Source organism: Rana temporaria, chromosome 11 (assembly GCF_905171775.1).
Source record: "Rana temporaria chromosome 11, aRanTem1.1, whole genome shotgun sequence".
Taxonomy (NCBI): domain Eukaryota; kingdom Metazoa; phylum Chordata; class Amphibia; order Anura; family Ranidae; genus Rana; species Rana temporaria.
This window is the reverse complement of record NC_053499.1, coordinates 145088700-145232878: the sequence shown is the minus strand read 5'-3', so window position 1 is coordinate 145232878 and position 144179 is coordinate 145088700. Positions and strand designations below refer to the sequence as shown.

At 45.9% G+C, this 144179-nt stretch overlaps 1 protein-coding gene, 1 long non-coding RNA gene and 1 other non-coding gene across 3 annotated transcripts; all 3 read right to left on the bottom strand.

The window, feature by feature from the left end:
* Window positions 1-26505: 26505 nt before the first annotated feature.
* On the bottom strand, window positions 26506-73653 carry LOC120917060. Its single transcript, XR_005744164.1, has 3 exons — window positions 73595-73653; window positions 35502-35583; window positions 26506-26566 (listed from the first exon to the last, which is right to left on the bottom strand). It is a non-coding gene; the product is annotated as an uncharacterized LOC120917060 (long non-coding RNA).
* A 10459-nt stretch (window positions 73654-84112) lies between these two features.
* On the bottom strand, window positions 84113-137742 carry LOC120917819 (thyrotropin-releasing hormone receptor-like). The gene is made up of 4 exons (XM_040329374.1): window positions 137654-137742; window positions 107002-107532; window positions 100010-100433; window positions 84113-84868 (listed from the first exon to the last, which is right to left on the bottom strand). Exons 2-4 carry the CDS (start codon window positions 107376-107378, stop codon window positions 84464-84466), a joined length of 1206 nt encoding a protein of 401 aa, XP_040185308.1. The 5' UTR covers window positions 107379-107532; window positions 137654-137742; the 3' UTR covers window positions 84113-84463.
* LOC120918012 lies at window positions 132652-132810 on the bottom strand. The gene has a single exon (XR_005744257.1). It is a non-coding gene; the product is annotated as a U1 spliceosomal RNA (small nuclear RNA).
* Window positions 137743-144179: the final 6437 nt, after the last annotated feature.

Here is a 144179-nt window from a genome sequence, read left to right as displayed (position 1 = left end):
CAGGAGATTACCAGAGACTGCGGATATAATGACTGCACGAGATTACCAGAGACTGCGGATATAATGACTGCAGGAGATTACCAGAGACTGCGGACATACTGACTGCACAAGATTACCAGAGACTGCGGATATAATGACTGCACAAGATTACCAGAGACTGCGGACATACTGACTGCACGAGAGTACCAGAGACTGCGGATATAATGACTGCACGAGATTACCAGAGACTGCGGACATACTCACTGCACGAGATTACCAGAGACTGCGGACATACTCACTGCACGAGAGTACCAGAGACTGCGGACATACTCACTGCACGAGAGTACCAGAGACTGCGGACATACTGACTGCACGAGAGTACCAGAGACTGCGGACATACTCACTGCACGAGATTACCAGAGACTGCGGACATACTGACTGCACGAGATTACCAGAGACTGCGGACATACTCACTGCACGAGAGTACCAGAGACTTCGGACATACTGACTGCACGAGAGTACCAGAGACTGCGGACATACTGACTGCACGAGATTACCAGAGACTGCTGACATACTGACTGCACGAGATTACCAGAGACTGCGGACATACTCACTGCACGAGAGTACCAGAGACTGCGGACATACTCACTGCACGAGATTACCAGAGACTGCGGACATACTGACTGCACGAGATTACCAGAGACTGCGGACATACTCACTGCACGAGAGTACCAGAGACTGCGGACATACTGACTGCACGAGATTACCAGAGACTGCGGACATACTGACTGCACGAGAGTACCAGAGACTGCGGACATACTGACTGCACGAGAGTACCAGAGACTGCGGACATACTCACTGCACGAGATTACCAGAGACTGCGGACATAACTGCATTGGGGGGATATCTCACATATGGATGTAATACACTGCAATTCATGTCCCTGTACTGACAACATGATTATGGGGCCGTTTGTAGCTGATTGCTGAACATTAAAAAAGAAAAAAAATGTTAAGAAGCGAGGGGGGGGGGGGGGGGGGGGGGGGGGGGGGGGGGGGGGGGGGGGGGGTTTCCGTCCGCTATTAATGCTGAACCTTTAAAAAAAAAAAAAACTTAATTAGTGCGGGGGGGGTGACTTGCAGGTGGTGCCGAATCCAAATTACATTTAAGATTAAGAAGTATAACAACGGGAGCGGAGGGATGGGGCCGCTAGCTTTGCTGAGCATTAGGAATCTAGCATAGCATAGGAATCTAGCTGTGCTGTGAACACGGCTCTGCCTTACCTTAATGCCTGGCTCACGGAGGTGCGTCCCTCTGGGCTGCAGAGTGCCGACGTCACTTCCTGACGTGCACAGGCACAGAAATATACTGGGTGCCGTGCACCCGCCCGGCCACAAGTCCAAGTTCATCGCGCCGGAAGCTGTGGCGCGATGGGCATAGCCACAATGGCATTTTTTCGCTGCCAATGTAGCGCCACGTCTGCAATCTCGTGATTGCACAGACGTGGCGCTACTGACACTGCACTATGCCCGGCGCCCGACGCCCGGACAGTGCACATAAGGACCTTTTTTTCGATTTTTTTTTTTTTTAAAGGGACATGTTTAAAAATTTTTTTTTTTTTTTTACTGACTTGGGGAGGGGGGGCGGCGCCCAGGCACCCCCTATGGACGGGCCGCCACATAATGCAATGGGGCTGGTATGAAATTATTTCTAGGGCTGGATTTTATTCCCAGTCCGGCCCTGCTTGTCTGTACACAGAGAAGTCATTGTAACAAAAAGATACAAAGAGACACAAAGATACACTACTAAATTAAAATGTAACAAACTTGCCTCCATCAGGAAACCTTTCACTGTATATACAAGGATAATACAAAAACAGACAGTCTACCACATTAAATCTCCAATTCATTTACTGAAGAGACACACAAAATCTCCCCAATCATTCTTCCTTCAAGATGTACAGTGCCGGCCTCCCGATAGGATTATCTAAAGATAAGAAAAATAAGAAAAAATAAATAAACCACACAGCCATCTTTCACCTCTGTCGTGTCGGCAACATACACAGCAATAAGATTCTGCTTAGATTAGAGCGCATGTGAGGTCACCAACGCCATTCATATCCGCAGCAATCTCCATCCTTCTCCATTATTACAATAGGTCACCCTGCATGATGATGGGGTTGTCATGTGGAATAACTATTTAAGGGGATTTATTGCTAGTTACTGCAATCAAGAGAAAGTATACTGTATATAATATAGATTATATGACCAATATGGCATCATAGTAATATATAATATGTATATATGAAACATAATATAAATACACTGTACACACACGCATACAGGGCTGCTGTTGGAAATCACAGGGCCCCGTACAGCCTACCTGGCAGGGCCCACCTTAAATATATCAAAACAACATTTTCACTAAAAATATACTAAAATCATTCTTAGCAGACACAAAGATAACAGAGAAGCTGTGTGAATTAGCCCTTTTTTTAAAACAGTTTTTTACATTAAAAAAAAAAAAAATTATAATTTAAAAAACAAAAATGTTTAAAGTGGAGGTTCACCCTATAAAATATTTCTAACATTATATCCAGCCCAGTTCTGCTAATAAAATGACACTGACCTTTTTTTTTTTTTTTTCCTGTAGATATCGTTTAGCCATAGAATTCACCGCGGCTTCCGGGTAGGGAATCCCGCGGGAGTGGGCGTTCCTATCAATTGGCATGCTAAACGACGGCGCACACAGCGCGTCACGACTTCCCGAAAGAAGCTCGGGTCGCCTCGGCTCTATTCAGCGCCGGTGCGCAGGGATGCGCTCAACATTTGATCCAAACTTCAGCTGTTCAGGGATTCATTATTCAGACTTTTGGCTTGTTTGGCGGAAGTTGAACATCATATATAGGGTTATGGGCCTATTTGGTCAACAACGTCACCCAGGAAACCCTGATCCATCGTTTACTTTTAGCAGAGGGGTTCTGGGAGATGTCATGCGAGGTGAGCCAACGTCGGGGGCCAACGTACCGCAGGACAGTGCCCAGCTCCTAATGCCATTTGCGTTACAATTTCTTGCTTATTAGCCCAGAAAATTTTTCATTTTTTGTATTTATTTTTTTACATTTGGCTCCTATCGACATTAATATAGTCCTAAATTGCCCCCCAGGGACATTCAGTTAATCCCTGCTCATGCCTCATCAGTGATCTGGTGTTGGAGAACAATTATAGTAAAAATGTATACAGTATAAAATTACTTAACTGAGCTCATAATACATACAGCACAGTTAATTTATTTATTAATCTGTAGACAGAACATGTGTGTACATGATAGCGGTCCTTCAGCCAATCTCAGATCACTGGGCTTCTTTAGGATTTTTGCTTAATGTAATCCACATTCCCCTGCCGTTTGAAAAAAAAAATGTGTGGATGTTTTCGAGCATGTAGTCATATCAACAACTAATTCCTGGAGCTCCAGGTAGATTTCTGCTGAAGAGTCAAGAGATTTAAAGGCCAATCATGCTTAGCATGTTATGCTCAGTATTCCATGCACTATCAACACCATACTCATACCCAGGGGCGGACTGACAACTCATGGGGCCCCCGGGCAATAGGAGATTATGGGGCCCCCGGGCAATAAGAGATTATGGGGCCCCCAAGGCAATAGATTATGGGGCCACACAGTATATACACACATACAGTTTACATACACAGTACACACAGACACACAATATACACACACACACACACACACACAGTATACATACACACACTGAAAAGGTACCGGAGAGGCGGGGCAGCAATAATCTTGGGATAAAAGAAATAAATACAAATATTTTGACATACTGTCCCTGGTTTTACTGAGGCTGGCAACCCTGATAAGGCCCCCTAGTGGAATGGGGCCCTCGGGCAGTGCAGCTCACCCCAAAAGAGTCTTAGTCTACACTTATTACACCACAAGAAAAAAAAATGAAAGAATGACTACTCTAATGGCGCGTACAGACGTTCGGAAATTCCGACAAGAAAAGTTTTTAAAAAAATTGAATTTTTCTGTCGGAATTTCGGCCAAGAAAAATTTGTGAGCAGGTTCTCAAATTTCCTGACGGGAAATTCCAATCGTCTGTATGCAATTCCGACTGAGAAAAATCCTACGCATGCTCGGAATCAAGCCGACGAATGCTTAGAAGCATTGAACTTAATTTTTCTCGGCTCATTGTAGTGTTGTACGTTACCGCGTTCTTGACGGTCGGAATTTGGTGTGACCGTGTGTATGCAAGACAAGTTTGAGACAAAATTCAGTCGGAAAGAAAATCCACAGTTTTCTTGTCGGAAATTTCCCATCATGTGTACGCGGCATAAGTCCTGTTCAACAGATTTAATCATTGGCTAAGTTGCAGTCTTTGCTCTTGATAGAAAATAAAGGAATTTAATAATGTTTTCACGCAAGACGGGCAACGTCTAAATCTTGGGTGAAAGTTGCGTGAAACATCGATAAATAGATCCAAAGAATTAATTATGTAGTCCACAGAAACCAACCATGAGGAAGCAACCCCACTACCTCCATTACAGATCTTTTTAAAAGTAGGAGCCCCAATGGGTCGCACAGTTCTTCAACCAATATTCTCCATAATCTCACCCTGACTGTTTTCATGCTGAAGATGATCCAAGACTTTGCACCCCCCAACCTGACCTTAATTAAACCCCGTCTTGTTGCCATGGCAACCAGAATTAATATGCAATTTTAGCAGATCCAGCAGTCCGAGAGAAAATTGGATTCCCGTTTTTTGTTTTATCTCTTTATCACCACCGTATAACAATGATCAGCGTTGGTTTACTTTGTGTCGCACATTTCCGCTGCCCTCTCTGCACAGCAGAAGATGAGATATAAACACTGAAACTTAAAAGATGTACAAGTTCACCCAACACAGGCGGCCATGACACTAATGAGACGGCCAAGATTTTGCATTGGTGAATCTTCTGTTCATGATTTCTCTTTAAGTGAAGTGTCATAAATCTGTATTAAAACACACAGGGTTTCTGAAGCATCTGCAGCCCTAATGATCTGTAAAAATCTAGGGCAAACCTTTTAATGAATATAACTGGGAGAAGAAATATTATCACAAATTACTAAACTACATAAAAAGGATAGGATTTGCTCGAAGTTCATTATGTAGAAACAAAAGAAATGTATATTGAATGCCCCGCCCCATCACGGCATAGAGAGGCAAAAGTTCATTAAATTGTTATAGTAACCTGCTTCGGTTTTTCAGAGTCTGGAGTAATAATGCTACATTGTAATATTTTATCCACAATAACTCACTCATTTGTGTTTAAAGATTTTGTAAGCCCTAATAGTGAGGTCAAATCTCATTAGGGACATGGATAATAGGGAGTGAGGTATGTATATTGGAGAACAGATCTCATTGATGACATGGATAATAGGGAGTGAGGTATGAATATTGGAGAACAGATCTCACTGACATGGATAATAGGGAGTGAGGTATGTATATTGGAGAACAGATCTCATTGAGGACATGGATAATAGGGAGTGAGGCATGTATATTGGAGAACAGATCTCACTGACATGGATAATAGGGAGTGAGGCATGTATATTGGAGAACAGATCTCATTGATGACATGGATAATAGGGAGTGAGGTATGAATATTGGAGAACAGATCTCACTGACATGGATAATAGGGAGTGAGGTATGTATATTGGAGAACAGATCTCATTGATGACATGGATAATAGGGAGTGAGGTATGTATATTGGAGAACAGATCTCATTGATGACATGGATAATAGGGAGTGAGGTATGAATATTGGAGAACAGATCTCACTGGCATGGATAATAGGGAGTGAGGTATGTATATTGGAGAACAGATCTCATTGATGACATGGATAATAGGGAGTGAGGTATGTATATTGGAGAACAGATCTCACTGACATGGATAATAGGGAGTGAGGTATGTATATTGGAGAACAGATCTCATTGATGACATGGATAATAGGGAGTGAGGTATGTATATTGGAGAACAGATCTCACTGACATGGATAATAGGGAGTGAGGTATGTATATTGGAGAACAGATCTCATTGATGACATGGATAATCGGGAGTGAGGTATGTATATTGGAGAACAGATCTCACTGATGAAATGGATACTGGAGAGTGAGGTTTGTGTTCTGGACTATGGATCTCCCTGGTATAATACTGGGGAGCAGTGGTGGCTGGTGCATCATTTTGAAAACGAGTTCCACCTCCAATTCGCTTACCTTTGAAGAACAGGCTGATGTTGGGCTTAATGACCACTGTTGTAGGCAGAACTTTCAACCTTGCCCCTTTACCTCCCCAGTGGGCAGCATTTAGCAGAAGTGATGGTGGAAATGACCTCCGGGGGGCATGATATACATATGAATGCCGCCTCTATTTACATATTAATGCTGCCGCGATGTACATATCAATGCAGGTTATTTACGTGTAAACACCGGGTCTGCGGGCGAGTCATCTGTACACAGCAATAGGGCAGAGCTGGGCAGCATTAATAACAGAACTTCACACTGAGATATCGGGACACAGCATGGGACTAAAACTCCAAGAGAGAAAGGAATTTAAACTGGGATAGTTGGCAAGTATGAGGCAGCCGCAAAGAGCCCCACAACAATGCCCCTTTTGCCCTGCCTTAAAGATGGCCCTGGATAGGTTACTGGCGACATGGATATTGAGGAGTGAGTTGTGTGTGTTAGAATGCAAATCTCACCGATGACATGGATACTGGGGTCCAACAGAGGACAGTCAAGCAGCCAATGAGATTTGCCCAGCAGGATATAGTCTAGATGACAATTAGAGTTAATACAATGTTCATGCCTCACTGGAGTCCCCTGTATTGCATTTTCTTTTCTCTCTCATTTTCATCAGCGGTTTTACTTTGGTGTCTGAACACAGTAGCAGCTGGTCACCATGCAATTCGGCGCTGTGAGCTAAAACTTGCGCTGCCTCTCCAGAATAAAATTAATGGCATTCAGTTTATATGAGCCCAAACAGTTAGAACCTATCACAGTCTTCCCATGGATGCCCGGTTCAACTGCTGCAATAATTCAATGTGTTGACGCTTCTTTGTTATCGGTTCGGTGCAGAACACTGGCAGGACTGATTGTCTGGAAGCGGAGCTACTGAACGTGCTCCGCGCAGCCATCAGCTCGCAGGTACAGTCCCTCTCCGTGAAATTAGTGGCTTCTGGCAGCCAGACTCAGGTGGCTTATCAGCATAGAGTGCGTCAACACAGGTAACGGTGCCCATCACCGCGTTCGGAAACTTCTCCACGTATCCGCAGTCTGTTCCACAGAGGGAACTCGCCACTTGCACAGAGCTGATAACGGCGCTTCACTGCGCCTCCAACAGTAATTACTGCAACCGAGCTGGAGTTAGATTTCTGGGAAAAAAGACGAGGCTCAAAAAATTGATTATGAAGCTTAAAAAAAATCTGGAAGTAAGAAACACAGTGACATCATCCACTACCAACATGTGAGTTTTAATTTGTGGTATGAGGGAGGAGATGACAGCACCAAAAGGAGATTGCGCTGTAATGTCCCCTCACAGTAACACCCTATTATTATACATTTATAAAGCTCTGACATATACCAGAGTGTTGTACAGAGAACACAGCCAGTTACATCAGTCCCTGCAACAGAGGAGCTTACACTCTCATGTGCCCCCACAGTCACACACTATTATTATCATACTTTTATATAGATCTGACATATAGGATGGTGCTGTACAGAGAACACTGAGCCAGTCACATCAGACATAAGTCCCTGTAAGACTCTGAGACTCTAATGCCCCCCCCCCCCCAAAACACAGTTACACACTGTGACGAACCCTCGTCCTCCAATATGACTATGTCCGCCGTCAATGCTTCCTCTGTCCAGAACCAGCACTATCCAAGACTCTTTAGCCCACCCAGTCACCAGCCGTAACACAGTGTAGGGTAAAAACCAGCAGACTACTTTATTCAAACACATGTTACACAGATATCCCACTTCAAAACCCCCCCCACCCTTGGAAAACAGGGTGGGTTAAACTGTCCAATGACGATGGACACACAGGTCAGGTGTGTTCAAACTTCTCATAAGTAACAGCGTCTCCCTGCAGGGATGTAGTCCCAAGGGCGGGGGCGAGCGCGCTAACTAAACCCCAGCCAGAATGGCTCGGATGAGGAGGAACAGAAAGTGAGAAATTCAGACAAAGAAAAAAAAACATTTAGAAGGGAAATGGAAGGAAAAGGTAAGTGAACCAACAATGCACTAGCTAAAGGAACCTATTTAGAAAATAAAGACGAACCTTTACAACCCCTTTAATGCATCCTATGCATTAAGGTGAAAAAACATCCGCTACTTACAGGCCCACCAGCCCCCTTTACTTACCTGAGCCCTTGAAAATCCTGCGTTGAGAACGCACTTGCTTCTCGGCTCTTCATTGGATAGATCGATAGCAACACAGCCATTGTTTTGCGCTGCTGTCCATCAACTCTAATGATGCAAGAGCCAGGGGGCAGGGCCGAGTCCTGTAGTCGGCGGCTATGGACGCCGAATACAGGACTCGGGAGCATGCCGGCAAGGTAACCCCCTTAGGAGAGTGCTTCCCAGGGGGGTTACCAGAAGCGGGGTGGAGCTGAGACAGCCGCCGAGGGCCCCCAGAAAACATGGATCAGGGCCACTCTGTGCAAAACGAGCTGCGCAGTGGAGGCAAGTACAGTGGAACCTTGGATTACGATCATAATCCGTTTCAGGAGAATGTAATCCAAAGTACTCGCATATCAAAAAGAGAGTTTCCCCATTGAAGTCAATGGAAACGGAAATAATTTGTTCCGCATTGACTTCAATGTGATGCAATACCGCATGCCGCCCAGAGGCTGGGGGCGCCGAAGAGACTCGGAAGGGCCCGAGGACACTTTGGCAAACCTAGGAAAGACTTCCTACCCGAGATTTGCCGAGGTCAGCCGTGCTGTCCTTGGGCCTTTCTGTGCATTTTCGAACAGCGCCGATCGGCTACGATCAGCGACGTTCGGCTCTGCTTGGCTTCGACGCCCCCCACCTCAGGCCAAAAGCGGTACTGCACACCGCTTTGGCCTGAATCGTGCTCATGTTGCAAGACAACATTCGCAAACCGAGTCCCGATTTTTTTAAAATACGGTGCCTGTATTGCGAAACGCTCGTTAACCGCGTTACTCGAAATCAGAGGTTCCATTGTATAACATGTTTGCTATTTAAAAATAAAATAAAAACTGTAAGCTTTACAACCCTTCAAGGCATCTTAATATTTGCATAACTTCTCCCAAGAGCCAGCCCACTACTTGCATCAGAACGGAGGGCCCTTGTGAGCAGTACTGAGGCGGGGTGCTGTGATGTTCTTAGAAAGCCATGTACAGCACCAATGGCGGCTTTCAGCTCACCCCAGGTTATCGACAAGTCCCCTGCAATGGGCTTCTGTAAAAAGAGGGCTTTAATTATGCAGCTATTTGCATTTTTGCACAGTAAAAGGTCAGCAGTTGGCTTCTTATTTTTTGGATGTGCTCTTCATTTCACCCTCTTGTAAAATTGTTTGCCTCTAAAGTCATGAACCTGCCTCCCCTTTGCCGCGTCTGCTCAGTCGTTTGTTGTTGACACTGACCTTCGATTTGCTCTGCCTGAACACTACACACAAACATGCGTTTGAAGTACAGAGCGGTGCGCCGGTGCCCCGTTCTGCGGATCGCATTAATTGGAGGGGAAATAAAAAAGAATGAAATAATTTGCCGCAAGCATTATTAAACATACAGAGACGATAGCATGAGTAATACTAATTACCATAGAAACATAGCGGCGTGTTCAAAGGCACAATGAGCGCTCCCCTCAAAGGCGCATTGTCTCTTGGTATTTCACGCTGTTTACCGCTCTGCAAGCTCTCAGCCCGCTACACAATACTCGCATTTAAATTCCGCAATCCGGGAGTATTACTTAACCCACGGGAGCTGTTAGTCAGAGTTATTATCAGAAGTAATTGTAAATGAGGTGTTTTGATATACTGATTGAACGTTATGTGTTTATTATAAAAAGGAATACAATTAATTTCTCTACTTACTGTGGATGTGAATCAGTACATAAATATAAGATAGATAGATAGAGGTAATGTACACTCCGATTGTACCCATTAATGATGACAAAAACAACGTTGGGGCTCAGTGGGAAGAATGCCCATTACATTGGGGCTCAGTGGGAAGAATGCCCCTTACATTGGGCTTAGTGGAAAGAATGGCCCTTACATTGGTGGTCAGTGGAAATAATGTTCTTTACATTGGGGCTCAGTGGAAAAAATGCTCCTTACATTGGGGCTCAGTGGAAAAAATGCTCCTTACATTGGGGCTCAGTGGAAAGAATGCTCCTTACATTGGGGCTCAGTGGAAAGAATGCTCCTTTAATTGGGGCTCAGTGGGAAGAATGCCCCTTACATTGGGGCTCAGTGGGAAGAATTCCCCTTACATTGGGGCTCAGTGGGAAGAATGCCCTTTACATTGGGGCTCAGTGGGAAGAATGCCCCTTACATTGGGGCTCAGTATGAAGAATGCCCCTTACATTAGGGCTCAGTATGAAGAATGCCCCTTACATTGGGGCTCAGTGGGAAGAATGCTCCTTACATTGGTAGTCAGTGGGAAGAATGCTCCTTACATTGGGGCTCAGTGGGAAGAATGCTCCTTACATTGGGGCTCAGTATGAAGAATGCTCCTTACATTGGGGCTCAGTATGAAGAATGTCCCTTACATTGGGGCTCAGTGGGAAGAATTCCCCTTACATTGGGGCTCAGTGGGAAGAATGCCCTTTACATTGGGGCTCAGTGGGAAGAATGCCCCTTACATTGGGGCTCAGTATGAAGAATGCTCCTTACATTGGGGCTCAGTGGGAAGAATGCCCCTTACATTGGGGCTCAGTGGGAAGAATGCTCCTTACATTGGGGCTCAGTGGGAAGAATGCTTCTTACATTAGGGCTCAGTGGGAAGAATGCCCCTTACATTGGTGATCAGTGGGAAGAATGCCCCTTACATTGGGGCTCAGTGGGAAGAATGCTCCTTACATTGGGGCTCAGTGGGAAGAATGCTCCTTACATTGGGGCTCAGTGGGAAGAATGCTCCTTACTTCTTTACAGACAGCTAAAAAGCGCAATTGGTGTCATGCTGCTGGCTCTGCCGAGTAGCATTGGCTCCAGAACTATGGAGATACCATCAGATGGGAGGTTAGCCAGCCAAAGCTCAAGCAACCTCTGGAAAAACTCTAGGTTTCCATGGAATCCTGGTTGAGAATGGCTGGTCTATAGAAATGAAGGTGTTGAAAAGTGTTGTCACATAGCACAGAAGGGTTAAAAAAAGGCACAGGAGTATGGACATTACTTTAGAAGTACTTAGGTGGAAAAAAAATAGGAGAGAGAGAGAGAGAGAGAGAGAGAGAGAGAGAGAGAGAGAGAGAGAGAGAGAGAGAGAGAGAGAGAGAGAGAGAGAGAGGTCATCCCTTGATCACCAGAACAGGCAAATATAACATGTTTGTAAAGATTTTTTTTTTTTATTACAATCACTTTAACTCAATAATGAAAGCGTGGACCTAAACAACACAAAAATGACCCTAGGCAATGCCTTCATTTGCCTTTTCTTCATTTATGTGTCCTCCACAATCACAATATACTTTCTGGGAAAATGTTTGACACAGATCAGCCCATGCTGCAGTTTTCTACCTTGCTACAAAGATACAATGTAGCAGTCTGATCAGTGGAAGAGGGGAGACTGAGGAAATGCTTCCTCCTGCCTGCAGCAGACAGATGACATCAACTCAGTCTAGTTAAAGTCATTGACTGAAGTTCAAGGATGGCTTTTTATTGATAAAAGGTGAAGCTTTCTTAAAAAACAAAAAAACAAAACACAGTTTCTGTATATTGTGACATGTCGGGAATCTATTCATTCATTTGTAAAGCTACGAACAGGTCCATTTTAACTTCTTGGTCACCATGCAAAGTAAAATATAACTGAGCGGAGCCGGCCTTTATTTCCTGTATTGTATTTATGGCAGAGAATACTCATCATGGAACACACACGAGATGACGATTGTACTAATTACATCTATAATAGGATGCTGCGTTAACATTATCCCTTGTTGCTACTGAAAATCGATCCACAATCGCCCTGTAATTCATTAGCCTAATTAACAAAGCTCTGCGATTACACGTTCCAATTATCTCCGTGTTCTGCAGTCTCACCTCGTGGCACCGGATTTACACTGGGGGGGGGGGTAGAGTCCAGGAATTAAAAGGAAGCATCATGCCACGCTGTAAGAATGTTTATTCTAGAACTACATTCCAGGCAGCTAACTGATCACACATTCTTAACTGAATTGCTTACTCTGATTTCATTGCACACCATAGGTGAGCACAGGGGTTGTGCCAGGTGTGCCTATGTGCCTTGCCCCCTAGTTTTTGTCCCACCCCTCCCCACCCTGCAGTGCTTCTGGCTTCCCTCCTCTCCTCTCCTCTCCTCCCAGCTGCTGCGGGTGACGTTTTAGGATGGATAGTAGGAGAAGGCATACCTCCCAACTTTTTGAGATGGTAATGAGGGACACCTATCAACAAAAATATGCAGGCATCCCCACAGCATGATGCTGGCTACCTACCCATTTCTGGCATGGAGGGTGCACTGTAAATGTTTAGACATATGCTTGCTTTCTGGCAGCTGCAAATGTGTGTGTGTGGTTTCCCAAGCATGATATGTTTTTCCTGTTGGCGGTTGGGTAGAGAGTGGCCATGATGAAGCATGGTGTGAAAGCCATAGCCAGGTAGGAGGGAGAATAAGGTTTACTATGTGCTCACCACCAATCTGGAGAATGCATGCAGGATGATGCTTGCTGAGCAGTGCCCCTTCCCCTTGTGTAACAGTGCTGTGCCCAGGGCGGCTTCCCCTCCTGCCCCCTCTCTGGTCTCGGCCCTGACTGTATGGTTATACAGTCTAGACCCAAGCCTTACTCCATACCATAGAAGATATGGCTTCCGTACACTGCACCGATGATTGCCAACAAACCTGAATTCTGTATGCAGTTAAGAATAAATGGCTCTATAATATTGGGTAATATTTGTACTATACACCAACGTTTCTGGATGTGCATTCAGCTAATGAGGTATAAAAGGAATGATTTGCATAGCTCCACCCACTGTCCTGAAATACAGAGAATAACCCTCTTCTTTTTGGGATGTGTGATGGAAATAAAAATATGCGAGTAGGATTCTTTTCTGAGAAGGCTTTGCTCTGCTTCGTTGTGTAGAGAGTGAACATTTCCTGCAGAGATTTCTCACTGGGTGTGCAGCGCCACAGCTTACACCAGCCACGAATCAAGGAGCGACCTAGGGCACGTTACTAATGACAGCAATTAGTGCAATTTATTTATTCTAATGTGCTAGGGTGACCACGTGTCCCGGATTGCCCGGGACTGTCCCTTAATTAATGCTTGTGTCCCGTGTCCCGGACACACTCATTACGGGACAATACAGAGTCCCGGAATTGGCCTGGGCAGATCTAATGCCCCCTAAAATAGCCTTTGTATACATCCTCTCTGTCTCAGCCTGTGGTGGACCCCTAGCTGACAGAGAGTGAGACCCCTTTTTACTTTATTTCCACCGCCCCTGGCTCAGTGCCCAAACTGGTTGCTACCTCCTGCCTCCCGCTTGGCGTGTAGCAACCAGTGACGTCAGAGCAGGAGAGATGCAGAGACCTATCACAGCGGAGGAGAGTTTAACTTCCTCCTCCGCGCCTTCTGTTAAGCTCCACCCACCTCCTCGTGTATGTTCTGGAGTCCAGCCAGGCAGAGGCATGCAGAAGAAACATTGGACTGTGAGACAGACTGCAGTGTAGAAACTAAGGCAAGTAACATTGCAAAGCACTGACCAGCAGATCCATCGGTGTAATAATCCTGTCAGCTCTCCCTCAGCAGTCAGAGTTCAGTAAGAAAGTGGAGTGTCTGCACAGGACACGCAGAGGCTTGCTCCAGGCTGAGTAAGATAAGGCAGATAAGGGTCGGCAGGAGAGGACACTGACACCCTGGATGGAAGGAGGGAACATCCTTAGACATCAGGGCAGGGTTCATGCTGGGACTTGTAATCCTTCACTTTTGGGGATGTGACTCCCCCCCCCCCCCAAAAGTGAAGAACTACAGGTCCCAGCATGAACTCCTCAGAGCTGAAGATGTTTCCTGCACACATGATAACTCCTCACACCCAGTCCTGTCCAGCTGCTCCCTGTCTCTTCTCTCCCACTACTTGTTTGCCTCTCACTGCCCCCTCCTCCTTCACTCTCAGTCTTTCATGTTCTGCCACCTTTTCACCTACTAGTCTTGTTACCCCCTCTGTATACCAAGCAATCCTCTCAGGAGTGGCTCATCAGCGACTATCACAACCTCAGAATCCTGCCAGCATTCCATTCATTGCTCCTTCAAACTGCCAGAAATGTTTTAGTTACTCCACTGCAGCGGTGTAACTACAGGGGGCGCCATTGCAACCCAGCCTCATACTCCAGGATGGTCCATGCAGCTTCCCTCTAAACCTGGATAAGAGGGGCGGCATATAGAGGAACCGATGCCCCCCATGTTCTTCTTGCAGCCACTGAATGCCTGCAGGAGGTAAAGGAGGAAAAGCGGGCATTCAGTGGCTGCAAGAAGAACATGGGGGGCATCAGTTTCTCTATATGCTGCCCCTCTTATCCAGTTTCCTTCTGCTGCCCACAGGTCCCTCAACACTCTCCTGGCTGATCTTCCCCAGTAACTTCTCTGCTCTCTCCCACCTCACCCCCCATTCACCAACCCCCTGCTGTCCTCTGGTCCCACCTGTGCTGTTCTTCAGCCCCCCCCCCCCCTCCTGTGCTGTTCTCCAGTCCCCCACCCGTGCTGTTCTCCAGTCCCCCACCCGTGCTGTTCTCCAGTCCCCCACCCGTGCTGTTCTCCAGTCCCCCACCCGTGCTGTTCTCCAGTCCCCCACCCGTGCTGTTCTCCAGTCCCCCACCCGTGCTGTTCTCCAGTCCCCCACCTGTGCTGTTCTTCAGTCCCCCACCCCTCCTGTGCTGTTCTCCAGTCCCCCACCTGTGCTGTTCTCCAGTCCCCCACCTGTGCTGTTCTCCAGTCCCCCACCTGTGCTGTTCTTCAGTCCCCCCCCCCTCCTGTGCTGTTCTCCAGTCCCCCACCTGTGCTGTTCTCCAGTCCCCCACCTGTGCTGTTCTCCAGTCCCCCACCCGTGCTGTTCTCCAGTCCCCCACCCGTGCTGTTCTCCAGTCCCCCACCCGTGCTGTTCTCCAGTCCCCCACCCGTGCTGTTCTCCAGTCCCCCACCCGTGCTGTTCTCCAGTCCCCCACCCGTGCTGTTCTCCAGTCCCCCACCTGTGCTGTTCTTCAGTCCCCCACCCCTCCTGTGCTGTTCTCCAGTCCCCCACCTGTGCTGTTCTCCAGTCCCCCACCTGTGCTGTTCTCCAGTCCCCCACCTGTGCTGTTCTCCAGTCCCCCACCTGTGCTGTTCTTCAGTCCCCCACCTGTGCTGTTCTCCAGTCCCCCCCCCCTCCTGTGCTGTTCTCCAGTCCCCCACCTGTGCTGTTCTCCAGTCCCCCCCCCCTCCTGTGCTGTTCTCCAGTCCCCCACCTGTGCTGTTCTCCAGTCCCCCACCTGTGCTGTTCTCCAGTCCCCCACCCGTGCTGTTCTCCAGTCCCCCACCCGTGCTGTTCTCCAGTCCCCCACCCGTGCTGTTCTCCAGTCCCCCACCCGTGCTGTTCTCCAGTCCCCCACCCGTGCTGTTCTCCAGTCCCCCACCCGTGCTGTTCTCCAGTCCCCCACCCGTGCTGTTCTCCAGTCCCCCACCCGTGCTGTTCTCCAGTCCCCCACCCGTGCTGTTCTCCAGTCCCCCACCCGTGCTGTTCTCCAGTCCCCCACCCGTGCTGTTCTCCAGTCCCCCACCCGTGCTGTTCTCCAGTCCCCCACCCGTGCTGTTCTCCAGTCCCCCACCCGTGCTGTTCTCCAGTCCCCCACCCGTGCTGTTCTCCAGTCCCCCACCCGTGCTGTTCTCCAGTCCCCCACCCGTGCTGTTCTCCAGTCCCCCACCCGTGCTGTTCTCCAGTCCCCCACCCGTGCTGTTCTCCAGTCCCCCACCCGTGCTGTTCTCCAGTCCCCCACCCGTGCTGTTCTCCAGTCCCCCACCCGTGCTGTTCTCCAGTCCCCCACCCGTGCTGTTCTCCAGTCCCCCACCCGTGCTGTTCTCCAGTCCCCCACCCGTGCTGTTCTCCAGTCCCCCACCCGTGCTGTTCTCCAGTCCCCCACCCGTGCTGTTCTCCAGTCCCCCACCCGTGCTGTTCTCCAGTCCCCCACCCGTGCTGTTCCCCAGTCCCCCACCCGTGCTGTTCTCCAGTCCCCCACCCGTGCTGTTCTCCAGTCCCCCACCTGTGCTGTTCTCCAGTCCCCCACCCGTGCTGTTCTCCAGTCCCCCACCCGTGCTGTTCTCCAGTCCCCCACCCGTGCTGTTCTCCAGTCCCCCACCCGTGCTGTTCTCCAGTCCCCCACCCGTGCTGTTCTCCAGTCCCCCACCCGTGCTGTTCTCCAGTCCCCCACCTGTGCTGTTCTCCAGTCCCCCACCTGTGCTGTTCTCCAGTCCCCCACCTGTGCTGTTCTTCAGTCCCCCACCTGTGCTGTTCTTCAGTCCCCCCCCTCCTGTGCTGTCCTCTGGTCCCACCCTGTGCTGTTCTTCATCCCCCCCCCCTCCTGTGCTGTTCCTGATTTGGAGGAACTGTCCCTCATTTAGAGCATTGTCCCTCTGCCCCTCTGTTCCTCTTTCCTCCTTGTGTGTCCCTCAAGGAGCCAATATAAGAGAATAGTAGTGGTAAAAAAGCACCTGTGGGTTTAACCAGTTTTTCTTTGTTTATAATTCTCCTACATATTTTTGCTAATAGGTGTCCTTAATTCCCATCTCAGAAAGTTGGGAGGTGTGCCTCTATCCATCCCACTGCCCCTCTGACTACTCTGTGCTCCGACCACTCAGTTGTTTTTCTTGATGCCTAGGGCCCACTTTTGATCTCGCACATGGGCCCGCTGATTTCATACGCCCCTGCCCCAAAAATCTGCAAAAAATGGGGGGGGGGGGGGGTGTCCCTGAATGGCAGTTTGGAAATGTGGTCACCCTATAATGTGCGCGGAGATACTTTCGCTGCCCCAGCTGAGCCCAGCGTGTTAACCCCTTGCTCACAGCTGCCTGCCTGTATTCCAGGGCATTTAATTACTATCATCCGAGCGGGAAAGGAAAAATCTCCTGTGAAAACAGCGGCAAAACCATCATCAATATTTATCCATTTTGCACGGCCCGCAGACCAAAATCTGTATGCAGATCTTATTCCCAGTAGCGCACAGCTGCTCGCAATGGTGGGCGAAACGGGAGCTAGTGTTGTAGGCCGGCGTTCCCCCCTTCGCTGTAGCGGCAGCCAAGGAAAAACAAGGCTTTCCAGATGGAGCGTCTAACAGGGGGCCTTGCGATGAGGATCTCAGCCAAGTGCGAAATTTTCTCTGGAGCCGACTATCGGATAGCAATGGAAAAACATTCATCATCATATCTGCAGATATGCCGAGGATTCTGTACTGGATTGTAGGTAAAGTTGATCCAGGGTAAATCCGATTGCCTCTCGGGGGATCAGGAAGGAATTTTTTCCCCTGCTGTAGCAAATTGGATCATGCTCTGCTGGTTTTTTTTTGCCTTCCTCTGGATCAACTGTGGGTATGGAGTTGGGTGTATAGGATTGTACTGTGTTTTTTATTTTGTTTTTTTATTTTTTGTGGTTGAACTGGATGGACTTGTTTCTTTTTTCAACCTGACTAACTATGTAACTATGTAACTATGTATTTTGCTCACCAGCAATGGACTGAAACTGGTCAAACCCTGTACCCGCCATCAAAGGAGGGCTAGAGCAAAATTAGGAAAATCAAGAAATTCAAGTACTGTTAGATGTAAACCCAAATCACTGAAAATGTCTTATAAGCTTTCAAGGGTCATTTGTAAATCTGCAGCTTTCATTAAAAAATCCCTGGTGATCCAGCCATGAAGGACCTTTTAGCCGACTCGGTTTCCGAAGAGTGCTGCTTCTCTGATCTGAAGCCAGTGTGATTTTCAACTAGCGGATGTTGCAACACCAGAAGTCCCCACCCGTATGCATTTTGTCACTTCCTGGAAGTCATCAGGATGCGTCCAAGAAGTGACAAAACGTATAGGGGCGGGGACTTCTGGTGACAACTTCTGCCAGTTAGAATGCACGCTCGCTCCAGGTCAGATCGGAACAGCGATGCTCCTAGGAAACAGAGTCAGCAAGTGATCCAGGTGCCAGGAGGGAACTTGCGAGTACAATATTTTTTGTGGATTTAAGCAATTTTATTAAAGTTTACAGCACTACAGTATGTTTTTTTTGTTTCCTCCCTTGGCCTGGAGATACTGAGATTGCACAGTGGACCGGTGATTACAAGGGGTGCTTGACCACCCTAGTAGTAGGCCTGGGGGGGGGGGTCAACTGTATTTGGCAAGTGCATTTCCATGTGCTCCTGCATTGTCACCCTGTCACATGGGCCATGTCTGCTGTTGTCACCATCAGGAAACCCGCCCTGAGAAATACCACGCAGACATGGCCAGAAGCAAAAAAGTGGCTAAAAAGAGGTACAGGAGATAGGGGATCTGCAGCAATGAGGTGCAAAACAAAACAAAACAAAAAAAAGCACGTATTAAAAATATATTAATTAATATATTATAGCAATTATTTTTGACATGCCAAGCAAATTAAATGTCATCCACTAGGGGTTTACATGTACATATGCAAAGGGCAGCCCTGTCATGGATATGCAATAGTCTGGCAGCTTACCTGTCTCCATCTGTCCATTAGAGGCCTGACTCTGTTCTGGTTACCTTCTTATCTCCTATCCTTCCTGTATGGCCCCACCCAGGCCATCCCAGGAAGTCTATATTAACTGTTGCACTACAGGCCTGCAGTGCTGTTCAACCGTGTTGTTAGCTTTAGTTTCTGTCTGCAGTGTGCTACGATTATCTTCCTGTGTACCGTTTTTGGCTCGTCCCTGACTTCTCCTGTTTGCCTGTGATCCTGACCTTTTGCCTGTCCCTCGTTTACTCTTGTCTGCCTGTTACGCTGACCCCGGCTTACCCATAACTACCGCTTGTCCTGCTTGCTGCTTCCCCTCTCTCCCTGCAGAGCGTGACCTTGGGGATCCCAGGGGTCGCGACCTGGATCCAGCTGCGGTGAAGGCCATCCTCACCACTAGAGGCTCTGGTGAACACAAAGCTGGGTCTTAGACTCCGCGCCCTGGGCGATCTTGGGTTCACGCTTCCTCTCTAATCGCAGCAGTCGGCCATAGGTTTCACTACCCTGTGGTGCATCCCTGACCCCAACGGGGTGCACTTGTCACCTGGCCACAGGTGACCTGACAAGCCCATTGTTTTCAACCACAAGTTTACCACGTTTATAAGCATGTTTTTTGCGCGACAAATACGCATCTTTTTGGCTGTGTTTGGTGCGTTATTATCAATAAATGGCAATTCAAGTGTGAAAGATGTTTTTCACCCATTTTGTAAAGGAGCACGAAATTGCCCGATTTTGCGTACATTCATGAAGTGCTAAAGTGTGAATGTAGCCTAATGCATTATAGGTTGCTTTTGAGCGCTCGACCTGAAGTTTTCCTTTCAAATCAAATGCAGTCAATTCAAAGCAAATGTGTGTGTTCAGGTGTGTGTGTGTGTGTGTGTGAAGAAGGGAGATGGCCCCTCATTTATAGGGGTGCTCAGAGGTGTACAGGATTTAGATGGCAGGCTGGCAGTGGAGGTGTTTGCATTAAGTCGCAGAGCCCGACACATCGGCTGACTAATCAGACCCATGCAGACGGCGCCCTGCGCGCTTCAGGAGTTTGAAAAATGCGCGGTGATCAAAGAGCGTTTCAAGGATCCGTCGCTGACACAAAAAAGACGTAGGTGTCTGCACCCGGGAGCTCGTTAAGGGTCTAGAGGCTTATACCTTCCCTGAATCACAATTGTGCATCTGAGTCACCAGCTCTCCTCCTCCATATCTGAACATTTTATAAAAAAAAATAAAAAAATTAGATCTTGGTTTAACCCTCTCATGGGCCATGAGTTCATTGAAGCCTAGACTTAATATATTAGAGGCAGCCGGTTAACATCATGATGACTATTAATATAAATGTGCCTGCCTAAACCATTTTTATTAAAAGGATGTTAAACTTACCTGCTCTGTGTAATGGTATTGCACAGAGCAGTCCATTTCTGGAGTCCCCTGCCAGCGCTGTCCACTCTTTCTTGCAGGTGCCCTGTAGCAAACCATGTGATGAGTGGGCACTTGTGCAGAGGCTGCTCCTGATGAGGCTGTGCGTGTCCATAGACGCACAGTGCAGCTCGGCCCGACCCCACTCCCTCCTGATAGGATTTGACTGACAGCAGTAGGAGCCTACCACTCCCGCTGCTGCTTACCACTCCCGCTGCTGCCTGAGTCTCCTGTATGGCCAGGAAGTGGAGGGGCGGTGCTGCAAGCGGGACAGCACTGGATTCTTGACAGGACGTAGGTCAACATTAGGGCGGCTTAGTGGGGATTTTTTTTAAATTTAAAGCAAGAAATGCATTAGGGTAAAAAAAATGCTGGACTTTAGAACCCCTTTATTAGTAGATGTAAACCCAAACACTAAAGCCTCAAATAATGTAATGTAAGGGGCTCAATCACACCACTGCCTGTTAGTATGTGTACGTTGGTCTGTGGTGGGAACGCACATTACCAAGCACTGCAATTCTTTCAGTGTTAGGTCAGCAGCTACAAATACCTTAGCTGCTGACCTTTAAAATCAGATACTTAGCACAGTCTTACCTTATTTCGATATGCGCATACCCTGCTTAACAGTCTTTTGTAAGACATAGCATCCATCCCTCTACTGCTGAAAAAAAAAACAGTGGGTAGGTGGACACCTATATCTGGAGTGCCATTTATAAACTGCACTTCAGAAATCACCTGTGGTCAGTGCACCTGTTATTGGTCGTCTCAGTTCACAGATACAGTGTACAGAGCTAATCTGAGTGGCTCTGTACCATGTGGCTGCTGGTAATGAGCAAAAAGTAATGGTTTCCTTTATATAGTAAAAAAATAAACACAGTGGGTAAAATCAGTGCCACAGAGCAATGGCCCTTCTGTCCATGGGGGACTGGGCAACTTTGTTCCCTCCCTGCAGCACATCTGGCTTCTCCTCCTCACCCTCCTGCTGGCTGTCAGCTGCTGCAGGGGGAGCCCCAGAGGGATTTGTTTCAGGAAATGCCCCCAGCCACTGCTCAAATCACTCCCTCTTCTGTTCTCAGTCGCCTTCCTCTGCAGCTCTGATCCCCACTGTGTCGTCCTCCCCATCCCTGTCATGTTTACTGGCCCCTTACTTTCCTAAATGAACACAGTGAGCAATTGGTACTGATCAGTGCCGTGTGCATTCATAGCAGAACCATAGTAAACTGTTTATTATGCTTGAATTTGTGAATCAACACAGAGCCTCAGTACAGAGCGCTTCCTGTTCATTCATGGTGCAAGGCAGCTAAGGCTGCAGAGAAAGTATTGGTGATTTGTGACCTCAGTCTCGGTTGCAAAATTGAGAAATCAGGGGTATGTTTAGATCAGATATTTCACCTAAGCACCCCCCCCCCCCCCAAAAAAAAAAAAAATACCACCACCACAGGGCTGTTAAAAGAAAAGAAAAATGGGGGTAGTGGCCATTATTTCTGACAACAGCCCCGAGTTAAATACCACTGGAAGAAAGCTTTAACGGTTTTATAAAAAGATAACATTTATTTGGATACAGTTTTGCATATCTGAGTAATTGTCAGTCAAACTATCACAGTGCTGAAAACAGAAAAATAGACTGATAATAAAGAAGTATTGGTTGGTTGATACTTAAGTGCTTAGGGCCAGATTCACATATCCGCGGCGCAGCGTAACGTAAACCGTTTACGTTACACCGCCGCAAGTTTTCAGTTTAAGTGCCCGATCCACAAAGCACTTACCTGGAAATTTGCGGCGGTGTATCGTAAACACGTCCGGCGCAAGGCGGTCCAATTCAAATGGGGCGGGTACCATTTAAAATAGGCGCGCTCCCGCGCCGGACGTACTGCAGATGCTCCCGTTGCAAATTTCCCGACGTGCTTTGCGCGAAGTTACGACGCGCCGACGTTTTGAGAATCGCAACGTCAACAAAGCGCTTACCCCGGGAAAAAGAAAAAATGTAAAAAAAAAATCAAAAGCGACGCGGGAAAGACGGGCATACTTTAACATGGTGAAGTACCTTTCCACCATATTAAAGGTGCCCTATCTTTGCGACGGAAATCTAACACTTGCGACGACGGGAAAAATCTTTGTGGATCGCCGTAACTCCTAATTTGCATACCCGACGCTGGTTTACGACGCAAACTCCCCCCAGCGGCGGCCGCGGTATTGCATCCTAAGATCCGACAGTGTAAGTTCATTACACCTGTCGGATCTTCTGGCTATCTATGCGTAACTGATTCTATGAATCAGTCGCATAGATACTCTGAGAGATACGACGGAGTATCTGAGATACTCCGTCGTATCTCCTTTGTGAATCTGGCACTTAGAGTGCATCTCAAGCCAAACTTTGTTTTTCCATTATGGATGGAGTGGGAAAAGGGGTTAGAATCCCTGTTGGGTTGTACTGCTATCTGAGACTGTCACTTCCCTTCACTTTTCTTCCTTGAAATGTTATAACCAGACAGGAAGTTAGGGGAATTCTCCAACAGAAAATTACATTAACAAAGATGAAGCATCTCTGGCGTTTCCGTGATCGGGCGTGCATCTACTCCGAAGATTTCACTTCTGATCCATGCGAATTCCGAGTCCCTGTGAGCTGGCGCTTCTCAGCTTCCCATTATCTGCCACTTATAAAATCTCTCATTTCCATGAGGACCCGCCTGCCACCCCTCGTTCTTTTATCTCCCCGCTTTCTCTGCTAACAATTACACCGGATTTCCCAGCATGCTCCGGTGTTGCGCCTCTGTCAGACTCCTTTAGGTTTACATTCACAAACAATTTAGTAAATTAGGAGGACGCGGTAAATCAATCTCTTAAAATTCTGATGTGCTGGCGTTTCATCTGATCAGAAGGTGGAGGAGGATGGAAATCTTATCTGTGGCGCACTCAGATGCATACACAATTTTCCTGTCATTTTTTTGTTCACAAAAGGGGCTTTGTCCTCCTCCTGCTGATATTTGCATTGCTCCCGAGGAACCAAATCCAACCGGGAGATGGAAGAATCCCTTGTTGATAGCACAAATTAATATATGAATCTGGGCCATAGGTTTTCATCGCAAGTGCTTGGTGAATCATTTTTAGTTTTTTGTTTTTTTTCCTCTAAATGCAATACCAAAAAAAGATATTAATGGTTAGAAAATTAAAATGGTTATGAGAAGAAGGGGAAGAAGGCGTTTAATTGGGTATGATTAGGGCAAACTAAGGGTTAATGAGAGGCCAAGGAGGAACAAACAATTAAATTGGCCCGCCTTGCGCCGGAGGCCGCCGGCGTAGGTTTTCATCGCAAGTGCTTGGTGAATCAGGCACTTGCGATGAAAAATTGCGGCGGTATAACGTATCTACGTTACGCCGCCGCTGCCCTACGTGAATCTGGCCCAATGTTCCTTACTTTAGTGATCAGATGGAAGAACGTCCCCAGTGAGAAGAATGCCCTTTCTATTTGTGGTTAGTGGAAAAAATGTCTATTACCTTGGTGGTCAACGGTAAGAATGTTCCTTCAATTGGGGGCCAGTGGGAAGAATGCCTTTTACATTGGTGGTCAGTAGAAGGAAGGCACCTTACATTGCTGCTCAGTGGGGCGAATGTCCTGACATCCATGGGTCAGTGGGGAAAAATGTTTCTTTAATTGGTGATCAATGAAAAGAATGCTTCTTCAATTGGGGGGGGGAGCAATGGGAAGAATGCCCTTTATATTTGTGGTCAATAAAAGGAAGGCTTCTTCGAACTTCTGTGGATTTTTGTTCAAAGAGCGTTTGGCCGTGAACTCGTTCTGCATACAGACGGCAGAACTTTTTCAGTCAACATTCACAAAACTATGTGGTTTTTCAGCTCTTAACCGCCACCCTTTGGGCAACTTCTGCCAATGTTGTCTGATGGTTAGCATTGGTTCGGAGAATGCGTGTTTGTACTTTGGATTTTAGTCCAACGAACTTGTGTTCACACGATCGGATAATCTGACAAAAAACATTTGTTGTGGGACAATTTGAGAGCATGCACAGCCAACATTTGTTGTCGGAAATTCCAACAAAAATTGTCCGATGGTTCATCAATTGGTTCGACAATTGTTGTCGGAATATCTAATCGTGTGTACGGGCCTTTACATTGGTGGTCATTGGAAGAATTCCCTTTCATTGGTGGTCCATGTGAAGGATTTTCCCTTACATTAGTGGTCAGTGGGAAGAATGTCCCCAATGGGAAGAATGATACTTCCATTGGTGGTTAGTGGAAAGAATGTCCATTGCCTTGGTGACCAGTGGGAAGAATGACCTCTACATTGGTGGCCGTGGGAAGAATGTCCCTTATGTGAGTGGTCAATGGGAAGAATGCTCCTTCGATTGGGGGTAAACGGGAAGAAAGCCCCTTACATGAGTGGTCAGTGGGTAAAAAATTCCTTAGTGGTTAGAAAAAAGAATGCTACTTAAATTGGGGGCCATTGGGAAGAATGCTCCTTACATTGGTGGTAAGAAAACTTTTGAGAGAGGTCCACAAAAAGAGCAAGGGTCCGTCTCTGCACCATGCTGGCAGGGGACAGACTTTTACGCTCAGGCTCTGGCTGTTTTCCAAAAGATAAACTGTACGGCATGGCACACCTGGAATGGACTTTGCTAATTTAAAGTGTAAGTAAACCCCCCTATCGTTTTCAGCCAAGGAAGCGCCCATACTTGCCTCTGGTTAATCTACAACTGCCATGATGCTGCATATGTGACCTGTTATGACACCAGCCATTGGATGGTTTGACAGTTTGGTTGAGAGCACAACCAATGGGAGTGTTACATTTCTGACATGTGTCGGAAATTATGGATGGGTTTACTTCCGCTTTAAACCAAAAGGTATTTAAAACCAACAAGGCTAAAAATCACATATTACCTCAAAGGACCAGGACACAAAAAACTTTAAAGATCACTATAATGTACACAAATTCTATGTTTCATCACATGGTTACATTCCCTTTTAACAAATGATTTGCCATTTTTCACAAAGGTGCTTGCTTGTGATCTGGATGAAGGGTAGCCTGAGAAGTGTTTCCTATTCAGTCACATCAGCTCTGTTTGTAGAAGAATTCTTGGATGTGTCAGAATAATTCCCGTCACGGCCTGACCTCCGCCATTACCATATGAGATCTGTTAAGTCGTTTATTAGGCCTAAAGCTGAGGCTCATTAAGCAGCAATCAGCCCAATTAAGCTCCGTTATTATTCAGCTTTCCAGTCACAGAGGTCACCCTGTGCATGGCGGTACGAGGCGTCCCAGGTATGACAGGCAGAAATCTGTGTGCAGAGTAGATGGGAGCCAACAGCTCCAAGACAAGAGGTGTCATGACGTTGTCTATGATTCAAATTTGAATTATAATTACTAGATTATAGGCTCAATTCACAAGTATAAACACAGCAAAACTGTCTTTTTTATTACCCTGTATATATATACACCTGTACTTTTTAAATCGTATTGATTTAGCTCTAAATAATTGTCACATTATTCAAAATAAAGAACCCTAATCTGGTTTCTTACTAAAAATAAAAGGTACCAAATTGTGTTTACTTATTTGAAGATGTAGACAAGATGACAATAGCTCAAAACAGTGATTGGACAACTAATTAATGTGGCATGAACATTCTAACCCTGAGGAAGGGAGAGTGCCACAGGCCACACAAGCTTTGACTGTTTTACATCACCTTGTTTTGGAATGAATAAATAGTCTGGTGCTCTCATTAAAGGGGTTGTAAACCCTTGAATTAGAAATAAATAAAAATAAACCTGTCTATACTTACCTGCTCTGTGCAATCATTTTGCATGAGTAGCCCCGATCCTCTTCTTCTGGGGTGCCCCACCCGGACTCTTGGCCGCTGCCCCCAGGGAAAGACGCTTTGCTTGGGGACACAGACAGCCTACCCTCCCCCCCGCTCCCGTGTCACTGGATTTGATTGACAGCAGCGGGAGTCAATAGCTCCTGCAATCAATATGTCCAATGAGGAGAGAGATAGCGGCTGGGGCCACTGCGCTCATGCACATCGCTGGAATGAATAGGTTCAGGTTAGAAAAAAAAAAAGGGGGGAAGGGGTCTGCAGCACAGAAGGTTTTTCACCTTAATGCATAGAATGCATTAAAGGGTTTAAATTGATTGTAAAGCCTCAAGTTTTTTCACCTTTAATGCTTACCATAGGCATATTCTATTTTCTTGAAAGCAGCCTCACCATAGCCACTGTGTTTATAAAAATTCTTTAGATGGGAGAAAGATATAAAGTAACATTGTGTAAAAACATTGTTCAATCAGGAGATAAAAAATACAAAGCAACTCAAAGCAAAGCAACTTTGGGCCAAATTCTCAAAAGAGATACGCAGACTTAACTGCTGTTCAGCCTGCGTATCCCTGTGCCTAACTTTGGAAACGATTCTCAAAAGGCTTTTTCCAAAGTTAGGCAGAAAATCTGACATGTGTAAGACACTTACACGGTCAGATTTTAGGATGCAGTACCGCATCCGCCACTGGGGGCATTTCTCATTGAAATCCAGCTTTGCGTATGCAAATGAGGACTTAAGTAGATTTTCAAAGCATTTCAGCACTTTGATTTCTGCCTAAGTTCCGAATTTGCCGGCGCAAAATTAGGGCTGGTTTTACAATGTGGAAAGTTAGCCAAACCTTGTAAAGGCCCATTCCAGCGACGGCATTTGGTATGTATGCATTCCTGAGGGAGAACTCCACGGCAATTTTTAAATTCAAAACCGGCATGGGTTCCCCCCCAGGAGCATACCAGGCCCTTAGGTCTGGTATGGGTTGTAAGGAGACCCCCCCACGCCGAAAAATTGACGTAGGGGGTCCCCCTACAATCCATACCAGACCCGTATCCAAAGCACGCTACCCGGCCGGCCAGGAATGGGAGTGGGGACGAGCGAGCGCCCCCCCCCTCCTGAGCCGTGCCAGGCCGCATGCCCTCAACATGGGGGGGTTGGGTGCTCTGGGGCAGGGGGGCGCACTGCGGGCCCCCCCACCCCAGAGCACCCTGTCCCCATGTCGATGAGGACAGGACCTCTTCCCGACAACCCTTGCCATTGGTTGTCGGGGTCTGCGGGCGGAGGCTTATCGGAATCTGGGAGTCCCCTCAAATAAGGGGGCCCCCAGATACCGGCCCCCCACCCTAAGTGAATGGATATGGGGTACATCGTACCCCTATCCATTCACCTGTAGGCAAAAAGTAAAATGTAGTAAACACACAACACAAGGCTTTTTAAAATATTTTATTATTCTGCTCCGGAGGCACCCCCCTGTCTTCGTTATTAGCTCAATTAGCAGGGGGGGCTTCTTCTTCCACTCTCCGGGGGTCTTCTCCGCTCTCCGGGGGTCTTCCGCTCTCCGGGGGGGCTTCTCCGGACTCCGGGGGGGCTTCTCCGGACTCCGGGGGGCTTCTTCCATCTTCTCCCCTCTTCCGCTCTTGACTCGGCGAACCCCGGTTCTTCTGCAGCTCTCCGGTGCCTTCTTCTTCAGCGCTGGCTGCCTGCTATGTTTGTGTGTTAGCTCGATTTCAAACAGGCAGCCGGCGCGGTCTTCTGTGACGCCAGGGTCTTCTGGTCTTCTGTTCTTCCGATGTTGCCTCGTCGCCTGTTGTCGCTGTAATGATGGAAGTGCGCCTTGCATCCCATTTATATAGGCATCACCGTCCCATCATGCTCCGGTAGGTACCCACGTGGTGGGTGCCTACCCACGTGCACCCACCACGTGGGTACCTACCGGAGCATGATGGGACGGTGATGCCTATATAAATGGGATGCAAGGCGCACTTCCATCATTACAGCGACAACAGGCGACGAGGCAACATCGGAAGAACAGAAGACCAGAAGACCCTGGCGTCACAGAAGACCGCGCCGGCTGCCTGTTTGAAATCGAGCTAACACACAAACATAGCAGGCAGCCAGCGCTGAAGAAGAAGGCACCGGAGAGCTGCAGAAGAACCGGGGTTCGCCGAGTCAAGAGCGGAAGAGGGGAGAAGATGGAATAAGCCCCCCGGAGTCCGGAGAAGACCCCCGGAGAGCGGAGAAGACCCCCGGAGAGCGGAAGAAGAAGCCCCCCCTGGTAATTGAGCTAATAACGAAGACAGGGGGGGCCTCCGGAGCAGAATAATAAAATATTTTAAAAAGCCTTGTGTTGTGTGTTTACTACATTTTACTTTTTGCCTACAGGTGAATGGATAGGGGTACGATGTACCCCATATCCATTCACTTAGGGTGGGGGGCCGGTATCTGGGGGCCCCCTTATTTGAGGGGACTCCCAGATTCCGATAAGCCTCCGCCCGCAGACCCCGACAACCAATGGCAAGGGTTGTCGGGAAGAGGTCCTGTCCTCATCGACATGGGGACAGGGTGCTCTGGGGTGGGGGGGCCCGCAGTGCGCCCCCTGCCCCAGAGCACCCAACCCCCCATGTTGAGGGCATGCGGCCTGGCACGGCTCAGGAGGGGGGGGGGCGCTCGCTCGTCCCCACTCCCATTCCTGGCCGGCCGGGTAGCGTGCTTTGGACACGGGTCTGGTATGGATTGTAGGGGGACCCCCTACGTCAATTTTTCGGCGTGGGGGGGTCTCCTTACAACCCATAACAGACCTAAGGGCCTGGTATGCTCCTGGGGGGGGAACCCATGCCGTTTTTTTCTTTGAAAATTGGCATGGAGTTCTCCCTCTCAGGAATGCATGCTGAGCGACGCTGTCATTTTTTTTTATAATTAATTGTTTTCCCGGCGCGTCTTTTTTTTTCACCCGTCGCAACTTTAGTGTCCCGTCGAAATTCTCAAAGCCGACCGGCGTTAATTACGTTCGCGCGCTGCACGTCGGGAAAATGACGTCACACGCATGCGCAGTACGGCCGGCGCGGGAGCGCGCCTCATTTAAATTTAAAACGCCCCCAGGAGAGGAGGACCGCCTTACGACGGCGGCACTTAAGTTACACAGCGTGTAATTTCTACCTAAGTGCTTTGACGATCAGGCACTTAGGTAGAAATTTTAAGTCAGTGTAACTTAACTGCTGAAATTTAAGTTACGCCGAGTTTTTGAGAATTTGGCCCTTTGTTTATAAACATTGAGCAGACAGGAGATAGAGATAAAAAAGTAACATTGTTTATAAACATTGTATAGAGAGGGAATAGAGAGATATAAAATTGTCTATTTATTGTTTTGTTTATAAACATAGTGCAGATGGAGAATAGAGATTGAAGGTTGCCTCGTTTATAAAACACAGATTGGGAGATCAGATAGGAAATTGAGGAATTCAAACAATGTTACTTTTGCATCTACTTGTTCCATTTATCTGCAGAGAGGATCTTCCATCTGCATATGCTGTCAGTTATTAATTTATTTTACTTGCCATGCTGTTTTTTGTTTGTTTGTTCCTCCTTGGCCTCTCATTAACCTTTAGTTTGCCCTAATCATACCCAATTAAACGCCTTCTTCCCCTTCTCCTCATAACTATTTTAATTTTCCAACCATTAATATCTTTTTTTGGTATTGCATTTAGAGGAAAAAAAACAAACATTTTTTTTTAAATGTGATATCTTAAAAGCGGAGGTTTTAAAAACAATTATATACCATTACATCCAGCAAACTTCCGACATCTACAGTATGCTGTTTTTTTGTTTGTTTTTTGCCGTACATACCGTTTTATTGTTATTTTCCCCCCGGCTTCCGGGTTCTGGCTCCCCGAACTGCTAGTCGGCTCTATATGGCGCCTGCGCAGTCAGCTCTACACGGCGGGCGCAGGCGCCATATAGCGCCGGCTCGCAGGTCGGCTAGTTACGGAAAACTGGTGACGCGCCTTATGCGCCAGGGGAAGTTTTTCACCAGACGTCAATCATCTAACCTCTGAATAGGAACGCCCACTCCCGCGGGAGCCAGAACCCGGAAGTCGGGGGGAAAACAACAAAAAAAAGGTATGTACAGCACAAAAAAAAAAACAGCATACTGTAGATGTCGGAAGTATGCTGGATGTAATGGTATATAGATGTTTTTTAGGGTGAACCTCTGCTTTAAGTAATGACAAAACTACTGAGGAATATGTAAATATGTAATCCCGACCACGACACTACCTGCCTGGAGTTTTCATGCTCTCCCTGTGTCTGCGTGGGTTTCCTCCGGGGTACTCCGGTTTCCTCCCGCACTCCACAGACATGCTGGTAGGTTAATTGGCTTCTGTCTAAATTGGCCCTAGTATATGAATGTGCGTTAGGGACCTTAGATTGTAAGATCCTTGAGGGTAGGGCCTGATGTGAATGTACAATGTATATGTAAAGTGCTGAGTAAATTGACGGCGCTATAGAAGTACCTAAATAATAATATAAATAATAATAATAATAATAATAATAATAATAATAGTAATAATAATATTATTATGTAAAACATTGCTCTTGTCCGCAGGGCTTCATACATGGGGGAAGGGTGGATTTGTATTTCGCCATGTGTTTGGAGTTGGTCTTTGGGTTTTGTGTAAGTAGAGGATCAGAACACCTCTCCTCCTACTCCACAATTTTTCGGCAGCAATCATCTGGGAGCCTAAATGGGAATACCAAGAGGCATACAGTCACTGAGATCTTAATGGAAGGCGCTGGGGAGTCTTTTGCTTGATGGCATCTCAGCATCTACAATCCGGTCATGCCGAGTATCTTACTGCAGAAAAATATATGTTTTTATTTTTTTTACTGTTCCTCCAACTAAAGACAAACTGTGCTCCGAATTCCTCCCTCCAGGCTGGCTATTTTCTGTTGTCATCGATTCAACACATTGGGCTCATTTGCCCGCAGAGGGCATTTTCACTTGAGCAACTTTCAATCTTGACATGCCAGAGATGTGTAAAAAAAGTGGAGCTAGTGAACGCCGCCAGCTAGAGTCTGCCGCCAGAGTAGAGGATTCCGGAGGCCAGTTCATGTGCTCATGTGATCTGAACGATCAATTTTCAGCAAGTTTACAAGCCTTGCTACAACCCCGCTGAGATGTTCAATGCCCTGAAGAGGTGAAAGTAACGGGGGATGCTGAAGACAATCCTGCATGCATTGTGTACAATAATGTTGAAAAACTGAAAATACAAGTTTGTTATAATTGCCTCCTCCCTCATACAAAATCATCTCCTATAATATTGCAGGGGGGGAGGGGGGGGCTCTGCTCCTTCTCCTAAAGCCCTGTACACACGATCAGTTTGTCTGATGAAAACGGACCGATTTCATCAGACAAACCGATCGTGTGTGGGCCTCATTGGTTTGTTTTCCATCGGTGAAAAAAAATAGAACATGTTTTAAAATCTTCCTATGGAAGAAAAACCGATAGAAAAAAAATGATCGTCTGTGTGGAACTCCATCGGAGAAAAATCCATGCATGCTCAGAATCAAGTCGACGCATGCTCGGAAGCATTGAACTTCATTTTTCTCAGCACGTCGTAGTGTTTTACGTCACCACGTTGAAAAACGGTCGGATTTTTGACTGATGGTGTGTAGGCAAGACTGATGAAAGTCAGCTTCATCGGATATCCGATGAAAAAAATCCATCGGATTAGATTCCATCAGATATCCGATCGTGTGTACAGGGCATAACTCTCCTCTCCTGAAAAACTCTGCACTGCTGGAGGACTCTTCTCCTTCCTATAAATTTCCTCTCCTGAAATATTCATGCAAGAGGAATATTTTTGGAGTTTTTCCTTTCAAAAATGTTCATTTGCAAAGTCTGAATCGAATGTTGAAATTGTCCTCGTACTGAATTTTTCTTCAGATGTTCTCATAGAGTGCACCCTACTTAAAGTGGTTGAGCACTGAGTAGCATAACATCACCTCCCTGTTGACATTGATTCCTTTTCCCCCGCTTGCAGAAAATGCTAGCCCACCAGTCGTGCCTGGCTGTCTTCCTATTCCCAGGCCTCCTGACTGACATGCACGTGGGAGATTCCCAAGAGTAAGGTTTGATGAAGACTATCTTCAAGAGAGCATGTCTTCAGCTGGCAGTCTCTCCTTGTTTGTCCCTGCACTGTGCTGGTCTCTGCTGCCTCTCCAGCTTGAATCCCTCCAACTGTCTCCTGTGGTGGGATCCTTCCAGACCAGCCTCCCATGCTCCAGCCCGAGGTAACCCCCACGTTGGGGGCCACCAACAGCCTCCCTCAGCACTGCTTGTCCATCTTCCACCCGACTCCCCTGCTGGCATGGCTCATGTCTAATTAAGGGCTTCTTTAGCTCTCTGCTAGGACCCCAAAGTCCTCTAAAAGTTTTAGGTAACCCCTCCTAGCCTCCGTCCACTATTTTCTAGAACGTTCTCCAACATTTTAGAAACCGGGGGAGGCACCAGAGAGCTGCCAGGAGTAGTCATCCAGCCCTGGCCTCAAATCCCCAGATTCAGTGACTATAATTTGCCTACTTTCACTTCCAATACCACACACACTAGAGCGTGCTACTTACTCTTCTCTGCTGGGGGACTCTTCTTCCTCTAAATCTCCTCTCCTGAAATACTCTGAACTTTAGCAGAAAGAAAATATAACTGCATATGGTATGGGGTACACCGACAAAAACGGCAATGTTCTAGCACTCTGGCTTGAGGTGCAGATTTTGAGGTGTAATGATGGGGAAGGCAGCTCAGCACTGACATACAGCATCGTGTCCATGTGAAAGCAACCGACTCATTACTTCATATTTTCATCACGGTTGCCGCAACCTTAGAGTTGTAATTATCTGCAGGAAGGTTTCTTTTCTAGAAAGATGGGTAATCTTTGAACGTTTACTGTCATATAGAAGAGGTTGAGTCTGATCATTTCAGCTCAAGTTAAAAAAAGGTCACACACAGTAGTGAGAGCCACAGGTATTCACTGAAAACAGCCGTGTCACTCAAATAACCCGACCGGTGACATGAAGTCTGGAACAAAAGAAAGGCACTGCGTAGAGGAAATTGGAATTTTGACATTGCAATTTTTACACAATTCTGCATCTCTCATAGGGCTGCCCGTTGACTTGGATGGGTTGTCCTATGTGCGTTTGTCATACCAAAGAAGCTCCTGCAATTTGTGAAGGCCCGGTTTGCCGTAACTTCCATGCGATCCTGTTGTGGAACAATTGCGGCATAATCACATTGTGTTGTGGGTTCCATTAAAGGATAATGGCACCCAAATGCTTGCAGCACATTGTTCTGCGATTGCCAGGCAATTTGGCATTGTGGGCGGGATCGCAGCCATTCTGCCACTGATCCCATATCGTAAGATCTGAATGGGTCCGAACGTTTGATAAAGGAACTACTTTTTCCTTTGCCTTTGGCTTGTTTTTGTAGTTTTATTAGGGGATGATAGCTTGGATAGGGTAAGGGGTTATGGGATGCCCAGTGTGACAACAACAATTCAGGGACACTTACTCCCCATTTACAGACGCCTCTTCTTCCCCACCACATAATTAGGCTGACCTACAAGCCAGATCCTCATCTATAGTGATGTGATTTGGATCCAACATTATGGGAAAATTATCCAAGCATTCCCGAAAGATGCTTCTAAAGTCCAATCAAAGTAGTACTCAAGGCGCCAGGAAGTTGCTTAGCAAAGTTGCACCGTAAGCCTTCCGACTTTCAGGTTGCAGTAGTGTGAACTTAATATAGCTTTGACATATTCTGAGGTGCTGTACAGAAAACACTTAGCCAATCCATCAGTCTCTGCACCAGAGGAGCTTACACTCTAACATCCTTCTAGTGTCACACTGTATTATACATCTACGTAGCTCCGACACACATGCTGTACATATAATCATTCCCAAATCAGTCTCTGCATTAGAGGATCTTGCACTCTGACCCCCCCATCCAACGATATTTTGGTTATGCATTTATATAGCTCTGACATATACCGCAGCGCTGTAAAAAGAATACTGAGGCAGTCGCAACAGTCTCTGCAACAGAGGAGCTTACACTCCAACATCCTTACCTTAATTACACAAGAAAACTGTAGGACAAATGTACTGTATCTACGAGTCAGTTTATGTACAGTATATTCATAGAAATTGTGGAAGGAAATTGTTTTACACAGAGGAATAAGCATATAGAGTCCTGGTAAAAACTGAGGTCAGGACCTCTGCTGCACAAGGCAAGACCAAAACACCTATCCAACATACTGCACTAACTTCTAGACAGAAACTAAGGCCCGGATTCACGTAGCACTTACGCTGACGTATCTCGAGATACGCCGCGTAAGTGTAAATGTGTGCCGTCGTATCTATGCGCCGTGCCCACAAAGCAAGATACGCCTGAAAATAGGCTTCTTCCGACCGACGCAACTTGCCTACGCCGGCGTATCTTGGGGGCATATTTACGCTGGAGGCATATGGGAATTTCGATTCCAATATGCAAATGAGGGAAATACGGCGATTCACAAACATAGTTGAGCCCGGCGCATCAGATACGCGATTTGTGCAAGTCGTACGTCCGGCGTAAAGTTATTCCTCATATAGGAGGCGCAAGTCATGCAAAAGGTATGGACCAGGGAACACAGCCGTCGTATTTTACGTTGTTTACGTAGTACGTGAATAGAGCTGGGCGTAGGTTACGTTCACGTCGTAGGCAGTGATTCGACGTATCTTAGGGAGTAGTTTCGACGTGATTCTAAGCATGCGCACTGGGATACGTCCATGGGACGGCACATGCGCTGTTCGTTCGGCCAATCATTTGCATGGGGTCACGCTTCATTTAAATGGATCACGCCCACTTCCACCTACTTTGAATTAGACTGGCTTACGCCTACGAATTCACGTTACGCCGGCGCAACGTTGGGAGCATTTGCTTTGTGAATTCCATGCTTTCCTCGGCGTATCGTAAAAGAGATACGCTACGGCGGCATATATATGCGCCGATGTATGCGAATCTGGGCCTAAATATCTACTTTGGGTGGACCAGTCCTGCCACTGTTCAACAAGATCGCCATTCGAAATTACTTATAGAAACTGCCATTAGAGGGCGCTCTGACAAACCTGCATTTGATTTACTATTGTAAAAATATGGCACAGCAAGTGTATAATAATATTGAGAGGTTTTATAATTCTTTCCAGCTCAGTTTGACATGAACAGAACAAAACTAATGCTTACTGAAAATACATAATCATTCCCCTTTAAGATGATTAAGTGGCACCCCGCCAGTAGATTTCAGTAGACTCTCTTCTGGCAATTTGTTCTTCTTACCATTTTTTCCTACAGCTCTCCACGGGATGAAAAAACCCCACAAGCTACAACGTCTTGTAAAACCCTCTTGATGGCATCACTCCTGTAAGAGAAAAGAGAAGGCCATTTCAGAATTCATAAATTATTAGGATTTTCAGCGAGAGGCATTATAAAGCACTTAAGACGAAGCGTGCTCCCGTGTCCTGAGCGCACAGGTGCATGGAGCATGTCATAATCGGTTGTGTCAAAGGAGAGCATTCTAGTGTCTTAGAGACATCACTACTGACACTCGGGCCTGAGTGCCCTAAAAATTCCATGTGACACCTGGGCTCATTGACGTCCGACAGGACAGACAAGGACAGCTCTGTCCTTGTGATCAAGTTGCAGAGGTCATTGATTTTGGCTGTTGTAGGCCTGACTGTCTCTGCACCAGAGGAGCTTACACTCTAATGTACGCATGTCAGTCAGGAGGACTGGGAACAGGAAGACAGCCAGGCATGGCTGGTGGCAGGCAGGTGGGCTAGGGGGTGTCAGAGTCATAGCCGAGTTCCTCCATGCCTCTTATCAGTTTAGTTGCCCTTCTCTGCACTTTCTCCAGTTCCCCGATATCCTTCTTGAGAACTGTGGCCCAAAGCTGAACTGCAAAGTCACCCATTATGATGCATTTATATAGCTCTGACATATACCATAGTTCTGTACAGAGAACACTGAGCCAGGCACATCAGAGGAGCTTACACTCCAATATCCCACAACAGTCACAAACGATTATTATTTTACAATTATATAGCTCTGACATATACCGCAGTGCTGCACAGGGAACACTGGGATAGAACCCCTTCTGTGTAACCACATAGAGGATGGATCAAGGACAGCAAGGCCACCCATATGTTCTCCATGACTGGTAGGAGGAACTGGGAACTTGTGTGGAGACCACACTATCCAAGGGCAGATGGGGATGCAAAGACTGGCTTATTAAACCTCTATAATAAAAAAGGAAAAAAAAATATTATATATATATATATATATATATATATATATATATATATATATATATATATATATATATATCAGTATTGGGCTGACTGATCCTTTTTACGTGTTTCTAAAGGCAGAAGTTTTTTTACCCCAATTCATTCTACACATTAGGGTAAAAAAAACTTCTGGGTACAGCTCCCCCCAGCCCCTCTTCTATTTACTTGAGCCCCATCTTGATCTAGAGATGTACATGAGAGCAGAGGCTCTCCCTGGTCTCTCTTTCCCCCCCCCATTGGCTCACACAGCCGTGGGAGCCATTAGCTCCCGCTGCTGTCAATTACAACCAGTTAGCCAATGAGGAGAGAGCAGGGGCAGGGCTGAGCCGCACTGTGTGTGTGTGAATGGACATTGTCTATTCACAGGAGTGTGGCTCGGGAGTGAGCCTGTTTCGAGGACCCACATAGCAAGAGGCTTGATATAGGGGACACTCATCACAAGGGAGGAGCCAGGACATTCAGCAGGGGACCTAAAACAAAAAGAATTGGATCAAGGCTGCTCTGTGCAATGGTTGTGAGTAGAACAAAAAATATTCCTTTTGAATCACTTTAATTACTGTAGTCTGCTTTAAAACATGGTCAGCAAATTGTCAGCAGTTTGGGGTTCTCCTGAGCTAAACAGTTTGTTTTATTCATACGAAGAGTCTCAGGTGATCTGAATCAGCATTTAGGACAAAAGAACGCAGAACAATTAAGATTACTCTGAAATCCTGTTATGCTGGGTGTAGTTTTCATCTTTGCATATTAAACATACGCATCCATCTATACAGAGCCATCTCAAAACTATCTATTCCTTCGGGATTACACTATACGGCCAAAGGTTTGTGCACTCCTGACCAATACACCTACAGTATATGAGCTTGCTGGACATCCAATTCTAAAACGATGGCCATTAATATAAAGTCCCCTCCCCCATGTCCATTAATAAGTGTCCCCCCCCCACTGGCATTGGTCCTCATGTTGTTGTCCTTCTTCCCCCATAGCCATTAATATGGAGTTGTCCCTCCCAATGGGCTTTAATATGGAGTTGCCCCCTCCCCATATGGAGCCCCTTACTTTGTCATTTGTATTGAGTTCCCTTTTTTATGGCCATTACTGTAAAGTTACCCCACCCCTCCCCAGATAGCTTTTGATTGGAGTCTCCCTGTAGTTCTAAAATTTCCACAAAATTGGAATGCGTCTGTGGAAATGTGTGACAATTGGTGAGATCAGGTACTGGTGTTGGATGAGAAGACCTGGCTCACAATCTGTGTTCCAATTCATCCCAAAGGGGTTCATTAAGGTTGAGGTCAGGGCTCTGTGCAGGACACTTCCTCCACACCAAAGTGCCCAAGCCAAGCCTTTATGGAGACAACTGGCCAAGCCAAGCCTTTATGGAGGAGACTACTGGCCAAGCCAAGCCTTTATGGAGGAGACTACTGGCCAAGCCAAGCCTTTATGGAGGAGACTACTGGCCAAGCCAAGCCTTTATGGAGGAGACTACTGGCCAAGCCAAGCCTTTATGGAGGAGACTACTGGCCAAGCCAAGCCTTTATGGAGGAGACTACTGGCCAAGCCAAGCCTTTATGGAGGAGACTACTGGCCAAGCCAAGCCTTTATGGAGGAGACTACTGGCCAAGCCAAGCCTTTATGGAGGAGACTACTGGCCAAGCCAAGCCTTTATGGAGGAGACTACTGGCCAAGCCAAGCCTTTATGGAGACTACTGGCCAAGCCAAGCCTTTATGGAGACTACTGGCCAAGGATCCCCTCTCATTCTGGGATGGCATATGACATCACCCCAGTCTCTCTGCTCTTGGGAGTGCACCACACTGCGAACACCCACCGGGGGGGGGGGGGGCATTGTGTTCCTGGGACTCAGTGCCACCCCCGATCTCGGTAAAGAGCTAATAATGTGTCTCTTTACCATGTGATCGGCTGTGTCCAACATACACATCTAAACACTAAAATTACGTTTATCGGCTCTCCTCGCCTCACACTAACAGAGTCTGGGGAGAGGCAAGCCGATCAGTGGCATACCCTCACAGGGGAGACCTGTACAGATATCTAGGGCACTGATTATCTGTTTAGCCCCAAAAGTGCCCAGCGGTGATGCCAGTCAGTGCTGCCTTAGAGTGCCGCCTACCCATGCCACCTATCATTGCACATCAGTGTCACCTTTCAGTGCTGAATATAAGTGCCGCATATCAGTTACGCATATTAAGGCCTCCTCATCAGTGTCACCTTATTAGCGCCGCCTTATCAGTGTCCATCAGTGCAGCCTCATCAGCGCACATCAGTGAAGGAGAAAAAATGACTTAATTTACAAAATTATGACAAAAATGAAGAAAAAAAAAAAAAAAGAGCGGAGCTGCAGCTCCGTGTGTCCATTCAGACACAGAGCTACCATTTGCCCCCCCCCCTCTCTCTCCTGATTGGCCAACTCACATTGATTGACAGCCAAGGGAGCCAATGGTGCTGCTGCTGTGTCTCAGCCAATCAAGAGGGGAAGTCCTGGATGACCGAGAGACTCATGGACATCGCAGGGTTAAACTGTACCTTTAATGGTATATACATTATACTCAAAAATCGGGGCAGTTTAGTTGGGACATCTTGGCTGTATATTTTCCATCTATCACAATTTTGTGGTTGAGCATCACAGTACACTGATGTCCCAGCACCGTCCATAGTACATCCTTGTTGTCAAACAACAGTCCTCTCAAAGTTCTGTGTGCACCTTCCCTAGCAAACTGCCAATCTGCAGCAGCTGGGGTGCGTAGAGAACCAACTCACAAAAGGTCATGAGACCAAGCCAGCATAGAACACATGAACTCCTTCAAAGAACCCTAAAAGTGCTCAGTAAAAGTTCATTCATCCCTCTTAGGCCTCGTACACACGACCGAGAATCTCGTCGTAAAAGAAACGTCGTTTTCCTCGATGAGTTCCTTGTTAGGCTTGTCGAGAATCTTGTCAAGCTTTCTTTGCATACACACTGTCATGACAAAATCTCGTTCTCAAACGCGGTGACGTTCAACACGTACGACGGCACTATAAAAGGGGATGTTCAATTCCACTGGCGCCACCCTTGGGGCTGCTTTTGCTAATCTCATGTTACTGCTTGTTAAAGCGGTTGTAAACCTAAAATTGCAACTTTCTATTTCTACAGGCATTCTAATAGCCCCAATTCGTCTCTGTCTTTTTTTTTTCCCTACCTGCTTCCTTCTCCAGATATCGCCGATATCCCGAATGGTGACGTCACTCCGCGCATGCGCCGTTCGTTCGTTAATCCGGCCAGCCGAGACCCTGCCGGTCACTAGCTCTGTTTATGTCGGGGCTGCGTCATTTCCTGCTGTTGACGTCAGCCCCGACATCGCACGATGTTTTTCATTGTTATTTCCTCCCTCCCCCTCCCCAAGAGGCTCATGGTTGTTTACCTTCATACCTTGCGACTCCTACGTCACAGGGTTTGAAGGAGGAAGAAGGCGCGCAAGACACAGCTTCTCTTAGTTTCCATAGTAAACGGAAACGAAGAAAAGGCTTGAATATTTGCCGTAGTGCGCACGCGCGGGATTACAGCAAGCGTCGGCGGAAGTTTTTACAGCAGCAGATGCGGAAGACCTAAAGAAGAATGGCGCTGGCATAGGACCAGAAAGCCCAGGGACAAAGGTACCGAATACACCGCAAATATAATAATTGAATTGATTGTATAACGATCGTTGGATGCAGCGGGAAACTGTCTTTAGGAAAATGCTAATAATGAAATAAGTAGATGGGGGTTTACAACCGCTTTAAGTAAAAAAGTTTGGTGAGAGACGATTCGCGCTTTTCAGTCTGTTACAGCGTGACGAATGTGCTATCTCCATTACGAACGCTACTTTTACAGAAGGTGCGCTCCCGTCTCATACTTTATTCTGAGCATGCGCGGGTTTCTAAGCATACACACGAACGTGTTTCTCATCGTAAACCAGCCCGACGAGAAACACGAAGAGGAAATTGAGACTCCCGACGAGAAAAAAGAGCAGGTTCTCTTTTTTTCTCATCGAGATCTACGACAGTTTTTGATGAACAAACACACAACCGTTTTTCTCGGCAAAAATGCTCTGCCAGCATTTTTCTTGATGGATTTTGCCGAGGAAAACGGTCGTGTGTACGAGGCTTCACAGTTTAGAATAGGATGGACGTGCAGGGACTCAATAACAAGGGATTACTTGCTCCTAATAATGGAAAAGCCTTTTAATTAATATTGGATTTCCCGTTGTGCATCAAGTCAATACAGCTTTGAGGTTACTAAAAATAAAAATTAAAAATACAAATAAAGACGAGAACCCTCCAGTGTTCGGCATTAGCCATACCAGCGCCAAGCGCTACATAATTCATGCCGAGAGAAGGACATCGAATGCTGGAGACCCCCCCGGGGTGAATGTGAACGCTACAGAGCATCGCAGCTGGGTCATGTTGTGTCAGCGTCCCTGGGAGCCATTGTTGGCACTAGTTGTGGGCGGAGGAGGCGGCTGGTGTGGAGGTCAACACTCATCAAGGAAAACAAATAGGACAAAAGGGATTCTAACTGTATTCATTTAAATCTTTCTAAAAGCAAATAACTCGGTACCAACATTTCAAAATTCCACAGTCCCCTCTTTACATTAGAGACCCCCCCCCGCTTTACATCAGTGTCCACAGTCCCCCTTCACATCACAGCTGCCTCTACATCAGTGTCCTTACTCACCCCTTCACATTATACAGCCGCCTTTACATCAGTGTCCTCAGCCCCCCCACCTTTGCATCACATCCCCCCCTTTACATCTGTGTCCTTATTGACCCCTTCACATCACAGCCCCATTTACATCAGTGTCCTCAGTTTTCCCTTCACATCATTGTCCCCCCTTCTCCCTTTACATCACAGTCCCCATTTTACCTCAATCAGTGTCCTCAGTCCCCCCTTCACATCAGTGTTCTCAGCCCCCACCCCTTCACATCACAGCCCCCCCTTATTCCCCTACACCACAGCTCCCACTTGACATCAGTGTCCCCAGTCCCCCCTTTCACATCACAGGCTCACATTAACATCCGTATCCTTACTCACGCTTTCACATCACAGCCCCCTTTACATCTGTGTCCTCGGCACCCTCTTCACACCACAGTCCTCCCTTTACTTTAGTGTCATCAGGCCCCCTTCACATCACAATCCACCTTCTCCCTTTACATTACAGCCCCCCACTTTACAGCAGTTACCCTAGTCCCCCCTTCACATCACAACCCTTTCTTTACATCTGTGCCCTCAGTCTCTCCTTTGCATCACAGTCCCCTCTTTACATCAGTGTCCCCAGTCTCTCCCGCCCCCCCCCCCCTTTACATCAGTGTCCCCAGCCTTACCCAGTTCACATCCTTCAACTTCAGATTTCTCACTGCAACCCCATACCTCCCAACTTTTTGAGATGGGAATGAGGGACACCTATCAGCAAAAGTATGCAGGCATAGGACACACCCCTTGTCACGCCCCCTTAAAGGAGAATTGTACAAAAAAATAAGATTGGTTAAACCCACAAGTGCTTTTTTTACCACTACTATTCCTTTTTATTGGCTTTTGGAATTTGAAAATGTAGCAATTTAGAAATCAGATGAAAGGTTTAGCACTGGAAAACACTTTTTGATAGATACAAAAAGTGCATTTTATATACAACTATATAGATCAGACCAAAATGAGGGACAAATGAGGAGGAATGAGGGACAGATGGACATTGCTCCAAATCAGGGACAGTCCCTCGAAATCAGGGACAGTTGGGAGCTATGCAACCCCTTCTCATCACATTTTCACCCTCCTCACACCACAGTCCCCCTTTCATATTGCAGTCCCCCCAATCCCCCCACTTACGGTACATTGCTTTCTTCCCTTCATATTACAACCCCCTTTACATCAAACTCCCCTCTCATATACAGCCCCCTTTATAGTAGGTGACCAAATTTTTCAAATAAAATCCAGGGACATTTTTTTATTGGCAAATAGTCAACTATTTTATAAGCTTATTTTCCCCAAATTATATATGCAGGGTATGTCTTTATGGAATGATTGTAGGATATATACGTGTGGTGCCCTGGGGTTTAGTCAGGGAACTCCTCACAAATTTACTTGCCAGGAGTAGTTACCCTGGTCAATTGCTTGAGATCCCTTGATTTCTCCACAAGTTTGGCCTGGTTGCACTTTTCTGTTCTACCACTAGGTGGCCGGGAACTTGGTGGTACTAGATATGAGAAGGGCAACCCAAGGTCAGGTTATGGGTATATGGGGTATCTCAGCCAATGGGCAGGGGTTTTCTTGGAATCCCTCGGCCTGCTGGGAGAACATTATATATATATATATATATATATATTTTTTTTTTTTTCCGGGTGTGGTCGGGTGATCTGTGTTGAAATGGTTTTGTGATGGAGTCTCTTGAAGTAAAGAAATAAAAATAAAAAATTTGGGCCACCGATGGTCTTTCATCATCGTCTATTTCTAGTAATAAGTTAGGATTAGGAAAGCGACACAGTTTGCCTCCTAACAATGAAAAGGAGTTACTCTGTCCCATTTCATAAGTTTAGATGCACCACTACAAATCCCAGCATGGTGACACAAAGACATGTCCGGTGACTACACACCCATTGGCTTTATGCCTGACCCACTTTGATTTCATTGGCCCAGTGGCAGACTATCAACATACCTCCCAACTTTTCAAAATGCAACCGCGGGACATTCATTCAATTTTTTTTTCCATGACATTAAAGTTGTTTTAGCGGGAGAGGGTACTAACGCGGGACGGGTGGGGGGGGGTACAGCGGGAAATTGCCGCCGATCAGCCGAAATTACACTTGGTAGGGGAGGGGGGTGCCGTCCTACCGCCTCCTCCCATGCCGTCTCCACTGGCTCCTCTTCCTGTGCGGGAAATTACCTCTATCGCGTAACTGCGGGAAAAAAGTGTCTATGCGTCCCGCGTGCGTGTTGAGAGGAACGCCATCAACCCGCTTCTCCATCTGACCCGATTTATACTGACTGTCCTGGGTTGGCCCATTCTGGTGAAGAGAAGACAAAGCTGCAGGAAATGCTCTCTCTGTCCCTGCACAGTCCTGGACGATGACGGAGTGTAACCACCAGATCATATGTGTGCGCAGCCCATCGCATTATGGTGTGCACCCCAAAGCTCAAACTCCTGGGTCTTTCTCGGCAGCCTCAGCATCAATGGACAGTGAATGAATGGGAAGTGCTCAGTGCTAAGCAGCTTCCTGTTCATTCACAAAGTAAAGTTCACTATGCTTCAGTTATGAATGAACACAGTGAGTGAGAGGTAATTTCTCCACTCCTTAACCCGAAAACATCCCCTGCAGCGTGCTGTATGCTCTATATTCAATCCATACAGTTCCAAACCGATTTAAAGTTCAGATCTGACCTGGAGCCCTGATAAAAAGAGAATTGATTTGGCCCCCCGAAACACGTTGGTCAGTTTTCTAAAAAGTTTTGGCCTCTTGGGCATTCATTGTCGGTATGTAGGTGGCTCCTCATTAGATGGTATATGGATAACTAACAGGTGGCAGGTATGTGACGCGATGGACACATTCTAGCAGGCAACAGACGTAAATCAAACTCCCCCGCAGATTTCAGGTGTAGCAGATGTTCAGATGAAATAAACCATTATTGCTGAGCTCGGAGTAATAAGGTCAGATACTAAATTCAGGGGCTGCTGAAGATTGTAATATGATAAAAAAGATTAAATTAATAAATCATAAAATAAAAAGCTAAAATCATAAAATGGTAAAAATAGGAGAAAAGTCATCTGTGATCAACATAAAAAGAAACAAAGTATCTGTGTGACAACTGCATAGAGAGAGGAAAAGGATCGGTGTGTTCCCCGCCAGAAGGTGAGGGATCGGGAGGATGAGATGTCAAATCAAATTAAAGGTTCTAATATAATAAATTGGAGAGGTTTTCCTTTCATACCAACAGCTGTGAGGCATGAGGTGGGAAGAGTTTCCAATGATTGGGGATTCTGGGAGAGATACAGGTGCTGCAATTACCATTCAGTGCCATTATGGTCATGCAGTGCTGTCACGTAGCATCTGATCATCAATAAAATTTCTACACAAGCGCCCTTTGTAGTCATTATACAGTGATCAGTGTGGCTCTCCAAATTCTAAGGGCCCTTTCACACGGGGCGGATCAGTAATGACCTGCCCCGTGAACCTCCGTTTGCTCAGCAGGAATCGCTCCGTTGATCCCCGCTGAGCCAGCGGATGACAGGGCGGTCCCCGAACACTGTGCAGGGACCGCCCTGTCTTTTCTCCGCTCTCCCCTATGGGGGGGGGGGGGGAAATCGGATGAACACGGACCGTCTGTCCGTGTTCATCCGATCTGCAGACTGAAGGAAAAATAAGGTTTTCCTCCGTCTGCAGAGCCGGGTCTCAGGCAAGAGGCGTTCCGGCAGAGCCGGGTCTCAGGCAAGAGGCGTTCCGGCAGAGCCGGGTCTCAGGCAAGAGGCGTTCCGGCAGAGCCGGGTCTCAGGCAAGAGGCGTTCCGGCAGAGCCGGGTCTCAGGCAAGAGGCGTTCCGGCAGAGCCGGGTCTCAGGCAAGAGGCGTTCCGGCAGACATGCCAAGTAGGGATGAGTTTTATGTTTGGGACAAACATGAGTTTGACTCTAACATTGGCTGTTCGCTCTGTACAATGTACCCCGTTACCAATTCACATAGGGGGGGGGCGGCATCTGGGGGTCCCCTTTGTTAAAGAGGGCTTCCAGATTCCGATAAGCCCTCCCGCCCGCAGACCCCCACAACCATTGGGCAAGGGCTGTGGGGATGAGGCCCTTGTCCCCATCAACATGGGGACATTTCCCCCCATGTTGAGGGTATGTGGCCTGGTACGGTTCAGGAGGGACGGGGGTCGCTCTATCATCCCCCCTCTTTTCCTGCGGCCTTCCAGGTTGCGTGCTCGGATAAAGGGTCTGGAATGGATTTTAAATTTAACCCCTAACCCGATTAACCTCTAACTCCAATATTAACCCCTAAACCTAAAATGAACCCCTAATATTAGCGCCTAACTCTAAACCCCAATCCCAACTTCCAACTTAAAAATGAACCCCTAACCCTAATATCTCCCAATCCGAATATTAACCGTAATCCTGACACCTAACCCTAATATTAACCTCTAATTCTAAACCAAACCCTAATATTGACCCCCAACCAGAATATTAATCACTAACTCTGTTCCTAACTCCTAACCCTATTAACACCGAATCTGAATATTAACCCCCTAACCCCAACCTTAAAAGGGGTTGTAAAGGTTCATGTTTTTTCACCTTAATGCATCCTATGCATTAAGGTAAAAAAACATCTTACGATTTGCGGCCCACCAGCCCCCCAATTTTACTCAACTGAGCCCTGGAAGTCCCACGTCGAACACACTTTTCCTCTTCTCTGCTCTTCATTGGATAGATTGATAGCAGCGCAGCCATTGGCTATGGACGCCGAATACAGGACTCAGGAGTCCGCCCGCAAGGTAATCCGCTTGGGAGAGAGCTTCCCAGAAGGGGTGATCTGAAGCGGGGAGGACCCGAGAGAGCCGCTGGGGGACCCCAGAAAACAAGGAGCTGGACCACTCTGTCCAAAACGAGCTGCACAGTGGAGGAAGTATACGTTTGTCATTTAAAAAATATATAAATAATAATTTGAACCTTTACAAACACTTTAACTCATAACTCGAATATTAACCCCTAACCTAACGAAATAAAATTAATAAGTAAATAATAATTAAAATAAGGAAATAACACCTAAGGCCCCTTTCACACCAGCGGACCGATCGGACCACCCATTGTTCTCTATGGGACGGCGGATGTCAGCGAACATGTATCCGCATTATGGTAAAGTGCACAAGTGAGCGCAGTGCTATCATGTGAATGGGCCCTCCCGGGGGCCCCCTGACCTCACACCATCAATCCATGTGCTGAACATTCTGCATCCCCGACATTTATAACATTTAACAGCTCACAGAAAATCTAAAAAAGGTAAAGCTTTGGCTGCATCCGTCTCATCCCCCGCGCCTGTCAGCGCTCATATTTTATTTAAGGGTCGGTCTGTTAACCTGCTGCTTCTTAAAGGGCAGATAGAAGAGGGAAGCGCAACGCGTAGGATCCCATAGCCTGGGAGCCTCAATAATACTCAGTGTGAGATGAAAGGACAGATGATGAAATAACCGCTAAGACTCTGAAAGCTTCCATCAGAATTGTTGTGCCGCTCCTACCGCTCACGATAATCGCCGAAAACCAACAGCACAGTCATGGCGGTGATACGTTTCATCTGCAGAGACTCAGAATTACCCCCAAAATTGTGTACATTTCAAATTTTTTATGATGTCTGGATATCCCAATATATCTGCATGATTAGGAGACATATTTACCATCAAAGTGGACCTGTCATCAGATGATAAGTGAAGCATGCCGAGTAATGCGTCGGTGTAACCCTTCCGGGTATTTATTCCCTCCACCTACAATGCCTTCATCAGTGTCTCTCTCCAAAAAGGATGGTGCCACCAATATTTGGGTATTGTCCAGGGTCACCATCTACTTCCTGGACTGAGATGCTGGTGTTCTATCGGATAGCCGCTACCTGGCATACTGCGCATGTGCGATGCACAGACGAAGTGACGTTGCCTCGTGGCCATCTTGGTACAACCGCACTCGTCCACAGTAAGCCTAGAGTTAGAAGTCGGCAAGCGGACATCTTTATACACCCACCGGAGTCTTGCTTTTCAGTTATTTTTGACAGTAAACTCAGATTATATAGTGAAATGCAGCATTTAGAAGTCCGTAACAGTGTTTTGATGTTCACAGGTTTGCTGATGTGACCGAACACCACTGCTTTTAACCACTTGGGATCCGCCTGCCGTCAATTGACGGCTACAGCGCGGATCCCAAAAGCCAACAGGACGTCAATTGACGTCCGCCCCTTTGGGCGGTCCCCGCGCGCGCTCCAGATAGCCGCGAACGGCCAATCAGAGTGGCCGTTTGCGATGCGATCTGTGCGGCCAATGAGAGATGATCTCATATGTAAACATATGAGATCATCTCTCATTGCCGTTTTACACAGAGACAGCGGTGCTGTCTCTGGAGAGGAGACCGATCTGTGTCTCTTGTACATAGAGACACAGATCGGTCACCCCCCCCAGTCACCCCCCCTCCACCTACAGTTAGAACACTTTATAGGAAACATATTTAACCCCTTCCTCACCCCCTAGTGTTAACCCCTTCAATGCCAGTCACATTTATACTGTAATTAGTGCATATTTATAGCACTGATCGCTGTATAAATGTGAATGGCGCCAAAAATGTGTCCAATGTGTCCACCATAACGTCGCAAGTCACAATAAAAATCGCAGATCGCCGCCATTTATAGTAAAAAAAAAAAAAATAATAATAATTCTGTCCCCTATTTTGTAAGCGCTCTAAATTTTGCGCAAACCAGTCGCTTATTGCGATTTTTTTTTTTTTTTTACCAAAAATATGTAGAAGAATACGTATCAGCCTAAACTATTGTGATATTTATTATAGCAAGAAGTAAAAAATATTGTATTTTTTTCAAAATTGTCGCTCTTTTTTGTTTATAGCGCAAAAAAAAAAAAAAACGCACAGGCGATCAAATACCACCAAAAGAAAGCTCTACTTGTGGGGAAAAAAGGACGTGAATTTTGTTTTTTGAGCCACGTCGCACGACCGCGCAATTGTTAGTTAAAGCGACGCAGTGCCGAAAGCTGAAATTTCACCTGGGCAGGAGGGGGGTATATGTGCCCAGTAAGCAAGTGGTTAATTAAAATTAAACATCAAAACAGTGTTATGGGCAAACAATTTGCATATTACATTTCAACTTGAACTATGGAGGGAAGTGCCCCACCTAGCTGTGCTGTCTGGCAGGGGGTTCTTCTGGATCACAAGACTGGCTGAGCAAAATGACAAACCTCGGCAGAAAATACAATGGGGAGATTTGGCCTCGGTCTGTGTGAATTTGGCCGGCGTTATTGTTGAAGGCGTGGGCTCAGCGTTTTCATCTTGTATTATTGCTCATCCAGATCTCTCTGTGAATTGGTTAGACAAATGCGCTCAGTCAGGGATTCGGATTTCTTTGAAGTCGGCAGGAAGAACGCTCAGAATGGAAATGACAGATACCGACAACGACATCAAAACACAAAGATGACAAATCTGACAAAATGTCTCAACTTCAAACATCATTTACAGTCAAAGCGCCGCAGAAACCCAGCGCCACCTGAAAGAGCCGCGCAGATTGCATTGTCCAGCCAAAAATATATTTCTTCACAGAGTGTAAAGCTGGATTGCTGAAATATTTATATACTCTGATTTCTTAATCTCTCCCCTACTTAGCCCCAGGGCCTGAAACATGACACTGTAAAGCCTCGGTTTGTATACGGAGCATGAGTACGAGGCTTTCAGGTTTCTCGTCTGGAAATCTGGCTAAAATGTCGACGAGAAAAATAGAGATCCTGCTCTCCATTTTCTCGTCGTGATTCTCCGCAGTGTTTTCCTGCCGAGAAACCCGAGTGTGTGTATACTTACCTGTCGCAGTAGCTTCCTCGGTATAGGTAGGGTGCAGCAAGATGGCGGCGACGGCATGGAATGTGACAAGCGCATGCTAGTCGTACGCGATGACGTCACCACGTTCTTGCCATTCAAAAGAACCGCGAGTTCATTTGAATGGAGTGTCTGTACACTCGGGCGGGAAGAGATTCTTGCCAAGAATCTCGTCAGGAAAAACAACGTTTTCTTGACGAGATTCTGGCCCTTTCACGCTGAGGCCCTGCAAAAACGCCCTAAAACGCCTTTAGCGCCATTACCGCGTTTTTAGGGTGCTAGCGGTAAAATTAACGCAACGCTGCAGGCGTTTTAACAGCGTTATTGAAGCATGGGCAATTTCAGTCCTGCTGTTGTAGATGCTCTTTTTTTTGCTTGCATGTTTACATTCTTGGGAGATCATGTGAATTTTCTACAGCTCAGAGCGGATCATAGGCGCTATTCAGGCGTTTTTACAGCGCTTTAAATTAATTTCAATGAAGAGGGGCGTTTTTGGAGCGTTTTTTTTCAGCGCCCAAAAGCTGCTCCAAAGATGCTGCTTGCAGGACTTTTCTCAACGCCCCGCCAGCGCAATGCCTCAGTGTGAAAGGGTCCATTTAGATGCATGGAGAGCGTTTTATGAGCGATATTCTTAACGCTAAGGCTGCATTCACACCTGAGCGTTTTGTCACCTGAAGCGCGACGCTCAAATACGCTAGAGGGGAAAAAATACATTATTCCCTATGGAGATGGTTCACATCTCCACTCCAAGCCGCCCGACGCCGAACGCCTGAAGCTCAAACAAGTTCCGGACCCTTTTTTGTCGCGCGTATCGGGCGGTTTGGTCGTTTTTGAGCGTTTCCATTTCCCATAGAAAGTAATGGAAACGCTCGATTTAAGTGACTAGCGCGACAACGAGCGTTTGCTATGGGCGTTTCGTCGCTTTAATCAATAGAACATTTCACCCAGGCAGAAGATTAAAAAAAATGACCAAATTACCAACATAGCAAGTGATGAAAAGATGATCATTTTTCCTATTGGCTAAAATAAAAATCGTCGAAGTACTAAAACGTCGGATGACGCTGTATGCAAATGCGCAAATAAGCATGAATACGCGCGACAAAACGCCGGAAAAAACGACCTACGCTCAGGTGTGAATGCAGCCTAAAACGCTCCAGTGTGAAAAGGGGTCTTAGACCTGTATTATGGAGAAAGGAGTGAGACCATTTTTTCTAAACGGTTGGCTCTCTCTTCTGTCTCCATCACTACATGGAATACAAAATCATCAGAAAACTTCTTCCAAATCACATATAGAAAAAGTGCGTGGAATGTGTCAGATTTGGCTTTTTGTTTCTCAAATGTTTTGTATCATACCAATACCAACAAAAGAAATGCCTAAACATTTGTAATTACAACAATTTTCTGGGTGAAGTGGTGCAGTTTCTGACAGAAATGCAGAGGTGCCAATATTTTTGGCCATGACTGTAGCTAAAAGGTCTTGGGCCAGATTCATGAACGAGTTATGCTGGCGTATCTATTGATACGCCACGTAATTTAAAAGTTGCGCCGTCGTATCTCTGCGCGGTATTCTGGGAACAAGATACGCCTGAAATATGGCTTCAGCCGACTGACGTAACTCTTAGTACGCCGTCGTATCTAGGGTGCATATTTACGCAGGCCGCTAGAGGCGCTTCCATAGATTTACGCGTTGAATATGTAAATGAGCAAGATACGCCGATTCACGAACATACTTGCGCCCGCTACGCCGTTACGCAAGGCTTACGTTTGGCGTAAAGTTACCCCTGCTATATGAGGCGTAGGTAATGCAAAGTATGGACGTCAGAACAAGCGTATCTTTTTACGTCATTCACGTAAGTCATACGTGAATGGGGCTGTGCGTAGGTTACGTTCACGTCACAGGCATTGAGCCGGCGTATATTATGGAGTAAATCCGACGTGATACAGAGCATGCGTGCGCATGCGCCGTTCATTGGGCCTGTCATTTACGTGGGGTCACGATTCATTTCCATACAACACGTCCCCTACCAGCCTACTTAGAATTACGCGGGCTTACGCCGGCCCATTTACGCTACGCCGCCGCAACTTACGGAGCAAGTGCTTTGTGAATACGGCACTTGCCTGTCTAAGTTGCGGAGGCGTAGCGTAAATAGGATACGCTACGCCCAACTAAAGATACGCCCAGGTACGTGAATCTGGCCCCTTGTTTCTAATAGAAGGTGTAACCCCTCCTATGTGATAGAATATACCAGTGATGGCGAACCTTGGCACCCCAGATGTATTGGAACTACATTTCCCATGATGCTCCACTAACTGCAGATTGCATGCGCATCATGGGAAATGTAGTTCCAAAACATCTGGGGTGCCAAGGTTCGCCATCACTGGAATATATTGTCTGTGTGATCTGATCTCTCCCATTATTAACCTCTAATATACAGCTGCGAGAGGTAAGCTTAAGGCTCTTTTTCCACTACTGCAAGTTGTTGTGCGACTTGACACATGTGAAGTCGCATGACAAGTCGAAACCCATGTATTTCAATGGTCCCCGTTCTAATTGGGGAGACTCAAGTTGCAGAGACTCCAAAAAAGGTTTTTGCACTACTTTTTTTCCCGACTTCAGTGCGACTTGTTCTCACAGGTCGCATGACATCGCATCGAAAATTGCATTGCAAAGTCGCACTGTAAATTGCGCGACTTTGGGGGTTGCAATAGTGGAAACAGAGCCTGAAATGCTCATAAGCAAGATTTATTGATCTGACCAAACAGAATTAAACTATTAGTCTGAACAGAAATAGAATCTAAAACAACTTCACTGTCCCTTTAAAAAAAGGTTTATCACGTTTTCAGCGTATCTGCACAGACTTGATGAAGTTTTTCTTTATGTTTTGAATGATCTGCAATTTGCCTGGAAATCCTGCAAATAGTTTATTTTTGTGCCATCCAAAAATTTAGGAATTGCATTTTTTCTTACTTTTTTAAGCCGGTGATGCAAACCCTTAAACCGCCTCTTTTGTCTCTTTTATCTCCGGCGCACTCAGCTGCGTTTACAGGAGAGAAGCGAACAATCCCCTCTTCTATCTGCCATCAGTAATTTCCCTGGCGGATGCGAGAGCTGCACCTGCCGTTTAGTGTGCGCCGCTGAAAGATACACATTTTTACAGGCGCCTCTTCGCTTGAATGGCGACATGGCGGCCTTTGTTTGTCGGTAATGGAGAGAGAAGAGGAGATAAAGATTCTGTTTGTTGTGGGCAGCAAATGAGGCTCTATTAAGAGTGTGAAATGCTCCTGATTCTGCTGATGCCCAATCTTCCACCCCTTCCCCCCCAGGACTGCGAGGAGCTGCCCGTAAATACATCGACCTGCGCCGGGCTGATAAGAGGAACTGCTGAAATTTAGAGTCCCCCTATCCAGATAGATAAGAGACATGTTGCTGGTTTATTAGGCAGTGCTGGATGCATAAAATTGCAGAATTGTTGGCCTATCAACAGATACGTAGACGTCATGGGTTAGCATGGGTTAGCATGGACCGTGCGTGTCACCGGCAGACAGCGTGGCCTTCCATCTAGATTCCAAGCACAGTCCAGTCTTCAGCATGAACCTCAGATATTCATGTCATGGTTTTCAGCACCAGGGCTCCACATCACGATAGCGCGGGGCTGGTTGTTTTCATCCCCTTACATCTAGTGCAGTGGTCTCCAAATTGTGCCCCCGGACTGGATCTAGCCCTTTACTTGCCTTTATCTGGCTCATGGGTCACTATTCCTTCCACTGTCAGCAAGGTTGAAGCATCATTCCTTTCACTGACACCAGTAGGGGGCACCATTCCTCCCAATGACCAGTGGCGGCTGGTCCACAACACCCCACCCACCTCTGCGGCCGGTCGATTTTCCCGGTCAGTCTATCAGTCCCCGCACTTACCCCATCTAGATCGCGGGCTTGCTCCATGCGGTGGACCTCTGTGTCTCCTCCTTCCTCGGCGGCACAACTTCCCCTGCATCTACTCTCTCCTCCTCTTCAGCCAATAGGACCGCTTCTCGTCTTAGCGGTCCTATTGGCCTAGATATGACTAAGCACTAACTAATAGTGCGAAACGCGTCAGCTGTATATCCCTGTGCATTTTTCCTTTTTAAATAAAAGACAACCATCAAGGTTTTTTGGAGTGCGGCTGTCCATACTTCCCTTTTCCACTTGTTGCCTTGTGCATTGCCAGCACCCTTCATTTCCTGAGAGGACACCGATCACACAATCCACCTGGAGTGGTAACTTTCTCTCTCTCGTCTTAGCCAATCAGGTCTCAGGACCCGCTTCCTGATCTGGGAGGAGAAGCAGGAAGACAATAGCGAATATTAATTTGCTATTGTCACACAACTAAGTAGGCTCGGGGCACAGTGCCAGTGCCGTCAGCTGATCACGAATGAACAATAGTTAACAAGGAAAAAAAAAAAAAAAAGAAGATAAAAAAAAAGAGAAAAGAAAAGAAGAGAAAAGAAAAGAGAAAGTCCATATACAGAACCCTATACTCAGTTAATAAAAGAGCATTTCCTCAGTCTCCCCTCCCAAAGTGATCATACTGCAACTTTGTAACTGGGGCCAATTTGTGTCAGAGATTTGTAAACACAGCAAAGGCAAATTAAATGTTACTTTTATGGGAAGTACAAATCAGTGCACAGAAATAATAATAAAAAATAAATAAAAAAATAATAAAATGTTACTGCACAATGTGAACTGTTATAAAATTGTCACACACAGAGTAAACTAACTTTTTTTTTTTAATAATTAATCTGTCATGAAAAATAATTCATTTAAAATTTGTATCAAAATCTATTATGCTAAAAAAAATAAAATAAAAAAAAATAATCAACTATAAAAACATAAAAGAGGCAGCACACTTGGGATCGCCCAGGATAGAAGTCAGAAATAAATATAAATAACGGTCTTGAAGTGGCCTCTTTATAGGTTATTGATTAACTATCAACAATGAGGGCAAGACACCAATCACAGGATCTCCCCAGATATTACATGTGGGGACGGTAAAGGTCTCATATTCATCCAATCTTGTCATCATATTTGTAAGAACATCATTTTTATATCGATTGGTTGGTTGGTGTCCTAATTTCTATTTATTTTCCCCCCATCCCTCACTCTAGCCGTCTTTCTTGTTCCTTCCCTGCTTCTTTGTTACTTCCTCTCTTTTCCTTTCCTTTCCACGTATTCTCTATTTTTTGTGTGTGTTTGTGTGGGGGGGGGGGGGGGGGGGGGATTGGGATGAGTGGCAATGCTGGGGAGAGTTTTGATCGGCCAACATAGGTGCTCTTGATGAAGGTCATCTGCTGATCTGAGAACAGTAGTGGGGAGTTTTAATGGCAACTGTAATCACAGGTAGTGTTACTCACTGTCTCCGACTTTGTGGTGTCTGGTAGCAGTGACACCTATGCCGAAATCAGGAGATAGGGTCTCCTCCAGCCCCTCCCACTTCATATTCCTCACCAGTCAGCTGACCTCTAGTCTCTGCCCCCCAGCCATGTCGTGAACTGAATGGGTGGCTGCAAAGAAGCCGAGTGGGCGGCCGTGGGCTCCAGGGACAGCCCTGCTGGGTGGCCACTAAAAGGCTGGGAGAAGGGTGCAGGCTTCAGGAACAGCCCAGGATTTGTTGACCCCTGGAAAAATCATCATTTGACCCCTGAGGGGGTCCCGACCCCCAGGTTGAGAACCACTGCTCTATGGGGTTCAGGTCAGGCGAGTTTGCTGGCCAATCAAGCACAGTAATCCCACGGTCATTGAACCAGGTTTTGGTGCTTTTGGCAGTGTGGGCAGGTGCCAAGTCCTGCTGGAAAATAAAGTTGGCATCCCCATAGAGCTTGTCTGCGGAAGGAAGCATGAAGTGCTTCAAAATCTCCTGGTAGACGGCTGCGGTGACCCCGGACTTAATGAAGCACAGGGGACCAACACCAGCAGATGACACGGCTCCCCAAATCAACACAGACTGTGGAAACTTCACAATGGACTTCAAGCATCTTGCAGTGTGCGCCTCTCCATTCTTCCTCCATACTCCGGCTCTTTGGTTTCTCTCATCAGAAAAGAGGACTTCGGACCACTGAGCAACAGACCAGGTCTTTTTCTTTAGCCCAGGTAAGACGCTTCTGACGTTGTTTGTTGGTCAGAAATGGCCTGACAAGAGGAATGCGACATTTGAAGCCTATGTCCAGGAGCCGTCTTTGTGTGGTGGCTCTTGATGCACTGACTCCAGCCTCAGTCCACTCCTTGTGAAAGTCCCCAACACGTTTGAATGGCCTTTTCCTGACAATCCTCTTTAGGCTGCGCTCATCCCTGCTGCTTGTGCACCTTTTTCTTCCACACTTTTCCCTTCCACATAACTTTCTATTAATGTGCTTTGATACAGCACTTTGGGAACATCCAACTTCTTCCCTCCTTATGGAGGGTGTCAATGATGGTTTCCTGCACAACTGTCAGGTCAGCAGTCTTTCCCATGATTGTGATTCCTACTGAACCAGAGACCATTTAAAGGCTCGGGTTATGGCTTAATTAGCTGATTAGAGTGGGATACTTTGAGCCTAGAATATTGCACCTTTTCACAATTTTCTAATTTTCTGAGATTGTGGATTTGGGGTTTTCATTAACTGTAAGCCATAATCACCACAATTATGACAAATCACGGCTTGAACTATCTTACTTTGCTTGTAATGAGTCTACCTCATATTAGGTTTCACCTTTTAAGTTGCATTAGTGAAATAAATTAACTTTTGCACAATATTCAAATTTTTTCGAGCTTCACCTGTATATATTCAGAATTCCCAGCACACTCCGCACAGCTCTCCAGAGTCTTGCCATCTGCTGGTTGCGGCAGTGGCGGTACGATGTTGCAGACACATAATAGCGCTGGCGGCAAGAAAAGTTGGGCCGGACCAGCAGGTAGGAACACTGCCTTTTGTTGCAAAGAAATTTGCTGACAATTCTTTGCCAATCGTTCGGACGGAACACCTGGCAGCAGGAACAATGCTTTATTAAAATCAATTTTCTGCTGCTGTAACGCAAGCTTTCCGCGTGACCACGGGCTCTGCTCAGATGGTGCATTTGCTTGGGGGATTAACTGGCAGGCGGGCAAGCTAGAGAATAACTGGCATTTATGAGCTGACACAATGGTCTCCCCCCTCGGAGAGACAGACTGCCGATTTAGACAATAGCGGGCAGCACTTGCTGGCACACGGGAGTTGTTCTACTAAGGTCTACTGAGAAAAGCTGCAACAATGAAGGGTTCATTTAGATATGAGTTTCTTGGTGCTTGCATAAGGAAATGCAAGTCTCAGCAACCCTTGCCATTTGATTAGCCTTGGTTAGATCTGTGATGATAATGAAGCCCTGTGAACCCCAAACTGTGTGGAATGAAGGGCAGGGGGAGGGGGGGGGGGTCATATTGACCTCAAATTTTGTCAAAATGTATGAGTTGAGTGAAGGGTCGATAAGCTTACAGGTTTTATTGTTAAAGCTTAAAATTGAACAAGCAAAAGTTAGAAGCTAACTGGCTACCATGCACAGTGCTCCAGTTTTAGTAAATCTCTCTCACTGACACAAAGCAGCTCCTAAGCTCCTAATGCTGGGAGAGTTGGGTGAGTAGTTCGCCCCCAAGCATTAGTTCAGGCCGAACATTGGCTGTTCATCCAATTCGATGAACACCTGAATTATAGGGATGTTCAACTGTTTGTTTGGCCTGTTGAACGACCACAATGCACTGCACCACCGCACAGTGCATTTGAAGCCCTGGTTGGGCAAAGCTTTCATTGCTTTAGCCAATCAGGGCACAGAGCACCAGGGATGGACTGGCCATCAGGACTACCGGGAGATTCCGGGAGGGCCGATTGGTCATCGGGATGGGCCGGCTGTAACTGTATCAGTGTCACTCACTCGACTGAGTCTGATCTGCGTGTCACATTTACGCTCCGGCCAGCTAATAGCCTTCAATCGCAGCCACGACACTTCTCTCCTCCTAAGTGCACAAACCTTAGACAGTGAAAGTTGACACACGTGCCTTGCCTGGCACATGTCCTCAATTTGGTGGTGCAGCCTTTTTTAAATAGGTACCCAGGGTTGGAAGATCTTCTGAAGCAGACCAGAAGAGTCTGTAGCCATTTCAGGCGATCATACAAAGCCAGTGATCAGTTGACTGAAATTCAGCAGAAATTCCACCTGCCCTAAAACCGCCACATTTGCGACATGTCCACCAGGTGGAACTCGACTTTGACAATGCTGCTCCATAGGGTTCTGCCTGGCCTTCACCTACTGGCAGAATCCTTCAGCACATCTGCAGATAGGCAAGTGATTTTCAGTGCATGGCGACAGATTGGGAAACTGCTTGTGCGCAAATGATCAGGGAAACCCTTACATGCGCAGCTGTGCCACAGGGATCATTCAGATAAGCGCTAACCAGGCATGATCTGTGCTTGGTCAATTGCTGTCAAGGGCAGGTCTGTTAGCTCCCAATAAAGTTTAATGAAATAAAAATAATCCTCTCCCCTTATTACTCTGTTCCCAATCCATCTTCACTCTGCACATGCTCAGTTTGGTGTGTATTGCTAGAGCGTTTTTTTTTTTTTTTTTTTTCTTGGGAGAGTGCATATAATCAGCACAGGGCCAAATGGCACTGTCTAGACAGATGTTCAGGGATCCTGCAGCCTCATAGGTCAGTCAGGGGAGAATGAAAAGTCCTCCTACAAGCTTTGACCAGACACTGATAGAAGTCACAAGACTGCTATATACTGCTGATGAGAAAGAAAAAAAAAAAAAAAAAAAAAAAAAAAAAAAGGGATTTAGCAGTCTATATTTACTAAAATAATTGCATTTCCATGTTCCGTGTACTGTGGAAAACCAGATAAAGTGAATGCAGGGTCCTGGGTTTGGCAACACTAAGGCCCCTTTCACATTGAGGAGTTTTTCAGGCGGTACAGCGCTAAAAATAGCGCTGCTATCGCGCCTGAAAAACTCCTTCACTGCAGACTCAATGTGAAAGCCCGAGGGCTTTCACACTGAGGCGATGCGCTGGTGGGAGAGAAAAAAATCTCCTGTCAGCAGCATCTTTGGAGCGGTGAGAGGAGCGGCATGTATACCGCTCCTTCACCGCTCCTTCCCATTGAAAACAATGGGAAACCGCGGTAATACCGCCCGCAATGCGCCTCTATAGAGGCGCATTGCGGGCGGTATTAACTCTTTATCGGCCGCTAGCGGGGGTTAATACCGCACCGCTAGCGGCTGATACCCGCGGCAATTCCGGCGGTATAGCGCCGCTATTTTTAGCGGCGTTATACCGCCACCGCAGCTCCCGCCCCAGTCTGAAAAGGGGCCTTACTCGAAACTGATTACCTATAAAGGCTTGGAAATCCTCAATTTTAGGCACTGAAGTTTGTTACTATTTGGCGTGTGCAATTTAAAATCGTGACACATTTGGTATCCATTTACTTGACGCAAAATCATTTTTTAAATATTACCAAAAAAAATTGGGGTTTGGAATTGTGTGCACTAAAGTTCATTAAAGGTGTATTTTTTCTTAAAAATTTGCATTTGAAAAAACTGCAAATGTCATGTAGCATAACAAATGGAAACCCATCACCATTTTATTCTCCAGGGCCTCAGCTTTCAGAAAACATATATAGCTAGATTCAGAAAGAGTTATGCCGGCGTATCAGTGGATACGCCGTCGTAACTCTGAATCTGCGCCGTCGTACATTTAATTGTATTCTCAAATTGAGATACACTTAAATGTAGCTAAGATACGTCAGCCTGCGCCGTCATATCTTAGCTGTCTAGTTCCGCTGGCCGCTAGGGGCGAGATACGCCTATTCATGAACGTACGCTTGCCCGTCGCAGTAAAGATACACCGTTTACGTAAGGTGTTTTCAGGGGTAAAGTTATTCCACCAAAAAGCTGGCCTAGCCAATGTTAAGTATGGACGTCGTTCCCGCGTCGAATTTTGAAAATTTTACGTCGTTTTCGTAAGTCGTAAGTGAATGGGGCTGGATGTAATTTACGTTTACGTCGAAACCAATAAGTCCTTGCGGCGTACTTTGGAGCAATGCACACTGGGATATGTCCACGGACGGCACATGCGCCATTCGTTAAAAATGTCAATCACGTCGGGTCATGGTTTATATTTTCATAAAACACGCCCACCTCTTCACAATTTGAATTAGGCGAGCCTACGCCGGCCCATTTACGCTACGCTAGGAGGCAAGTGCTTTGTGAATACAGCACTTGCCTCTCTGACTTACGTCGGCGTTGCGTAAATACGATACGCTACGCCGGCTCAAACATACGCCGCCCTACGTTAATCCAGCTAATAATATCTGGGGGTTCCAAGTAATTTTCTGGCAAAAAAAAATATTTTAACATGCGTGTAAAAAGGTTTAAAAATTGGCCCGGACAGCAGATGGTTAAATTTCGGCGCTGGATGTTTGTTTACGTAAAAGCTGTATCGGAGTAGAGCATCTTTGTAGATGTCAACATGATTTGCATATAAGAACGGCGAGGGAGCAGATCGGGCCCAACACTCTCCTCACTCCCGCCAGGGGGAACTTCCATTAGCACTTCACAGAGAACCCCCCTGCGTCTCTTACATCACACTTGTCTAGAGGGCCCAGGAGGGGTCCCTGCGTTCATCTTTCCCCCACGCCGCGGCCCCACCGCCCCTCGGCAAGCCGGAGAGGAGGGCGCGCTGGGATGGGGATGTTTTGGCCAACGAGGAGACATCAGAGGAGATCACAGACATCTGAAGAGAGAATTCTGTGGGAAAAGCTTTTCAACGAATTGTTCGACTTCTCAGTCATCGCCGCAACTATTAAAACATCTAGCACGATGGCTGCGGCTTAGAAGACAGCTCAGAGAAAGCGAGGGAAATCGAAATCTAAAAAGCCCCAATAGGGTGCAGAGGTCGGAGTTTGTCACTCTGCTCACTCTCATGTAATCCAGAGACTGGGGGCGAGGAGGTGACCAGGTTGAATTGCTTTGGTTGCAAAAGAATAAGATAAGAAGAAAAAAAAAAAAAAAAGAAGGCAGCTGGCAATGCTGTGAAAATGGCACTAACCCCTTCCTGGCGGTGTAACGTGGTGGCAGAGAGGGTGTGCCTTAATGGGTCCATAGCGGTCTGAGGTTGTGTGCCGAGCCCAATACAAGGTCTCCCTTTAAGCGCAGGAACCAGCAGGACACACTCTCCATCATTTACTCCTCTCTGTCAATCCCTTCACTGGCTCCCGCTCACCCAACAAAATAAAAATTCTAAATACTAACAACTTACAAAGCCATTCACAGTTTAGCCACCCAGCTATCACTAACCTAGTCTCAAAATAGCAACCTAATCAATCTCTTTGTTTCGTTCAAGACCACCTGTTCTCTAGCTCCCTCTTCACCTCCAGGACTTTTCCAGAGCCTCTCCAATCCTATGGAACTCCTTACCCCAACCGCTCAGATGTTCTTCTACTCCATTAGCTTTTAGATGATCCCTGAAAACCCTCCTCTTCAGAGAAGCCTACCCTACCCACACCTAACAACTGTATTTTCATTGTCTCTCTCAATTACCTTCTGTTTTACTTGACCCCCCCTTCTAGATTGTAAGCTCTAACGAGCAGGGCCCTCCGATTTCTCCTGTATTGAAACTGAACCGTCTGCCCTCATGTTGTAAAACGCTGCGCAAACTGTTGGTGCTATATAAACCCTGGGATAATATTATTATTATTATTGTGACTCCTGTAATTAGGATGCTGCCTCCTGCGTTAACGCTTTCTACATTGTTTTGTGATATGGAAAAACACGACACACTATATTTCCAAAAGTATTGGGACACCTGCCTTTACATGAACTTTAATGGCATCCCAGTCTTAGTCCGTAGGGTTCAATATGGAGTTGGCCCACCCTTTGCAGCTATAACAGCTTCAACTATTCTGGGAAGGCCGTCCACAAGGTTTAGGAGTGTGTCTATGGATGAGAAGGCCTGGCTCGCAGCCTCTGCTGCAATTCATCCCAAAGTTGTTCTATCAGGTTGAGGTCAGTCAAGTTCCTCCACCCCAAACTCGCACATCCATGTCTTCATGGACCTTGCTTTGTGCACTGGTGTGCAGTCATGTTGGAACAGGAAGGGGCCATCCCCAAACTGTTCCCACAAAGTTGGGAGCATGAAATTGTCCAAAATGTCTTAGTATGCCGACGCCTTAAGAGTTCCCTTCACTGGAACCATGGGGACAAACCTAACCCCTAAAAATACAACCCCACACCAAAATTCCCCCTTCGCCAAATGAGTTGGACCAGTGCACAAGCCAACGCCCATAAAGACATGGATGAGCGAGTTTGGGGTGGAGGAACTTGACTGGCCTGCACAGAGTCCTGACTTCAACCCGATGGAACACCTTTGGGATGAAGTAGAGCGGGACTGTGAGCCAGACCTTCTCACATCAGTGCCTGACCTCACAAATGCGCTTTTGGAAGAATGGTCAAACATTCCCATAGACACACTCCTAAACCTCGTGGATAGCTGTCCCAGAACAGAATAGTTGAAGTTGTTATAGCTACAAAGGGTGGGCCAACTCAATATTAAATCCCTACGGACTAAGATTGGGGTGCCATTAAAGTTCATGTGCGTGTAAAGGCAGGTGTCCCAATACTTTTGGTAATATAGCCACCACTGGTTAAATGGATGATTATTCATCCAATAATCTCATTGTGTGTATAAGGCTTAAGGCTGCATTCACACTTTTTTCAATGACAAAAACGTTCAAATATGTGCGGCTGCAACTTTAAACAGGTTCCTGCACTACTTTGGTCCGACTATCCTGAGACTTGAGTGCCATAGACTAAAATGTGAACCCTCAAAAAGTCGCATTAAAGTCACAGCTGAATGTTATGTATGCAACAGGCACATGACCACATCCTGAGACACCAATTGGCCAGTTTTATATTGCCCTCCCACCCTGCGATACAAGCGAATGGGCATCCAGCCATTCAGAACCCAGAAAGTAGACCGAGTGAGGACAGAAGCTACAGCGTCGGACAGTCCAGGAAAAGCTCTGACATAGGGCAAGTGAGTGTGGACCTGGAAGGGGCCACGTGCCCCCCCCCCCCAAAAAAAAAATCCTCCGGCACCAAGGTCGCATCCAAGTAGCAGCCACCAAAAGTTCCAATAATATTGCATCGAAGTTGGACTTTGGAGTTGCACACACAAGTGTGAATGGAGACTAAAACTTGTTTACATTTTTTTGCAGCACAGCAACACACACGCGCTGCCATGCCGAAAAAGCCAAAAAAGCGGACGCAACCTTCATTTTTCAGCTGCCATGCATGATGGTGTGCTACAATGCAGGTACGTTGAGGTGCCATTCAAAATGAACATTACAATTTATGTTCAATGACATTTCCTGGATCTCCACTGGCTTGTGATGATGGTCGGTGGGTGTCTGGAAACTGTCATTTAGTGGCGGTGGTGATACTCCCACTAAACGAATGCAGGGCGGCCAGGCAGGCGAACTGGCTAAATCAGGCCATTTAGTTCCCCCATTCATATCACACTCATGGTCATCCATATAAAACGGATGGAGTCAGGTTCAGGAGGACAAAAATTCTCAGGCAAACATTTGCCGCTAATGAAGGGCGCCAAGTTCTTTTATACAACCAAATTTCATCTGTAGAGAAGATAATTTTCAGAGGATGGAATACATTGACACGTTTTCTTCTTGCCATAATCTTACGCAAGTCACTGAATGAGGCGTGTGGAATCTGTGCGTTGGCGGAGAGCCCCGCGGGAATGCCGATGAGCTCTGCCAGCTCTGTGATGGATGGTGAGATCTCCTGCCGCGTTCCAGGCCTCCAACGCATCTCTGTAGAGATTGGCTAAATTCCCACATCGGAGAGCTGTCTGTCTTACAACATCGCCCAGCCAGCTGTGGCCCCTGAGGGCCTAAATCTTATGGAGACAAGCGGGACCCTTCCATTGGATGTGTCAGGACAGACAGAGAGAACATTTTTGTTATGAATTTAGGATTGCTAGATCAAAACTTGGGATGCACCAACACTTTTAGTACTTGCCGATATCAACTGTTCTGAAAAACATTTATTTTATTTATTTTTTTGTGCTTTGTTCAATGTGAAACGTGTAAAAATATGTGTTTAAAAGGTGTAAAAAAAATATTAATGAACAAAAGCAAACAAAAAGTTTTAATTATTATTTGTTTATGAAAAAATAAAAATTTATTAAATGGAGAAGGAGAATAAGGAGTAGTTAAGGCAGATTTGAGTAAATTAAGGGTTAATAAAGGGTTAAAATAGAGGAACATTTAATAAAAAAAACATGTTGCTTAAAACTGACAATCTGCAGATGGGAGTTTATCCCTCTGATCTGTAGATGAATAAACAGAAAGATACAAAAATAAACAATGTTTCTTTTGATCTTTCTGCTTCAGTGCTGAGCAATGTTGTTGCTGATAAACATTGGACTGCTTGTTTGTTGTTTTTTTTAAGGACAATTGCCGGGACTTTGTTTACACTTCAGCTGTCAACAGGGGAAGCCAACCGATTGCTGAATGAGTCATTGGTTGTTAAGGACCCGGCGGCCTCATTTCTTAACAACCAATATTTGCTGTTTTTTTTTAAACACATTTCAGCTGTCAGTGGGGGAATCCCGCTGACAGCTGAAAGAACAGAGCCTGAAAAGTATTGGTTTCAGGTATTGAAGCATTTGCATGAGTATCGATATTCGTACAAATGCTTAGTATCGGTGCAGTTATCGATGAAACCCTAATTAAAACTAAATCTTAGAAATCTCTAAAATAACCCCAACAGAACCACCAACCATACCACAAGTCCTTAAAGCAGAACAAAAAGTCATCTTTGGATGGATTAGGGAATGGTGAAACTGCTGGTGAAGCATTGGAGAAATTTCCCTTTACTTCCTGTCCGGTCGACACAACAGGAAGTGGGAGGGAAATGCCCTTCTAATCAATTGTCACCAGTGTCCACGGTGGAAGATGTCCTCTCTCCATTAATCTTCTGGTGACAACTTACATCTTTTGAAGCTTCCATCCCTAGAGACGGTGCCACCAGCAATATGTGTATAGCTTAAAGGGGTTGTAAAGGTACAATTTTTTCCCCCTAAATAGCTTCCTTTACCTTAGTGCAGTCCTCCTTCACTTGCCTCATCCTTCCATTTTGCTTTTAAATGTCCTTATTTCTTCTGATAAATCCTCACTTCCTGTTCTTCTGTCTAACTCCACACAGTAATGTGAGGCTTTCTCCCTGGTGTGGAGTGTTGTGCTCACCCCCTCCCTTGGACTACAGGAGAGTCAGGATGCTCTCTACATTGCAGATAGAGAAAGGAGCTGTCACACTTAAGTTGCATGATAGTCAGACCAGTGGGGGGGGGGGGGGATTTCCGTTCATTTTGGAGAGAATCCCTCTGACATCCTGTTGTGTATCTGGGACAGGAAATGAAGGACATCTGACCAAAGGGACACAAAAAAGACCTGACAGGGCATCCATTAGAATAATAATATTATTATTTTTTTTAAATAAATCTTGAACTTTATTGATTTTTTCTTTACAAATACCATACAAAAAAAACAAAAACAAACATGCCAATGAAAAACAAATAAGAGCTAGCCCCCCCTGTTTTCTCCCATTTCCCTCTTGTCACAAAAAAAAGGGGGGGGGGGGGAGGGAATTATTATTAATAGTTACTTTTACAAGATTCACCTGTGGCACCCTTGGCTTCCACTAGAGCAGTAATCTCCACACTGTGACCCAGCAGGGCAGATGCAGACCTTTGCTTGCTTCTACCTGGCCCTTGGGGCACTATTTAATCCACGGATACCAACAGTGGGGCAAAATGTCCCCCCACTGACACAGACAATGGAGTACAGTTCCTTCCACCCACACCAATGATGGGTGTCACTGGGCTCCATTGTCGGTGTCATTGCAAGAAACTGTGCCCCATCGTTGGTGGCCGTGGAAGAAATCGTGCCCCATCATTGATGTAAAAAGGCCCCATTGTTGGTGTCATTGGCAGAAATCGGGCCCATCGTTGGGGCACAGTTTCTTCCAGGGACACCAACAATGGAGCCCAATTTCTTCCAGGGACACCAACAATGGGGCCCAATTGTTGGTGTCCCTGGAAGAAATTGGGCCCCATTGTTGGTGTCCCTGGAAGAAACTGTGCCCCAACGATGGGCCCAATTTCTGCCAATGACACCAACAATGGGGCCTTTTGACACCAATGATGGGGCACAATTCCTCCCACTGACACCAACGATGTGGAAATGTTTTTTCCCACTGATGTTAGCCACTTTTCTACTCCCAGTTGGCCCCCCCTAAAGTCTGAAGTAAACTGGCCATTTGAATAGAACGTTTGGAGACCCCTGGGCTAGAGGATCGGAAATCCGGGTCGGCGATTCACAATGACTCCCTCGGATTTCACCCTTCAGGCTGGCATAACAAATTCTGCTCCACGCCATAGTGCAGCAATAACGTAAAAGTCAAACATAACTTTCAGATAATTGCAGCAATAAACTGGAATCATCCCATAAAACTTATTTTTAAACTCCAATGGGAGAACAATTCTCGTTTATTTGAACCTTATAAAGAAATGCTACCCGCCAGGAAAAGGTCTTCGGTGTGCACAGCGCCCCCCCCCTGGGACGCAGGAAGCCTCCGCGCCTCCATTAGATATCCGTAAATTAAGTAAAATTAGACCGGCAAGGTAATTTCAATATAAGTCTGCAGAATGTCACCCCAATCAAATCCACAACTTAATTAGATGAGCCGTGTAAATTGCACATAATTAATAAGTGTGGAGCCACCAGGCAGTTTAATAAAAGCAGGAAACGTTCACGTTGTACGCCGCCGAGGGATGAGCGAGGCCGCAGGCGGCAACGAGGATCTGGCGATGGAAGTATTGGGGGGGCGTCACAGAGATTAATCTTTCTGCCCCGAGGACACCGTCCTTCATGTAATTTATGGGAAAGGTGGAAATTCAAAGTTTATAATTAATGAGCACCTGTCAGCAACTTCACATGAATCCTGACATGTCACAATATAAAACAACAGAATCATTTATCCTCCAATAAAAAGCCCTCCATGAGCTCCAGTCAGTGACTTTGCCTAGGCGGAGATGATGTCATCAGTCTGCTGCACTTGCCGATACCAATTACTGATATTTTTTATTTTCCATCCATTCAATGGGATTCGAGCCCATACAAAATGAATGGACTCAAATCACACTGAAAAGAATCACACGTGATTTGAACAGGAAGGCGGTGCGATTCCTGTCTGGATCACCTGCGGTTTCCTGGCAGTTGTGGCAGAAATTTTAGTTGGTCTACCTGACCGTGGTTTGGTGTCAACAGAACCCCTAATTTTCCACTTCTTGATTAGAGTTTGAACACTGCCGATTGGCATTCTCAATTCTTTGGATAGCTTTTTATATCCCTTTCCTGTTTTATACAGTTCAACTACCTTTTCCTGCAGATCCTTGGACAATTCTTTTGCTTTCCCCCTGACCCAGAATCCAGAAACATCAGTGCAGCACTGGATGAAAGATGCAAGGGTCTGTCAGGAGTCCAGAAACTCATTGATCTTTTATACACACACACACTAATTACAAGCAAACAGATCACAGGTGAGGATGGTTACCTTTAATAGACATTCAAGCCCCTTTGTGTCAACTTGTTTTATCAGGCCAAAATCACCAGGGTATGTAAACGTTTGATCATTTGAGAAAAAAATAAAGCGGTGTTGGCAGTGCCATCTTAATAGCATCATGGGCCCCTGGGCAAAGAAATGAATTGGGGCCCAAACAATGAAGATGGTGACCTGCAAAGCGCTACACTGTCTGAGTCTGAAGATGGCAGAGGTGGGTGGAGCCGATCTGGTTTTTCAGCCACTGAGATGGCGCACTATGAGTGCTGGGGCGGCCACGGCACGCTCTGAATGCTGGGGCGGCCGCAGCCTCTGACATCACTGCCAGGCGGACAGTGATTCTAGCAACCAGTGCAGTCAAGTGGCATGCCACAGCTTCGGAGGCTTGGCGCCCCTTTTCTGCAGCAGCTTACAGTGGGGCACGGTGCACCCGCCTGGGATCAGCCCTGCCTGTCCTGATGGGGCCCCATGGGCACCTGGGGCCCCTGGGCTGTGCCCAGGTGTGCCCACTGGATAAGATGGCTAAGATGTGTGTTGGTACTGATCAGCATACCTCCCAACTGGCACGGATTGTGCACGACTTTCCCGCGGTTACCAGTGTTTCCCGCATTCCCGTAAGAAAATATTTTCCCGCATTAGTGAAGAGGAGGTCCTAGGTCGCCCACGCTCCTAAACTGCAGCACGGAAGGAGAAGCCGTGACCATGAGGAGAAAGCGTCAAGAACCCCCTTTGCAACTTTAATGGCAGGTCTGGCGGTAACCCCTCCCCCTCTCAACAACTTCAATGTCTGCATCCCGCAGCAGCGACCACTTAACAACTTCAATTAGGTTTGTTTAAAATTGTTTGGCATCCCGTGCCCCCCCCCCCCCCCCAACAACATCAATCTCTGTCCCAAAAATGTTTTCGCCTGTTTTCATCCGATCCCCCGTAGGGAAGAGCGGCACTCTGACAGGTCGGTCTCGGCCATAGGTGTGCGCAGCCTATTGCATTAGCTTTGGGGTGCACCCCAAAGCTCAAACATATTTGCATGTGTATATATATATATATATATATATATATATATATACACAGTGTCAGTAGTTTTTTATTATATATTTACTTTATTTTAGGAGCCCCATTAGTGGTGAAATATCAGGGGTCTATTTCTGTGCGCTACTGCACGCTTAACGCAGTATATTTCTGTGCATTACTGCATGTTTAACGCAGTATATTCCAGTGTGTTACTGCACATTTAATGCAGCATATTTCTGTGCATTAGTGCACGTTTAACGTTGTATATTTCAGTGTGTTATGTGCCGTTTAATGCTGTATTTTTCTGTGCGTTAGTGCAGGTATAACGCAGTATATTTTGGGGCAATCTGCACCACACAGTGTGACTAGGGTGTGCCCAGGCACACCTGGCACACCCTGTGCGCACGCCTATAGTCTCGGCACAGTGTGCACAGAGACTGACCTGTCATCTGCCTGCTCAGTGGGGATCTGAGCAAAGCGGAGCCCGTACACAGACACGTCCATGTAAAAAGTGCCCTTTAGTGTATTTTTTGCGAAAATATTCTTTTGATATTTTGGAGGGGAGGGGGGGGGGGGAACCATTAGATGGCTGTATAGGGCCCTGTGATTTCTAACAGCAGCCCTGACATCAGTGCAGATCCTAAAGAAATAATAATCTGGGATTTTATCACACTCCCCGCCGGAGAGAGCGCCACCGACAGGCTCGGCTTCAGCACTCACAGAAAAAAGGGAGGAATTTCTAAGCCAAAAAATCACTTTGCTGGCATTGTGAGAAATGCATCAATAAATGTGTAAAGTATTGATTGCCAGGAGGAGAATGGATCAGTTGCCATGGAAATTGTGCGTCGTACGCTTCACTTTTCATACAGCGCCAACAGTCGATGGCTGGGGGGGGGATTGTCACCACTGATTGGTCTATTAGCCCTCTGTGGCTGATAAGTTAACTCTATAGTGACCCGAGGAGACTGAAGCGGGCAACAAGCTCACATTTACAGAAACCTCATTACTATGCACAAGTGGCGGTGCGTCCATAATGGGCACTGCCACCTCTCTATCACCATAGATACATTCATGCATTGCATGAATCTATGGTCGCGCTGCCACCCCCTATTCAAGTGTCCGACCCCTTTTCAGAATTATAGCGGCGGGGTATTTTTTGGAAGCACCTGATTAGAGTCGTAGGCTCTAATAGACGTCCAAAAAGGTGAACAGCGGGCGCCATGCTGGGCACTCGCTGATCAGCGTTGTGTTAGAAAAGCGAATACTCATTTGCTTTCCTAACACTGAACCGCCTCTCAGCCAATCAGGTGCTCGGGTCTGTTACCTGTCACCTGAAACTACAGGCATTGTGATTGGACGCCACCTATCAGGCGTCCAATCATCGCACAGGACAGGAAAAGACATTGAGGAGGACATCACCGTGACCCGCTGCCCCACCGGGACAAGGCAAGTACCGGGCGGGCGGGGGATGCACACTGGCAGCAGTTGATAGGCACACTGGCAGCAGTTGATGTTTTTTTTTTCAGTTTGTTTGAGCCCCCCAAAATTTTTGGAGCATCAGCCACCACTGCTATGCACCCCTCCCATCTACAAACAAGCCAACACTGGTCACCTGCTGACAGTTAACTCTCCCCCACCCTTTCCTTACCCAGCATGGACAGGTCAGCTCAGCCAATAGGTGCTGATGTACCTTGCAGCTTTCCCCTAGGATGGTCTTACTGGGAATAACTGGAGTCTATACATGAATACACATCAAACAAACTCCAGGTGGATCTCATCTCTTACACCAATCCACTATGTCCGATGCTGGTTTGGTTCTACATCTTGGCAGGTGAAGACCTCCTAGGGACAGTCATATACACTATATTACCAAAAGTATTGGGACGCCTGCCTTTACACGCACATGAACTTTAATGGCATCCCAGTCTAACAGTCTTAGTCCATAGGGTTCAATATTGAGTTGGCCCACCCTTTGCAGCTATAACAGCTTCAACTCTTCTGGGAAGTCTGTCCACAAGGTTTAGGAGGGTGTCTGTGGGAAGGTTTGACCATTCTTCTAGAAGCGCATTTGTGAGGTCAGGCACTGATGTTGGATGAGAAGGCCTGGCTTGCAGTCTTCACTCTAATTCATCCCAAAGATGATCTATAGGGTTGAGGTCAGGACTCTGGGCAGGCCAATCAAGTTCCTCCACCCCAAAACTTGTTTTGAAACTGAAATCCAATGAATGAAAGGGGCGGGCCAAGGACAGTCAGACCAGGGAGGAAAGCAGTGGCGGCCCGTCCAAAGGGGACGCCTGGGCGCTGCCCCCCCCTCCTGTAGTCATAAATGTAGTCATGTGGGCACAGTGGTGACAATTGATGTGGGCACAGTGGCGACAATTGATGGCATGGCACAGTGGTAACAATTGATGGCATGGCACAGTGGTAACAATTGATGGGCACAGTGGCGACAATTGATGGGCACAGTGAGGCTGCAATTGATGGGCACAGTGAGGCTGCAGTTGATGGGCACAGTGAGGCTGCAATTGATGGGCACAGTGAGGCTGCAATTGATGGGCACAGTGAGGCTGCAATTGATGGGCACAGTGAGGCTGCAATTGTCTTTTTTTTTTTTCATTTGTTTGCGCCCCCCTAAATGTTTTTAGGGGCACCAGTCGCCACTGGAGGAAAGGGCTATATGGCACTGGGCGTCCTCCAGCCAGGAAATGAGGTGGGCTCTGACTTGCTGAAGCTTCTAATGCACATTGTGAGAGGCTCACGGTGTGCAGTAAAATCAGAGAAAGTAATTCCAAGCGAGGGGAGGAGCTAGTACAACTGCAAGACTGAAAGGAAGGCCGGAGGTCAGATTTAGGTAAAGTGTATGACACAAAATATATTTCGGTGGTACAAACTTTAATACTTTGTATCTGGGCAGCGATATCCTGCAAAGCCAACCACATCTCCTGCCAATCACGGGGCAGGACGCAGATAAGGCGGCTCAGCGCTCACCACATCGGCTGATAAGAATGACAGAAGAGCCGATTTTGATGGCTAATTCCCGGCGTGCAGGATGAGCCGTTTGTCAGCGGCAATCATAATCAGCGCCCCGTACACGCTCAACGTTCCCTCGCCGCACTGACAGCTTCCATTAACGGCAAACCTCGGCATTAAGATCCATTAATTACAGGATGTCACTCGGACCTGAAATTCTGCTGGAAGAACGGCGCGCAGAGGAGCGAGGTCACCTCGCTGTCACCTGTTCAAAAAATACATTTCTTCTTCTACTTTCTAACCTGAGAACATTTGACCGGTACAATAACACGTTATTCACATCATCTGGCTGTCCGTGGACAGCAAAAGAAAAGAAAGTCCGGGGGGGGGGGGGGGGAGAAAAAAAAAACTTTAAGGGCTCATTTACATGTTTTATGGGCAGCCATCACAAATTTTGGGGCCCCTTACACAGCTTTAGGCCCCCCCCCCCCAGAGCTACATGTCAGTGCGACTGCAGGTGGGACTTCGAAGGCATCTCTGCGGCTTCATGCACAGAGGTCTATGCAAGACGCACCCGAAAGCGGCAAAAGTAGTGCAGGAAGTACGTTTTCAAATCTCGGCGTAGCACCAATTTGAACAGTGCCATTGCCGACAATAGACTTGTCATGCGATTTGACCTGTCAGATTGCATGACCGGTCGCTCCAATGTGAACGAGGGCTTAAAGTTGTAAACCATTCCATATACTCAGTGAAGTGACTGGCCTCCAGAGAAGAAACAAATCTGCTTTCTTTTCTTCATCATTTCAAAGTCCAGAATTTATAAAGCTTTTCTGAGCTGTCAGAAAAAGGAGATGGAGAGATGAAATTATACTCTGCAGAGCTCAGTGAAGAGAGCTCTGAGAGTTGATTGGGGGGGGGGGGGGACACCCCCTATCACACAGCAACAGAGCTGAGGCTGTCAATCACAGGTGGTGTGCTGGAGCTCCCTCTCCTGTCACTTTTTTTTCTCTTGGCGTCAGGAAAACTTGTCAGAAGTGACTCATGGTGATAAGAGAAGAACGAAGCAGCAGACAGAAATGACACTAAGGCCCCATACTCACGACCAAACATGTCTGCTGAAACTGGCCCGCAGGCCAGTTTCAGCAGACATGTTTGGTCGTGTGTGGGCGCGAGCGGGCCGAATTCCAGCAAACATTTGCCCGCCGGGCCTTTTCCCAGCAGACAAATATTCCTGGACTTGTTTTAAAACAGCCCGCTGGAATTCAGCCCGCTCGGACATGTACGGTCGTCAGTACAGACCTACCGTACATGTCCAGGCGCCCGCCGTCCCTCGCATGCGTCGAATGACTTCGACGCATGCGTGGAAGCATTTTAAAGGCGGGCCGCCCACGTCGCCGCGTCATTGTCGCGGCGACACCGCGTCATCGACGCGGCGACACCGCGGACACGCCCCGCGTATTGTTTACGCGCGGACTTCTGTACGATGGTGTGTACAACCATCGTACAGAAGCCCTCTGGCAGACATGTATGGTGAAAACGGTCCGACGGACCGCTTTCACCATACATGTTTGTCCGTGTGTACCCGGCCTTAGTGATCTGGATTAATGTCTGAGGTTTACAACCAATGCAAGGGTACTTTCACACTCAGACGCTTGGTGCGATGGCGGTAAAGCGCCGCTATTTTTAGCGGCACTTTACCGTCGTGTTTGCCGTGATTTTCGGCCGCTAGCAGGGAGATTTTAACAACCGCTAGCGGCCAAAAAAAAAAGGTTAAACCCGCCCGCAAAATGCTGCTGCAACGGTGGTTTGCAGGCGGTACGGCCACGCTGCCCCATTGATTTCAATAGACAGGGGCGCTATAGGAGCGGTATTTTCACCGCTCCTACCGCGCCTAAAAGATGCGGCTGGCAGGACTTTTTTTTTACCATCCTGCCAGCGCAACGCGCCTAAAAGATGCGGCTGGCGGGACTTTTTTTACCATCCTGTCAGCGCAACGCTCCAGTGCGAAAGCCCTCTGGGCTAGAACTGGATAGAAAGGAGCGGCTCTTTCAGGGCGCTTTGCAGGCACTATTTGTAGCGCAATAGCGCCTGCAAAGCGCCTCAGTGTGAAAGCAGCCTAAGGGTCCAACGTGTGAGATGACCCATAAAATGTAAATGCAAATACATTGTAAAAGCAGTTTTTTCAGCCACACAACACATGTAAATCGCAATGATCAAACAGCTGACTTTTTTCCTTACGATTAAAGCTTAGGAAAAAAAAAGGGGGGGGGGGTGGTTTACTTCAGCCCATTTTAAAACACAATGCAGCGTGTGAATGGGCACTAAGGCCTGATGCATTGTTAGTGCCTTTTTCAGATTTGCACTACAGTCCATTTAACATGGTTTCCTATGGAACACGTTCTGCGGTACAAATCTGAAAAATGCAAAAAGCACTAAAAAACGCATAGATGTGAATCACATGCTGTGCGGCAATAACAAAAACAATTGCCCCATTGCATTCGGTGGGCAGTACTGCTACAGGAACAAAGTCTAATTGTGACCACACATTGGATTTGAATGGACGCACATACAGCACGCAATGTCATTTGTGCGCTGCAGGTGTGCTCTGTATAGACTGGGAGACAAAACACTAACCAATCACATGCAGCAGAATGCATTCACCTTGTACCATTTCCCCCTGAAATAAATCAATAGAGCTCAGAAGGGCGTTTACTGCCCCCACCATCTTCCCCACCCCACCGATTTTCGGCGCCTCCTACCGGAGAGTGTGAGAACTGACAGATGACCACCTGAAGTCCCACCAGTACATCCAGCGCCCGCCGCCCACTGAGAAAGGGCTGGTGACTTACCCTGAGACGACTTGCTGGGAGCAATCCTTGATCCTGCACAGCACAGCATGCTGGAGTCAGGACAGACAGGTGCGCCATCATCATCACCCACAGCTGACCCAAACAGACTGGGCCTATCACAGCCAATATCAGCCTGTGCTAGGATCTCCAGGCTTCCCATAGGGACAATCTCCACATACAGTTAGAGTTGCCAACTAGTCCCTTTAAAACTGAACACATCTGAATTACACGGGTTTTGTGGCTAATTAAGGTGGTTATTAAACTCACTTGGTGCCTTCTGAGCATTAAATCAGCCTCAGAACCTGTGGAATTCAGATATGTTCTGGTTTAAAGGGATGAGGTGGCAACCCCACATACAGTAGGGACACATTCATATCCATTATGAAGCGCCAATGCACTGAGGCGCTTTGCAGGCGCTATAACGCTAAAAATAGCACCTGCAAAGTCCCCTGAAAGAGCCGCTGCGGTCTCTCCTGGAGCGGTGCGCTGGCAGGACAGTAAAAAAAGATGGGCACTACGGCTATACCGCTGGCAAGCACTGCTGCAGAGGTGCTTTGCGGTGGTTTTAACCCCTTCTCGGCAGCTAGAGGGGGGTTAAAGCACCCTGCTAGTGGCCGAATAGCGCCGCAAAATTGACGGTAAAGCGCCGCTAAATATAGCAGCACATTACTGCCAACTCACCCACCGCCCCAGTCCTGTCTATACCATTCCTCCACCGCTCCTGCCCATTGAAATCAATGGGCACTACGGCTATACCGCTGGCAAAGCACTGCTGCAGAGGTGCTTTGCGGTGGTTTTAGCCCCTTCAGGGCAGCAAGCGGGGGGTAAAAGCACCCTGCTAGCGGCCGAATAGCGCCGCAAAATTGACGGTAAAGCGCCGACGCACCCACCGCCCCAGTGTGAAAGGGGCCTAAAGCAACCCATTCACATTCCGTTTCAGTACGTTAATGCAAGTTGCATTAAGGCAGCTCAGCCATTATGAATGGGTTGCCAACGCACCGCAACATATGAAAAAAGCATGACCAATTTTTCAAGACGCAGCTCACAACGGCATCTGGTATATTTTATACACAGCACTTTACAGAAATATTGTACAATCATATTGGTCCCTGCCCCCAAGGAGCTTACAATCTAAGGGCCCCAACTCACATTCAGGCTGGGTTCACACTGAAGCGAATTGGATTTGGATTTTCACCACATCCAATTCACATGAAAGGAGACTGTAACCGGCTCTCAATGGAGCCGATTTACACATCTCAGGGGTGGCCACTGGAAAAGGGTCCTGTGCATCTTTGGCTCCATTTCATTGGCAAATTTAATCAGAAATTCGGAACCAGATTCGCATCTGAATCATGTACAGGGACGCACCGGACCCCCTGCTGTGAGCCGTGGTCACAGCAAGTGTGAACCTAGCCTTAATGGTGCAATACCAGACATCACATGTGATTTGCACCGCATTGCTGTTCGGATCACATGCGATGTCTGTGCGATGCGATTTCAGTCATACAAACTGTATGGCTGAAATCGCATCACATCCGCACCACAATGGTGCAGGACCTTGTTTTTGATGCGCACTGGAATCAGATGGCATAGGTGTTCACACCATATTTAACACACCTGCCCCCAGGTCACACCTGAGACCTTGTAACACTAATGGGTCAAATGACTCCGGTGAGGGAAAGTGGCTAATTGGGCCCAATTTGGACATTTTCACTTAGGGCTGTACTCACTTTTGTTGCCAGCGTGTTTAGACATTAATGGCTGTGTGTTGAGTTATTTTGAAGGGACCGCAAATTTACACTGTTATACAAGCTGTACACTCACTACTTTGCATTGTAGCAAAGTGTAATTTCTTCAGCGTTGTCACATGAAAAGATATAATAAAATATTTACAATAATGTGAGGGGTGTACTCACTTTTGTCAGATACTGTATATACACCACTTATTGATCTCTGAAGCTCCTCGTTTATAAATCAAACAGATCTCAACCAATGAGTTTTCAGCTTTAGTTACAGTACTACAGTCAGAACAATGAAAGGTGACTTGTTGATATGTTTGCTGTTTTTCCATCAAACCTGCTTGTAAAATCATTCTGTGCAAAATCGAATATTCCCAGGCTATGCTCTCAAATACGGCAGATCGAATGTTGGAAAAAAAAAAAATATGTGAATGGGGAAATTTCACATTATGGCCACTAGTTGGTGCTAAGTATCTTAGGAAATATTTATGCTCCTCAGCTCCATCTAGAGGCCATAATGTGGTATTTTTCCTTAATTTTGTTTTCACTCATTAACATTCGATCTGCAGAGAATATACCATAGAAAATATTAATGTTGTCCTATTCGCACAGAACAAATGCTGTTTTGATGAATGATCAGCTATGCAATTTTTCATAAATACACCCCTAGTGATCTCAGAAGCTCTTCATTGATAAATCAGAAAGATCTCAACCAATGAGATTTCAGTTTTAGTTGAATTACTTCAGGCAGAACAATGAAAGGTGACTGCTGATTGGTCGCTCTGAGTAATCGCTGTTGGCTCCACTCGGGGGAAGTTCAATTGTCGGTTCAGTGAATTATACCCGTGCTAAATGCCGTGTTTGGCGTATCTGTCACCATTTAATTGCAGCCTTGATCTGTGTTTGTTTAGTCCGTGGCCTTATTCCGTCTCGCTCTCGCCGTCACACGGCTGAATTCCCCCAAATTCTGTGACTAATGTGATTAAGCAATTTAATGAAGAGTGTGCACAAAATTCCCAGTGATAAGCCCAAATCTAATACGCCAGCTTAAAAAAAAAAAAAACGCGGCGGAATATTTAATTAATAAACGGTCGTCTGTTTTATTCCACACACACGTCGGCGGCGCTTTTATGTGTACGAATTTACATTTGTTGAATTGATTAGACTTTATTTAAAAATCTGCGCCCTCCGGAAGAGTTCATGACCCAGCGGTACTCCCGGGACATCGACGCGGTTGGTGCTTATTTTACCCATCTTGGCACCAGATACAGATGCCAGCTGAGCAAATTGGTCATGATTGGCTGTCAATTGGCTCAAATCATGGCAGTCAGATGTCACAGTGAGTATACCCAATCTGATTGGTGAATAGTCCTTTGGACACCTCACTGGGGGACTTCCTAATTGGTCCATTTCCATTGCTGGTGCGCCAGCAGAGGGCGGGTCATAACTTCATACATACTAATGTACACTCCTTGTATATATATATTTTACTGTCACCATACACCAATCAATGGAACACACTCTCCTGTGTCTGGAGGACTACAGATCCCATTACTCCACATGTGCGTGTCTTCTGTCTGTAGCTGCCCCCCCCCCCCCCCAACCCCCCATGTACAAAGCACAATCCTCAGTCACATCCTTTATTTGATCAGATAACAATCAGAGGAGACGTTTCCTTGAAGTTGATTTTTATTATTTCACCTTTATATAAATCTGTAACTTTGTATCATATATAATCTGACTTTACATTATTTTCAATGAGATTTCGGTACGCACATGACATCATCGAATGACATAAAAATAGAGCGGGCACATCTATAATCTGCGTATGTACAAGCCATGATTCCATCAGGTCCTCTGACCTGGAAATACGCACGGCGGCGGTTTGGCGCTAATGTTTTGCTGCCGAATATTATCACTTATGTACAATGTAGATTTAAATAAGAAAAGTTGTACGGTAATGTCTCCTTATATACAATACATAGGTCTCGGGGAAATAATTGTGTACATCATGGCGGCCATTTAAAGGGGGGATCCACCCCAAGGCTGCATAGGGGTTTCTGATTAATTGATTATTTTATCTTTAGTATATACATGTTATTGAAAAAATATCCAATCAATGTGTTTTCATTTTTATACACTACATCTCTGGTTAAAGTTTGTTGTTATATGTCTACATGTATGTGTGTGGTGTGTGTAGGGGGGGGGGGGGCAGCCATATTCACTTCACCCATTACTTAGGCTGCATTCACACCTGAACGCGGTGTATTGTACCGCGACAAATTGCAGCGTTTTGTCCCGCGATTTGCCGCGACAAAACGCGTCGTTTTTTAGCCAAAAATACGCCGGAGGGGTGATTAAACATTGTCGACTATGCCGAACGCCGAAGCCGCCTGAAAAAAAGGGTCCGGGACTTGTTTTGAGCTTCAGGCGTACGGCGTTTCGGCGTGGAGATGTGAACCATCTCCATAGCCGACAATGTTAAATCACCCCTCCAGCATATTTCAGGCTGCAATAGCGTCGGGCGTAAAAACGCCTAGGTGTGAATGGAGCCTTAGGCAGGCACTGCTTCCTGCTACTTAGTGCTGTGCAGTGAATGTACTTTACGCTAACGTTTCTAATAAGTTAAAATCCTATAAACTTTAGCTCCATCTAGTGGCCATAATGCAGTATTTTTACGACTGAGGGTATTTCAGGGAAATGCCAAGCTGTGACCACTAGATGGAGTTGACAATGTAGTTATATTATGTATACACATGTATTGGGGAGGGCATACCTGTCAATTACTTAGTGCTAGCTACTTTACTGTAATATGTCTAATATATTTGTTTCCTACAATCTTCAGCTCCATCCAGTGGCAATAATGTGCTGTTATCCTGATTGAGGTATTTCAAGGAAACACTATGTTATAAGCAATAGATGGAGCTGGCAATGTACTTATATGTGTACACACGTGTGTGTGTGTGTGTGTGTGTGTGCGTGTGTATGAGGGGGAGGGATGGAGGTGATCAGCCATATTTGTCTATGACTTAGGTAGGTACTGATTCCTGCTATTTAATGTTGTGCTGTGACTGTACTTTACTGTTCCCCTAGGGCCAACTTACAGGCCAGGTTTTATGTATTACCTTGGGGAGATGCAGACTAGAATACGGCAATCACTGAGCAGCAAATTATATCACTAGTGATGTATTTAAGTTATCTTGAAAACCTGGCCTGTTAGTGGGCCTTGGGCACAAGGTTGATGACCGTTTCTCTAAGTCCCCAGCACAAGTCTAAATCAGTCTTCTAAGACCAGTAGCTGTTTAGCTGGTGCTGACTGTACTACCTAATATACACTAATTAACTATTCTGTACTCTGCTGTCCCTCAATCCCTTTATAACAGAGTAGCTGTGTCAATATGATATACCAGTCTAACAAGCTTGATGCTTGTTAAAGTGTAATATATTCTCCTAGCTTTCCCTGTTAGACATTTCATTCATTTTATTTTATGGAGTATCTATTTATAAAAAAAAATATTCACTGTGCGAATGCCTCAGCATTTGTACAGTGGTCACAAATAATACCTATAGGTTTATTTCCCATAATCATCAGCTCCATCTAGTGGCCCTAATGCAGTATTTTCCTTAAAGCGGTAGTTCACCCCCCCCCCGACACATTTTACCATCGAGACAGGCATTGTAGCGCGAGCTACAGTATGCCTGTCCCGATTTTTTTAACCCCGGACTCACCTTGTAATCGGACATCGTAAATTTCGGCTCCCGCGGGGAATGGGCGTGCCTATGGAGAGGGAGGATGATTGACGGCCGGCCCTGGCACGTCACTCTCCCCGAAGACAGCCGGAGTAGGTCTCGGCTCTTCACGGCGCCTGCGCACAGGCTATGCGCACGCGTCGTGAAGACCAAGCCTATTTCGGCTATTTCCGGAGAAGCGTGACGCGCCAGAGCCGGCCGTCAATCATCCTCCGTCTCCATAGGCACGCCCATTCCCCGGTATCTTCGATGTACGAGTACAAGGTGAGTACGGGGGTAAAAACTTCGGGACAGGCATACTGTAGCTCGCGCTACAATGCCTGATTTTAAGGTAAAAGAAAAAAAAAATTTTTTTTTTCGTCGATAGGGTGAACCCCCGCTTTAATGGGGTATTTCAGGAGCTGGCGATTATTTTAAATATGGTTTCATATTATGGCCACTAGATGGAGCTGTTGATTATAGTAAAAAAGTATTCATAGCCTATGATGATCAGCTCCATCTAGTGGCCATAATGCAGTCATTTTCTGATTGAGGTATTTCAGGAGCTGGTAATTATTTTAAAGCGGAGTTCCGGCCACAATTTCACTTTTTAAATATAAATACCCCTGTAATACACAAGCTTAATGTATTCTAGTAAAGTTAGTCTGTAAACTAAGGTCCGTTTTGTTAGGTTGTTACAGCATTTAGACACTGAAAATAGAAATTGACTGGGGCCATCTTAAGTGTGGGCATCATGAAGCCAGACTGTATGACTTCCTGGATTTCAGCCTTGCAGATCTCGCACATGCTCAGTGCTGCACAAGCAGTGTCAGATCAGGTTTCAGCACCTGTACTGTCCAAGTCACGTGATTCTTTGAGACTGGGGAGTGCACAGACTCCTGGAAAGTTACACCCACTACATTCCCAGGAGTCTGTGCAGTGTAGGTTAGGAAGCTTAAGCACTTAGGTGCAGGAAGTGGGAAGATTAACTATTCTGCCTAGCAACAACACTTTGAAGGCATCTAAAAAAATGTAATGTAATATTTATGGGTGGAACTCCACTTTAAATATGTTTTTTATATCCTATGATCATCAGCTCCATCTAGTGCCCATGATGTATTTTCCTGATTCAAGTATTGGAATACCACATTATGGCCACTAGATGGAGCTGATGATCATAGGATCTGAAAATATATTTTAAATAATTACCAGCTCCTGAAATACTTCAATCAGAAAATTACTGCATTATGGCCACTAGATGGAGCCGACAGTCATTGGAAATAAACATATTAGACACATGACATGGATTATACATAACGCCTGTGTGAATGCTAAGGCATTCGCGCAGCGGATATTTTTTTAGACAGACCCCTACTTGTATCATTGAATCAGCTTCACAATCTCTCGGAGAGCCTACACCATAGGTCTTCAAACTATGGCCCTCCAGTTGTTCAAGAACTACAATTCCCATCATGCCCAGTCATGTCTGTGAATGTCAGAGTTTTACAATGCCTCATGGGATGTGTAGTTCCGCAACAGCTGTAGGGCCGTAGTTTGAGGATCCCTGGCCTACACCAAGGCTCAACCTGTGGCCCTCGAGCTGTTGCAGAACTACAAGTCCCATGAGGCTTTGCAAGGCTGACAGCTTGCATCCCAAAGGCTGCGGCATGATGGGACGTGTGAGTTCCACAACAGCTGGATGGTCACAGGTTGAGCACCCATTGCACGGTGCAATCACCGCTCATACTATTACTTTTCTCATATAGCAAAGTTCAGTGTATATTTTACCTGTAAAGAGGACCTTGCAATTATCAGGGTGTTAGAAACATCTGTAATCTAAGGCTGGCCATACAGTACCTTGGATTACAAGCATAATTTGTTCCAGAAGCATGCTTGTAATCCAAATCACTCGTATATCAAAGCAAGTTTGCCCATAGGAATCAATGGAAACTCAGATAATTAGTTCCAGTGTCACTACTAGTGTATGCAGTACCGCATGTGGCCAGAGGTGGGGGGCGCCGGAAACACTCAGAGACGCTCGGAGAACACTCAGGCTCAGAGAAACTCGGAAACACTCAGAGACCACTCGGAGACACTCAATGACACTTGGAGATCACTCAGAGTGTCTCCGGCGCCCCCACACCTCTGGCCACATGCAGTACTGTACACCCCAGAGGCTTGAATCCTGCTCGTCTTGCGAGATAACGCTCGCAAATCGAGTCAGGATTTGAAAGAAAAAAAACAGCTCGGATTGTGAAATGCTCGTAACCCGCGTTACTCACAATCCGAGGTTATACTGTACATTTTTTTTTTTAGATTTACCAAAACCATATAATATGAGGTCAAACCTAAACCCTTCAATATGTATGTGCCACGATCTGGTCCGTACGTGGTTTGCATTCTCTATGAATTCTATATTCTGGAGCCGCCATGTTTAATGATGAATGCACAGTGAAATGCTTTCCTCCTTAGTTCTCATTGCCTGCTAAAGTCTTGGGACACCTAACCCCCCCGCTAGGGTGACCACATTTCCAAACTACCATTCAGGGACACCCCCCTTCCCAAAAATTAGCTTGTGCTGTAACGAATCACAGCACAGTGATTGGACACAAGAGGCGGGATTTATGATTTCTCCAATCACAAGCAGGGGGCGGGGATTGTGCTCTTCCAGACATTCCCGGCCAGGACAAGTAATGTCAGTGAGTAAAGTGGTGATGTGGCGGCCTTTTTTGGGGGCATCAGCTTGGCCCAGGGGGTGGCTGTGTCAGTTTCATTCCGGGACACTGTATTGTCCTGGAATAATTGTGCCCGGGACAGACCTGCAAGATGCGGGACTGTTCCGGGCAATCCGGGACACGTGGTCACCTTAACCCCCGCCCCTTTTTACCAGACCAGGACCAGCAGGACAGGAAGTCAGCAATCTACGGGCCGTATTATCAGTTCGGCATTCTGTTAGTGCCGAGTTGTACAGAATGGAACTGGCAGATCCTTTACACCAGAACCTAACCCAGGTAATGATTCTGTACATATCAGCCATGTGAGCGCTAAGGGTGGCGGCCTTTCTTCTGCCAGGTCTATTTCTAAGTCTTCTTCCTATGAATCTCTATGAACTCAGGATATTCCTTAGAGCCGGCTCAGGATACGGTGCTTCAGATCAATATTAATTTCACTACCGTCTCATGGTCAGGAAACGACATCTAACTACATCAGGATAGCTGCAGCACTTAGGGCTATGGGTTTTGCAGAGAGCTGCAACATTGTATCACAAGAATAAATAAACAAAGAAACAATTGCCCGCCTATTCCCGCTACCGGGGGAAAAGAGAAGAGGGCGCCATTGAAAAGATCACATGACATCTGGAGGAGGGACATTGCTGAAGAATGAGCATCTCTTCCAAATTTTCATGAGAGATGATCCTCATAAAAAAAAAAAAAAAGTGAAATGTGAAGACTTTAAAGTGATATTGAAACCCAAATACAAAAAAAAAATATTATATTATATTACAATCCCAATTCCAAAAAAGTTGGGACGCTTCGTAAAATCTACATAAAACCAAAATGCGATGATCTGCAAATCTCATACCCCCATATTTTATTCACAATGGAAAATAGAAAACATATCAAATGTTTAAACTGAGAAAATGTTCCATTTTACAATTTTAAGAAAAAAAAAGGTAATTTTCAAATTGATGGCAGCAACATCTCTCCAAAAAGCTGGCAAAGTGAGTGGTACTAACAAGGAAGAGCTGGAAGAACATTTTTCAACTAATTAGGTTAATTGGCAACAGGTCAGTAATATGATTGGGTATAAAAACAGCATCTTAGAGAGTCAGAGTGTCTCAGAAGTAACAAAAAGTAACAAAAATCTGTTACTCATTCTAATAGCAACGACAGAAATGACATTCGGTGCTCTTAATTGAGACAAGCACACACTATAGAGGGATATTCTTTGTTCATATGTCATGTCTGAGGTTTACAACCACTTTAAAGATAAGCTTCTAAGTCAAGAGAGTTGCCAATATGCAAATTAGCTGATCTCATAAGCCACACCCAGAAGAGTTATTTGACTGTGCTCACCTTGTTTGGCATCATTGGGGGTCAGCCCCCCACCAATGAATCAATATGACATAGGTGTCAGTGCCTACCCCCCACCAATGAATTATTATAATTGGTGTACTGATTCAGTGCACACCCCACCAATGAACTATTGGGACATAAGGGTGCTTGGTCAGCCAATGAGCTGGCACGATTCACATTTACTCCAATATGACACGTACAGTAGGAGGCGTGGCCACACACAGGTCCTATCTTATTCAAATTTTCCAACATGTTCCTGAATGTTAAGTCACAAGGACACTAATAATAGTGTTGTTTTGATGTTTTTCAGAAATGGGATTGGGGCTGTGCCCAGTGTAGCCATAACTTATTGTTGTCTTTTTTATCTTTGTAGAGTCTTGAAAAAAAATATATATATATATTTCACATCGGTAGAGAAGTTCATGGTCACTTCACATCATGGATACAAAATACAAGACTTTGGTAGTCAGGTGGTCATTCATAGATTCCTTATACACAACATTGATTGTTTCTTAAATAATTTCATGGAAACATACATAGAAACGTTTGGCAGTTTTAGCAATGCAGAGGTATACAGAGAAATCATATGAAATCATACTGTCAATAAGAAATGGTGGAATTGTGTCTCATACCACACTTAAAAAGCTATGATCACTCATGGTGCAATGTAGAGGTTGTTGATGGCTCGTAGGGTGGAAAGATCTTATGTAGAGCAGTTCACGGATCATAAGCCAATCTCCATCGTCTTGCACTTCATTCAATTCACGTTCTTTGTGCTGCTTTCAATGAATGATGGACAAACTAATCTTACATTCTGGAGCCTCACAATATACTTAAGGAAGGTCCATCTAGGGAAATGGCCTTTGACATGAACTGAAATTACTCAAATATGCTGCCACCTCTTATTTTTAGCTCTCTGGGTTTGGCTAGGCCTGGCATAGGACATATGATACCTTTAAGAACTTAAGACCAACTGAGGTTCTGAAGCCTTCAGAAGAAGAAGATTTTAATATTGTTGACCGGAAAACCAAAAATGAATAGCCAACAAGAATATATCTTTATTTATGTAGATTACGTCTTTGTTCGTTTTACCCTGGGTTAGAACTTGTTTTTCTGAAGGTTAGCAGCCAACCAGAAGGTCCATAATCTGTAGCAGGACTGAAAATGTTGCCAAGATTCCCCGGGCTGTATGTATCTTGGATGTGCGATCCAGGCCTGGTCCTTGACATACGTTGTTTTATTTTCAGTAGTGAGAGCTTTGACGGACTCAACTAGTCCTTTCAGAACCTTTCTTAGATAACTACACCCATATGTAGGGTACTGTCCTAAACCACACTGTAGTAAAGTTCTCCTTCCATCCTGGGTTTTTCGGCTTGTTTGGGCACCACTGTTGGGTTGTCGGGTGGAGGTTTCTCCTTTTTCTCTACCCGGGTGTTAGCATTGTCCTTCACCATGCTGTAACTCGTGGTGGTAAGGTATATGCTTCTCCTCTGGGTGTCCACCTGGCCACATTTGCACAATCTCTTGAAGGCTGTACGAAATTTCTGCGACATGAGGTTGTAGATGACGGGGTTGATTGCACTGTTGGCGTAGACACAAATACGGCAAAACAGGAGGAACCAAGGGTCAAGGTAAGGGTTTTCCATGAATGAGTTGACTAGAACCAGAGTCCGATAAGGCATCCAGAGTAGGGCGAAGAGGATAACTACCACCGCCAACATCTTGGTGACCTATAAAATGGAAGCAAGAGTAATCAATCAGATGCAAGAGAAAAGCGGAGTTATTTTTGGCATGGATGATGGTGGAAATGCTATACGCTCTTTATCAAGAACCAGCGCCAAAACAAAAAACTACAATTCTAGACCAATTTAGGCCTAAGCCTAAAGCCGTGTACACACAATCGGATTTCTGATGGAATCAAATCCGATAGATTTTTTCGTTGGATATCCGATGGAGCTGATTTTCATCAGTCTTGCCTACACACTGTCAGACTAAATTCCAACCGTGCCAAAACACGGTGACGTAAAACACTACGACAAGCCGAAAAAAATGAAGTTCAATGCTTCCGAGCATGCGTCGACTTGATTCTGAACATGCGTGGATTTTTCTCCGATGGAGTTCCACACAGACGATCGGATTTTTTTATCCATAGGAAAAATTTAAAATATGTTCTATTTTTTAACACCGATGGAAAAAAGACAGATGGGGCCCTCACACGATAGTTTTTTCCGATGTAAACAGTCCATCGGTCTGTTTTCATCGGACAAACCGATCGTGTGTACACGGCTTTAGATCTATCAAGCCATCATCTCTTCCCCATCAACAATGCTTTAGATTACTCTGCATACATAGACATTTATATCGGCCAAACTATTTTGATGGAGTTTTTAGAGAAGAAATATACAAATGGGTCAATTCACTAAAGGATTCTGCATGCGATATGAAGGGCATGTGACTAGTTTTTCATAAATATTGCATGGGATAATAAAAGAGTCAATTCATCAAAGCAAAATATCAAATTAAGGTAAAGTGAGGTAAATACCAAAAAAAAAAAAAAAAAAAAAAGAAGAAGAAGGGATAGATTATTTAACCATAGGTTAAAAAAAAGCCAACTTGCTTTAAATTTAACCGATGGGAAAAAAAACGATCGTTAGTATGCACAACCATCGGTTAAAAATCCACGCATGCTCAAAATCAAGTCGACGCACGCTTGGAAGCATCGAACTTCGTTTTTTTTTTAGCACGTCGTTGTGTTTTACGTCAACGCGTTCTGACACAATCGTTTTTTTAACCGATGGTGTGTAAGCACGACTGATCATCAGTCAGCTTCATAGGTTAACCTATGACAACGGTTCTTCAGACCGTTCATCGGATGGACTGATCGTGTGTACGCGGCTTTAGAGTCTGCAAAAGACTTGAGACTGGGGCGGAGGTTCACCTTCCAGTAGGACAACGACCCTAAACATACAGCCAGAGCTACAATGGAATGGTTTAGATCAAAGCATATTCATGTGTTAGAATGGCCCAGTCACAGTCCAGACCTAAATCACATTGAGAATCTGTGGCAAGACTTGAAAATTGCTGTTCACAGACGCTCTCCATCCAATCTGACAGAGCTTGAGCTAGATGTGCAAAGAAGAATGGGCAGAAATGTCGCTCTCTAGATGTAAAAAGCTGGTAGAGACACCCCCAAAACATCCCCAAAACCCTGGAAGACTGGAGGAATTTTTATTCTAATAAAATTACTGAAATAGAAATTCACCACCGTGACTGTTCTGCAGGAAGAAAAAGGCGCCGATCCATCACGGCTGCATTATTTTTCCCCCATGATCCCTTGGTTTTGTAAGCATGGAGCGTCAGCGCACTTATTACCACCAAGCCGTGTCTCTGTGTGTCCGGAAAGGACTTCTCCCCGCTAATTATAGAGTGGAAAATCGATATGTTGCATCTCCGATCGCCGGCTTCCCTCATCTCTCAGCAATTTCTGCTCTTTGATGTTTTGTGCGCGGAATTCACCGCCTGGCTGGCTTTTATCTTCTACTCCAAGTTGGATGGAGCTCAGCGGAGTCCCTGTGTTCTCTCCCAGCGTCTCGCTGCGTGGAGAGCGTTAAAACTTCATTCGTTGTGAAAAATGGAGGAGAGAGAAGCAACAAGGTACTCACATCAAACACGCCGCAACAATGTTACTGAGCTCCATATAGAACACAGAGATCCTGAGCGAGGAAATGACTCTTCACATGAATGAGATGAGAGCCGAGGGGAAATGGACAAGAGAATTAATAAGAGCGTGAAATACTACTGACACCGCTATCAAATCATGGGGCGAGACCCCCGATATCTGACTCTCCTCTCCTGAAATACTCTGCACTGCTATAGGACTCTGCTCCTTCCTCTGACTCTCCTCTCCCGAAATATTCTGCTCCTTCCTCTGACTCTCCTTTCCTGAAATAGTCTGATGGAGGACTCTGCTCCTTCCTCTGACTCTCCTCTCCTGAAATACTCTGCACTGCTATAGGACTTTGCTCCTTCCTCCGACTCTCCTCTCCCGAAATATTCTGCTCCTTCCTCCAACTCTCCTTTCCTGAAATACTCTGCTGGAGGACTCTGCTCCTTCCGCTGACTCTCCTCTCCTGAAATACTCTGCACTGCTATAGGACTTTTCTCCTTCCTTTGACTCTCCTCTCCCAAAATATTTTGCTCCTTCCTCCAACTCTCCTTTCCTGAAATACTCTGCTGGAGGACTCTGCTCCTTCCTCTGACTCTCCCGAAACATTCTGCTCCTTCCTCTGACTCTCCCGAAATATTTTGCTCCTTCCTCTGACTCTCCTTTCCTGAAATACTCTGCTGGAGTACTCTGCTCCTTCCTCTGACTCTCCTCTCCTGAAATACTCTGCACTGTTGGAGGACTCTGCCCCATTCCTCCACCTCATGTCGCGTACACACAATCAGACGTTCCGACAACAAAACCGTGGATTTTTTTTCCGACGGATTGTTCGCTCAAACTTGTCTTGCAAACACGAGGTCACACAAATGTTGTCGGAAATTCTGAACGTCAAGAACGCGGTGACGCACAACACTACGTCGAGCCGAGAAAAATGAAGTTCAATGATTCCGAGCATGCGTAGGATTTTTGTGTGTCGGAATTGGCTGCAGACAACCGGAATTTCCGACAAGAACTTTTGTTGTCGGAAAAATTGAGAACCAGATCTTAAACATTTGTTGTCGGAAATTTAGACAAATTCGCCAAATGTCCGATGGAGTTTTAGGTGGACCTCGTGTTTTTTTTTGTTGTTCTTTTTTAAAAGAGGCCGTCGGTGAAATGTCATTTGTGGGCAATCTTAAAACACTTTTTTTGTAGACTTGATTTCACGGGGGGGGGGGGGGGGGGGGGGGGAGGGGGTACGCGTGAAATCAAGTCTATAAAAGTTCATTGAACAACACTCAAACTGAGCCCTATTGGGCATCTCTAGTAGAGACAGCGAGGCATCCGACGTTCTCAGATGGAGATCAGCAAAGGCAGCTCATGCATGTCTCTCAGTCTTATTGTCCTTTAAATGTTTGTATCTCTTAAACCTCCAGCAGGTCGGGCAACGCTCTGATCTGATTGGCCCCTGACCCCACCATCAAATGCAGCCTCACCAGCGCCCATCAATGCAGTCTCACCAGCGCCCATCAAATGCAGCCTCACCAGCGCCCATCAAATGCAGCCTCACCAGCGCCCATCAAATGCAGCCTCACCAGCGCCCATCAAATGCAGCCTCACCAGCGCCCACCAAATGCAGCCTCACCAGCGCCCACCAAATGCAGCCCCACCAGCGCCCACCAAATGCAGCCCCACCAGCGCCCACCAAATGCAGCCCCACCAGTGCCCATCAAATGCAGCCTCACCAGCGCCCATCAAATGCAGCCTCACCAGCGCCCATCAAATGCAGCCTCACCAGCGCCCATCAAATGCAGCCTCACCAGCGCCCATCAAATGCAGCCTCACCAGCGCCCATCAATGCAGCCCCACCAGCGCCCACCAAATGCAGCCCCACCAGCGCCCACCAAATGCAGCCCCACCAGTGCCCATCAAATGCAGCCTCACCAGCGCCCATCAATGAATGTTTGCTTCCATTCATTCAGGACTCGGGACACAGACACAGCCCTCTGACGCCTCTGACACTGTGTGCGAACGGAGCAGCGGCTGCCTGCTGATGCAGAGACTTAGGCCCAGATTCACGCAAGACTTACGTCGATGTATCTTCTGATACGCCGCGTAAGTTCTCGGATGCGCCGTCGTATCTGTGTGCCTAATTCTCAATGCAAGATACGCCTGAATTTTGGCTTGATCGGACCGACGGAAGTCTCCTACACCGTCGTATCTTGGGCGCATATTTACGCTGGCCGCAAGGGGCACTTCCATTGATTTACGCGTAGAATATGCAAATGACCGAGATACGCCGATTCACGAATGTACTTGCGCCCGCCGCTGTAATCTACGCCGTTTACGTAAGGCGTACGTCCGGCGTAAGGTTATTCCACCTAAAGCAGGGGTAAGTCATGTTAGGGTATGGACAACGGAACAGCCGTCGTATTTTACGTCGTTTACGTAAGTCGTACGTGAATGGGGCTGGGCGTAGGTTACGTTCACGTCGTAGGCATTGAGCCGTCGTATCTTAGGGAGTATATGCAACGTGATTCTGAGCATGCGCGCATGCGCCGTTCGTTCGGCCCTTCATTTACATGGAGTCACGCTTCATTATAATAGATCGCGCCTACTACCTTCCTACTTTGAATTAGGCGGGCTTACGCCGGCCAATTTACGTTACGCCGGCGCAAGTTTGGGAGCGAGTGCTTTGTGAATACTGTTCTTGCCTCACTGATTTACGTTGGCGTATCGCATATGAGATGCGCTACGCCGGTCTAAAGATGCACCGCTGTACGTGAATCCGGGCCCAAGTTGCTTTCTGCAGAGAGAAGAGAGTAGGAACACCAGTGGCCAGGCGCCCTAGGCAGCAGTGTGCCCTAGGCGGCTGCCTAGTTTGCCTAGTGGTAGTACCGGCCCTGATTTTGACCGTCTGTCTATGGAGCCGGTTCACATGTCTCTGTTGGAGCTGCGGAGCGGCTTGCACAGGAGCGCTGTGTGTCTTTGGCTGCATTTCAGGCAAAAATTCTGCCCTGATTGGTCCCTGAAACGGAGAACAGGGACTCACCGGACCTGCTGCTGCGAGCCACATCCGTCGGAGGTGTGAACCCAGCCTTAAAATTGCAACTTTATTGTCCGCAGACCCGGCAGTGTTTGATAAAGATAATAACGCTGGGTGAGATGAAGGTAAGAATGGCGCAGACAGCCCATCAAGCTGCGCATGACTCCATCTGATGGGATTCGTCTTTTTTTTCCTCCGGCCTCCCGGTGAATGAAGATGAAATTTATCTCCTTCCGTCTCGGCATTCAGTAATGTTATTCATAAGAGAAGAGACATTAAAGAGCCAAACAATGTAATCTGCCGGCAGGGGGGACATCACGCTGCACTTCGCCGCCACTTGAAAGCGCAGCCCTCTCCCGGCACATCAACTAATAAACAATGGCAGCCGAGGGAGAGCGATAATTGGTAATAGAATTCTGCTCGCTCCTCGCAGGGTAACCTGTCACCGCCTGCTCAGAGATTCCCAATTCTAATTTCTAATTTTATCCAACGCCGTCAGATATGGCCGCAGATTAAAGGGAAGCACCGCTTCCCCCTGCGCTGACACGGCTAAAAAGGGACACTTCCGGCCAGATCCACGTAGCGTATCGTAATTTTAGGCAGGCGTAGCGTATTGTAGTAATGCTACGCCGCCGCAACTTTCAGAGGCAAGTGCTGTATTCACAAAGCACTTGCCTCTAAAGTTACGGCGGCGTAGCGTAAATCTGCCGGCGTAAGGGCGAGGAATTCAAATGATAAAGATGTGGGCGTGTTTTATGTTAATTTTACTTGACCCCACGTAAATGACGTATTTTTTGAACGGCGCATGCGCCGTCCGTGGGGGTATCCCAGTGCGCATGCTCCAAATTAACCCACAGCAAGCCAATGCTTTCGACGTGAACGCAATTCTACGCTGAGCCCTATTCGCGAACGTTTTACGCAAACGACAGAAAATTCGATGTCCATACTTAACATTGCGTACGCCTCATATAGCAGGGGTAACTATACGCCAAAAAAAGCCTTACGGAAATGACGTTAAAAAATGCGCCGGGCGGACGTACGTTTGTGGATTGGCGTATCTAGCTAATTTGCATACTCGACGCGGAAATCGACGGAAGCGCCACCTAGCGGCCAGCGTAAATATGCACCTTAGATCCCACGGCGTACTAAGACGTACGCCAGTCGGATCTAGCCCAGCTTCAGGCGTATCTTGTTTTGTGGATACAAAACAAAGATACGCCGGAGCAACCTAGAAGTTACGCGGCGTATCAATAGATACACCAGCGTAACTGCTTCGTGGATCTGGCCCTTCATTGTTAGATGAGGGCAGAATTTAATTTCTTCAGTGCTTCTACATCTGCAGGGTCCCCTCATTCTGCTGTTAGTTTTTACTCTAAACCACACCCACCTTTCTTAACCACCTGACCTCTGGAAGATTTACCCCCCCATGACCAGGCCACTTTTTGCGATACTGCGCTGCGTTACTTTAACTGACAATTGCACAGTCACACAATGATGTACCAAAAAGTTATGCCATTTTTTTCAGACAAATAGAACTTTATTTTGGTCACCTCGTGGCTTTTTTTTTAGTTCTATAAACAAATAAAAAGACCGACAATTTGGTAAAAAAAAAAAAAATCTAATTTCATTTACAGTTTAGGTCAACTATGTATCCTGCTACATGTTTTTGGTAAACAAAATCCCAATAAGCGTATATTGATTGGTTTACACGAACATCTACAAACTATGGGATATATACTGAAATTTACATTTATTTATTTCCTACTAGTAATGGTGGCGATCAGCGCTTTATAGCGGGGCTGTGATATTGTGGCGGCCAATCAGACACTAACTGACAGTGTCTTCTAAAGAAAACTCTGGCCCAGATTCACAAAGCACTTACGCCGACGGATAGCACGTTACGCCGACGCAAGTACAAATGTGCGCCGGCGTATGTGTGCGCCAGACCCACAAACTAATATGCACCTAAAAACAGGCTACACCTCGCCGACATAGCTTGCACACGCCGGCGTAGGGTGGGCGCACATATGGGCTGGACGCATGGTGCTGCTCCCATTGATTAGCCATTCAAACATGCAAATGAGGGAAATACGCCAAATCACAAACGTGCGTGTGCCCGGCGCATGCTACGCGAGATGCTCGTAAGTTGTACGTCCGGCGTAAAGTTATTCCCCAGACATGCACAGGTCTGCACCAGGGAACACAAGCCGGCGTATTGTGCGTTGGACGTGTGTCTGGCTGGGCGTACGTTATGTTCATGGCGTACGCAGTGATCCGGCGTAGTTTAGGCAGTTGTGCCAGCGTGGTTGTGAGCAGGCGCAGGGGGGTGCTGTGCATGCGTCCACGTCACGGCGCATGCACAGTTCGTGATACGTACATGTCTGACGCTCGGCCCATCATTTGCATGGGGTCACGCCTCATTTGCATGGGGTCACGCCCACTTCCACCTACGCCGGTGTGCGCCTTCGAAACCCACGCCATGCTGGCGCAGCGTGGGGAGCACTGGCTTGCTAAATGCAATGCTTGCCTCTCCGCGCTATGTTGGCTTAGCGTACAGTGTTTGCTGTGCGCCTTGCTCTCTGTGAATCTGGGCCTTTGTCATTACTTACTGGTATTTGGGCCATGAAAACCATTAGGAGGAAGTACTTCACCAGCTGACCTCAACCTTGTACCTGCATCCCCCCTCCAGGAGATTGTTCCCATCCACCTCTGTAGTTACATGCAATCATTGTCACTGAGAGGCGGGATATAACATTTCCTGGATTGTCACACGATGCTAAAGGAAGTGATGGGCTCACGCCGCAATGTACCAATTTTAAATTTTTATAATTTTTTTCGCACAAATAGAGCTCTCTTTTTTTTGTGATATTTAATCACCGCTGGGTTTTTTTTTTTGTTTTTTTTTTAGCAAAGCAAAGAGAAAATTTTGGAAATAAGTAATTTTTCTTATTCACTGATATGCGCTGATGAGGCGGCACTGATGGGCACCGATGAGATGGCACTGGAATTTGATGTCTAAAAATAAAGTGTAAAAATCCCACAAAATGTGCTAAATTCTGATCAAATAACAAATCATACTAAGAACAATTTCTATAAAAAAAAAAAATCATAAATTAATTAACTATAAAATATCGAGACTACCGAAATAAGTTCTAGGTGATAAATGAAAAATCCAGGTCCCTGATGACGTCCGATGTTTGCTGACGAAACGCGTAGAACCTTACAGTCATGAATTGTTATTTGATCTGCATTTAGCACTCAGCACATAATTGGTGGTCACCCAATTTTTTATTTATTTTTTTATTTTATTGTCTTTGAATTTCCTTAAATTTCTAGTATAGCACTTTATATGTTTGCAGAGAGTTGATTTTGAGGAGCGCGATTTGTCTTTGAATTTTGGCGATCGTAATGATTTTGCATTAGATTTTGCTTATCACAGTGTGGGGCTTCAATTCTAAATTCAGTTACCTCTACTATGATACCAAGGTGACAATGAAAGCCCTTTAGTGCGCAGGAACTGCAAGCCCAGAACATGATCATGTGATAATAGTAAAGGCACAACCTCCCAGTTAGGCCCTCAGTACCTGCAGGACGAAAGCAGGTTAGGATGCGATATAAAATCTGATATAATCTTTGCAACACATGTGACCAACCGGGAAGGGATGTTTTATTTTTCCAGCGCAAAACCCAGTTTAAGATGCTGGCCTAGATTGCCTAGATGATGCTTTGCCCGTCATCCATCAAACTGTCAAGCCAAAGCCAAAGCTTAATATAGTAATTAAATCAACGGCTTGATAATTAAAATCTGTCTGCAAGCCAGAGTATAATCACAATTTAATTATATGTTGTATAACATTAACTATAATTGGACTTTGACATTTAATTAGAATGCATGCCACCTTGATTACACAAAGCAATAAAGATGCAATGTAAATGCTTCATCTCGCCAGTAGGTGTTGGCGGTATTGCGCTGTGCTGGTGCCTGAAACACGTAGGCAGGCAGATCATGGCTGGTGGGAGGGGCTGGTAGGATGTACAATTGTACATGGCTTTCTGAAAAACATCCCAGTACCCGGCCTCAGTACTAAGGCTCCATTCACACCTAGGCGTATTGTCGCCTGTAGCGTGACGCTATTGCAGCCTGCAATACGCTGGAGGGGTGATTTAACATGGTCGGCTATGGACATGGTTCACATCTCCACGCCGAACGCCGAAACGCCGTACGCCGAAACGCCTGAAGCTCAAAACAAGTCCCGGACCTTTTTTTCAGGCGGCTTTTGGCGTTCGGCATAGCCGAAAATGTTGATCACCCCTCCGGCGTATGTTAGGCTTAAAAAACGTTGCGTTTTGTCGCGGCAAATCGCGGCACAAAACGCTGCAATTTGTCACGGCAAATCGCGGTAACATACGCCGCGTTCAGGTGTGAATGCAGCCCAATGAAAGCCGTGAAATGGCTATTGGATAGAGATATGCAAATATCAAAATGCATTGATGGGTGGACGTCAATCTGGAGGAGTGGGGGTTCCTAGGCAGGTTGTATTTGCATGTATCCCGCCCCATGTAACACCTACATGTCATGATGATCCTCCATGATTGAATGAACTGAAATCCAATGAATGAAAGGGGTGGGGCCAGGGACAATCAAGCTGGGGAGGAAAGCTCACAGTGTGCAGTGAAATCAGAGTAAGTCATGTCATTTCAGGAGAGGAGCCGGTACAACTGTGCAAGACCAAAGTGGGTGCTGGAGGTCAGATTTAACACCTATTCTGAACCCCAAAACCTAATCACTTAGGCAGCGTACACACGGTCGGACAAAGCTGATGAGAAGGGACCGAAGTTCAGTTTCATCGGTCAAAACCGACCGTGTGTATAGCCCATCGGTCTGTTGTCCTTCGGTCTAAAATTTTAAAACATGCTTTAAAATCGAACCGATGGACCGCGGCAACGGCATCGAATGTGTAGAGCGCATGCTAGTCGTACGTGATGACGTCACCGCGTTCTTTCCTTTCAAGAGAACAGTGGTTCTTTTGAAATGAAAGTCAGTACACTCGGGCGGCAAGAGTATCTTGCCAAGAATCTAGTCAGGGAAAACGATTTTTTTTCCTGAAGAGATTATCAGTCGTGTGTACGAGGCCTAAAACTCAACCTTCATGACCCCCATGTTAATGCCATTATATGTTAACCACTTCCCTACCGGCCCATAGTAAAATGACGTCCACAAAGAACCTCTGCCGTTCAGAGCATCATTCAGATATCCTTCTCTTGTGCCGGCGATTCTGCACAACGTAAGAACGATCATAGCGGCGGTTCCGCCGCTAGATCGTTCTTACAGGCGGCGGGAGGGGACATCCCCCCCTCCTGCCGCCATCCGGTGCTTCTCCGGGCTCTCCCGTGCCATCGGGGGCCCGGAGAACGAATCGTCCGGCGCTCGCAGGAAGCATAGAGATGACTGGTGACCAGATGGTCACCAGTCATCTCTATGACCGTCGGAGGACCTGGGCACGATGTGATGACGTCACGCCCGGGTCCCCGTAAGTAAACAAAGCCGCGATTGCGGCTGCTAAGCAACAGTAAACATGAGATCGGTGAATTTTTTTTCACCGATTTCATGCTTTCAGGCCTGGAGGAGAGATGCGGGGTCTTATTGACCCCGCATCTCTCCATAAAGAGTACCTGTCACACACATTTCTATTACAAGGGATGTTTACATTCCTTGTAATAGGAATAAAAGTGATAATAAAAAAAAAGAAAATAAAATAAAAAAAGTGTAAAAAAAGAAATAAATATGTAAAAAAAAAAAAAAAAAAAAAGAAATAATTTTTTTTTGTTAACGCCCCTGTCCCCAGTAGCTTGCGCGCAGAAGCGAACGCACACGCAAGTCCCGCCGACATATGTAAACGCCGTTTAAACCACATATGTGAGGTATCGCCGCGTGCGCTAGAGTGCCAGCAACAATTCTAGCACTAGATCTCCTCTGTAAATCTAAACTGGTAACCTGTAAAAAATTTCAAAGCGTTGCCTATGGAGATTTTTAAGTACCGAAGTTTGCCATGAGTGTGCGCAATTTTAAAGCGTGACATGTTAGGTATCTATTTACTCGGTGTAACATAATCTTTCATATTTAAAAAAAAAATTGGGCTAACTTTACGGTTTTGTTATTTTTTTAATTCATGAAACAATTTTTTTCCAAAAAAAAGGCGTTTGAAAAATTATTGCGCAAATACCGTGCAAAATAAAAGGTTTCAATGACCGTTGTTTTATTCCCTAGGGTGTCTGCTAAAAAAAACATATATAATGTTTGGGGGTTCTGCGTAATTTTCTAGCAAAAAAATTATGATTTGTACATGTAGGAGAGAAGTGCCAGAATAGGCCTGGTATGGAGGTGTGTATAAAAGCCCTGTATGGAAGAGGTTAAATCAAAACGACTTGATATTGTAAATATACATGTAAATTAAAGTATAAAACGTATAAAGTTTCATATTTTAGTATAATAACCCCGGAGGTCCTCATCTCAAATGTCATTAATTTGGGACAATGCGGTTTGAAGCTAGAAAATTATGGACTTTGGCCCTCCATTCATTCTGTGTCTAGACGCCGCCGAGTTGGGTTATTTATTTATTTTTTTTAAATGTTAAAACACAAACTTTTATCTGAAATATGAAGATCGAGTGATCGCGCCGCTGACAATGGCGTTGCGGAAATATCCGATATTTATCCATATTCAAATCTCCTCATCTGAATTCCCTGCGATGGATGCGTCGCACTGCGCCCACCCTGACTCACTTATACAAATGGAAATTTTCACCTACAAAGGCCGTCAATCCTGCGCCGCCGTCTGAATGAATTTGTCGTTTTACAGAAACAATACAAAGAAAAGACTTTTATTTCAGAGAATTCTTTTTATATAAATATTCTTTCAAGGATGTTTTTCCCATCGGGAGAGATGGAAATTTTAATCTTTGTAACAAGCTTCATGACATAAAATGGTGAATAAAAAGAATTGAAAGGGCACGAAGAGGATCGGGATGATTAAATGGTCGGCGCGTGCAGAAAAATATGCACCGGCGGTAATTATGAGGGAATGAATACATGAATGAAATTACCAACCGCAGGTTTCCTGGAAGCTATACTGATCACTAATGAGATGAATTCAATTGTTCATGTGTAACAGGTTCCCTCTTTCTGCCAGAATTTCTGGGATTTAACTGGAGCAATGGCGCCATAGGTGTGCGCAGCAAAGCTCAAACACACATGCGTGTGCAATGTACCATATATGGCAGTGGGCAATCAGTAGGGCTTTGTCAGCAGGGCAGAGATCGGTGTCAGTAGTTTATCTTTATTTGTATTATTATTATTATTTTTTTTTTATATTATAACATTTTTTATTGTTGTTTGCATATATAAATTACAAAAAATAGTGCACCAACGTGCATAAATTTAACATAGTACATACACTTATTATTATTATTATTATTATTATTATTTTTTTACAATTTTATTTTTATTATTAGTTTTTTTTTTCTCTAGGAGCCCTGTTTGGGGGCTTTGGTGAAATATCAGTGGTCTAAACAGACCCCTAATGTCTAACTTTTGAGACAGAGAAAGGGACTGAGGACAGAGATTCCCCAGTCCCTTTCTCTGCAGCCAGGCAGCAGGGGGAATCTGCATAGTACAGGGTGATTAGGGTGTGCCCAGGCACACCTTAGGCCCCATACACACGAGGATTTGCGCGGATTTCCATGCGATGGAGTGTACTCACCATCGAATCGAAATCCGCGCCGAAATCCTCTGGCGATGACGTGTCACGCCGTCGCCGCGATTATGACGCGGCGACGTGTGCGACGCTGTCATATAAGGAATTCCACGCATGCGTCGAATCATTATGACGCATGCGGGGGATCCCTTCGGACGGATGGATCCGGTGAGTCTGTACAGACCAGCGGATCCATCCGTTGGGATGGATTCCAGCGGATAGATTTGATAGCATGTCATCAAATATTTATCCGCTGGAAATCCATCCCAGGGGATAAATATCCGCGGAAACAGATCCGCTGGAGTGTACACACCATAGGATCTATCCGCTGAAACCCATTCGCTGGGATTTTTCAGCGGATGGATTCTATCGTGTGTATGGGGCCTTACACCCTATGTGCGCACGCCTATGAATGGCGCTGTGACTGGTCAGTTCTCCTAATTGACGCCGCCTTTAGCCTAGGTTCACACTGCTGCGAATTCAAAATCGCGGTAAAATGCGCGATTTTACAGCGATTTCACGGCTGCGATTTTGCCGCGATTTCGGCCGCAATTTAATGTAAATCGCGGCCCGAAATCGCAAAAAGTAGTACAGGAACTACTTTTTGAAATCGCAGATGCGGCGTCGCACTGATTAGGACAGTGCCATTGCCGACAATTGCCGCCGATTTGAGATGCGATTTGACATGTCAAATCGCATCTCAAATCATTCCAAATCGTACCCAGTGTGAACCAGGGCTTAATTTCGAACCAACACGTGGCTTCATGTTCAGCGTGTCACTAACCTTTAACCAAGCCTTTTGTCCGAAGGGGGTTGGCTGTGAACTTGTTCTGCATACAGACAGCAAAATGTTGTCAGCCAACAAATACCAAACTACGTGGTTTTCAGCTCTTTAGCGCCACCCTTTGGGCAACTTCTGCTAATGTTGTGCTAGGGTTAGCATTGCTTCTGATCATGCGTGTTTGTACTTTGGATTTTTTTCCCGAGGGACTCACACACACGATCGGATAATCCCACGGCACACATTTGTTGTCCGAAAATTTGAAAACATGCTATCCAACATTTGTTGTTGGAAAATCTGACAACAATTGGCGATGGAGCGTATAAACGGTCGGATTTTCCAACAAAACCCTGCTGTCACACATTTGTTGTCGGAAAATCCGGTCGTGTGTACAGGCCTTAAGAGTTTGATTTATTAAAACTGGAGGGTGAAAAATCTGGTGTATCCCTGCATAGAAACAAATCAGCTTCCAGTGTTTTTTTTTGTCAAAGCTCAATTCCTGTTAAAGCCATATTTCACAGTTTTGAATGGATTTGAGACAGTAAAAGGCTTTTGCCAAGTTTTTATTGACGCCCGTTGGAGAGATTTTACCTCACTTCCTGCCAGAGGCGTTGCTAAGGGGGTGCGGGGGGTCCGCACCGGGTGACACCCGCTAGAGGGGTGACACCATCCCGTATTTTATTTATTTTTTGAAATTTTTTTTTTTTTAGCTGACATGCCCAGCCTGCCCTGTGCAATCCCAGCCTGCCCTGTACCACCCCAGCCTGCCCTGTACCACCCCAGCCTGCCCTGTACCACCCCAAACAGCCCTATACCACCCCAGCCTGCCCTGTACCCCCCCAAACAGCCCTGTACCACCCCAGCCTGCCCTGTACCCCCCCAAACAGCCCTGTACCACCCCAGACTGCCCTGTACCACCCAGACTGCCCTGTACCACCCAGCCTGCCCTGTACCACCCAGCCTGCCCTGTGCCACCACAGCCTGCCCTGTACCACCCCAAACTTTCCCATGCCACCCCAAATTGCCCTGTGCCACCCTAACTTGCCCTGTACCACCCCAATCTGCCCTATGCCCCCATAACTTGCCCTATACCACCCCAACCTGCCCAATGCCACCCTAACTTGCCCTGTACCACCCCAACCTTTCCCATGCCATCCCAACTTGCCCTATGCCACCCTAACTTGCACTATACCACTCCAACCTGCCCTGTACCACCCTAACTTGCCCTATACCACCCCAACCTGCCCTATGCAACCCTAACTTGCCCTATACCACCCCAAACTACCCTATATTACCCCAACATGCCCTATACCACCTTAACCTGTCCTATACCACCCCACTACACCAACCTGCCACTAAACCACTCTATACTACCCTAACCTGCCACTATACTGCCCTATACTATCATTTACAGGGGCTGGTTTGGGGTGCGCCCCGTGCCCGTGCGCTGCCTGCTTGGTGCTGGGCAGCCTAGACAGAGGGGGGGTGACACCATGTTTTACGGCACCGGGTGACACCAACCCTAGTGACGCCACTGCTTCCTGCCCCCCATGAAACTAGGACAAGAAATGAAGACAAATATAAAAAATACAAAACCAAGTCTCTACAGATTATCAGACCTTTGACAGGTCTACGGCTCAGACCATACCTGCTTCCGGGAGGACAATGCCCCTCTGGGCCGACTGCGGTTGTTCATCTTGTTGCCATCAGCTTCTGCCGCGTTCTTCTCTTTAGAGCTTTTTTCCTTCCATCTCTCCATGGTGCTGTCAGGGTGGCTGGGGATCGGGCTAAGAAATAAGATCCTTCCGATAAGCCCATACAGGATGGTGGCCACGAAGAGCGGGATCACGTAGAATATGGTAAAGTCCGTAAGGTAAATAGGCAGGTAGAGGTTCCGGGAGACCTTGTAGCCGCACTGTACTTGTTGGGTTTTGTTCACTTGAATGTCGACCAGGAAAAACCACATCATGCAGTATATACAAGTGAACACCCAGACAATGGCGATGATGCGTTTGGCGCGGGACACAGTGCAGACTGTCTGGGCTTTCATTGGGTGGCAGATGGCGATGTATCTGTAACATAAAAAAAACAGCATCAGAGTGTTGTATTCAATTTGGCGGTAAGTTTGGAGGATGCAATTGTTTATATTTCCCGCATCTTGGACCGAGGCCCTGATCAGGCTGTATCCCGGGCTATGTCCTGGGATCAGACTGTCACCTTTATTTGAGTTACTGGGCATATGCAGTAACTCAGTAGGGCATTTATTTTTACGATTGGGGGCTACCAGCTGGCAGGTCCTGCATAATTAGAGGCAGGGTTTGGGTGAGCCACTCCGGTAAATGGGTGGGGTTTGGATGGGACCGTCTGTTTACTGGGTGGGCCTGTAGGTGGGGTAGCTGTGTCCTGGGGACCAGGAGTCCAGGACTGAAATGCTGGCAAGCTTACACTTTCCTTACCATGTCTCCCCCCACCACTCTTGTCAGCAGGTATAGGGATCCTGTGACTCACTGGTCACTCAGTTACCTAGCATTCAATGCAATTTAGAGTTATAATTCTCCCCAAATTTTGGCAAAAATCAGGAAATGTCAAAATGTCTCAATTATAGCAAAATGCGTTGAAGCAAATTGTGTTTTTTGGCTTTCAAAGTATTCTCATTGTCTTTTTGATCTGGTCGATCACATAAAATCCCAATAAAATCCATTTACGTTTTTGGTGGAAAATTTCAAAGGGTATGAATACTTCAAGGCGCTGTAAATGGTAAAACATACTTAGTAGAGATATACTGCACTTTATAGTAAACTCCAGACTATTGCTGTAAGAGAAACATAAAGACATGAGATGATGTATATCTGCTACAAAGGGAAAACCTTTCTTTGTAACGATATTGTCTGTGATGTGGAGATTCTAAAGAACGTTGCCTACCCCATTGTTTCACAGGTCAGGTCATTGATCTTAATGTACAATGCTTTCTAAGCCTTCCCGCTATCAAGGCCAGAGAGAGAAACAGGTATTGTATACAGGCCACCAACACATGAAATGAAAGCCTGACACAATCAATAATATTTCATGGAATTATTGCATTTGATGTTAAATAAAGAAGCTTACAAAGCAGTTACTTTGAACATGTGTTTTGTTTTTTGAACTTGGTTTTTACGAAGAATATGTAGGTAGATTCAGTAATAGTTAGGCCGGCTTATCAGTAGATAAGTCGACCTAACTCAGAATCTACGCCGACTTATGTTTAAGCGTATGCTCAAACAGAGATACGCTTAAACATATCTAAGATACGACAGCTTGCGCCGTCCTATCTTAGATTGCAATATTTTGGATGGCTGCTAGGTGGCGCTTCCATTGCGGTCGGCGTAGAATATGTAAATGAGGAGATTTGCCGATTCACAAACGTACGCCCGGCCGACGCAGTACTTTTACGCCGTTTACGTAAGAGATAGGCCGCGTAAAGTTAGAGCTAGACCCTAGTGGAATAGTAATGTCAAGTATGGCCGCCGTTCCCACGTCGAAATTCGTTTGCGTAAGTCATCCGTGAATCGGGATTTATGTTGTTTACGTCCACGTCAAAATCAATAGGCCCGTGCGGCGTACTTAGCCGCAATGCACAATGGGAAATGTAGGCGCCCGGCGCATGCGCAGTTCGCTAAAAACGTAAGGTCAAGCCCCATTAACATACAACACGCCCCCCTCAAACACATTTGAATTAGGCACCCTTACGCCCGCCGATTTAGGCTACGCCGCCGTAACTTAGCAGGTAAGTACATTGTGAATCATGTACTTGCCTAGCTAACTTACGGCGGCGTAGCTTAAATGCCTTAAGCTACGCCGCCGCAAAGTTAGGCATAGGTACCTGAATCTACCTACTTGAGTACAAATAAAAGGACATTCACATATCATGAAATCTGACATGGAGATAGCAAAATGAACAAATTGGCATCAGTCGTCACAAAATTCCAGGGACACAAATCACAGATTTTTATAAAAACTGTCAATTTACTGGGGGTTGACAACACTGTCATCACTGATGGACTTTTAAGGCAAATCTCCTGTGTCCTGCCAAGTGGAAACTTACGTCATTCTTTCTATATCTGGGTTATGGTACTTTTGTGTTCTAGGCACAGCCATTAAAATGGGTTATTGGTGTTTTTGTCACTGCCTGAGATTAAGGCTTGAAGTTGAAAGTGTCGATTGAGCCAAATGACTCAACACACATGAAAATCCAGGGAGGAACATACCAAAGTATGTGGTAAATGAATTCGGACTACAGTGTCATACTGCTATGTGTATGAGTTTCTTTGTGGGCACATGAAGAAAAATCTCGCCCAACCAAGAGAAGATACCAAACTGTGGTTAGTGCCAAGAACCCAAGAAGTGTGGGTTATGGTGAACCAGCCCATGACCTCTTCCAGGCTACTAAACAGAATGACTGAGGAATCCGAGATTGCTGACAGTTCAAGTATATGTGAAGCATTTTTTTTTACAGGAAATATATTAAGACATAAAATGCAAAATGGTTTGAATTTCAGGAAACAAAACTATATTATGAAATGATATCAGATCCTGATGGTAAATCAGAGTATGACTTATTAATCACTAGACATGTGCACACTGAAATATTTTGTTTCGGATTTTCGTTCGAAAAATGTATTTAGTTACTCCCGAAATTTGTTTTCATTTATTTTGTTTTTCGTTGGAAATTGCATTCGTCCGAAAATCCGAACAAATTAAGGTTGAATCTGTCATTGAAGGCTTATGGTCTCTGACGGTCTGTCGAATGTTTAAAGAAGATTCGATGGAGCAGCAAAACTGTACGACACCGCAATCATACTTTTCCGGTCGAATGTTCCGCCTACAAGCTATAGTAGAATTCTAATGTTGTACGACTAGTAATAATTATATTTATTAATTTTTATTACTAGTCAACCAACAATAGAATTTTTCTATAGCCTATGGGCCGAGCATTTGACCGGAAATGTATGATTGCGTCGTCGTACAGTTTTGCTGCTCTGTCGAATCTTCTTAGAACTATCAACAGACACCATAAGCCTTCAATGACAGATTCAAAGTTTTTCGATGCTTTGTCGAATCTTCGTTGTTCATGTTGAAATGTCAAGTTAGTTCTAGCTATTTTACTGCTCCTCCTCTTTGGTTACAAGACAAGGAGTAACTCAGAAGGGGGGAATTTCTGCATCTATTCTCTGAAAAAAAAGCCCTGTTAGTGTATATTCAGTGAGTTGCATTTAGTTGAGTACACTCTACAACAGCTGGCTATACCTTTTATTGGAATAAACCTTTGGATGACAACAGCACCATCTGCAAATCGTTTGTTGGAAACAAGACCACCTTGGGCATCCAGTGCCCTCTTAAGCAACTAAACACTAAAAACTATTTTAGCTATAGATACAATTTAACTCAACCATTCTCAACCAGGGTTTCCTGGAGCAGTAGGGTTCCTTCAAAGGTTGCTAGGGGTTCCATGAGCTCTAGCTGATTGACTTCTCATTTGATGGTGCTTGGATAGTTCTACGGCCAATGTTACTTGTCAAGCAGAACACCAACTGTCTTTTTAGCCATCTGTAAGGGTTGCCTTCTGACCACCTCTGTAAGGGGTTGGGGGGCATTTCTTTCCCCAGGCCATGAATGCAAGGGATATTTTTTTCCCCTAACTCCCAACAAATTTGTTTGAGGAAGGATTATTTGAGGCCTAAAATGTATTTTAAGGTTTCCTCTATGGTAAAAAGGTTGAGTAACCACAACCTAATGTAAAGTCTGCCCTTAAACCCAACCAAATCCCATAATCCTACATTTTAACCTCATAATTATTTCAATGAAAACAAGGTCCTAACCATTCTTTACTCCATTCAAAATGTAAAAAAAATGCCTTTGGATACTCTTTACTACCAAAAGCCTAATGCCCTGTACACATGATCGGGTTTTCCAATGGGAAAACTGCGAGGAGAGCTTTTGGCCAGGAATCCCGGCCGTGTGTAAGTTTCCTCGCAGTTTTTCCAACGGGAAAACTGCCAAACCCGCCGGACACAAAAAAAGAGAACCAGCTCTCTTTTTTGCCGCCGGGATTCCCAACGGACTTTTTCCTTTCAGAAAACTGTGTGTAGCAGAAACCGGCCATTTTGGCAGTTTTCCTGTGGGGAAAAACTCTGATGGATTCCCAAGGAACAGCTCCCATCTGAGTTTTCCCGACGGGAAAACTGATCTTCTGTACGGGGGAAAAAGTAGGGAGAAGGTTCTCGGTTTTCCCCTCTGGATTTCCGACGGACCTTTTCCCGTCGAGTGTGTACTAGGCATAAGAGGAGACACCACTTTACAGCCAAGAGTCGCATGCATCCTAATTAAGGGACGTATTGAACTTCTTCTGGAGCTGATTCATCTTAACAGATGGACTGACATCGATGAAAGCAGAAAAAAATAAAGTTTGCACTCAGTCAAAGTAGTATAGATTTGGGATTTGGTGGTGCTACAGAAAAAGGATCATTGGAGAACTATTATATGTCTCCGATGTTCAATGTTGTACACTTGTTTCCTCATAAATGACCCAGCGAGAGATACTCATTGAAGTTACATTTATAGCCCAGCAATTCCATTGTACCTGTGAACCATTTAAGAGATAAGGACAATGCAGTGTACATTTATGAAAAAATAACTTTATCCAAAACAAATGTCATCAGCTATCTTACCTTAAAACTCAAAAGTATCGTAAATATGAGTTACAGACGTCCCTGTACTGAAATCTAAAACCTCAGCATCTCTGGCTCTTATACTAAATGCTAGTTGATGAATTTGGATTGGGCTACTTTTGGTTCAGATTGCATGGTCTGCGATGGTTGGTGAGGTCCTGAGCATATGCAAGAATCCTTCTGTCCCATGGTTTCCGGGTTTTCGCAGTCTCTCGTCCAAATAGTGAAATCACACATAAAACGTAGAGCGAGTTAAGTAGCTATTCCTATGGCCAAGTTATTACAGAATTATTATTATTGCCCTTTGTTCATCATAACTACTCAACGGAAATTGTTTTGTAATCTTAGCAACCATCACGACATCACATCAGTTATTCACCAAACTAGAATAGAAGGGCTAATTCCCAGATGTGCTTGAAAACACATTAATGTGCATTGTGTTGCTGTGTATTGTCTTGCCTTCTTAGAGACATTGCATTGTGTTTTTCTAGTATCCCATGTGATTTCCTTGAATGCAAGTTAATGCACAAAAAATTGGCCCTTTGGTAATAAATCCTACTGCAACAAGCTGGTGGGAACAGTAAAAAATGAAAAAACATGGATTTTCTCATGTCCATGAATGTGTCTGTCCTGCAAAAGCCCAATAACCCAAATGACCCAAGAACAAGACAATAGCAAAAAATGGCTGCATACATTATAGGACCTCTGGAATCCCTGCCAGTATTTCCAGTGACAACTGCAGAATCCATGCTAGGACTTCCAGAAACACTGCTAGTACTTCCAATGGTAAGGGGTACAGGCAGTCCTCCTGTACTGGGACTGGGGCCCCAGAAGGTCAGAAGAGGGACCCAGTGAGGGCAGTACATACTTCTCACCGACTGCCCTGCCACTACATACTGCTCACTGACTGCCCTGCCACTACATACTGCTCACTGCCCTGCCACTACATACTGCTCACTGGCTGCCCTGCCACCACATACTGCTCACCGAGTGCCCTGCCACCACATACTGCTCACCGAGTGCCCTGCCACCACATACTGCTCACCGAGTGCCCTGCCACCACATACTGCTCACCGAGTGCCCTGCCACCACATACTGCTCACCGAGTGCCCTGCCACCACATACTGCTCACCGAGTGCCCTGCCACTACATACTGCTCACCCACTGCCCTGCCACCACATACTGCTCACTGACTGCCCTGCCACCACATACTGCTCACTGAATGTCCTGCCACTACATACTGCTCACCGACTGCCCTGCCACTACATACTGCTCACCGACTGCCCTGCCACTACATACTGCTCACCGACTGCCCTGCCACTACATACTGCTCACCGACTGCCCTGCCACTACATACTGCTCACTGACTGCCCTGCCACTACATACTGCTCATCGACTGCCCTGCCAATACATACTGCTCATTGACTGTCCTGCCAATACATACTGCTCATTGACCGTCCTGCCACTACATACTGCTCATTGACTGACCTGCCACTACATACTGCTCATTGACTGTCCTGCCACTATATACTGCCCTACCCTGCCACTACACACTACTTACTGAATGTCCTTCTACTACATACTACATACTACTCACTGCCTTTCCTGCACTTTCCGATTGCTATATACACCATACACTTCACAGGTCTGCACTGCCATTTCTTACTGCCCTGCTCTGCATACTGCTCATTGCACTTTTTTATGTATTGCTCGGCAATGATAATACCGTCACACCAAGTGGGTCAGGGGAAGGGGTTCCATCAGGTAGGCCCCATGATTTCTAAAGGTAGCAATTTACTAAGGTTTCCAGCCAATCTTCACCATCAGGAGCTCTGGTGAAGATCATTTGATACTTAGATTGCGCTCCCTTGGAGAGCCTGCATCACCTGCCAGGGTGTATCGTAACCGTAGGCAACCACAATGACCATAAACCTACCTCTCCACTGTAAACGCTGTGATCGAGCAGGAGGAAGCATTAATCCCCAGATACTGAAAGTACGTTATGCCGAGACAGCCAGCATGACCGTAGATCCATGTCCCAGCCAGACTGTCTGTAACGTTGGGCAAACCAGCCGCCACCAGGACCATCAAGTCGGCTACAGCCAAACTGACCAGATAGCAGTTGGTCGGTGTCCTCATATCACGAGTGATGAAAACCACCAGGACTACCATGATGTTGCCTATTATGCCGACACCACAAATGAGAAGAACCAAGAAGACGGAGATGGCCTTGTACTCGATCATGCTAAACACGACATCGTTGTTGGCCAAAGAGATGTTGGTTGGGCTGTCCACTTTACTGCCATTCTCCATCTTGGTAGGAAAGGTTTGGCTCGTGCCCAAGCACTTGTTACAATGAGGTCATCATGTCAAGCCGTTTGCGTCAAGAAGAAACGTAATTCGTGGTGACTGGAGGCTGAAGGAATCAATGAAGCCATGAGGAGCAGATCTCTGGTCAGGCCAACAGCTGGAAAGAAGAATAAAATATAAATATATAGAAAGTATTAACAGTGATATCGGTAAAGTCAGGACAGTGTGTTCTGGGCCAATGACCTGGTATGTTATAACTGGATGACGGTCATATGCTTTCTGCATCATAAATAAATACTTTCTTTTTTTTTTTTCTCATAAAAAAAAACGGTTTTCTCAATTTTTCATCCATTTAACGTCTCAGTGCTGTTAACCTCCTCAAGACTTTGTCAGCCACTTCCTTGTCTACATGCACTGGCTCCAGCATTGGCTGTATGTATGTTCTCTGTACTGGTTTCTGGTAATGACAACGGTGGGCCATGCCAGAGCAATGCGTGTCAGCATGGCCACTTGTAGTCAACATCACAGAGGTACATACCTCCCAACTTTTTGAGATGGGAATGAGGGACACATATCAGCAAAAGTATGCAGGCATAGGATCAGAGGCGTATCTAGTGAAAATGGTGCCTATGGCAAGCACTGAAACTGCGCCCCTGTCAAAACATTTGAAACCTTTCAGATAACCAGAGATAGGGAGGGACGCAGTGCGATGAGGACATAGAGGGACAATGGGGACCACTGGGGCTGGTACTAAAGATTTTAGGGGGGGTGCAAACTGAAAAAAAATATCAATTGCAGCCACTGTGCCCATCAAAAGCAATGTGCCCATCAATGGCCAGTCATCGGCCATCATGGGGGCACCTGTCACTCCCCTCCCTAGGCCAAGTAGCAATATTAGCAATTGCTGTGCCGGGCGCTGCTCTTCAGCAGGCCGGCCGCGATGCCGGGAGCTACATTAGTGCCGGAGACGGCTGCAGGACGACGGGTGGGGGTTTTTTCATGCAGGGGGTAGCTTTTTGCCGCCCCCCTCCCCATGGCGCTTGCCATGGCTGCCATACCCTAGATACGCCACTGCATAGGACACACCCCTTGCCACGCCCCCTTAAAGGAGACTTGTACAAAGAAACAAGATTTGTTAAACCCATAAGTGTTTTTTTTTTACCACTACTATTCCTTTATATTGGCTTTTGGAATTTACAAATGCAGCCATTTAGAAATCAGATGAAAGGTTTAGTCCTGGAAAACACTTTGATAGATAAAAAGTGCATTTTATATACATCTATATAGATCAGACCAAAATGAGGGACACATGAGGAGGACAGAGGGACATTTCTCCAAATCAGGGACAGTCCCTCGAAATCAGGGACAGTTGGGAGCTATGGAGATATGTGACAGGATGACAATGCAGGAACACATTTGGGAGTCAGAACAGAGAGTGTTGTCACATTATAACAAGAAGTGCCTGAGCAATGCGTGTCCGCATGGCTATTTGTAGTCCCCACCATAGGGATATGTGACAGGGTGACAAAGCAAGGAGACAGCAATAGAGTATTTTACCCTATAAGAGGAAGTCCCTGAGCAAGGACCTTCATGGCAGGATCACCAGGTATTTTAATGAAAGCTGCAGATTTACAAATATCACACCTTACCAGTCCTTAGATGTGGTAGCTGCATTTGTATCTTCAAACCCTTCCTTTTCCTATGTTCACCTGATGATCCTGCTAGCAATGCACTTAGGAGTCTATTTATAAACATTACTGGGTGAATTTGCAGCAGAGCAATGCCCACAGCTGTGCCTGGAGATGTCGGGGGGGGGGGGGAAATAGTGCTGTCACTTCTAAATACTGAAGCTGGGCTTCGGTATTTAGAAGTGACTAGTGAACGGAAAGTGCAGTGCCAAAGCCCTGTGCGCATGGGGTGATTAGGGTGTGCCCAGGCACACCCCGTGTACACACCTATGCACTTGTGCATGCTCAAGGAATCTTGCCCATAAGTTCTCCAATAGATGAATTCCTACGATCATCAGCTCCATCTAGTGGCCAAAATGTTAATTTTCTTAATGAGGTATTGCAAGGATTACAACACTCACTCACTGTACTTTATCTATGGAGGAGCAACATTGTCACCCTAGGACAGGAAGCGTGTTTGGACCGCAGAACACCTCCCCTTCCCCTCATCTCCATTACATGGGGGGGCATCTTTGGTAGTTCTCAGGGATACCCAAGAATATAATAATAACAGTATAATATATAATAAGAGTGTAGTACAAGAAGCTCCCAGCTCACAGGATTTCTAGCAGGATCAACAGATATTTTTTTTGCAAAGAGATCCAACAAAATGCTAAACAGACCACAGAGCACATGGAGCAAATAAGAGACTTGGGGCCAGATTCTCGTAGACTGGCGTATCTTTGCGGCGGCGTAACGTATCTGATTTACGTTACGACGCCGCAACTTACACGGGCAAGTGCTGTATTCTCAAAGCACTTGCTCCGTAAGTTGCGGCGGCGTAGCGTAAATCGGCCGGCGTAAGCCCGCCTAATTCAAATTTGGATCAGGGGGGCGTGTTTTATGCAAAACTACTGTGACCCGACGTGATTGACGTTTTTTCACGAACGGCGCATGCGCCGTCCGTGGAAATCTCCCAGTGTGCATTGCTCCTAATACGCCGCAAGGACGTATTGGTTTTGACGTGGACGTAAATGACGTGCAGCCCCATTCACGGGCGACTTGCGCAAACGATGTAACTTTTTAAAATTTCGACGCGGGAACGACGGCCATACTTAACATTGGCTGCGCCTCATATAGCAGGGGCAACTATACGCCGGAAAAAAGCCTAACGTAAATGTCGTAACTTTACTGCGTCGGCCGCACGTACGTTCGGGAATTTGCGTATCTAGCCAATTTGCATACTCAACGCGGATTTCGACGGAAGCGCCACCTAGCGGGCCAAAAAGAAATTGCACTTAAAGCGGGGGTTCACCCTATATAAAAAAAAAAAAAAATTTTCCCTCTAGCATTAAATCCGGCATAGTAGCGGGAGCTACACTATGCCGGTCTTAATTTTTTTTTCCCCGTACTCACCGTTATATCCTACATAGAAGATTCCGGGGAATGGGCGTTCCTATGGACAGGGAAGGTGATTGACGGCCGGCCGTGGCACGTCACGCTTCTCCGGAAATAGCCGAAATAGGCTTGGCTCTTCACGGCGCCTGCGCATAGCCTGTGCGCAGGCGCCGTGAAGAGCCGAGACCTACTCCGGCTGTCTTCGGGGAGCGTGACGTGCCAGAGCCGGCCGTCAATCACCCTCCCTCTTGCTAGGAACGCCCATTCCCCGCGGCAGACGGAATCGTCAATGCACGATATAACCGTGAGTACCGGGATAAAAAAATTAAGACCGGCATAGTGTAGCTCGCGCTACTATGCCGGATTTTATGCTGCAATGTTCTTAAGGAGGGTGAACTACCGCTTTAAGATCCCACGGCGTAAGAGCCATACGCCTGTCGGATATAATGGTTATCTATGCGTAACTGATTCTAAGAGCCGAAACGCCTGAAGCGCAAAACAAGTCCCGAACCCTTTTTTCCGGACAGCTTCGGCGTTCGGGCATAGCCGACAATGCTAAAATCACCCCTCCAGCAAAAAACAAGGCTCAAAAACAATGCGTTTTGTCGCCGCAAATCGCGGGACAAAACGCCTATTTCATGTCGCCGCAATACGAGGCATATTGCCTACGCAAAGGTGTGAATGCAGCCTAAGAATCAGTCGCATAGATACGACGGCCCAGATTAGGACTTACGACGGTGCACATGGCGTTGCGCCGCCGTAAGCCCTTTCAGAATCTGGGCCTTATATTTTTAAATAGAAGCAGTGTAAGTACTTTAATTTTCCAGATCTGCTGGCGGAAGCCTCTTGTAATTCCTGTGCAGCAGGGCTGGTGTGTGAGAGCAAGTAGCAGCACAAGTAGCCAATCAGTGCAGTGCTGACAATAAACATGCTGATAGGAGAAATGAGCAAAGCTAATCGCTGTGCTGCTTCTCATTTCACTGTCCAGTCACAGGCTGGGGGGAAGTCAAGGGCAAAAGGTAGTGGGTTGAATGATGCTGGCCATCAGACCGAGGACCTCTAGTGGCAGAAAAAAGTACTGCGGGGGGAAGCTCTGTATGAACATTGAATAAAAAATAAAGATGAATATTTAGGGTTGAATATTTTTGTTTCTATAGATATTGCAACAGCATGTGACATGTTAAAAATCGGTGTATTTTCCCATCGTAATTTTTTTGAAATGGCTTTTCCTAATCTCAATTTTTATTTTATTTTTTTGTCTTATGTTCTTTTATGTCTTTTGTATAAAAACGCAAAACCCAAATGATGACACATTATTAAAAGGAGGCTGAGAGACCATGCTGGGAGTTGTAGTTTTCCCACGATGGATAGGAATGGAGCACCGTAGCCGCTTTTACTCATTTCCTCACTTTCCCATTAATGTGACACTTCCAGGACTTGTTACACATTTCCTCCAGAAGTCTTTGCCTTAGGCTGAACGTCTAAAACGATCGGATTGTACATCTCTTCACGCCCACACAGAGCCGTGACCGGCGTTCCATGTACCGATCGCATCTATCTATATATTATTTATTGGATGAATCATCGGCGAAGGGGGCGCTGACCTGATAATTGTCTCCTCCGCTTTTATCGCTCATATGAAATACATGGAGGATGGCGATAACAATATTAATAAGCAGCTTCGTCTCGGGTCTGGGGGGGGTTGTTTACCAGGCTGACGCAAGAAGTTATCATGGTGTACTCTTCTGCATTCTACTTTCATCTTCACAAAAACCCAAGCCGGAGGCAGCCAGGAAATTAGCATTTTTAGTGGGAGACTATAGCAGTCCTTATTTTCTTTTAGGTGCAGCAGTAATCAGGGCTGTCTTAATGAGAGGGCACACCTGGGCACTACCCAGCTGCACGGGGGGCCCCCTGCAATTTCCCCAAAGCAGCTGGTCCTTGAGCCCACGCTGCCCCCGTGATGGCACTGAGAGTGATAGATACACAGGGGGGGGGGGGCAGTCTGCCTCCTACCTACTTGATGTCTGTTTACCTGCACTGTCATCATTGTAGGGGCCCCAGAGCATTACTTTGCCCAGGGGGCCCATGATGCTATTAAGACGGCCCTGGCAGTAATTACCGTATTTATCGGCGTATACCGCGCACTATTTTGCCCTGAGGCAAAATCGTGGGTGCGCGATATACGCCGAAACCCGCTTTCCCGCCACGAGTTTGAATACTGCGCCGACATATACCGAGCGCAGTACACTCGGGTATCTTCGGGCAGTCTCGGCGCCTCTCACACTGACGTCTTGAGCGTACAGGACGTCAGCGCGACAGTTGCCGAGCCTGCCCGACGATGAAATTTGTGGGGGAATTTGTGCTAGGAGGGGGAGTTTGGGAGGGAGAGGATTTGAGCTGGGAGTGGGGATTGGTACTGGAAGAGGGGAAATTATTTTGGGGGGAGAATTTTGGCCTGCAAGGAGAATTTATGCTTAGGGGGGTGTAAAGATTTTTGCTGGCACATACATTTTTTTTTGGGGGGGGGGCACTGCCTGGCATTTCACCCTGGGTGTTGGGTGACCTTGTCCCAGCACTGGGATGTACATATTACATAATGGGCTCCCCCATGACTGGTCCTGTAAATCCTCCGAGTTTCCCATCCCCAGTCACTGCAGGCAGCTCGCCAGGAACGGCTGTTTATCATGAAATCCTTGCTCTTGGCACGGTCTGCGTGGCACAGCGGTGGGTAAGAAAGCGATACGGATTACATGGCAGGAATGGGATCCGACGTGCAGAATTGGAGAAAGCGGCTTTGGCCTTCCTCCAGCGCTCTCGTCTCCCGTCAGCGCTGACACAATCTGTCTCCCGACTTTCCAAGAAGTAAAAAGGGTCATTTTCATTGGGCCCATCCCCCGACACACGGCCATCGCTTCAGATAAATCAACCACGCCGATCGCCCATACATGGTTGACTTTATTGTAAAACAAATGGAAAATGCACTACAAAATGCAGCAAAAAATAGGGATAATAGCCTACGCGTTTCAGACTATAGATCAGTGCTTAGTCAATACCTTAGTGCAGTCCTCCTTCACTTACCTCATCCTTCCATTTTGCATTTAAATGTCCTTATTTCTTCTGAGAAATCCTCACTTCCTGTTCTTCTGTCTGTAACTCCACACAGTAATGCAAGGCTTTCTCCCTGGTGTGGAGTGTCGTGCTCGCCCCCCTCCCTTGGACTACCGGGGAGTCAGGACGCTCTCCATGTTGCAGATAGAGAAAAGAGCTGTGTGTTAGTGGGCGTCCTGACTCTCCTGTAGTCCAAGGGAGGGGGCGAGCACGACACTCCACACCAGGGAGAAAGCCTTGCATTACTGTGTGGAGTTACAGACAGAAGAACAGGAAGTGAGGATTTCTCAGAAGAAATAAGGACATTTAGAAGCAAAATGGAAGGATGAGGTAAGTGAAGGAGGACTGCACTAAGGTAAAGGAGGACATTTAGAAAAAAATTATATATATATATATATATATATATATATATATATATATATATATATATATATATATATATATATATATATATATATATATATATATATATATTAGTACCTTTACAACCCCTTTAAGGAAGGTGATAGGAGGAGAGAGCAGAGAGATGAGCTCATCACTGCACTGCTTCTCCTTTCACTGTCTAGTCCACAGGCTGGGGGTGTTGAATGATTTTGGCCATCAGACTGAGGACATCTAGTGGCAGATATAGGAACTGTAGATGAATATTGAAGCAAAATTAAGTTTTGTTATTTGTATCTTTTTAATAAACGGTTAATTTCTATCTTGTTATTTTTTGCCTCCTTTAAGTTCCGCTTTAGTTTATTATCATACAGGAATAAGGAAAATGTTTTATCTGGCGTCGGCGACCTGCGATCATTTCCTATAAAGGGTGGAAGAGACTTCAACAGCTGGCGCTGACAAGAGCGCCGATTATTCTGCAGGTGTGAGATCTTTACATTCAATCTAAGAAACAGGAAATAATAATGAGCGTCTGCTCTGATCTATAGATAGTTCGAGGTTCGCACGTCACCATCTGAGCGCCATTTATGATCACATTCCGTCTTGGAGCGCCCAGCAAATAAACAAAAACCCTTTCTCTGACCTCTTGTTTAATTGAATACAACATCCTCCTTAAACAGCTGCGCAGAGGTGCCGAGCGTTTCTGCATTCAATCGCCTTTCTATAACGGCGAGATATTGATTCTTCCCGCAGAGCCGAAGACGGCGGCGGAAGCTCATTCTATAGTCTCTCTGATGACACATCGCTTCATAAATACTTTAACAAGGCCTGAAGTGGCGGCGATTTGACGGGTCGAGCAGCCGACTACCTGCGACTGGTGACAGGGGGCGATTAACGCGCTTCGAGTTAATTAAAAACTGCGCAGCGGTCAAAGGGACGGCTACAAGGCTCATCTGTCTTCATTCCATATCCTACATTTTTACAGCCGTTGACACAGTGAGGCTGCGACAGATCTTCGCCGGTTTAATTAGAGATATTTCAATTTCTGCGTTACATCGCTCGGCGCGTAGAACTAATCGGGAAAGTTTGATTCTTTTTTTATTAGATGCGGATGCCGAGCTCGGATCTTCGCTTCCCTCGCGGGGTCAGGATCCCGGCCTCTTCGTACTCCCACACAGACTGCGGATTGGTAATTAAAACGATACAACCACTTAGGATCAGTCAGGGTGAGCGTAGCAGTCGGCGCCCTTATCCTGGTGCAGGGACGGAGGCGTGTTTTTTTGGCGTCATATCCAGGAACAGAAAGGAGAAGATTTTCTACAGAACTTATGGGGTTAACTTAGGAGTCTATTTATAAAAAAGGTAACGTGTGAACTGTAGTTTTCTATTTATTTCCTGTGATCGTCAGCTCCATCTAGTGGCCGTAATGCGGTATGTTCCTGATTGAGAAATTTCAGAAAAATACTGCACTATGGACACTAGATGGAGCCGACAATCATAGGAAATAAACAGAGTGACATTTTTCACGTGATACACACATAATGTTAGGACCAAGTTCGCCTGCTGGTGGCACTGTACTGTAGTCCAAGGGAGGGGGCGAGCACGACACTCCACACCAGGGAGAAAGCCTCGCATTACTGTGTGGAGTTACAGACAGAAGAACAGGAAGTGAGGATTTCTCAGAAGAAATAAGGACATTTAAAATCAAAAATGGAAGGATGAGGTAAGTGAAGGAGGTATTCCACGTTTGTCACTCAAAAGGCATTGAAGCCAGAGAACGACCAATCAATGCCAGCCAGGCCACTTTGCATTTTCTGATGGCCAGATCATCAATGGCAGCCTCCATATTCACAGGTTTCCTCTTAAAGGCTACATCACCCTAACAATCAACTTCTCTAGTTTGCTCCCTTTTGGTCTGTTAGGCCATTGAAAATGTTTTCTTATACCAGTTCAATAGATGCAAAAAAAAAAAAAAAACTGTTGATCCTGCCAGAAATCTTGTGAGCTGATAACTTCCTGTGCACTGTGCCTTGCTGCATTCCATGTGATAGAGGTCTCAAGGATAGAAATCGGCATCAGAATAAAGCCAGCCATAGTCGGTTCGAATCTCGGCCGGTTCCGCAGGGACCATACATGGGCAGGCCGATTATAACGAGATTGATTCATCAACTTGGATACAATCTGCATGTTGGATTTGTCATGCGATAATCACTATGTTCTCCGGGCCACCCCCCCTCCCCCCAAGGGATTCCCCCAACAACACTGATTGCGGTTGCAGGAAATAAATTGCTCCATCTATGGTCAGGTTAAAGTGGTTGTAAAAGCTCAAGGTTTTTTTTTTCCTTCTTCCATTCTATGCATGAAGGTAAAAAAAAACTTCTGTGTGCAGCTCCCCCCCAATCCTTACCTGTGCCCCATCTTGATCCAGCGATGTGCACAAGAATCTCTGCTCTTCAGGGATTCCTTATTCTCATTGGTTGAGACAGCAGTGGAAGAATCTCTGCTCTTCAGGGATTCCTTATTCTCATTGGTTGAGACAGCAGTGGAAGAATCTCTGCTCTTCAGGGATTCTCCATTCTCATTGGTTGAGACAGCAGTGGAAGAATCTCTGCTCTTCGGGGATTCTCCATTCTCATTGGCTGAGACAGTAGTGGAAGAATCTCTGCTCTTCGGGGATTTCCATTCTCATTGGCTGAGACAGCAGTAGAAGAATCTCTGCTCTTCGGGGATTCTCCATTCTCATTGGCTGAGACAGTAGTGGAAGAATCTCTGCTCTTCGGGGATTCTCCATTCTCATTGGCTGAGACAGCTGTGGGAGCCATTGGCTCCCGCTGCTGTCAATCACTGGGTGTCAGCCAATGAGAAGAGAGAGGGCGTGAGACCAAATGGGCACACAGAGCAGTGGCTCGGGAGCACAAAATACAGCGTTCCCAAACCGCCCCAAAGATGCTGCCTGCAGGACTTTTCTGAACATCCCGCAAGCGCACCGTCCGAGTGTGAAAAGTCCCACTGAAATGAATGGGAGGTGCTTTTCAGAAGCCATTTCTAGTGCCAAAACGCCTGAAAACCTCCCCAGTGTGAAAGGGGTCCCAACTTGTTTGTTATTTGTAATTTAAACAAAAATGTTACCTTTAACCTCCTGAGACCCGCGCTATAGTCAAATGACGGCTACAGCGCGGATCTCAAAATCCAACTAGACGTCAATTGACGTCCGCCCCTTTGGGTGTTCCCCGCGCGCTCCAGAACGCGCAGCGGGGAACATCTGTGTTGGCCGTGTCCCTTGGACACAGCCAATTACAGATCGCCGCGAACGGCCAATCAGAGTGGACGTTTGCGATGCGATCTGTGCGGCCAATGAGAGATGATCTCATATGTAAACATATGAGATCATCTCTCATTGCCGTTTTACACAGAGACAGCGTCCTGTCTCTGGAGAGGAGACCGATCTGTGTCCCTTGTACATAGAGACACAGATCGGTCACCCCCCCAGTCACCCCCCCTCCACCTACAGTTAGAACACTATATAGGGAACATATTTAACCCCTTCCTCACCCCCTAGTGTTAACCCCTTCAATGCCAGTCACATTTATACAGTAATTAGTGAATATTTATAGCACTGATCGCTGTATAAATGTGAATGGCGCCAAAAATGTGTCAAGTGTCCGCCAAAACATCGCAGTCGCAATAAAAAAAAAAAAAAAAAAAAAAAAACGCAGATCGCCGCCATTTCTAGTAAAAAAAAAAAAAAAAAAAAATAATAATTCTGTCCCCTATTTTGTAGGCGCTATAACTTTTGCGCTTATTGCGATTTTTTTTTTTTTTTTTACCAAAAATATGTAGAAGAATACGTATCGGCCTAAACTGAGAAAAAAAAAGTTTTTTTTTTTTTTAAATTGGGCTATTTATTATAGCAACACGTAAAAAAATATTGTATTTTTTTTCAAAATTGTCGCACTTTTTGGTTTATAGCGCAAAAAATAAAAACCGCACAGGCGATCAAATACCACCAAAAGAAAGCTCTACTTGTGGGGAAAAAAAGGACGTCAATTTTGTTTGGGAGCCACGTCGCACGACCGCGCAATTGTCAGTTAAAACGATGCAGTGCCGGAAGCTGAAATTTCACCTGGGCACGAGGGGGGTATATGTGCCCAGTAAGGAAGTGGTTAATAAACACTTCAATGGAAATAAGTGGAGGGGACGTGGCCACAGGACTGCTTAATGCTCTCATCTCTTCCTTCTCACATAATTTATTCACAGGTGACATTAAATGTATTTTGATTAAAGCTGAAGTTTAATTCTCTTATATATTTCCTTCCTGGTTTCCCCTCCCCCTCATCAACATGCTAATTATAAAGCCTAAAGTGATGCCAAACCCCGGGACCCATCATTCTCTATATCTGGTCTCCCACAGTACACAGAAATGCAATTATTTTAGTAAATATAAACTGCTAAATACCTTTTCTCATCAGCAGTATATAACAGTCTTGTGACTTCTATCAGTGTCTGATTAAAGCTTGTAGGGAAAGCCGGAGGTCAGAATTAAATTCTCATTGCAGTTGATTGTTATTTCCGGGCCTACAGACACATCTGAGCACATAATGATATTTAGCCTCACAATGGCGGTTAGACGCGATTACCCGGAGGATGAAAGATAGGTGAAGGCAGAGCGCGGGGGGGGGGGGGGCGTATCCACCTAGAATGGGACGCCATGTAAAAAGTGTCACCGGGATGATCCAATAATGAACTCGATGTGACACTTCATCAATCTGAGCCAGATTAAATATCGGCACATCGAAGACGAGACTGAAAATGTGAACAGCGATCAATACGTCTCTCATGTAATTCATTTCATTAGAAACACTTATAGAAAGCTAGTTTAAAAAAAAGTCAGTTCCTTAAAGGGCCAATCACACCAGCCCGGCTCTCTGCAGTGCGTAAAGCACTATTAAACCCGAAAGCAAGCGTATTATTTTTTCAGCTTAATAATCCTTAGATGTGATGGCTGCATTCATTTTCTTTTTAGGCTTGTATGTGCTAGTATGCATCGCCCCACAGCTCTTGCTGCTGTCTCTCTCCTCATTGGGCAGATTGATAGCATTTGCAATAGCCATTGACTCTCATTGGGTAAAAATACACTGTAGCCATGACTCCAAAGCTGCTTTCCATGGGGGCACCCAAGCGGGCTTGCTCCCGAGCCACCCTGTCTGTGTCTGACAGACTATGCAACTTCACCCCGCCCCCTCGTCATAGCATTTGATTGACAGCAGTGGGAGCCAATGGCTATCGCAAATGCTATCCTATTGAGGAGAGAGATGGCGGCGAGAGCTCTCATGTACATCGCTGGATCAGGTAAAAAAAAGGGGGGGGGCTGGGGGGAGATCCTGCAGCAGAGAAGGTTTTTTTACCTTAATGCATAGAATGTAAAAAACCTAGAGGCTTTAGAACCACTTTAACATCCTCTGTGTTCATTTGAATGGTCTGCCCAATGCACCTTAAGGGCTCATATACACTTGCTTCAGCTTCGTCACACATTAACAGCTAGTTAAAGCTCTATGAATGCCAGTCAAAGGTCCTGTCACAAAATAAAATGGTTAGCTTACAGTCTGGTGTACACCTTGCTTTTGCTTCACTTTGGCTTTGCTTCAAAAATTATACCCCATGTAGCTTTAGTGGCGCTTCAAAGCCTCCATAAAAGTCTATGGCAAAGCTAGCTTGACGCCTCCCTGAAGCTTCTTTGAAACCCCACCGAAGCCTCATCAAAACCCCACAGAAGCCCCACCGAAGTCCCATAAAGTTCCACCAAAGCCTCACCAAAGCCCCACCAAAGCCCCACCAAAGCCACACAGAAGCCACACAGAAGCCACACAGAAGCCACACAGAAGCCACACAGAAGCCACACAGAAGCCACACAGAAGCCACACAGAAGCCACACAGAAGCCACACAGAAGCCCCACTATAGCATCACGAAAGCGCCACCAAAGGCCCACTATAGTCTCACGGAAGCCCCACCGAAGTCTCACCGAAGCCACACAGAAGCCCCACCAAAGTCCCATAAAGCCCAACCAAAGTCCCATAAAGCCCCACCAAAGCCTCAAAGCCACACCAAAGCCCCATGAAGCCTCACCAAAACCTCATCAAAGCCACACCAAAGCCCCACCAGTAGCGGCATTGAACCAAGGTGTAAACAGGACTGTAAGCTAACCATTATATTTAGTGACAGGAGCTTTGACTGGCGTTCAACTTTAACAAAGCCTGTTTGAAGCAAGTGTTAACTGGCCCTAATAGACCAAAAATCATGCATGCAGCATGTTCAGCAGCACAGAATATACAGCAAAGAGTTACTGCTCTTTGCATTGGGACACATGCCTGTTAGCATGGTGCATTGAGGTGAAACTTTTAGTAAAAGCCTTTCTGAGGTTCTAACCTCTATCCAAAAGTATTATAAAAAAAATACAATCCATTGGAGGAGTTATTCACTGTATTCATAGGAAAAGCACTCAGGAATGGAGGGCAATGCCAACCAATAAAAGCGGCTCCTCAGCACCTAAGGCAAACCAAATGAAGCGGGAGCAACCGTACTCACGCAGACACCTAATTGGATCATTTATCAGATAATCCACCCATAAAACACATCAATGGCTGCAAAGCCATAAAACCTCCCAATGCATTTCACAGTGATCCAAGTCATGGCTCCTCCTGGGCGGGAGAGTGGGTGGGGCTCAGGAAGGCACACCCACTGTGCAGTGGCAGAGGTTAAGATGCTGACTTTTATTTTTAGGCGTTCGTGAGCATTTGTTCAAAAATCCAGACACACACACACACACACACACACAGAAGATGGAAACCTCCATAGAGTCTGCACAGGCTGGAAATCTGCAATTCCCGTAGATGGCGCTTTGTTTTTGTTTGTTTTTTTGCCGTCAACATTTTACTTTTATTTTTAATGCACATTTGCATAATGTTATATTTAGATGAAATAATTAGCACTGAGCCATATTTATCTTTAGCCTGCCGCCTTTCACCCTAATTGAATAACAGCGCCGACTCCAGCGCACAGCCTGATGACATCATCACCTTAAGTGATCAATAATGTCCTCTCGTTGCACTAATCTAATAGGTCTAACGGCCAATGCTAGACGGAGAACGGGGGGCTGTTCACAGCACTCGGGTCCTGGCTACAGTTCCCAGCAGGTGTCCCTCTCTGCATGGAGCATACCAGTTTATGATTTTCTGCTTCTATGATCCAAAAATATACCGCCGGTTCATTCATGATATGTTTCCATGGTAGTAATGGCGCGATGCTCCGGCACAGTGCTGTGGCATATGTCAGAGTTACATAAATAGGTGACTAATACCCGGTGACTACCACCTGAAGCTCATACATTGTGGGCGAGGTGTCACCGGGGTCAGACTGTGATTGGGGAGGATTAGAGTCATCTTTTATCATGGAAGATCTGTCCATACCGGTGGAGTATCCCAATCACAGGATTCTCCTTCACACAGATAGGTCCGCCCCCAAACAGGTTTTGGCAAATCACCAAATTTACAGTAGAAGCCCTGAAGAAGTGAGGCAAGTGAAGACCCCCGAAATGTGTGGGCACATTTGACGGATTTATTTAGCAAGTAAAACAATACAACGTAATGCCTTCTCTGCAGTCTTGCACAGTTGTACCGAATCCTCTGCTGGGCTCAAACTGCTTACTCTGTTTTCACTGCACACTGTGAGCTTCTCATATAGCTGGATTCAGATAGCTTTACGCTGGCGTATCAGTAGATACGCCGTCGTAACTCTGAATCTACACCGTCCTAAATTGAATCGTATTCTGGAAACCAGATACGCTTAAATTAGGCTAAGATACGAGCAGCGTAAGTCTCCTACGCCGTCGTATCTTAGGGTGCAATATTTACGCTGGCCGCTAGGTGGCGCTTCCGTTGAGTTCGGCGTAGAATATGTAAATGACTAGATACGCCGATTCAGAAACGTACGTGCGCCCGGCGCATTTTTTTTACGTACGGCTTTTCCCCGGGTAAAGTTAGTCGAACAAATAGCTGGCCTAGTCAATGTTAAGTATGGCCGTCGTTCCCGCGTCGAAATTTGAAAATTTTACGTTGTTTGCGCAAGTCGTCCATGAATGGGGCTGGATGTAATTTACGTTCACGTCGAAACCAATACGTCCTTGCGGCGTACTTTGGAGCAATGCACACTGGGATATGTCTACGGACGGCGCATGCGGCGTTCGTAAAAAACGCCAATCACGTCAGGTCACCATCTATTTACATAAAACACACCCCCTCATCCTCATTTGAATTAGGTGCGCTTACGCCGGCCCCATTTACGCTACACCGCCGTAACTTAGGAGGCAAGTGCTTTGTGAATACAGCACTTGCCTCTCTGACTTACAGCGGCGTAGCGTAAATACGATACACTACGCCGCCGTAAAAATGAACACATCTACCTGAATCCAGCTAATAATGTGCATTAGAAGCTGTAGTAAGTCAAGTAGAGCCAACCTCATTTCCTGGCTAGAGGAAGTCCAGCATCTTTTAAGTCTTTCCTCCTCTGCTTGATCGTCCCTAGCCCGCCCCCGTCATTCATTGGATGTCAGTGCTTTCAATCATGGAGGCTCAGCACCCCATGTGGGCAGGGCTGGGGCAAAGGGGGGGCTGCCCTGGACACTGTGGTATCATGTGGAGGGGCGCTGCAAGGAGATTGGGGAGAGGGGATTTGTGTTGGGAGGGGGGGGGAAATTGTGTGGTTGGCAGGGGGTCAGAATTGTTCTAGAAGGGGAAATGTGTGTGTGTGTAAGGGGGGGTGTAAGAAGTGGTGATTTAGGGGCATTTGTCCTGGGAGGGGGGATGGAGGAAAATGATTTGTGTTATAAGGTGGTATATGGTAGAGGGGGAGGAGTTTTTTTTTGGAGAGGGTTTGTGCTAGTAAGGTGATGGGGGGGGGGGATGTGTACTTGGGGGGGGGGGGGATTTTAGTGATAAAGGATTTGTGCTAGGAGGGGAGATTTTTTGGGGGGGGCAGATTTGTGGAAATTTCAGCAGGGGAGCGGATTTGTATGGGAGAAGGGTGGATTTATGCTTAGGGGGTAAGCATGCAGATTGGTGCTCACTTTTTTTTTTGGAGGAGGGTGGATTTTTGCAGACACATGATGCTCATACATCTTGGGGGGGGGGCGCAATTACGCATGTTCGCCCTGGGCTCTCAATGACCTTGTCCCGGAATTGCATGTGGGCGGTACATAAGGTGGTCTACATGCAAATGAAACACCCACGCCTCCAGACTGACACCCACCCATCAAGGCATTTTTGATATTTGCATAACTCCTCCCACTGCTTACATCATAGGACTGAGTGCTCTTGAGGAGTATTTTTTTTTTTTTAAAGTGTATTTTGTGCGTGTACTCGAGAGAGGAGCCGGACTGCAGGAGTTGGGAGTAGGCAGGCCTCCCCCAGAGGCAATCTGCCACCTTTCTCCATGCCCCGGTTGGCAATGGCGGGTGTGTGAGGGGGTCCTCCCACACAGCCCGCCCTACCTGCTCCGCTTTGAAGCCCAACGGGGCAGAGGGACTCCCTATAAGAGAGTGAGAGGATCTAGCCCGCTCACCCAGCCCCGTTAGTCCTTTGCCACTGAGAGCTGGGATGTTTTCAGGAAGATATGTACAGCACCTTGATAGCCCCTCCCACCAGCTGTGTTCTGTCTGTATTGCATACAAAAGCATGGAGACCCAGTGATGACATCATTGGATCTAAAATAAGGCATGTAAAGAAAATGGATAGATTTTATTGTAAAATGTCATTATGTTGATGGGGGGGCAGGGAAGATATAAGCAGATAGAACCTCCGCTTTAATTAGAATGATAGGTTGCCAAAATCAACAATGGGGAATGGAGGGGGGGGGGGCATGATTTTATGTAAAGGAATGAAGTCACCCCCGCCTTGCATGCTGCTAACAGGGTCTTTGAGAAAGCCAGCCTGGCAGGGTCCTCCACAGGTAGGAAGAGTCTGAGAAGGACAGAAATGAATCACATTCCAGCATCATCTCCATCCTTTGTTACCCCAAATCTGAGTGTAACAATGAGGGGGGGTCAGTGCCTTTCCCTGCCAGCTCAGCTCATTGTAAATCCATCTACACTGTATTTTATCACAGCCAGAGCTCAGAACAATCCAGCCTTTATTTTCCACTGACAAGTCAAGCTCAGAGAAGGGAAAGATAATGTCAAAAATAATTGTCGGCTCCGGACCCGTTTTCCTCTGAAAACCTCTCCCCCCCATGTGAGGCAATCTGGGGATGGTGGGTTTGCAATAAAATGGAAAAAACACTCAAAGCAAAAAAAAAAAACACAATATAAATATATAAAAATCATTCCTTCCAAAGCACAGGGAGGGGAGTATTACAAAATAAAGTCCACTTTACACAACCAGAGGTACCAGGGGAAATAGCAGTATGAACTGCCAAATAGAGTGACCCAATCCAACCAGAACACTCAGAGTTCAGGGACATTGTCACAAAGTACAGTCCTGGGAACCCACCAAGGACTCAGCTGGATAGAATAATCTATAACTGTATCTCTTATAGTACAAATGTATAGTTTGAATGTATCCATAATGCCATACATGGGATATAAATGTATCTATAATGCAATACATAGGATAAAAATGTATCGGTAATAGTATAAATGTAGCTGCAATTCATTTACAGTATATAAGTCAATCTATAATGCCATACATAGTATATAAGTGTATCTATAATGCCATAGTATATAAGTGTATATATGGCACCATACACAGTATATGTATAACACCATACATGGTATATGAATGTATCTATAATGCAATACATAGTATACACATGCCTATAATAGTATAAAGCAGTGGCGGTGCGTCCATAGAGGGCGCCGGAGCGCCGCCCCCTCTGGCTCCCGCACCGCCGCTGATACAATACATAGATTCATGCATTGCATGAATCTATGTATTGCCGCTGCCGCCGACTATTCAGATGGCCGGCCCCCTGGTGAGCACCGGCCATCTGAATAACGGCAGCTGGTTGGCTGTGGAAGTGCCTATCAGAGCAAGCGGGACGCACGGGGGGTGCGTTCCTTGCATAAGACTGACAGGCGTCTCAGCCAATCAGGTTCACCGGTTCTGGTTACCGGTAACCTGATTGGCTGAAGCGTCATCGAGGGCGGGAGAAGCAGGATGGCTGACCCCAGAAAGGTAAGTGCCAGGCGGGGGGGGGAGGGGGCATTTTACAGGGCACAGTGGCAGTTTTTTACAGGGCACAGTAGCGAAAATTGCTGGGCACAGTGGCTGCGTTTGATGGCATGGCACAGTGGCTGCATTTGATGGCATGGCACAGTGGCGAAAATTGCTGGGCACAGTGGCGAAAATTGCTGGGCACAGTGGCTGCGTTTGATGGCATGGCACAGTGGCTGCATTTGATGGCATGGCACAGTGGCGACAATTGATGGCATGGCACAGTGGCGACAATTGATGGCATGGCACAGTGGCGACAATTGATGGCACAGTGGCTGCATTTGATGGGCACAGTGAGGCTGCAATTGTTTTTTTTTGTTTGTTTGCGCCCCCCCAAAAAATTTGAGCACCAGCCGCCACTGGGTATAAGTGTATCTATAATGTCATACATGGTATATTAAAGTATCTATGGTGCAATACATAGTAAATGTATCTAAAATTGTATAAATGTATTTATAATGTCATACATAGTATATAAAATGTAGCTACAATACGATAAATAGTTTAAATATATCCATAATGTCATAAATAGTATACATAAGAATATATAATGTCATGTATACTGAATGTATCTATAATGCAAAACATAGTATACAAATATATATACACATATATAAAATAGTATAAAAATGTAGCTATAATACACTTATACTATTATAGATACATTTATGGGTATCTATAATGTCCATATATACTAGTATATAAACGTATCTATAATAGTATAAGTGTATCTAAAATGTCAGTACAAGTGTATCAATGCATCTATAATAGTATAAATGTATCTATAATGCCCAACATAGTATATAAACGTATCTATATAGTATAAATGTATCTATAATATCTATACATACTATATAAACGTATCCATATAGTATAAATGTGTCTAATATCTATACATAGTATATAAACGTATCCATATAGTATAAATGTGTCTAATATCTATACATAGTATATAAACGTATCCATATAGTATAAATGTGTCTATAATATCTATACATACTATATGGATACGTTTATATACTAACTATAAATGTGTCTTTAATAGTATACATATGTCCATACACAATATATAAATGCAACTACAATACCAGAAGTAGTATAAACATAATCATAATACTATAAAATGTAGCTATAAAGCCATGTATATACATGCATCTATCTATAATTCTATGAATGTATCCATAAGAGCATACAGAATATAAACGTATGTAAAAGCCCATAGACTGAAGAGTGATTGATTCCAGATGCACAGTTGTAGTGTAAATTCCATTTGCTGCGCTGTATTGTGGATCGGATAGATGATGACATTGTACAAAATAAAGTTTCCCCTCTTTATACATGTGGGGATATGCTGTAAGGATGAGCTGATCCCAAATATTTACCTCTGGGGAGGAAAGGGGGGGGGGGGGTGCTATCCCCTGGATCTCAGAGTCCCAGCTTGGAGAAGGAAGCCTGTTGCAGAAATATAGGAAAGTTGGGTGTCACTCACCTGTAGGTGGATGCTGCTGCTGCTGGGAGATGGTCCCTCTCCTCTCCTCTCCTGTCTGTCCTTTCCTCCTGATGCTACTGCCAGTTATAAAGGGGCTCCTCACTCTCCTGCAGCCTATGAGAGCTCAGAGCCCCTCCCCAGCCCGGGTCACCAGCACAGATGCCAGGGGGTGAATGGGAGTAAAGGGGGCACACTGTAGAGGATGAACCTGTCCCTGCATTAGATCCCCATACAGACCACAGGGAACATTCTGCAGGGATATTCTATCACCATCCAGCAATACATAGGACCTCCTGATGGCACACACAGCATCTGCCAGTCTCAGCCTTGCAGGGAGGATTGGGAGCTCCTACAAGAGGTTCTGCAGCAGTTGTTCCTGAATCTCTGGCTTCTTACGACCTGTGCCTGTGCTGTGGAAGTTCCATTGTATAGTATTACAGTGGTGGCTTTCTGTGGCTGCTGTCCATGGTGCTGAACTATCATCAGGAAAGCTCAGCAAGAGTGAGACATTCCCCTTTTAGATTGTCAGCTCCTGTGTCCTTGAACCCTTATTCCTCCCATTAACCCTTTCCTTGCTTAGTGCTGCCTAACAAGTCTGTAGGACAGGCTTTGCTCTGGGATGTGAGTTGGTGCTCAATGATTTTCCAGCCCCGGAGGAAGGAAAAAACTGTCTCCAGCACTAGGGGGCGCCACAGCACAGATGGATTATTAGTATTATTATTCACAGTTCTGGCTGGCAATGCCATTCATGAAATGCTTTGGCTGTGCCTTGGACTCTAACATACTGTCAGGGCTGATATCAGTGCCAGCAACTGTTTCGTTGAGCGAGAGATAGAACCCACAAAAAAAAAAAAAAAAAAAAAGGAAAAATTCCAAATATATATTTTTTTCTGAGCCAGGGCAATTTCATTTCAGAAAAACAGATCTTTAACAGAAAGGCATGAAATAATGTTATATCACAAGATTGTGGTACTTTAAGGGGGGGGGGTTGATTTATTTTTTTGATCCCTGGACCATAGTGACCTCAAGTCCTTAGGCACACTGGGTGTGGATGAGATCCTGTCTTTTTTGGTGAAAGGCATAATTGCACCCAGGGTCAGGACTAGGCGTGGACGAGAGGAGCTGCTGCTCTGGGCACTGTGGTATTATGTGAAGTAGAGGGGTGCCACAAGGAGAGTGGGAGGGGTAAGGGGATTTGGGTTGGAAGAAGGAATTTGGGGGGGGGGAAGGGTGACAGGGGGTTGCTAAGAATTGTGATTTAGAGGGATTTGTGTTGGAAGGGGGTATGGAGGAAATATTTGTGCTAGGAGGGGGGGGGGGATTTGGTGGGGAATGGTGTTTGGAGGGGGATTTGAAGTGGGGATGAGAAGATGTGTACTAGGAGGGGACATTTAAGGTATGGGGGGGGATTTGTGCTAGGAGGGGTGAATGAATATTTTTTTTTGGGGGGGGGGGGCGGCAAGGATTTGTGCCGAGAGGGGAATTTCAGAAGATCTGTACTAGGAGGGGACATTCAAGGGATGGGGGGGGGGTATTTGGTGGGGAATGGTGCTGGGAGGGGGGATTTGAAGTGGGCATGAGAAGAGGTGTACTAGGAGGGGACATGTGCTAGGAGGGGTGAAATTAATATATTTTTTTTGAGGGGGGGGCAAGGATTTGTGCCGAGAGGGGAATTTCAGCAGGGGTATTTGTACTGGGAGGAGGGGGGATTTATGCTTAGAGGCAGGGCCATCTTAATGCAAGGGCACTCCTGGTCCCAGGTACATGGGGGCCCCACAATAATCTTGCATTACAAAATGCTTGCCAACTGTCCCGGATTTGCTGGGACAGTCACGCTTTTTACTAAACTGTCCCAATATGGTTGCGTCTCGGGAAGTGTCCCAGAACCTATACTGTGCCCTCCTGATCCCAGTAAGCCTGGGAGAAGAGGTAAGAAGTCAGCACCCCCCGCTTCTCACTTTAATGTGACATGTAATTTTGGACAGCCCCCCCAAAGCCCCCCCTCCCCCGCTACTCAACTTTAATGGGACATGGCATTTTGCTTGGGGCCCCAGGGAGGTCAGGATCGGCACTGAGTCCGAGGTAGATTGCGTAGTCGAGTCGAGAATTGATGATTGTTCCAACTACTACTAGCAGGTGGAGAAGATAGTGAGATCCGCTGACCACTGATCCTATTTGTGCGTCCATAGTCATGTCTGAGTCAAAGATGACTCTGAGGCTTTTGACTTTGGTACTTAGGGCGATGGTTTGTCCAAGGATGGTGGGCGGTGTGCATGTAGTCCTAGAGTTTTTCTTTCAGTTTGCGTGGAGAAAGAGAAGTTCTGTTTTTGATCCATTAAGTTTGAGGGAGCTCTCCGTCATCCAATAATCGATCAAGGAGAGGCAATTTTCTAGTGCGTGGTATTGGTCTTTTTTGTCGGTGATGCAAAGGTAAAGTTGAGTGTCATCGGCGTAGGAATGGTAGAGCAGGTCCTGTTTGCTGATGATTTTGAGGAGTGGGCGGAGGTAGATGTTAAAGAGCACGGGCGAAAGGGGTGATCCTTGAGGGACTCCGCATCTAATTGTACGTGCTTCCAAAGTGAAGGCTCCTAGTTCCACTGTCTGAGATCGATTCTCTAGGAAGGATGCGGACCAGGGTAGATCAGAGTCGGCGACTCCACCTACTTCTGTGAGACGAGGGAGTAGAGTTTTGTGGCCTACTGTGTGGCCCGTCCACACCATGTCGTTGGCAGCAATGCATGTTACATGCATCAGTACAGTTGTTATGAATGTACAGTACAGTTGTTATGAATGTACAGTACAATGTGTTGCCATGAGCTGCCAAAAATTGATGCATGCGCAATTTTTTTTTTTGGTAGCGCACAATATCATAGGTTAATGTGTTGTCACGCATTGTGCTGCACAGTATGGCATGTGCGTTGACAGGTGCATTGTGGTGCCATTCAGAATGAATGCCACCGCATCACAGCAACGCGTTTTACAAGCTAGTAATAGAATTCCTGCGAGCCTCAAACAACCCAAAGCCTAACAGATATCACCAACCAGCTGCAAGTGTTACACACGTCTCAGAAGCTCATGCACATAGACAAAAATAGGAAATTATACGCTGTGCTTTGGAATATCACACAATAAATGCGTGCTGAAGACTAACACAAACACATGTAGTGTTAATGTGACGTAAGTGACATATGTGACATAGATGTGTTATGACCAAAATAAAAAAGAATTATGTAAATTTAAAACATTAATAATAAAGTGCTCATGTGCATCCAAGTGCTTTGTAACACAGATAGAAGTGTCTGGTGGTACATAGGGAACAACACTAGTCCCACTTTAAATAGCAAAAAATGCTATTGTGCAAAAAAAAAAAATTTTTTTTATAAAACAATGCTCTGACAGTCCCGTTGAAAAAAGTAGAGATGTGCACTGCTGAAAAATTCTGTGGGTATTACAGATGTCTGTGGGTATTACAGTGGCGGGGTGATGTCTGTGGGTATTACAGTGGCGGGGTGATGTCTGTGGGTATTACAGTGGCGGGGGTGATGTCTGTGGGTATTACAGTGGGGGGGAGATGTCTGTGGGTATTACAGTGGCGGGAGATGTCTGTGGGTATTACAGTGGCGGGGAGATGTCTGTGGGTATTACAGTGGCGGGGAGATGTCTGTGGGTATTACAGTGGCGGGGAGATGTCTGTGGGTATTACAGTGGCGGGGAGATGTCTGTGGGTATTACAGTGGCGGGGAGATGTCTGTGGGTATTACAGTGGGGGGAGATGTCTGTGGATATTACAGTGGGGGGAGATGTCTGTGGATATTACAGTGGGGGGAGATGTCTGTGGGTATTACAGTGGCGGGGAGATGTCTGTGGGTATTACAGTGGCGGGGAGATGTCTGTGGGTATTACAGTGGCGGGGTGATGTCTGTGGGTATTACAGTGGCGGGGAGATGTCTGTGGATATTACAGTGGGGGGAGATGTCTGTGGATATTACAGTGGGGGGGAGATGTCTGTGGATATTACAGTGGGGGGAGATGTCTGTGGATATTACAGTGGGGACTATATAAGTGGTGATCCGAAAAATGTATGTGCGTTATAATTAATCAAAATTAGTCAATAAAAAAAAAAAAAATTGAATAATCGAACACGAACATTTTAATCAGTATATATCTATATCTATCAATGTTGTTACATAAGCATTGGCTTGTAAAATTTTTTAGAAAGCTGTAAACACTAAGGCATGGATGTCCAACCTTTTGACCCCCACATTGGAAGAAGAGGAATGGTCTTGGTCGCACATAAAATCCACAAACAACAAGGATAGTCTTCTGCACTCCTCCTAGTTCTGCCAGTTTCTCCAGCTGTAAGGAAAAGTTTTCATCCCATTATGAAGAGGACAATGAGAAGAATTCTCATTTTCTGCCACCAATGTGATCTCTCATAAAGTAAGCTCCCAAGATTGATTTCAGCTTTTGTAACACCGGTGTAAGTTGTTGCGATCAATGTTCTGTAATTATCTAGTTAGCAGGGCCAAGAAAAGACTCAGCATCATCAAATCCAACCTTCATAAAGTCTGAAAGAATTCAGAGAAGCAAAAGAAATGAAATCATTGCTAATCCCATGAGCAACATCAGGTAGGATCCTTCCATGAATGGCGAATGCCATCCAAGGGGCAGATAAGGCACAAAGGGCCAAATCCTCAAAAGAGATACGACGGAGTAATTGCTGTTACTCCGTTGTATCCCTGGTCCTAACTATGGAACTGATCCACAGAATCAGTTTCCCATAGTTAGGGAGAAGATCCGACATGTGTAATTGAATTTTTTTTTTTTTTTGAAAAGCCTATGGCGTGTGAACACACCCAAAAAACTCCACCCGGTGCAGAAAAAATGTGCACACACATAAAGAGTGTTCACAAAAACGTGCAGACGGGTGCAACGTCAAGTGGTCCTCCTGTGAAGAGGGACCCAAACCCTGATCCCCCGGGGGCGTTAGGCTCCAGACGGGGACTGAGGTACTGTGGTCCGAGCAACCGAAGCCGACACGGACCCAACTTCCTCGGAGGGACTGCCGAAACAGAACCCTCCCAGTACTAGGTGGGGCTCCCCCAAAGGGAGACCCCATGAGAGCAGGCGAACTAAGCCAGAAGGCCATGTCCACCCACTCCCAAGACGTTCAGGGCTGGCCCGAGGACCCGCACCCTACTAATCACACAGTGACAAAACGTGCACAACAAAAAAAGACAAAAAAGTGACAAACACAGGCTTAAATAAAATAAAGTGGGGGAAGGGATAGTGGAGAGGAGAGTGAAAGAAGTGGCCATTGTGGTGAAACAATGACCAGGCCCTCCGGCCAGGAATAAAAAATTCCTCCGGCCCAGGAGGCAGGTGCTAAAAAAAGCGTGTATCTGGTGCAGTGACCGTGGTATCCTTCAATCAATGTGTCCCTCACACACAGTGATCTTCAGATACCCCTGGACTGCCACTCCAGGGGCACATGCACGATAGGCTTTTCGTTCCATATCCGACCCCCCGACCGGCCAGTGCAGCCCTCCACCCCTGCCAGCTAGAGAGCCCTTCAAGGTTTTCTTGGAGAACTGCCGCTCAGGTAACAGCCTCCACCAATACTATCCCCTCCAGACCCTCCGTCAACCAAGCGGATTTGCATGGCTCTACCCCGTCTTATCCCAGGGCATTACCAGCTCCTCCAACCGGATCGCTGACAGAGATAGCACTTACACCAGCCAGCCAGAAGGCCAGACTAGAACTCGGCAAAAAGACCAAGACCAAGCGCAGTACCCATCCTCACCAGAAGCACCCTTCCAGATGGCTCAGACTCAACCATGGGCCGGCCCCCAGTATTCTGTCGGGCAGCACAGCGTAGTCCCTGCTGAAACCATCCTTCCAGGTGCAATGACGTCATTGGATTGCATCCACCCTCCCCATGTAGGAGGTGCTTCAGCGCTCCGCTGACAACTGATAAGGACAAATACCACACCCAGTCCCAGCCAAAAGTCCGAGAAGCGGCAGGGAAGACAACCACGATCAGCACGGCCTAGAGTGTGCAATAGCCGTGCCTCGCCCTGGGAGAACCACCTTCATGATCATGGTGTCTCCCCTGCCAGGTAAGTAATGGGTGGGATGGGATCTCCAACCCTGTGTTCGGGTCTTGAGGATAGCCAGCAGGGTGTGTGCCCAGGTGCACACAGCCCATATAACGAGGGGCTGGTGAGAGCAAAAGGGTGGAAGAAGGTGGAGCACTGGCTGCTATTGAGAGAATCTCTGGGTGAGGATAGACGCTGTGTGCGTCCAAGGAGTCCAAGGCTGTGTGCGTCCAAGGGGCTTGAAGCTGTGTGCGTTTAAGGAGCCCAAAGCTGTGTGCATCCAAGACTGTGGGCCTGGAAGAGCTGGTGCCTTGAATGTCCCAGTCATTGGCATCAGTGTGAGAAATAATGCCTCATCATTGGTATCAGTGGGAGGAATAGAGCTCCAGCTCCGTCATTGGGCGGAAAAATGCCACATCTTTGGTATCAGTGGAAGGAATAGTGCCCCATCATTGATATCAGTGGGAGGAATAGAGTCCCATCATTGGTATCAGTGGGAGGAATAGTGTCCCATCATTGGTATCAGTGGGAGGAATAGTGTCCCATCATTGGTATCAGTGGGAGGAATAGTGTCCCATCATTGGTATCAGTGGGAGGAATAGTGCTCCATCATTGGTATCAGTGGGAGGAATAGTGTCCCATCATTGATATCAGTGGGAGGAATAGTGCTCCATCATTGGTATCAGTGGGAGAAATAGTGCTCCATCATTGGTATCAGTGGGAGGAATAGTGTCCCATCATTGATATCAGTGGGAGGAATAGTGCCACATCATTGGTATCAGTGGGAGGAAAAGTGTCCCATCATTGGTATCAGAGGGAGGAATAATGGCCCATCATTTTTCTCAGTGGGAGGAATAGAGTCTTATTAGTATCAGTGGGAAGAACAGTGCCCTGTCATTGGTATCCGTGAGAGGAATAGTGCCCCATCATTGGTATCAGTGGGAGTAATAGTGCCCCAAGGACTGGATAAAGGCAAGAAATGGGCCGCATCTGGCCCCTGGGCCACAGTTTGGAGACCACTGCTCTATATGAATCTTTATATAACTAGAGGGGTCACCAGCAGGATGAAAGAGGTTTTGATTCCTGTACGTTTTAGTTATAGACTCCAAAAATCCATACTTTGTAGAAGATGTTGCTGTGACTTCCTGTATGACATTCATCTTCTTAGGTTTGAATGCACCCAGGGTAGTCACAAGCTTCAATGTCCCCCCTCCACAGTGTTTTTCTCTCCAGGGCACACTGTGTGGATGTATGCGCTGGAGAGACAATTGTTCCTGATGGTGGACGCAGGTGTTATTGTTGACCGATGCACCTAGTAGACGGAAAATTGGCATTGAGCGCTGAAAGCTACAATTACCACAAAGGGGGGACTGTGACCAGAAGACGTTTCGCACCCATAAACTGTTAATCACACAGACAGCAGAGAGCGGAGCGGATAGTGCCAAGATGAACCTTTCCTTGGCGAGAAACACGAAGGAGGACCGGTTACAAAAGGAAAATTGGTCTCACACCATGGAAGGAAGAACTTCTGTAGAATAGTTACTTTATTGTCAAAGGACGTAAAAAAGACGTTACAGGAACATTGGTAGATCGGTTTCACACGGATAACTTGTGCTTGTTCACAATAAAAATGTAGCCCCAAACCTGAGCTATTTAAAATCTCCACACGAAAGTAATGCAACAAAAAGAGCCCGATTGAATTGGCTGATCATCATGTATAGCAATTAAACACACCAGATAAAATCATTAAATCACAAAGTGTATAAAAACTAGACTTGAAAAGACTGACATAATGAAGATAGAACAAAGAGTACAGCATGAGGAGAATATAATTACATACATACATAAAAAAAAAAAAAAAAAAAATTAGAAAAAGTGCAGCGCAAAACTCAAATATATAAATGATACTGGTATACTCAAACACCAATACCATAAGTGTGAATATGAATATGCAGAAAAAATGAAAAAATAAAAAAAAAATTATTAAAAATTAAATATAATTCAAACAAACAGTCCAAAAGTCCATAAGTGTCAGAAGATGAGTGAATTAAACGAAAATAAATCTCCACCACGTGACAATCCACCAAAATTTTGAAGTGATCCCTCCACCGTTGTAGATGGCTACTCTCACCTTCATATATGGACCACTGAGTTAACAGATGGTCAGTAAAGCAAATCAAATAGGCAGGTCATGAACAGGAACCAGGCTGATGTATTAGATCCTCATAAGACAACCAAACCGCAAAGGACAGGTGCATGTAAAGAGATAATCACAGACTAAGTGCTTACTGTTGCAATGTGTGGATTTATTCTTAAAAGAAGCAAAAGTCAGGCTACTCACATTTGGCCAGCCAAAAAACGGCATGAAGTAACAATCTTTAGGAATGAACAGCAGATGAGCGACGTGATGTTTCAGGCTCCTAAACCACCGGTGGTTTAGGAGCCTGAAACATCACATCGCTCATCTGCTGTTCATTCCTAAAGATTGTTACTTCATGCCGTTTTTTGTCCGGCCAAATGTGAGTAGCCTGACTTTTGCTTCTTTTAAAGAATAAATCCACACATTGCAACAGTAAGCACTTAGTCTGTGATTATCTCTTTACATGCACCTGTCCTTTGCGGTTTGGTTGTCTTATGAGGATCTAATACATCAGCCTGGTTCCTGTTCATGACCTGCCTATTTGATTTGCTTTACTGACCATCTGTTAACTCAGTGGTCCATATATGAAGGTGAGAGTAGCCATCTACAACGGTGGAGGGATCACTTCAAAATTTTGGTGGATTGTCACGTGGTGGAGATTTATTTTCGTTTAATTCACTCATCTTCTGACACTTATGGACTTTTGGACTGTTTGTTTGAATTGTATTTAATTTTTAATATTTTTTTTTTTTTTTTTTTCATTTTTTCTGCATATTCATATTCACACTTATGGTATTGGTGTTTGAGTATACCAGTATCATTTATATATTTGAGTTTTGCGCTGCACTTTTTCTATTTTATTTTTTACTTGTTTAGGATTTTTGCGAATTTCCCTTAGTGTTCAGCTGGCATTACCAGTGATCTGAACCCTGGGGGTCTGTATCACATAAATACACTTTAATATCATCATTTTTTGATCTATATATTTGCGCTGATTGCACCCTGTTTTTTATATAAAAAAAAAACCCCCAAAAAAGTACCTAGAGAGAATCAAAAATCAAACCAAAGCTAAATGAATATAAAATATACAATAATTAGTTTGTTAAACCGGAACATAGAAAACAGAAGAAGCAACCACTAAATCTAAAAATGAGAACATATAATAGATTGTAAAAAAAAAAAAAAAAAAAAAAAAATACACATAGAAAAATGATTGTATAAAATAAAAACCATATACAGTGGAACCTTGGATTACGAGCATAATCCGTTCCAGAAGAATGCTCGTAATCCAAAGCACTTGCATATCAAAGCTAGTTTTCCCATAGAAGTTAATGGAAATTTAAAAAAATTGTTCCGCATTGACTTCTATGTCATGCAATACCGCATGTGGCCAGAGGTGGGGGGGGGCACTTGAGAGCCTCGGAAACACTTGGAAAGGCCCAAGGACAGCTTGGCTGAACTTGGAAAACCTTGAAAAAAGGCTTGGGAACAGAGTATTTCCGAACGGCTAAGCTCGGCTCCGCTCGTTTTGCGAGACAACAAACTGAGTCAGGATTTTTTTTTAAAACAGTGCTCGTATTGCGAAACGCTCATTAACTGCGTTACTCGCAATTTGAGGTTTCACTGTATAAATATATATATGTGCATAGAAACAGATCCCAAACTCGGGCTTGGATGATGGCCGTTATCCAAGCCTGAGGAAGGAGTACGAATACTCCGAACGCGAGCACCGCCCCCGCTGATCCGACCCAGAAGTGACGTCATCCGAAGTGTACCACCGATCGTAGTCCCATCCATCTGGAAGCACCGTGCACCAGTAGTGTGGCCGGAGGACAAACCTGATCACGGACACCAGTCCACACCAGTGACATTGGACTCTTCCCTCACCCGGAAGTTGGAGCGGATGAAACCCCATTATGCCTGTCTTCACCACAATCTTGTGAGTGTACTCAATTAAGTTTTTTTTTATTAAACTGCATACTTACTGCACTTAGATGGCACTGTTCTCTGTTCCCCTTTAATGAAGTATTATCACAACCTTGTGGACTACAATATTATAGGACTACTTAAAGATAGTAAAGAACCACCAAGATAGGGTAAGTGGCGGGCAGACAGCGAGCGGGGGGAAGGGGGGGGTCACAGTGGCGGCATTTGATGGCACAGTGGCTGCGTTTGATGGGCACGGTGGCTGCGTTTGATGGGCACGGCGGCTGCGTTTGATGGGCACGGCGGCTGCGTTTGATGGGCACGGCGGCTGCGTTTGATGGGCACGGCAGCTGCGTTTGATGGGCACAGTGGCTGCGTTCGATGGGCACCGGGGGGCTGCAATTTTTTCAGAATTTTTCAGTTTGTTTTCGCCCCCCCAAATATTTTGAGCACCAGCCGCCACTGCATCCAAGTATCAATATTAATAAAGTATGATCACAGCCTTGTGGAATACAATAATATATGAATACTTAAAGATAGTAAAGACCCACGGAGACAGGGTAAATGGCGGGTAGAGCGGGGGGTCACAGTGGCGGCATTTGATGGGCACAGTGGCGGCATTCAGGTAGTTTCTTTCAAATCTGGCGGGTTGCTAGCTTTATTTAGAAGAGGTTTGCAAAGCCATAAAAATAAATAAAAACGGTAAAGTAAGACCTTGCCTTTTGGCGCTAAACTAAACAGTAGACTACTCTCTATACAGTGCGGGGCTGGTCCCAGTCACCCACAAAACATGTGGTAAAGCAAACCTTCTTAAGTCCAAACAGCTCCTCTCTCTCGGATTCCCTTCTGAGTCTCAGGCCAGGGCTCTCCTGTGCTCTCTTCCTGATCATTTAAAGTCCACCTGAGCGTGGACTCAAGTGGACCAGAACACCCGGACCGGAATCAAGCCTGCCACAGAGGCTGGAAAAAAACCCGGGCCGGATTCCCGCTCAGTCTCTTACCACCGAACGTATGCGAGGAGAGAGATACCGATTATCTATTACCTTGCCTCGCGTAGCGTCACAATATGTACTGTATGTACCTGAATATTCAACTTGGAATTATCTAAACCTATGAGAGATGAGGTTTGCCCCCCCCATTGAATGCCTTTACTTACCTTGTTTCAGCTTGAGAGTCAACGTGCATCTGAGATCTAGTAGTTGCTGCCCGGCTTACTGCCTGATTTCTCACATAATAAAGTACAACCTGGCATCACAGTACCGACACAATGCCTTCATCTGCTTTTCTGCCAAAAGGATGGTGCCATTCTTTGTTCAGGGCATCATCCAGGGTCCCCATCTACTTCCTGGGTGAGTTGCTGTCTCAGAGATGACACAATTAAAAGATTGATGACATCATCTCAGCCTAGGCCAAGTGCCCAGACTGAAACTCCAAAGATGGCTTCTTTATCATCAAAGGTAGAACTGTTCTGAATCAGGTATCACGTAGCAGGAAAATTTATTCTAAGGCTAGTTTAAACATCTATTAACCAGATTCAGAGAGACTTACGACGGCGTAAGTCTTGCGCGCATTCTTAAACTGAGATATAACGCCTCACTGTTGCCAAGATACGACCAACGTAAGTCTCTACGCCGTCTTATCTTGGCTGCATATTTTACGCTGGCCGCTAAGGGCGTGTTACGTGGATTTACACGTGAATTGTAAATTAGCAAAATACGCCGATTCACGAACGTACGTACGCCCGTCGCAGTAAGCTACGCCGTTTACGTAAGACATACGCCGTCGGTAAAGATAAAACACCTCTATAGGTGTCGCAGCCCATGCAAGGTATGGACGACGGAACAGCCGTCGTATTTTACGTCGTTTGCGTAAGCGTACGTGAATGGGGCTGGGCGTAGGTTAGGTTCACGTCGAAAGCATAGAGTATTTACGTGATTCTGAGCATGCACGCGCATGCGCCGTACCAACGGCCCTTCATTTACATGGGGTCATGGTTACTTTACATGGAGCACGCCCACTACCTGACAAATTTGAATTAGGCGGGGTTACGCCGGGCCATTTACGATAACTTAGGGAGCAAGTGCTTGTGAATACTGTACTTGCCTTCTCTAAGTTATGTCGGCGTAGCGCATTTGAGATGTGCTACGCCCGCCTTAAACATACGCCGCTTTACGTGGAATCCCTGGCTATATGTATCTATTAACATCTTGGGAACGCACACGCGCCTTCCTGGCACACACAGAAAAGCACTTCCCTTAGCAGACGCATTGCAAACGTGCGTGTTTTCACGAGCGTAAAAACTGCACGGTGCCGCAGCATTGTACAAATTGGTGCATTTTTGGAAAACAGTCAAAGACCTTTGTTTCTTGTGCGTAGCTCAGCCCATTGAAATGAATGGGCTGCTCTACATGTGACAAACGGGAATGAGCCCAGGCTTGGTGGCAGCTCTAGGTGTGAACCAAAGCCTTAGCAACTAGCTGCACTTTTTGACACTGTTATGCACTATAAGGAGCTGAAGACATTATTGGGTGTTTTTATATAAAAAAAAGTTGCCATTTAAAAATGCATGTACATTTATTCTATGTGAATTCCAGCAAAATCAAATGTTATTAGGCTATTTTTCTCTCCAGGTTTGAATGTTCTTCATTTATAGGAATAGCATGAATTAGGAAACACTGCATTATGGGCACTAGATGAAGCTGATGATCATAGTAAATAAGTATTTTTTTTTTTCCATCGTCATCAGCTCCATCTAGTGGCCATGATGCAGTATTTTCTAAATTTATGAAATTCTTATGAATTAAGAGAGGAAAAAATGAAAAGGCAAACACTCACAAAGCCACATCCGTAAACTGAAGCAAAAACATAGAAGGCTACTTAGTAAAGTAACCAAAGATCTGACTTTTAAGGCATGGAAACACTGGAGAAGTATAAGTCAAAACGATATTTATTGGGAAAAGTACATAATAGATATACAGTATTCAAGAGTTAAAGATCACATAAAATGATGTAGGCCCGGATTTACAAAGCACTTACGCCGACGTATAACAAGTTACGCCGACATAAGTGCAAATGTGCACCGTCGTATCTGTGCGCCGGACCCACAAACAGAGATGCGCCTAAAACCAAGCTACACCCCGCCGACGTATCTTGCTTACGCCGGCGTAGAGTGGGTGCACATTTAGACTAGGAGCATGGTGCCGCTCCCATTGATTAGTCATTCAAATATGCAAATGAGGGAAATACGGCGATTCACGAACCTGCGTGCGCCCGACGCAGGCTACGAGAGGTGCGCGTAAGTTGTACGTCCGGCGTAAAGTTAAGCCCCTAAAGGAGGTGCAACCCAGCAGCAGACATGCAAAGGTCTGCACCATGGAACACAGAGCCGCCAAGCGGGCGTATTTTACGTTAGACATGTGTCTGGCTGGGCGTAGGTTACGTTCATGGCGTACGCAGTGATCCGGCGTATCTTAGGCAGTTGTTCCGACGTGGTTGTGAGAATGCGCAGGGGGATGCGTCCACGTCACCGCGCATGCGCAGTTCGTTAAACGTACTTGTCTGGCGCTCAGACCATCATTTGCATGGGGTCACGCCTCATTTGCATGGGTTCGCATGGGTCAAGCCCACTTCCACCTACGCCTACCTGCGTCTTCGAAACCTACGCCACGCCGACGCAGTGTTGGGAGCACTGGCTTCCTGAATTCCATGCTTGCCTCTCTGCGCTGCGTCGGCGTGGTGTACGGCGTTTGCGTTACGGCGGCGTAATGTGCGCCCAACTCTCTGTGAATCTGGGCCAGAGTTTGTACAATGAGCCCTTTTATGTCTACGCTTTTCACTGTTGGGCTTCTTCAGGACAGCCATCAGGGTTCAAAAGGGATGACAAACAAAGAGAACTAGTCTCGCTATCTGCAATGAGATACATTCAAATTATAAATCTGACATACAAACATATATCATACATTTGTTATTGTTTAAAAAGGCATATGCTAGAATATCTTGGTGGATAGCCAAGGGACAAGAGGATGAAATGAAGAGCATCGGACCTGGAGAGGAAATAGCCTAATAACATTTTGACTTTGGCTGGCATTTGCAGAGAACAAAAATGTATTTGCATTTATTTTTTTATAGTTACCCCTTTATATGGAACTGCCAATTGACAGGCTGACTCAAGCTGATGTATGAGGCTTGATAAATGAAGTCAAGAAAGGAGGCCCATAGACCTTTTATTGGTATTCCTGCACAATTATAATAATTTAGGACTGTATATTCAGATTATTGGGTAAGCCCGGCCATGACTGGTTCTCATGTAGCGTACGTCGGTAATGAGTCAATCATTTTATGATTCAGCAGCACTCAATGACAAACAATAGACACGTTAAGCTCCGATTTTGCCTGTTGAGTACCAGCTGTAAGCTTACCAAGGTGCCTTCACTGACGTCTGAATACCAGACTGTGGGCACTACAGTGACAGAACGTAAAACTCTCATAACTCATGGCAACCAACCGGATTTCAGCGCTGAGCAGAGAAGAGCATTGAAGGGTGGTTTCTGTAGCTCACAAGACAACACTCTCTACCTTACAAAATGAGCAGCTACTCCTTTGAGCATAGTGGCCCAATTATTAATACGCTTTGACGCTATAGAGTTACAATAGAGTCTCTCTCACATGATGGGTTACTAAACATAGCGCAGAGACACTTTACTCAATCCAGGAGAATTTGCTGCAGGAAAATGTGCGCTATTAATAAAAGATGCGCTAAGCTCCGGGGCAGCCGGAATCTCAGGCACAAAGGTTCACAAAGTAGTCAAATCAATATTTAAGGGCCGTCAGGCAAAATGCAACGCTGTATAAATAATATACTCTTATTTGCACATTTCATGCATCGTGCCCTCCAGTGATGGATAGTGAGAGATATTGTTAATAGGTGTTGTGTGTCTCTGAGCAAAATTCAGCCGAATTTCTGCACAGATCTAAGCTGAAAAATAAATATTACAAGTAGTTTGTTAATATTCGAAGGCCTTGTCCAGGAGTCATGCTGGGTTCTTCATTGTGTCTGGGCTGAGGAGCCTGGAAGGGCCAATGTAAGATGGCCTCTCATGTCTTCCTCTTCCTTTCCTTCTGCCCTTTCCGATTTCCCTTACATTTTCCTCCTCATCCTATTCCCCTAATCTCCCTTTTTGTCCTCGACCTCCTTTTTCTCTTCTTCTCATCCTCCTACCCGTCTTTTCATCTGCCTTATCTTCGTCTTCCTTCTCCTCATCCTCCTTCTCATCTTCTTTCTCCTTTTTTTTTTAACCTTAAGCTCATCTTCCTTCTCCTCTTCTTCCTTCGTCTCCTCTTTATCATTCTGCTCTTTTCATCTTTCTTCTTCTCCTCTTTCTTTTATTCTTCTTTCTTGACATGTTTTTCCTTATTTTCATCCTCCTTCTCTTCCTTCTCCTTCTCATCCCTTTCCTTCTCTTCTTCCTCTTTATCCAACTTCTCCTCATTGTCTTCTCTTTCTCCTCCTTTTACTTTACTTCTCTTCTTCTTCCACTTTCTTATCTTCCTTATCTTCTTCTTTTTTTCTCTTGATCTTTCTTTTCTTCTTCTTCCTTATCCTCCTTCTTTTCTTCATCTTTCTCCTCTTCTACCTTCTTTTCATTCTCCTTCTTCCTTCTCATTCTTCTTTTTTTCTTATTTCTCCTCATCGTCCTTCTTCTATTTCATGTTTTGCTTTCTCCTCATCCTCCTTGTCCTCATTCTTCAACTACCTCATCCTCTTCTTATTCCTTCTCCTCCTGCTCAGCCTCATACTAAATTTCATTCTCTTTATCCTCCTCCTCATTCTCTTTTTTTTATTTTCCTCCTACTTCTCTTTTACTTTCTTCTTGTCAGGGCTGGGCTCAGCCCTTCCTTCTCTGAGCTGGCCGTTCAGCTGTCGCTAATTGCCAGCTCCTATCTCTCCACAGTGACTTACCTGTTGATGTTTCTGCTTGTCAGTCCTGCCTACTTAAGCCTTCCAGTTCAGATGATCTCTGCCTTCACCTTGGTCAACATCACAGAGACTTTCTCCTGCGTTCCTGTTGAAAACTTTGCTTGGCTGACATCCCTTCTGGCTCCTGATCCTGCTTGCTGTTCTACTACGTTCATCTCTGGCTCCCTGACCTTTGGCTTGTCTGAGTATCCGATACGGTTCCTGAACTCTGGCTATGTTTTGACTACGCTTACTTTGTTTATCTTTTTATTATTATTATTATTATTATTATTATTATTAAACAAGTGTGATTTAACTGTACTCCTGTCTCGGTCTGATTCATGGTTTCTGTCACTTCTCTTCTTACGCCTCTTCTTCTTACACTTCCTTATCTTTCCCTTTTTATCCTTATCTTCCTTTTCTTCTTCCCTTTCCTCACCCTCCTTCTTATTTTCTTCATCTTTCTCATCTTCTACCTTCTTTCCATTCTCCTTCTTAATTCTCATTTTTCTTATTTCTTCCCATCTTCCTTCTTCTATTTCATGTTTTTCTTTCTCCTTGTCCTCATTCTTCAATGACCTCAACCTCCTCTTCCTCCTTCTCCTCCTGCTCAGCCTCGTACAAAACTGTTGACGCCATTTAATTAGATATTTTTTATATCGACTAGCTGGGGAATTTTTGTATTGTGCAGTGTACTTGTGCCACAGTGTATGGCTAATGTGCCCCTTTTCTGAGGAAATTAAAATTGAGGACGCACCCAGAACTACACTGCCCTGCTAAAGCTGAGTGAATGGGTGGCAGAAAAGAGTAGCTTGCACCGTTGTCATTTCCTGCTGTTCTTTAGAAGGAAACTATTGACTTTCAGCAACAGACAAATACCGGCACTCATACGATTATTGCACATGTACAAATGCTGGATATTAAGTGTCCCAGAGGTGACAGCTCAATAATATCAAGAAACTTGAGGGTTCAACAAGTCAATGATACGGTGAAAGGTGATTAGGAATCCTTTTCCTGGGACATCGCTATAGTTCACAATGCAATATCCAGGGTGACAACTGAGATTCATCTTTGACAGGGACTTAAAGTGCAACTCCAACAAGTTCTTTTTTCTTGTTGTTTTCGATGGAGTGAGGAAGTGTCAGAACCTCCCAGACAGGTGCTCTATGATGGCTAGATGGCATTTCTCTGGGCGGGTTTTCTGATGTATACAACAGTGATCCATGTCTGCGTTATGTGTGTTAAAATTGCCACTTGTAGTCTCCATCAGAAGCCTGTGTGACAACACGGAACACATTTGGGAGATAGGGACAAAGAGTTGTCACTATTGAGGAGATGAACATAACTTGGTTCTGTTCAAGAATGATTCATGGCCG

Coding starts and splice junctions, on each gene's coding strand:
- LOC120917819 (XM_040329374.1), bottom strand. CDS start 107,378: ATGGAGAATGGCAGTAAAGTGGACAGCCCAACCAACATCTCTTTGGCC. Junction 100,434..107,001: donor ACAGCGTTTACAGTGGAGAG/GTAGGTTTATGG, acceptor TTTATGTTACAG/ATACATCGCCATCTGCCACC. Junction 84,869..100,009: donor CATTGTCCTCCCGGAAGCAG/GTATGGTCTGAG, acceptor TCCATTTTATAG/GTCACCAAGATGTTGGCGGT.